At 43.0% G+C, this 144,179-nt stretch overlaps 1 protein-coding gene across 1 annotated transcript; it reads left to right on the forward strand.

The window, feature by feature from the left end:
- Positions 1–13,871: 13,871 nt before the first annotated feature.
- On the forward strand, positions 13,872–84,560 carry nipal3 (NIPA like domain containing 3). The gene is made up of 11 exons (XM_059954289.1): positions 13,872–13,959; positions 30,774–30,842; positions 44,543–44,714; positions 44,965–45,024; positions 55,739–55,884; positions 56,712–56,808; positions 64,834–64,969; positions 71,585–71,673; positions 72,581–72,644; positions 77,938–78,026; positions 82,883–84,560. Exons 1-11 carry the CDS (start codon positions 13,915–13,917, stop codon positions 83,044–83,046), a joined length of 1,131 nt encoding a protein of 376 aa, XP_059810272.1. The 5' UTR covers positions 13,872–13,914; the 3' UTR covers positions 83,047–84,560.
- Positions 84,561–144,179: the final 59,619 nt, after the last annotated feature.

A 144,179-nucleotide genomic window follows, 5' to 3' on the forward strand; every position in this document is an offset into this window, starting at 1 on the left:
ATATTATGTATGCAAGGGATCTGGCAAAGTAATATAGGGACCGGAGACATTTATGCTGCCATTGAGACTGTCCCATCATTCGAAAAGACCACAGCTGATCTAGAACATTGGTTCAACTTAGCTGACTCTTCACATGTGCCATTAGGTAACAGAAAAATGATCAATCTCCAATTTAAAACTAGAACTTGATCTTAAACGAACTACCATTGACAAAACTAGTTTCCAAATTATTACTCCTGGAAAGCCTACCTCTAGTTTTTAAAATTCTAAAACTTTTTTGACCTGAATTCCCTAACCACCCAAAACAATTTCTCTTCATTCAGCCTATCACTTCACATTAATACCTTGAAAACCACCCTTGATCTGCTGAAGTACAACACTTGGCATCTCTTCAAATTTATATTTAGGGGGCCAGATAGCATTCTGGCTTTAAAAAGCGTCACAAAAATCACACGTAAGCCAATGATTTCAGATGCCTGACAGTCGAGCTAATTTGTATCTACTTGCTGCAACCCCATAGTCGTACAGCACAAAAAGAAGCCCACCAGCCTGATGTCAAGTGTTCACCTGTAATCATCCCATCTACCAGCACTGGGCTGAAGGGTTCACCCGTTCTTGGCCTCGTGGAAACTATGCCACTAACTCATGAGCTTCACACAGCAACACCGCTGGGATAAACAGACTCACACTAAAGAACCACCAAGGAATATGCAGTAACACAAAGTCAGCTCTGAGTATATGCAAGGAGCAGTCTTATCCAAGGGAGAGACCAGCTTAAATGGCTGTGAAACTGATTACTTAGATACCAAAGCCTATTAGATCTATCGAGATCTAATCAAAAACAATGGATGTGAATATCTAAATGGAAGGCAGGATTGCTTTAAGTGGAGTATTCAACAGATCACAATGTATAGTAATACACAGACACAGGACCATCTGTCCAAAATAGATCAATACATCAAATTATAAACACCCTTCTGTTTGATTAGCGGGTCAATGATCTATTTTCAAATACAATAAAATCACGGATTATTTCAGAGCTTAACTAATACTTAATCAGTTGTATTCTGTTAATTTTGGGCAGTTTGTCAGCTGTCTGAAGGTGCCAGGAATCTCCATTGGTTGCTTGTCCTGTTAATTACATGCAAAAATAAACAGCAGCTTATGCAAACAGCAGTTCGTCACTTTTCAAACACCTGAGGCAGTCTGGGGAGTTATTACATTGTACGGTTGAACCACCTGCCATGAAGTTACTCCCACAGCAGTTCTGGATTTCAACCCGGCCTTATACAGGGTAGCAATATATTTGTAATTCAGGATAGGTGTTCCTTGAGGAAATTGCAAGGATAGTGGGATTCCCATGTGTGGGGTGCTCTTGTCTGAGGTAAAAGAGGTCGGAGGTGAAGGTGGAAGCACAACGCAGAGACACAGTGGCTTCACCCAATGAACTGGGTTCAGTACGAACCTCAGATGGTGGACATGTGAAGTTGAAATGTTTCACCTCAGCACCCCGGGAGCTCCAGTCTTCTCCAATATCCCAAACATGCAGCAATTGGTTAATTACCCTGAGTGTAAATGGTGGTAGGTGTGGTGAACGACGTGTGCTTGTCTGGACACGCCCCCTGCTGGCTGCTCCTGTGGCTCCTCCCACAGGCTCCTGTATAAAGGCGATCGAGGCCTGAGCCCGGCCTCTCAGTCTCCAGGATGTAGTATGGTGGTCACTCACTACTGGTTCCTTCTTCCAGTCAATAAAAGCCGATATCTCGCCTTACGTCTCAGAGTGAGTTATTGATGGTGCATCAGCAGGAGAATCAGGGGAGTTGATGAGGTTATAGATTACAGGGAAATAAGTGGGCAAACTTGGTTAATGTAACACTTTGAATGACAGCATAGATTTGAAGGACAAAATGGTGTCCTTTATATTGCAAGAAAATATAAAATATCGAAGTCATGGATTTTGTTGGTACTGTAAGACCATTAGACCACAAGTCATTGCTGCAGAATTAGGCCATTCATTCCATCCAGTCATCCTGTTCAATCATGGCTGATTTATTATCCCCCTCAACTCCATTCTCCAGCCTTCTCTTCATCAACTTTGACACCCTTACTAATCAAGAACCTATCAACCTTTGCTTTAAATGTACCCAATGAATTGGCCTCTGTAGCTATCTGAGGCAATGAATTCCACAGATTCACCCCCCTCTGGTTAAAAAGTTCTTCTCATCACCTTCCCTTTTGTTGGTTTTTAAAAATTTCCTAATTTTCTAACTTCCCATTAATTTTAACTATATTGTATGCCTTCTCTTTTGCTTTTATGCTGTCTTTGACTTATTAGCCATAATTGGCTCATCCTCTGCAATACTGTGAATTCTGGTTAATTGGGCCATCAGTTAATCAGGGCAGCTGCTTATTTGGGACAACTCCAAAAGAACAAAACAAATTGAAAAATATCTGGGGTTCCCCTGGGTTACTCGGGGCACAATATTGCTTCATTGTGGCAGGAGACTGTTGCTCAGCATTTCCTAATTAACATCTGTCACGTGCATGTTGTATGAACATTAGATAATACATCGTACTTAGAGCAAACAGTTTTTAAATAGCATCACTTGTGCGTCTGTGTTCAAAAAGGAGTGATTTTTGTCACTGACAGTTGGCGAAAAAGCAGTAAGACAAGTTAGAACTGTTTTGCTCACTGTGGTTTTAAGCATTCAGGCTAGGAAAATAGCATATATTCAGGGCTAAATCATTGATTGTAATAACCTAGCAGACAGGCTGAGGGAGTTTTTGTAGTTCAGTCAATCAAACTTCCTGTTGTGCACAGCATTTACGCAATTAAGAAATTTGAAATAAATTTGCTTATAGGCGTTCTTGCCATATTCTCCTATTGCGACACTGAGATCAGGTTTCTTGAAGTCAGCTGTTTCCACTGCCCAGAATTTTAAGGGGCTAATGGACCTGTACTCACCAGCTGGAACTGCATTTAAGCAACAACCTGGTCAATGAGGACATCTCTGACTTGATGTTGAGGCCCAACAGGCACCATGAACAAGTTCTACCCAAAGAAATATTTTAACAACTGGCTATATTGTGGTGTCAGATGAAACCAGCTGTCAAAACATTTGAGTTACTCAGTATCATTATTTTTCCACTGAGGTTGGGTGGAACTACAACTTGAAGTCATAGGTTAAGGGTGAAAGGTGAAAAATTTAAGGGGAACACGATGGAGAACTCACTCACTCGGAGGGTCACAACAGCCTGGAACGAGCTGCCAGCACAACCTGTGCATGCAAGCTTGATTTCAACGTTAATGAGATGTCTGGATAGGTATGTGGATAAGGGTATGGAGAGCTATGCGGCTCAATGGGAGTATGCAATTTAAATGGCTCAGCATGGACTAGATTTCCCGAAGGGCCTGCTTCTGTGCTTTAGTTTTCTATGACTTTACGACTCTATTAATAAATGAGCTGAACTAAAAACAATGAACTAACTTTAAGTTTTAAAACAATTAAAACACTACAAACAATTACATACATTCAATTAAATACAATTAATTAAAAATGGGTTACTAACTAAACAATTATCTCTCCCTTAACACCCAATCCTCTCCATGGGTCCACTATATCTGTGGTAAATCTAAATTGACACAGTTCAGTGGATTTCTGAGATCAACTGCCTGAAATTAGAAGAAAGGACATAAGCACTGTGACTGAACTCCATGAGAAGTGTGCCTCAGGCTTTCTGACAACAGTGAAGGAAAATATCAAAGTTCTACATGGACTGATATTTTTCTGTAAAGTGGGCCATTATCTTCTTGATGTCAGCACAGAATTAATGCAGATGGATGCTCTGTTTTAATTTGTTTCTCTCATAGTCACAAGGAATTCTATGGCAGCAGCACTTCACACTTCATCATGGAGAGGCTCTTTGCTAAGGTCAGAAAATGATGCCATCTTTGCAAAGTCTAAATATGAGAACTTCCTACGAAGCAACACCGTGGAAGCGACTTCACAAAAGGACTAAATGAATTCAAGAAGTCAGCTCTTCCCAACACCATTGTCTTCCATGCTTCAAACCCCGATGTGCAACACCCTGAGGTCCCAACCCATGGTAGACTGACCTTTGATGTTCTATCCACCTAATGTCCCACCCTCAATGTCTCATCACTGTGTCTCATATTATCCCTCAATCTCCTGCTCTTTTCTTTACTCAGACATTAAAGTTCCAATGGTTAATAGCTTGCTGTTAGATCTCTTGTTATCCTCAAAACCCACCACCCCAACCCAAGCCCCTGATGTTCTGGCTTGAATGTACCATCTGTTCATTAGACCTTCCCTTTCACTTAATATCTCTCTCCAAGGTCTTGTCCTTTGATATTCAAAGAACAGGCCCTTCCAACCTAAAGAGCTGTGCTGCCCAGCAACCCACTAATTCAATCCTAGCCTAATCACAGGATAATTTACAATGACCAATTAACCTTTAACCGGGACGTCTTTGGACTGTGGGAGAAAACCAGAGCACTCAAATGAAGCCAATGTGATCACAGGAAGGACACAAACTCCTTACAGGTGGCACCAGAGTGGTGGAATTGAACTCCAAATTCCAACGCCCTTAGCTGGAATAGATCGCACTAACCATTATGCTACCATAACATCGTCTTGTGTCTTTTGCCCCCAGAGATGCCGCTTAACATACATATCTTTATGCACAATAGAATATTCCTGTCAGAAGGCAACTTAACATACCTTTTGAGATGTTGGTATGTTACTAGGCCAGCATCTTTACCTAATCTGTTTTTTTTAAATCAGGATTGCAGAAGGCAGCATTATTGTTGAATTATAAGTGTGCTATGAAATGGCTTAATAAGCTGCTCCATAAAGCTTGGACAAAATAATGACATAACAACAAAAAACAGCGCTCACTACCTGCATTGACCTATCTATTGGATTCAAACATATCCACCCCTCCCACCCTCCCCAAGCCATAGCTCACTTTGCAATCACACACAAAATGCTTAGCCGTGTATCCTTGACTCTGCAAAGTCATCCTCATGAACTCTTGGAAACTGGTGTCTAAATTGAGAGAGCTGACCCACAACCAAGTCAAGTAGAAAGCAAATGTAGTCATACCTAGAGAATCACATAATTTAGCACTGTTCCAGTGCATTCCCTGAATACACCCTGCACAGCTGGTAAATGTGGTGACACACTATATACATTTGGGAAGGAATTATCCCAGAAATCTTCAACAATATCCTTCAACAGAAACCCATGGCATCTGATCATACTGGGTTAAGCATCTACAAAGAAAACTAACTCCTAATAAAACTCTAATCATCCACCACTCTTGTTTGGAAGTCCAAATGGTTTAGCAGCTGGCTTAGCTGGTCTTACTTCCCACAAACCCTTTAAACTCACTACAGGCCCTTCTTCTGCACTCCCTTTCAACTCTAAGGGGACCTTTGACTCACACTCCCAATAAATTCACTTGGTCCATTGGAAAATTTATTGCACAACTGTGAAGCACCTGAAGTATGTCAGAAGTGTGTTTGCAGGAGTAATATCCAATGGTCTGGAAAATCTGCCAGTAGTCCAGCATCACCAAAGTTCTGAGCATTACTGGATTATCGGAGATCTACCATCCAACCATCCTCTAACAGCGCTTCTCCATTTTGACATCGCACTGAGGATAGGACAAATACAGAATGTATTCTGTAAACCACTATTAGTCATTTTACAGCCCCATTGCTGATCTAGCTGGCCAAGACCTGAAGGACTTTGCTTAGTACTTGACTGCGGTTGAGAAAGGTGGTGAGAGAATAAATCTATATACTTCCTATATAATTCCTGATGAAGGGTCTCGGCCCGAAACGTTGGCTACTCTTTTCTCACGGATGCTGCCTGACCTGCTGAGTTCTTCCAGTGTTGTGTACGTAAACCTATATACTTCATCTTCACCAACTCTCAGATACAGCTGATTTTAACAGCTTCATTTGGAGCAGCTCAGAACTGTTGTCAGGTACTGTCACCAGTCAGCAGTGTATGAATTACATTGTACCACTATCTGTAAACCTTATGGCCTGGCATTTCACTCAGCCTAACATTACAATCAAACCAAGACATGACCAGTTTGATGAAAAACATAGGCTAGGAGTTCCACCATGGATACCTGAAGTACAAAATTTCAATTATTTACACAAAGTTGGCAAAGCTGGTATTTATTGCCTGTCTTGAATTGCACTTGAGCGGGTGAAAATGAAGTTCCTTCTTCAACCCCTGCAGTATTTCAGGGAAAGGTAGTCCCACAGTTCCATTGGTGGGGCTCCAAGACTGGCACCCAACAATGATGAAAGAACAATAAGTTGAGTTTACTGTCATGTGCATAAGTACTGGGGGGGGGGTACAGGTACAATGAAATCCTTTTATTTTTATTTTATATGGACACACAGCATGGAATAGATCCTTCCTCCCCAACGAGCCACACCACCCAGCAACCCACCTATTCAACACAGGACAATTGACAATGACCGACTTACCTACTAACCTGTATGTCTTTGGATTGTGGGAGGAAACCAGAGCTTGTGGAGTAAACCCACACTGTCGCAGGGTGAACGTATAGACTCCTTACAGGTAACACCAGAATTGAACTCTCATCTCCAGCACCCAAGCTATAAAGAGTTGTGCTAACTGCTACATTCCTGTGGCATTACAGGATCACAAGCACATAGGCACAGAAAAACAACAATGGCATCCAGATAGCACTGACTGCCTTGTAGCACCTGGTCCAACACTTTCTGCCAGAGTGCAGCTGCAGGTGCTACTCCAAAAATATTATTATAGCAATGAAGCCCTTTGTGAGGGTTTATGGTGAGAAGCACTTTGGACTCTTCTTCCATCTCCATCTGTGTGCCTCAGCTAAGTCCACTTTATTGAAATGTTTTCCTTCAAAAAGATCTCCAAAGATATCCTCAATCCTGGGCAGAAGGAATTGATCGACTTCCAGTACTGGGTTGATAGTGACCTTAAAATCACTACAAAGAGGACATACACACTCTTCTTGGCTGTTGGGACCAATGGCATTGCCCATGGGCTCCACTCAACGTTGGAAAAAATTCCTTTAACCTCCATGCGATTTAGCTGACTGGCTACTTTGTCACGGATGGTATAAGGAACTGGATGGGCTTTGTAAAACTTGGGTGTGGCATTTTCATTTAAACTATGTACCCTTGATACGTTTGAGTTTTCCAACACTGTCCTTGAACACCACTGTGGCATCATCCAGTGCCTTTCTTAATTCATTTCCAGTCGACTCTATTGCAGGGGCTGTGACATGCAATTGGTGAATGGATTTCCAATCAAGTTGTAGTTGACTCAGCCAATCACAGCCCCACAATGTTGACCCACCTGTTTTGACCCAATGCAGCTTGTTGGTTGTTATATTTCACTGTTATGAATGTCATTCCCACAGGAGTTCTGATTATAAGTTCTTTGATGAATATCTGCCGGCTTCAGTTCTGTATCTTTGAAATGCCATTCAGACATTTTGTGGAAGGATTGAAACAACCAAGCCAGTGTCGAACCCTATTTTACTTCATTTGCCGTTCCCTTCTGTAGTAAGCCATATTGCTTGTCTCTTGTTAATTCTCACATGGTAAATCTGAAGGCTGCTCAGTACTGTGACACTCTCATCATTATCAGATTTTCATCAACAGCATGCAGATTAGTGCTCTTTTTGAAACTGTAACTTGATGTTTTATATTTTTCTCTTCCTGGCGCAGTCCATTTATTTTTGTCTGTCCAACACCCTCTTTGTTATGTGTCCTATTTTGTTGTACTTTCTGCAGATTTCACCTTTAAAACTGCATTGGTATGTTGTATGTAGGCCCCTGCCACAAAGGTAACAAAATTTGTTCAACCAGGCCAGTTTCTGTTTAGACATTGCAATTTTGTTCATGTTTATTTTCATTCCTGACTGCAGCTCAATTACGTCTGTCTGCTACTTTCATTGATACGGAAGTTTCAATGGCTCTTTTAAAAGTGACCTGTGCTTCAGTTAGGAGCCATTTTTGAATGCTTTCTTGTAAGGTTCCACAATCTAAATGATTTTTCAATGCATCACTAAGCCCAATACTGAGCTGACAATGCTCAATCTCTTCACTTCAGCTGCATCAGCTGAAATGGACTCCCCTTCTTTTTTTCATTTTGCTTATGAAACGTAAAGCATTCTGCAATCAACAGTGATTTTGCTTCTAAATGTTCCTGCATTACTTTCATAATGCACAAAACTCATTTCAGCTGGTTTGGTTGGAGCACTCAAATTTTTAAGCAAAATGATGCCTTCAACTTGATGCCTTCAGTAAAACTGGCACTTGCCTCTCATTGCTTATTTAATTTGCTTCAGTATTCTGCTCAATTCGCTTAGTATACATGTTCCAGCTACTTCTTGTACGATTGAACAGATGTATCTTTTTGCTGTAGCCAGCCATTTCTGCTCTTTTTAGAATTTATGATTGCTATCACCTGGTACTCACTGTTTATGAACCTGCAAATTCATCCACTTTCTGCTTTTTTTTTCAACTCAGTAGTCTTCTCCTTTTAAGAAGAAAAAAACACATGCAGCTTTCTTTTTAAAGGTCTCGCTGCGCTTCAACAGGTAGTCAGCTTGGGTTTGTTTAAAACTTCCTTGTCACCACTGTTACGTTTCGTGACTCCAAAACATAAAACTGATAGAAAGAAAAACAAGAGAGCCTGAAAGAATGCATATAAGCTTTGTTCTTATTTTTAGTGAGGTGCGTGCATATGACACCGTGGTGTAATGACATATGCCATTCATATAACCTGTAATGAATTATTTAAAAGAACAAAGAATGTTTAATTAATATTTACAATATTACTCAACTATTACTGAAATACTAAATACACCACACAATCAAAGGGTAGAAACAGTTTTTAGTTAACTGAAATATGTTTTAAAAAAACTATTTTGTAAATCTTTCATCTGAGAAGTGTAATGCTAAAAGGTATTAAATCCTCACAATATCGTGTTTGTTCATGAAATGGAAAATATAGGCTTAGAAATGAACTGGAGTTGCTTGAATCAGGAGTTCTATTATCAGATTGGAAAATACACTCAGTGGCCACTTTATTGGGTACACCTATACACCTACTCATTAATGCAAATATCTAATCAGACAATCTTGTGGCAGCAACTCAATGCATAAAAGCATGCAGACACAGTTAAGAGGTTCAGTTGTTGTTCAGATCAAACATCAGAACAAGGAAGAGATGTGTTTTCACCGTGGAATGATTGTTGGTGCCAGATGGGGTAGTTTGAGTAATTCAGAAACTCTTGATCTACTGGGATTTTCATGGACTACAGTCTCTAGAATTAATAGAGAAGCAAAAAAAAATCTAGTGAGCAGCAGTTATGTGGGTGAAAATGTCTTGTTGATGAAGTGGCCACTGAATGTAATTTCAGAGGCTTTATAATATTACTTTTCTAATACCCATACATTTTCTTCAGGAAGATAATATAGAATACCAGGAAAAGGAAAAGAACTGGAGATGGTCCCCCAGTCATCTAACGAGTGCAAGTAATTAGCAGAGCCCTAGCATGTCTGCAATGAGAGACTGGATACTGGAGCCCCTAAGCTGTTTGGTGACACAAATAGCAGACAGACACACAGTACTCAGTCATGTGGACTTGATGCCAAAAGGAAGTGAAACTCAGTTCAGTGCGAAGTGACTTACCTGTGATTAGAATAATCAGCAGGAAAATACAACATAACATTTTTTTGTTTCTAAATTAAAATGGTAGATTAATCAAGTGAGAAACAACACCACTATCATTAAGTTAATAATTTAAGACAAGATTAACTAGTTAATGAATAAATCTTGAAGTAATAGATTAGTTAAAATGCTTGACCAATTAAATATTTAAGGCAAGGTTAGGAAAGTCTGTGGTAAAATAGTATAGTCCCAAGAAAGCTTGTTCATTTTTAGCAGACATCTAATTAGAGGGAACATTATATAGGAGGCCATTTAAGGGGGAACAGGTTAAAAGCAAACAAAAATGTCACAATAGATCAAGGACCACTGATACTGTTCTCTGCAATACTGAGCAGGAGGACCAGACTCGACCTGAAATATTGAAAACCCCTTCGCCTCCATAGATGCTGCCTGCTGGGTTCTCTAGCACTTGGTGTTTTTTTTTTGCTCCAGATTACAGCAACAGAAGCCGGGACGAGGTTCAAGCTGAAGTTTATTGTGATTCAACCGTACATATGTACACAACTAAATGAAACAATGTTCCTCAGGGACCAAGGTGCAAAACACTACATATATTACATACAGTGTATAAAATAATATTAACAGATAAAAATGTATTCTGTAGATATACAACTTGCCATACAGTACAAATATGACATATAGTTAAATACACACCAGTGTTCCTGCTGCCAGTGCTGTCATAAATAATGAGATTGGGCACTGAGAATACACATCTGCACATCCTTGAAAGTGGCATCCCAGGTAGACAGAGTGGTGAAAAGAGCTTTTGACACATTGGCCTTCATAAATCAAATCCTGAGTACACGAGTTGGGATGTTATGTTGAAGTTTTATAAGACATTGGCGAGGCCTAATTTGTAGTATTGTGTGTAGTTCTGACCACCTACCCCAGGAAAGATATTAATAAGATTAAAAGAGTGCAAAGAACATTTACAAGATCTGAGTACCTGAGTTATAGGGAAAGGTTGAATAAGTCAGTACTTTAATCCCTGGAGCATTGGAGAATAAGGAGAGATTTGATCGAGGTATAAAAAATTATGAGGGGTATTGAAAGGGTAAATGCAAACAAGCTTTTTCCACTAAGGTTGAGTGAAACTATATCTAGAGGTCATGGGTTAAGGGTTAAAGGTGATATACCTAAAGGGAGCCTGAGGGAAAACTTCATTTATTGAGAGTGTGCAACGAGCAACATGGGTGTTTTAGACCAGTGCTAGATCTGATGCTGGGTTGTTCCGGGCCGGATAAGAGTGCTACTATAGGCACTTGCAGAGTCGTGTGGGGTCTCTGGGCCTGCCCTTGAATCTGTTTGTGGGGTGATGGTCAAGGCGATGCAAAAATAGGTGGAGGGGCAGGTAATGTTGCAGAAGCAGAGAGTCTGTAGAAGGACAGAGACAGATTATGAGAATGGGTAAAGAAGTGGCAGATGGAATACAGTGTAGGGAACCATCCTCCAAAAGGACCACAACCTTGCTGTCGTTTGGAGGCTTGCGTTCCTCATTGACCTGGAGAGGTATGCTGGCTGAAGTGCTTTGGCTCTTGGTAGTTTCTCTCATGTCAAACAGGTCAAAAGGTAGAGCCAGACTGAGGGGGGTGGGGGGGCAGGTTGCACCAGTCTTCCAGGTTTGAGGGTTCAGCTCAGGGCTAACAACCACAACTGGTCAAACAAAACTGTTACAGAAGCAGTAATGAAAAATCCTTCTACATCAGTGTGCAATGGTCTCCACTCAGGATTTGCATGGCTGACACTCGTAAAAGTCAAGAGGAAGGTACTGACATGACGATGGAAGCCCGGAACACTGTTAACAAGTGGAGGACCTTCATTGCTGCCCTAAACACCAGCAAGTAGTAAGTAAGGAGGGAAACGTGTGCCCTGCAATTTGGTAGAAGGAGTAGTAGACTATTTTCTAAATGGGGAGCGAATTCAGAAATCAAAGGTGCAAAGGGAATTGGGAATCCACGTGCTGGGTTTCCTAAAGGTTAACTTGCAGGTTGAGTCTGTAGTAAGGAAGGCAAATGCAATGTTAGCATTCTTTTCGAGAGGACTAGAAAGCAAAGGTGTAATGCTGAGGCTTCGTAAAACATTGGTGAAACCGTACTTGGAGTCATTTTGGGATAATAAATCGAATGGTGGAGCAGACTCAATGGGCTGATTAGCCTAACTCTGAAACTATGTCTTATGGCTCAGTGCTGAGAGGATTTCAACTTTGGTGGTAGATATTGTGATGGAAGTGTGCACCCAGCAAACGGGGCTGTTCTGGGTCTTCTACCTAAGGTTAGGGATGGAAGGATCCAGGTCTGATGCTGGTATTGGCATTGAGGCTAGAGAAGGCAGAACCACAGCCCGGGGTAAAGTCTCCAAGGCCAGTACGTAGGCAGCAGGGTTTCCAAGAGCAGAGTTCTGGAAAAGACACCCACAAATCAGAATCAGGATTATTACCACTGACATACATTCCGAAGACACTTTATTATGTACCTTCTATATCTAATAAAGTGACCACTGAGTATACATTTGATTGTGTGTCTCTGATGGTAGCAATGAGAAGAGGGCATGTGGGGGTCCTTAAAGATGGATGCTGCCTTTTTGAGGCATTGCCTTTTGAAGATGTCCTCGATTCTGGGGAGGCTAGCACCCATGATAGAGCCAGCAACCCTCTGCAGCTCATGAGGAGGAAGGTCTGAGCCTAATGCTGGGGAGAAGGGGGTTCAGGGCCAGGGTGCTGGGTAAGAGGTATTCCAGCTGTGATACAGGCCTGGCTCTATGTGTGACTTGTCTATATGGGGGTTGGGAGCATTGCCCACCGCTGAGGATGGTGCAGTGCTGAGCAGACAAAGCCAAATGATGCTGTGATCCGACATACGGTGCTGGGTGTAGCATTTGGGGGAGGGCCCAAGGGCATTGTTGCCAAGTGGGGCCACATATTAGTCCCGGAGCTGAGAGTGGGCACTTGGGTCCAGTGGCTTGTGGTTGCCAGGGTCTGGCTCTGAGAGGATCAGTGGTGTGAAGTTGACCTATTTTGAGGTTATATAGGGCCAGTGACTGAGGGAGGGGTGGTGGAGAAGACCAGGTTAAGGGTGGTGATGGTGCCAATGTCCAGTCAGTTCAGGGAGAGGTAGGACCTGAAGCTGCTGTGGACAGGGGTTTGGGGCCTTGTTGGGTTGGAATTCAGGACCTCTGCAGGTGGGGTTGGTGGTCCGGGTGCAGATTTCCTGTGGTTGGGAATATGGGTTGGGGTATGGACCTTGTCAGTGTGGAGTGATGGAGGAGGGTATGGATAGTGAAGGACACCACCCACTCTGGTCCCTGAGCCCCAACCCAGGACATCATCTCTTCAATGGGAGTACAGTGAGACCCTCTCTCACTGTTCCCCCTCTCTGGTCTCATTTGCTCTCCAATTTTTCAACCATGTGCTCACCCAGACTCACACCTATCAGCTTCCCAGCTCGTACTGCTGCTCCTTGCCCCGCCATCTTTTTGTGGCTTTCTCCCCCTTCCTTTCCAGTCCTGATGAAGGGGTTCGGCCCGAAACGTTGGGGGTTTATTTGATGCATCAGCTTCTGGTTTCAGGGTGGGGCGCGAAACACGGCAGAGGATCGAAATACGCTGGAGGAAGTTGTCAGCTCCACCATGGACACTAGCCTCACCAGCATCCAGCGTATTTTCAAGGAGCCATACCTCAAAAAGGTGGCCCCCATCACCCAGGACTTGCCCTGTTCTCACTGCTAGCATCAGGAAGGAGGCTGAAGGCACACACTCAACTTCTTCCCCTCTGCCATGCGATTCCTAAATGGACATTACTTCAATACATTCTCTTCTTTTTGTTCTAACTTTTTTAAATGCATATACATATTTAGTGTATTTCACAGTTTTTTTTTAAATTGTGTTTTGCAATGTAGTGCTGTCGCATACCACCAAATTTCACGACGTGATAGTAAAACTGATTCTGATTCTCCATAAATACTGCCCGACCAGTTTCTCCAGCATTTTTGTTTCCCCGGCTCCGTGATCAGCGGATCAGCACCCCATTGGTTCCATGAACCCATCAATCATTTCCCTTCTCCGCCCTGCCGGATCCCGATTGGCGAAGCCAAGCTGGCGGGGCGGGGTGGGGCGGGCTCGCAGATCGGGGACCATGGACCGGGAAGACAAGTGGCCGACGCTCGCAATCTCCTACAAGGTAGGCCGCCGCCAGTGTCCGGGGATGGAGGGACTTCCACAGCGTTAGTCCTGTGCGACTGGGCTCGGCTCCGTGCCCCTCATCCCATACAAGCACGAAACGCCGGGTGAACTGCTCCTGCACACTTCATCAGTCGACAAACTTTACCTCTTTATTGGTGCTGTCGGACCTGTACCATTTCCTGTTTTTATTTCGGATTCCCAGCATTTGCATAATTGTGCTGCGGGAAAAAAAAGCGTCACTTATCAAGGTTATACACACCAGAAACTGCGGAGTTGTGTGTGTACCGCTCAACGTATTACGGAAATCACCCCCACCCCCAGGACTCCGTCTACTCTGTACAATGCCTCAGTGAATGAGCATTATTAAAGTCCCCGCCCAACATTCTGTCTTCCCGTCAGGCAGAAGGCACAAACGCCTGAAGGCACATATTCCCAAGTTTATGGTTAATTTCTGTTAGTTATCAGGCCCCGGACAGACAATAACATGGCCTTATGATATTGCAACGTGCCTGATTGGGATCTTGCACTTGCTGTCTACCTGCGTGCACTTCCTCTATTCTGTATTATTATTGTTTTATCATTTTCTACCTTGATGCATTGTGTCACGATTAGATTTGCATGAGTAGTGTGCAGGACAAGTTTTGGCCTCGTCGTTCAGGTTGGAGGAGCAACGCTTCATATTTCCTCTGGATAGCCCTCAACATGGTGGTGTGAACACCAATTTCTCTAACTTCTGAAAATTTCTACCCTTTTTTCCCATTCCCCATTCTGAGTTACTCTTCACTTGCTCATCACCTCCCTCTAGACCAGCCATGGGCAAACTACGGCCCGGGGGCCATATGCGGCCCGTTAAGCTTTTTAATCCGGCCCGCAGAACTTGATGAAATTATATTAATAAACCTTGTTAACGTTTTTTCCCCGCAATTCTGGCGTTTTCCCAAATAGATGACGCACTCTATGTACATTTGTGGCGACCCATTTCCTGGCACATCCAAACCGGCTCACAATTAGCCAGCGTTCCGGCTAAGGGAGATAGCCTGTGGGGATTTGCGAGCACAGAGCTTTGGAGCCTCTGCGCAGGGGGACAGGTTGAGGGAGGCTTAAAAGTGAGGCTGGGGATTTCGAATAAAGTTTTTTTCTTTGACTGCAGTTACCGACTCCGTGTCGTAATTTTAGCGCTGCGTGTAGCACACCGCTACACGTTGACCTTTGTTGAGGTGCAGCGTATTACCCCACATTTGCGCTTTACTCTTTGTTCGGCTCGACCTATTTGAGTGAACAGGCGTTCAGCGTCATGAACATCAACAAAGCCAGCCACAGATCCAAGTTAACTGACCAACACCTCAGATCCATCCTGAGAATCGCCACAACAAAACTAAATCCAGACTTTGATGCGCTGGCTAAAAAGGGAGACCAACAACACTGTTCCCACTGAAATTAAAAATAAGTTTCTTTGTTGTGTTATGTAAAAATGCATTTGAAAATATTTTTTTTCAATAAGCCTTACATGTTACATGTCATTTCTGTTAAGTGATGGACATGAGTAGTGCATAGGTGCACGTACGTTCTCAAAATAAAAAATGCGCTCCAGATCAAATAATGCGCTCCGCATACTGGCGCACTGTCACTGTTCTGTCCTTGTGCTGGTCGTTGTTGAGTTTTGGCACGGGGACAATTGAATAAGAAGGAGCAGGACAAGTAGACCTACATCTCCTACCGTTTTTGAAATAAAGTCAGGCAGGAGGAGAGTGATGATGATAATATCTTGAAGGATAACAGAATTTTCAGTGCTTTAAAATAATAACTGTTACTATTAAAAAAGCTGTATTTTATTCATTTAATTTTCAGTGTTTTAAAAGTCATTTCAATAAATAGCTAAATACCATGGGACTTCAAAAACAGATATTTTGTTGTAATGCATTTGTTCATTTTCAATTGAAATTAAATCACATGTTTTCTACATATCCCATGATATTTTATTTTCTCTTATGAGGTGTATTACCAAAACACTCCGTCCATCTGCTCCTGGTCCGGCCCCCCTGTCAAATGTTAGAACCCTTTGTGGCCCACAAGTCAAAAAGTTTGCCCACCCCTGCTCTAGTGCCTCTCCTCCTCCCCTTTCTTCCATGGTCCACTGTCCTCTCCTATTTCCAAATCAGGTTTAATATCACCGGCATGTTGGCTTTGCGGTAGCAGTACAAAGCAATACATAATGATAGAGAAGAAGGTGGAATGACATTTAAAAAGTTAAATAAGTCATTCAAAAATGAAAATGAAAAAAGTAGTGAGGTAGTTCCATATCGATTCACAAACCAGATGGCAGAATAAGCTATTCTTGAATTGCTAAATGTGTGCCTTCAGGCTTCTGTACCTCCTGCCTGATGAGAACAAGGAGAACAGGGCATGTCCTGACTGATGAACACTGCCTTTTTGAGGCAATACTCCTTGAAGATGCCTTATTCAAGGAATCTAATTCCTTCTTCAGCCCTTTCCCTTTTCCATTTATCCCCTCCAGCTTCTTTCTTTATCCCTTCTACCTCATCTACCACCCACATACCATCTATCACCTGCTGGCTTGTTTTTCTTCCTCCCCCCCCCCCAAGTTATTCGGGCTTTTGCCCATTCTGTTCCAGTTCTGATTAAGGGTCCAGTCCAGAATTGTTGACATTTTATTCCTCTCCATTGATGCCACCTGACTTGCTGATTTCTTCCAGCATTTTTGAGTATAAGAGGTCATAAATTATTTATAAATTTTACTGTGTAATTGTGTTGGTATAGCAAATGCATTTGTTTGCATTACTGTATTTGACAGTCCTGTGCAGTAATTATGTTTGCTTTGGAATATGTTAAATGATTTAATTTAACATGTATGTTAAATTAAATAAGTACAGTAGTGAAAAATTTGAATTAAAAGTAGAAATAAAAAGTAGTGAGGTAGTGTTCATGGGTTCAGCGTCCATTCAGAAATCTGATGGCAGAGGGGAAGAAGCTGTTACTGAATTATTGAGTGTTTGCCTTCAGGCTTCTGTACTCCATTTCTGATGGTAGAAATGAGAAGAGGGCATGCTCTGGATGGTGATGATGGATGCTGCCTTTTTTGAGATATCACTCCCCGAAGATGTCTTTGATACTACAGAGGCTAGTGCCCATGATGGAGATAACTAATTTTACAACTCTGCAGCTTATATTGATCCAGTACAGTAGCCCCCTGCAACCCCCCACACCAGATGGTGATACAGCCTGTCAGAATGCTCTCTGTAGACATACCAAATCTCTTCAAACTTATAATGAAATATAGCGGCTGTCTGGCTGCCTTTGTAGCAGCATTGGTATGTTGGAGCCAGGTTAGAATTATTGACGACAAGGAACTTGAAATTGCTCACTCTCTCAACTTATGAAAATAGTTATTGAAAAATATATAACTGGTTCATGAGTTAAAACCCTGAACTGGGACAAGGCTATTTTTGACGTAGCTTGCAAGTGGCTGGCACAATAACATAGTAGATAGCACAATCACTTTACAGACACCAAGTGTAAGATCATTGTTCAGTTTTGCCACTGTCTGTAAGGAGTTTGTACGTTCTCCGCATGACTGCATGGGTTTCCTCCGGGTGCTCTGGTTTCCTCCCACAGTCCAAAGGCATATGGATTAGTGTTAGTGAGTTGACGGCATGCTATGTTAGCACTGGAAAAGTGGGCTGCCCAGCGTAATTGTTGATTTGATTTGATGCAAGCGACGTGTTTCACTGTATGTTTCAATCTACGTGACAAATAAAGCTAATCTTTATCTTTCTTTACTCTTGATTAGGGGAGACTGTTTGCAGATAAAGGGAGGTCTAGCAAGGGCAAGACTTTTGAATGTGAGATAGGGAGAATTCAGGGCCAACCTGTTGTAAGAGCAACACACACAAAAATGCTGGAGGAACTCAGCAGGCCAGGTTGCATCCATGGAAAAGAGTAAACAGTCGACATTTCAGGCTGAGACCCTACATCAAGAGATCAAGAGTGGAAAGGAAGAGGAGAAGTCAGAGTAAGAAGGTTGGGGGGGGGGGGGAAGGAAGAACCACAATGTGGCAGGTGACAGGTGAAACTGGGAAAGGTTGAGGGGGTGAAGTAAAGAGCTGGGAAATTGATCAGTGAAAAATATAATTGGCTGATGAAGTGGGAATCTGATAGAAGAGGGCAGAAGGCCATGGAAGAAAGGGAAGGGGGCAGGAGCACCAGTCCTGATGAAGGGTCTCAGCCCGAAACTTATTTCCATAGATACTGCCTGGCCTGTTGAGTTCCTCCAGCATTTTGTTTGTGTGTGTGTGTCTGTATGTTGTGAGTGTGTCTGTGGGTGTGTTGTGTGTGTTGCTTTGGCTATCCAGCACCAGCAGATTTTCTTGTGTGTGTTCTTGTAAGAGTCAATAGGAAGGCTGCCGGAATGTGGGTACCTTGGTTGACAAGGAATACCATGGTTCTGGGCAGGACAAAAGAAAACGAGGCATATGTTAGGCAGCTGGGATCAAGTGAATCCCTTGAGTATGAGGGATGGAGGAGTACATTTAAGAGGGAAATCAGGAGGGCAAAAAAACAACATGAGATACTTTGGCAGATAATGGAAATGAAAGTTCTAACATATATACTATGAGCACAAGGATAACATGGGAGAGAATAGGTTCCTGCAGGATCAGTATGGTTATCTGTAAATGGTGCCAGAGGAGTTGAGTGATGTCTTAAATTAATATTGTCATGCAAGCTAGGGAATTCAGAAAAGAGGATGTGATGCCTTGAAACATATCTACATTACAAAATACGAGGTGCTGGTGGACCATTAAGGTGGATAAGTCTCAGGGACTGATTAAGTGCATCCCTGGACTCTATGGGAAACCAAGGAAGCAATTGCTGGGGCTCAGCAGAGTAATTTGTATCATCGTTTGTTGTAAGTGAAGTTCTAATATTGCGTCTTTATTTATGAAGGGCTGCAGTGTGGTAGAACATAGAACAAAATAGTACAGTACATTACAGGCCACAATGTTGTGCCGACCCTCAAACCCTGCCTCCCATATAACCCCCCACCTTAAATTCCTCCATATTCCTGTCTAGTAGTCTCTTAAACTTCACTAGTGTATCTGCCTCCACCACTGACTAAGGCAGTGCATTCCACACACCAACCACTCTGAGTAAAAAACCTTCCTCTAATATCTCCCTTGAACTTCCCTCCCCTTACCTGGTAGATATTATTTACAAGGACTTTAGCAGACTTTTGACCTGATCCCACAGGTTTGGAACATTACGACTCATTGGATTCAAACTGACTTGATGAAAGGCAAATGGTTGGTTGTTTTTCCAGTCTGGAGTCTTGTGTGTCATCTCTATTATCAAGTTGCATGGGAATGTAGTTGGCCTGGCTAGTACGTCTGCAGATGGAATCAAAATGGGTGGTAGAGTGGACAGTGAAGAAGATTATCTAAGATTACAACAGGATCTACATCACCTGGAAAGCGAGCCAAGAAACGGCAGGTAGAATTTAACCAGAACAAATGCAAGGTGTTGCATTCTGGGAAGCTGTACTAGGTACAGATCTTCACATTGCCCGAGAGAGCGTGGAACAGAAGGAACTAGGGGTACAGGCACATAGATCCCTGAAGGGGAGGACTCAGGTAGGTGAGATGGTGAAGAAGTGCTTGATGCACTTCCCATCATCAGTCCGGGCACTGAGTTCAAGAGCTGGGGTGCAGAGTTGAAGCTAAACAAGAAATTGGTAAGACCACACTGGAGTGTGCAGTTCTGGTGATGTTGCCAGGATGGAGGCTGAATAGGCTCGGACTTTCCTCTCCCAGCATGTGGGGTATTGAGGTGATCTTGCAAAGGTTTATGAAATCATAGGCAGATCTGAAGTGGATTTATTATTGATTTTCCCAAATAGGAAAATCTAAAATTAGAGGGTATAGGTTTAATATGAGAGGGGAAAGATTTAAATGGCACCTTAGAGACACATGGAGGGTGATGAGTACGTGGAACAAGCTGTCAGAGGATGTTGGTCAGACCACATTTGGAGTATTGGATTTGGAGTTGGTAAGGCGTTGGTCAGACCACATCTGGAGTATTGGTTTTGGAGTTGGTAAGACCACATTTGGAGTATTGGATTTGGAGTTGGTAAGGCGTTGGTCAGACCACATCTGGAGTATTGATTTTGGAGTTGGTAAGACTATATCTGGAGTATTGGTTTTGGAGTTGGTAAGACTATATCTGGAGTATTGGTTTTGGAGTTGGTAAGACCACATTTGGAGTATTGGTTTTGGAGTTGGTAAGACCACATTTGGAGTATTGGTTTTGGAGTTGGTAAGACCACATTTGGAGTATTGGTTTTGGAGTTGGTAAGACCACATTTGGAGTATTGGATTTGGAGTTGGTAAGGCGTTGGTCAGACCACATCTGGAGTATTGGTTTTGGAGTTGGTAAGACTATATCTGGAGTATTGGTTTTGGAGTTGGTAAGACCACATTTGGAGTATTGGTTTTGGAGTTGGTAAGACCACATTCGGAGTATTGGTTTCGGCATTGGTCAGACCACATCTGGAGTATTGGTTTTGGAGTTGGTAAGACTATATTTGGAGTATTGGTTTTGGAGTTGGTAAGACCACATTCGGAGTATTGGTTTCGGCATTGGTCAGACCACATCTGGAGTATTGGTTTTGGAGTTGGTAAGACTATATTTGGAGTATTGGTTTTGGAGTTGGTAAGACCACATTTGGAGTATTGGTTTTGGAGTTGGTAAGGCGTTGGTCAGACCACATCTGGAGTATTGGTTTCGGCGTTGGTCAGACCACATTTGGAGTATTGGTTTTGAAGTTGGTAAGACTATATCTGGAGTATTGGTTTTGGAGTTGGTAAGACCACATTTGGAGTATTGGTTTTGGAGTTGGTAAGACCACATTTGGAGTATTGGTTTTGGAGTTGGTAAGAAGTTGGTCAGACCACAGTTAGAGTATTGGTATTGGAGTTGGTCAGACCACATTTGGAGTATTGGTATTGGAGTTGGTAAGAAGTTGGTCAGACCACATCTGGAGTATTGGTTTCGGAGTTGGTAAGAAGTTGGTCAGACCACATTTGGAGTATTGGTTTCAGAGTTGGTAAGAAGTTGGTCAGACTGCAGTCAGAGTATTGGAGTTGGTAAGACCACATTTGGAGTATTGGTATTGGAGTTGGTTAATCGTTGGTCAGACCACATTTGGAGTATCGGTTTTGGAGTTGGTAAGGCGTTGGTCAGACCACAGTTAGAGTATTGGTATTGGAGTTGGTCAGACCACATTTGGAGTGTTGGTTTTGGAGTTGGTAAGAAGTTGGTCAGACTACAGTTAAAGAGTATTGGAGTTGGTAAGACCACATTTGGAGTATTGGTATTGGAGTTGGTTAATCGTTGGTCAGACTACAGTTAGAGTATTGGAGTTGGTCAGACCACATTTGGAGTATTGGTTTCGGAGTTGGTATGGTGTTGGTCAGACCACATTTGGAGTATTGTGAGCAGTTTTGGGCCCCATTATCTAAGAAAGGATGCCCTGGCATTGAAGAGGGTACAGAGGAGGTTCATGCAAATAATCCTAGGAATAAAAGGCTTTATCTGTGAGGAGCATTTGATGGCTCTGGGTCAGTACTGACTGAACTTTAGAAGAATTGAGACCTATCAAATGTTGAAAAGCCTAGATAGAGAAGACTTGAAGAGAATGTTTCCTATAGTGGGAGAGCCTAGGACCAGAAGACACATACTAGGAGATCCATTTAGAAAAGAGATGAAGAGGAATTTTCTTAGCCAGAAAATAGTGAATCCGTGGAATTCATTTCCACTCACAGCAGTGGAGGCCAAGCATTGAGTATATTTAAAGCAGAGGTCAATATGTTTTTCATTAGTAAGGGCATCAGAGGTTACGGGGAAAAGGCAGGAAAATGGTTTCATGATTGAATGACGGAGCCGACTTAATGGCCCATAGAGCCTAATTCTGCTCTTTTGTCTTACGGTGGAGGTGGGGACATTTAAAAGCTTTTAGACAGATACATGGAGGGATGTGGGCCAAATGTAGGCAAACGTGACTAGCTCAAATCGGCATGGACAAGGTGGGTGGCGCGTTCCCATGCTGTATAAACTCTGACTCCATCAACCATAGTGTAACGGTGTCAGATTTTCAGAGCACATTGTAACAGGACCAGGCTGTAATTGTTTGAAATTCACGCCAATTGAAGAGATGACTCCTTTGGGGAAGGAACAAGCTGCAGACAGTTGATCCTGAGGAGGCCGTCTGAATCAATAACAGTAACTTTGGGAATTTTATAAACTATGCATACATGGTTGTTGTCAGTTACCTGGAATAATGACTGTGGGTAACCATACAAGGACACTAGGAAATAGGAGCTGGTGAAGATCACCTTTCCCTCAAGCCTGCCCTACCGTTCAATCTGCCCCGGGCCTCAGTTCATTTTCTCAAGTAACTAATCATTCAAAAATGTACCTACCTCTTCCAATCCCCACTGATTTATCGTCCACAACCCTTTGGGATAGAGAATTTTATAGATTCAGCATCTTTTCTCAGAAGAATTTGTGCACCTTGGTTTTAAATGACCAGCCTCTAAATTTTATAACTATGCCTTCTTTGTTGAGACTTCCCCACTAGAAAAAATCTCGCCATCTACCTTGTCATTCCTCCATAAGCTCTTACAAAATCACTCCACATCTTTCCAAACTCCTAAGAGACTAATTCAGATCCAATTTCTTTAGCTGCTCATGGCAGGACAATCCTCTTATCCTAGGAACTACATAATGAATCTGTCTGAACTGCCTGCAGTACCAGTATCTCTGTTCATTATGCATAGTACTCCAAGTGTGGCCTTGGCCTCACGGATGTTCTGCACAACTCCTCTGTAATTTAATGTCGGAGTGATAATTGCCTTCCAAGCTACCTGCCAAACATGAGCAAAATTTTGTGATTCCTCTTACAAAGGTGTATCACCTTGCACTCCTCTGTGTTAAAGTCCATTTGTTTTAGCCCACTCGCTCAACTTTGCAGAGTCCAAATATAAACTGCTTATGGAATTTTACCATGCTGTGGTCACAACCTATTAACTATGAGATCTTTATAGCGACACAGTAGCATAGTGGTTAGTGTAATGCTCATTGTACTGCCCGCACTGAGGTGTAACATCAACTAGACAGTCAGCCAAACTCCATTCGGAAATTAACACGACTCGGTATAGTGTCTGAGCTCCTTGCATTTATTGCATGACATAACGAATAAGCAGTGAAAAAGCTTCTGCTGTGGAAACAACAGGATGGCTTTTGAAAGAAACTTCTTTAATTCCTAACAAAACTCGGCAAATACTTACTACTTCCTGGCAGCACAGGAAGTGACCTAATACAAAACTGAAACTGCTCATTAAAGTAAAAGTTGATTGTGCTTAGCATCAATCAATTGTCTGAAAAGCAGAACTATTGTTATTGTGGCACCATCCGTCTGTAAGGAGTTTGTACATTCTTCTCTTGACCAGAGGGGTGATTGGGATTCCTCTTACATTCCAAAGGCGTTTAGGGCTAGTAAGTTGTGGACATGTTATGTTTGTGTCAGAAGTGTGACAACATTTGTGGGCTGCCCAGCATAATCCTCATTGATTTAATTTGTTGCAAATGCTGCATTTCATTGTATGTTTCTTTTTTACAATATTTTATTCAGAAGAAAAAAACAAGATTTACAGAGTGCAACACATAGATACATCTCAACATAACTTGTATACATTCATATATTGTGATAAAATTGATCAAAATGTTATAGCATAACACATAAAGGTATACCACTCTGTAATCAGAAATTTAAAGATAGGTCATACATCATAAAAAAAATTTATATAAAAAAAGTCAACCCCCTACCAACTACCAAAGAAAAAAGCTGATGGATGATAATGGATAAATTAGAAAAGAAAACATATTTGCTTAAGAAGAGAAGATAAAAATATACATAAAAGTCTGTTAAACTTTATAAATTGGAGAAGTAATTTAGGAAAGGACCCCAGATATCATAAAAAGATTGTTTCAAATTTAAAGCAGATATCATAAAAAGATTGTTTCAAATTTAAGCAGCGGATCTTTTCTAAATTTAAATAAGACATAATATCACGTAGCCATTGAAGATGTGTAGGAGGGGTAGACTTGCTCTCCTTGCTAAAAGAGAGGTAAAAACTAAAACCTGTAGGTTAGAAGTATTTAAAGTTATATCTTCATCTGCAGTAATACCAAACAAGGCAGTAAGGGGATTTGGGTCAAATTGGACCCTAAAAAGTTGTGAGGAGGTATGGAATACTTCCCGCCAAAACTTTTCAATTGTAGGGCAAAACCAAAACATATGAATTAAAGAGGCATCAGCAGAGTTGCATTTATTACAAAGTGGAGAAACACTCGGGTAAAAACTGGAAAGCTTCTGTTTAGAGATGTAAGCTTTATGAACCACTTTAAATTGTAGAGGAGAATGACGAGCACAGAAAGATGATTTATTAACCCGTTTAAGAATTTTATTCCATCTATCATCAGAAATCTGGCAATTTAGGTCATCCTCCCAAGCTTTTTTTTATTTTATCTAGAAAGTCTTGTCTAGATTCAGTCAATGAGTTATAGATACCGGTAATAGAACCATTAACAAAAGGTTTTAAATTTAAAAGATCGTCCAGTAAATTTTTATCAGAGCTTATAGGAAAAGTAGTTAATTGGAAACGTAAGAAATCTCTAATTTGAAGGTATCTGTAAAAATGTGTTTTTGGGAATGCAAGTTTATTTGACAATTGGTCAAATGAAGCAAGAGATCCGGAGATAAACAGGTCCCAAAAACACCTAATACCTAGTTCATCCCAATCCTTAAAGACTTTGTCAGTCATGGATGGGATAAAAAAAATAATTAAGGAGAATGGGAGATGATAATGAAAAATTCGCTAAACCAAAAAATTTCCTAAATTGAGACCAAATCATTAAAGTTTGCTTTACAATTATGTTATCTGTTATTTTATTTGCTGAAAAAGAAGAATATGATCCAAGAAGAGAGACAATAGAGGAATTTTTTTACAGAATTAACTTCTAAGGAGACCCATGATGGGCAATCTTTACGATAAATATAATAGGACCAAAAAGTAACATTCCTTATATTGACAGCCCAATAGTAAAACCTAAAATTGGGTAGGGCTAATCCACCCATCTCTTTATTTCTTTGTAGGTAAACTTTACTTAAATGAGCTTGCTTATTATTCCAAATATAAGATGTTTAAATTGAATCTAAAGAATCAAAGTAGGTCTTAGGAATAAAAATAGATAAGGCCTGAAAAAGATATAAAAATTTAGGAAGAATCTTCATTTTAATCGAATTAATTCGGCCAATTAGGGATAAAGAAAGAGAGGACCATTTAGAAAGCATCTTTTTCACATAATTCAATAAGGGGTTTAAGTTTTCTTTAAATAAATTCTTGAAGTTTTTAGTAATTGTTGCACCTAGATATGTAAATTGACTTGGAACGGAAATTTGGCATTTGATGACATTAGGTCATTTAAAGAAAATAGCTCACTTTTATGTAAGTTCAGCTTATATTCTGAAAAAGAACGAAACTGGGAAATTAAAGAAAGAACTGAAGGTAAAGAAGTTTCAGTGTTAGAGATAAAAAGTAAAATATCATCAGCGTATAATGAAATTTTATGAGACATACCTTCCCTTAGTATACCAGAAATGTCCTTAGATTCTCAAAGTGCTATTGCTAAGGGTTCTATAGCTAAAGCAAAAAGTAAAGGACTAAGAGGGCAACCTTGTCTAGTTCCCCACTGTAATTTAAAGGGCTTAGAAATTTGGGAGTTAGTAATAACCTGAGTGGTAGGAGACAAGTAAATTAATTTAACCCAATGAATAAAATTAGGCCCAAAATTAAACTTTTCTATGGTCTTAAAAAGATAATTCCACTCAATCCTATCAAAGGCTTTTTCTGCATCTAAGGATAATATACACTCTGATATTTGTTTGGATGGTGAATATATCACATTCAACAACCAACGTATATTAAAATGTGAGTAACGATTTTTGATAAATCCTGTCTGGTCATATGATATAATAGATGGTAAAATATTTTCAAGTCTTTGAGCTAAGATTTTGGATATAAGATTTTTGTATCAACATTTAATAAAGAGATCAGTCTGTATGAAGAACATTCAGCTGGATTTTAATTTTTTTTAAGAATAAGAGAAATAAAAGCTTCATAAAAAGATTGAGGGAGTTTACCTGATTTAAAGGACTCTGATAAAACAGAGGATAAGTAAGGTGTAAGTAACGTAGTGAAAGTTTTATAGAACTCCCCAGGAAAGCCATCAGAATGTAAAGCACGTATAGCCTCGGCCACTTCTTCACTGGAAATAGGCTGATCTAACTGTGTTAGGCTATCAGCAGACAATGTAGGAATGTTGATATTACTGAAAAAAGCATTCATATAGGTATCATCTAAAGAAGAGTCAGACTGATACAACTTGAGGTAAAAGTCTTTAAATGTGTTGTTAATTTCAGAATGGTCGGATATCTTAGTACCATAATCTTTAAAAATTTCTGTGATTTGACGATTAACTGTAAAAGATTTTAAGCAATTGGCTAATAAGCTACCTGTTCTATCCCTGTGAATGTAAAATTGAGTTTTATCTCTCAACAGCTGTCGTTCAATTGGGTAAGTCAGCAGAAGATTATACTTGGATTGGATTTCAATACACTTACATATAGTTGGATCTGGAGATAGGGCATACTTTCGATCAAGATCTTTTAATATCGCTGCTAGGTCAGACCTTTGTCAGCTTTTTTCTTTATATAGGTAGAGTAAGAGATAATTTCTCCATGAATATATGCTTTAAAAATATCCCAGACTATATTACCAGCAGTACCTCCTTTAAAATTTTCTTTAAAGAGTAAAGTAATATGGCTTTCCAAAAACTTTAGAAAATTTTTATCAGATAACAATGATAAGTTAAAACGCCAACTTCTATTTGGTACAGAGTAAACAGGTAATCTTAAAGCTAGAAGCACAGGTGCATGATCAGACAAAGCAATCTCCTTATAATCGCAGGATCGTACCAGTGGAAGCAAGTTTCTATCTATAAAAAAGTAGTCAATCCGAGAGTACATATGATAAACCTGAGAGAAATATGAATATTCTTTTTCTTGGGGGTGTAAAAAACGCCACATGTCGAGAATACCACATTGAAATAGAAAAGATTTAAAAAGTAGGACTGATTTATCAGTGAATGGTTTTACTTGAAGAGCAATCTAATATAGGGTCAAGCCAAAAATTAAAATCTCCACCCATCGTTAAGGAATACCGACTCAAATCAGGCAGAAAAGAGAAAAGACGTTCAAAGAACAAGGAGTCATCTGTATTTGGAGCGTATACATTCGCAAATACGATTAGTTTATTCCCAAGACTACCTGAAACAATAACAAAGCACCCATTTGTATCAGAAATTACATTATGTTGAATAAAGGATACATTCTGATCAAACAGGATAGAGACGCCTCTCGATCTAGATTGAGAGGGTGAGTGAAAATGTATACCCTTCCATCCTTTGAAAAAGCGTGAAATATCATCTTTACGAATATAGGTTTCTTGGAGAAAGGTTATACGAGTTTTAAGTTTCCTAATATAAGAAAAAATCTTATTTCGTTTAACAGGGTTATTTAGACCTTTCACATTAAAGCTGAGTATATTAATAAAAGAATCCATCAAGTATCCTTTAGTAATGTATAAAAGGTAATCACAGACATGTAGATAGCGAATAAATAAAACAGTAAAAACCTCCAACCAGCTTTCTGGAAGAACCCATTTCCCCCCCCTCCCTCCCCCCAAAGAGAGAAATCAGCCAAGGGAGGTTGAAGACTAATTCTAACGTTCCCAACCCAAAACTCCGGCGGCTCCAATAAATATATATGTATAGCTGTGCTGAATAAACGATTGTAAATATATATATATATATATATACAAAAACAAAATATCAAAGTAAATAAGTTCGCTATTTACGAGAAAAAACCATGGGAAAATACAAGTATTAGCCTCGGTAAAAAGAAAAGACAAATAAGGAAAATCAAATAAGGAAAATCAATAAGTAAAACAACATATACTTGTGGGTGCAAAGAAAAGGAGTAAAGAAACAAATGGAAAATAATTAGAAAGGGAAGCGGTTTAGATAGCTTCCTACATGACTAATTTAAGGCATTCAAGGAGGAAAAAAAAAACAAAATGGCAAAATAATGAAAAAACCAAAAACCAGCAATAAGAAATATAGAATATTGTATACTATTGAAAAACAGTAAAAGACCGAAAGGTTTATAAATAATCAAAAGATAGGAAAAATCTGAATGAATTTAAAGTAAAGCAAAACACCCTATAGTTTCATTCCTCAGTAATGTTTGTATGTTTCAATGTACATGTGACAAATAAAGTTAATCTATAAAAACTTTATCTTTAGGTAATTAATCCTTTCTCATTACACAGGACCAAAACTGCAAACCCAGTTCCCAGATAGATTCTGCTCTAAGATACGGTCCCTGACACACTCAACACATTTCCCTTCCATATTACTCTTGTCAGTTTGATCTGTCCATTCAGATTAAACTTCTCCACGATAACTGCAGTTCCCTTCTTACATGCTTTTTATATTTCTCCATTTATACTCTGTCCTGTTGAGAGGCTGCACTTTAAGGGTCTAAAGACTTCCTGGCTGTGTGCTCTGCAATTCATTATTCCCATCCAAACTGGTTCAAAGTAAATTTATTATCAGGGTACTTGTATGTCACCATCTGCAACCTGAGATCATTTTCTTGATAAATCCGTAGAATAATAACCAAAACAGAATTTCGATCAGAGCCAAAACCAACTTGGGCATTCAGCCAATGAACAAGAGACAACAAACTGTGCAAATACAAAAAGAAAGAAAGAATAATAATAAATAAATATTGATCAAAATAAATAGGATCAAAAGAAGCCACAGAAAATTGTAAAATTAACTAGCTCCATCTTGGGTATCCAAGACATTATCATAGACGGTGCTTCAGAAGGCTGGTGTCTATCATTAAAGAACCCCACCACCCAGGACATGCCCTTCTCTCACTGTTACCATCAGGAAGGAGATACAGAAACCTGAAGGCACGCACTCAGCAGTTCAGGAACAGTTTCTTCCCCTCTGCCGTCAGATTTCTAAATGGACATTGAATGAGTGAATAAAATCTCATACTTTTTTATTTCTGTTGCACTATTTTTAATTTAGCTATTTTTATATATATGTATATTTCAATTGATTTACTTATTTTTTCTATATTATCATGTATTGCATTGAACTGCTGCCACTAAGATAACAAATTCATGACATATGCCAGCGATATTAAACCTGATTCTGATTCTGATACTGAGACCATGAGATGAATTGTGCTTGAAAGTGAGTCCATAGGTTGTGGGAACATTTCAGTGACAGGGAAGTGAAGTTATCTGCTTTGGTTCAAGAGCAAAGAACTGTTCCTGAACCAGATGATGTGAGTCTTGAGGCTCCTGTACCTTCTTGCTGATGGCACCTGCGAGAAGAGAGCATGTCCTGGGTGGTGCGGTTCCCTGATGACGGATGGCTGTCTTCCTGCAACAGCGTTTCCTTGCTAGCCATTGCATTTTTACCACTGCTCAGCATTGTCCTTGCTTAACAATGCTACTCCATCTCCTTTCCCTTTTCACCTCTTTTGGAATCTGGAGTATTGAGTTCCCAGTCCTATGTCTGTAATAGCTGTAAGATCAAATTCATTTGTTACCTCTTGTGCCATCACCTCATCTTTCTTGTTAAAAATGCAAATAAAGTCATAATGTTTAACTTTTATAGTTTTTATTTCCTACCACATACTTTTACTTATACCTTTTGTTACCCACTGGTTGCCCATCACTTTGCAGTTTGTCAGGATATTGGCCCCAGCGCTCTTCAGATGAAGTCTGTCCCACCAAAACAACTCTTCTCACTACTGTTATCTGTGTGACCAAAATCCATTTCTCTCACATCAAACCACTGAGCCGTGAGATTACTTATTTACCCTCTGCTGGGGAAGGGTCAGAGGTCTCAGTGGAAGGTCAGGATAGATTAGGTTACGGGGAAAGATGGAGAAAGTTACAGGGGTACTTGGAGGGACATTTTGAGGGCAAAATGGCCTCATTTATGCCCTTTCCAATATATTGGAAAGTTGTCAGATGAGAGAGTTGAGGTGGGTAGAGCAGAAGCTGAGAGGCAGATGGAGAGCAAGTAATCTCATTGGAGATGTTGGATGGGTAGATTGAGATTGTTGGCAATGTTGCTGGGTTGCAAGGAAGCTACACACCGGATGGTGTGAAGTGAAGGTGGTAGGTGTTCATGGCAAAGGTTTGTGAGCAAAGTCATGGAATGTGTCAAGAGTCGGCATGCATGGTGAAGAGGAGCTGGTTTGTACGATAAGAAATGGTGGAGTGAAAGTGGTTGGTTTGAAAGATTTTAAAGGTTAGCTTATTAAACTTAAATTAACTCTCAACTTTCCAACTCTAACCAATCATCTTTTGGAACATGGGAGGGAACCAGAGCACCTGGAGGAAACCCACATGATCGTGAGGAGAATGTGCAATCTCCTTATGGACAGCACTGGGGCACTGAACCCCAATCTTACAACTGGCGTTATAAAGCTTGGAGCTAATCTCTACGCTACCACTTCGAAATATTGTGCTTTATGTTGGCACTGGTTTTCTCTTGCAACTTGTTACATGAGGATTGTTTTATTAACAGGGGAATCTTATTGGAACTCTACTCGCCATCTTTGGAAACCTGATCATCAGCATCTCCCTGAATATACAGGTGAGCTTTGGACTGGAGGGAGGAAGGAAGTTTGGGCTTTAATGAGTGTCTTATTCTGAAATGAGAAGTGAGAGTAAAACTGGATGACATTGAAGTTCAGGAGAACAATATTTGTGGTCGTTGCCATGATCATTTTTTTCTGAAAATTTGAACTTAATTTAATTTGAATTTATGTAACTCTTATCTCCACTCCATAGCTTGAGGGAGTAAACATATTTGTGTTATGACTCCATCACAATGTAGACATGTGGATTAATAAGTCCAATGGCTTGTGGAAAGAAGCCAGACGGAAGCAGCTGGAACAGTTTATGGTTGGGGTGACTGGTGTCCCCGATGATCTTCCAGGCCTTCTTTACACACCTGCTGCTGTAAATGTCCTCAGTGGAGGGAAGTTCACATCCACAGATGCGTTGGGCTGTCCGTACCACTCTCTGCAGTGCCCAGTGATCCCATACCAGGCAGTGATACAGCCAGTCAGGATGCTGTCAGTGGAACCCTGTAGAAGCTCTTGAGGATTTGGGGGCTCCCGCTGAACTTCTTCAGTCACCTGAGGCGGATGAGATGCTGTTGTGCTTTTTTTTTGCCACACAGTCAGTGTGTACTGTCCATGTGAGGTCTTCGGTGATGTGTATACCGAGGAACTTGGAACTACTCACCCTCTCGGCTGCAGTCCTATTGATCCTGTCTCCATTCCTCCTGTAATCCTCGATCAGCTCTTTTGTTTTTTAGACATTGAGGGAGAGGTTGTTATCTTGGCACCACTATGTCAGGGTGTTAACCCCTCCTCTGTAGGCTGTCTCATCACCGCTAGAAATAAGGCCGATTAATGTCATGTTATCTGCAAATTTGATCGGCAGATCGGAGCTGTGTGTGGCAGCACAGTCATGGGTTCGTGGGTGTAAAGGGAGTAGAGGAGGGGACTCAGGACACGACCCTAGGGGGCATCAGTGTTGAGGGTTAGTGGTGAGGGAGCCCATACCTACCACCTGGTACGGTTTGGTGTTTGCTGTTAATTGACCAAACAAGGAGCATTTGCAACACGTGCCACCAAGCCCGTAACATGTTGCATGCAGTTGGAGCAATTCTTTTATTTGGAGGAATGTTGAGAATGTTAATGTGAGCAAATGTGTCGCATTCCAGAAAATTGCCACACAAATGTTTAGAATTACAAAGCATTATGATAGTAATCAAGCTGAATATCCCATACCATAGTTAGTTATAGATGGAATCTAATGAATAACATTGCACTCTTTATATAAAGAATAAAATATATCTTGGGTGGTGGGGTGGAGATATGTCTATCAAAGGAGCTGGAGGGCGCTCCTGCCCCCTGTTAGCCTGCAGGTCACCCTTGGGCAAGGTGTAGCACCTGCTTGTTCCCCCGATCAAGGTTGCGTGAGAGCACGTGGTGGATGGTCATATGAGCAGCTGGTGCAGATCACAAATCCTGGTTATGCGATCACCGAGGCCAGGCAGACAATCTCTGAAGAGTATCGATAATGGCTGGGGTCATCCGTCTTGTAAAGACACTGCCCAGAAGAAGGCAAACCACTTCTGTGGAAAAATTTGCCAAGAACAATCTGGGTCATGGAAAGATCATGATTGCCCATGTCAATATGACACAGCAGATAATGACAATGATGATGAAATATAGCCAGTTCTGAGAGAACTGCAATTAAACTAATGAACCTTTGCATTGTCAAGTGAAATTTATTCCTCCTTAAATAAGGAGGTTGAAGCTTTGCGTTGTCCCGTTACCCCAGGTGAGGTTTCAGCAAAGACCTGTCCAATGACAGAAAGCTTCCCTACTTTTGTATTCCATATCATTTGTAATTAAAGGGGGAGAAAGAGAAAACGCATTTTCTGAATTACTTGGTGTACCTGCAGGGTGATTCTGTGATTTGTGGAAGAGGATGCTGGATCTTGTGAAGCAGTATTTTATATTCTCTCCTCATTAATGACAGTTTGCTTTTTCATTCCACAACCAGAGTAAACAATCTCATATTTCCAAACCTTGTCTTCCATCTGCAATGGTCCCAGAACTCCTCCCTAAAATTACACAGCTTCAAGGCTGATCCCTGTCACTGTCGCAGTGGTTGCCTAGACTCCCTGTTTCTGGTAATAAAACCCCATGACACTGGAGCAGAATTTGGCCATTTGGCCCATCAAGTCTGCTCTGCCACTCCATTATGGCTGAGTTATTTTCCCTCTCAATCCTATACTTCTCCCTTCTCCCCATAACCTTGGATGCCCTTACTGATCAGTAACCCACTGAACCCAGTGACTTGGCGTTCACAGCCGTCTGTTTCAATGAATTCCATAGAGTCACCACTCTTGGGCGGACTTTGATTATGATTTAGTTATAATTCTCTAAATTTGTTGAGTATGCCCAAAGGAAATTAAATCTCAGGGTTGTATATGGTGATATATATGTACTTTGATAATAACATTTGCTTTGAACTTAAAGACCGTCCACAATCCAAGATCTTGACACCAGTCCTGAGTATGCATGCACTGAACTCTGAGGCATTGTTTCTGACCCTTGGAAACCTCTCACTGATGTCCGAGAACACTTGTGAACCAGGAATTGACTGTTCAGCCCCTCATATCTACAATGCCTTTCAATAAGATCATTACTCTTGCTTTATCTCTACTACTTGCCTTTCGGACATGGCACTGGTGTTTGAAAGGTCAGCTATGCACGGTAAGATGTGGATAGATGAGATGTGTTACAGAGAAGTGTCAAGTAATATATCTTGGCAGAAACAGCGATTAACTTGAATAATGATGGCTAAAATCGAAAAAAAACGAGCTACTGGATTCGACTTCAGATTTAGATTAAAATTTATACATCACATGTACATTGACACACAGTGAAATGTGTTGTTTACATTAGCAACCAGCACACCAAAGGATGTGCCGGGGGCAGCCCGCAAGTGTCGCCTCACATTACACTGACAACATGGCATACCCACAATATTCAGCAGAACAACGCAAACAGCGGCTCCCCCAAGCCTCAGTCTTTGTCCCCGGGTTCTCAGACTTGCAATCTCAGTGGATCAGACGGCATCTGTGGGGGAAAAAGAACAAATAGTTGACATTTTGATAAGAGACACAGGGTCTTGACCTGCAATGTCACCCATAAATGCTGAGTTCCTTCAGCAACTTCCTTTTTTGTTTCATATTTCAGCATCTGTGGTCTTTTGTATCTATATGATGATTTAAAGCATGTGCAGAAACAGTAGTATCTTGGTGCATAATGCATTAATAGCTGAAAATGGCCAAAGTGGCCCTGACAGCAATCCCAGGAGTTTGGCTTTGATCCTGTGAAGTCGGAGAACTCAGTTGATCCCTTGGCAGACACTGGGTCACAGCTATTCCTCCTTTTCTGTGCTCGGTCTGCCTGGTCCTTGATGGTGAGAAACATCCTCTCCACATCCACTCTGTCTGGGCCTTTCAGTATTCCATAGGTTTCAGTGAGATTCCCCTGTCACACTTCTAAACACCAGTGAATACAGAGACATCAAACGCTCCTCATACTGTAGCTTAACCCTTTCATTCCCGGGATTATTCTTGTGAACCTCCTCTGGACCCCCTTGAATGCCGTCACATATTTTCTCAGATAAGGTGCTCAAAGTTGCTCACAGTACTTAAAGTGCATTCTGACCAATGCCTTATAAAGCCTTAACATCATATCTTTGCTCTTGTATTCTGGTCCTCTCAAAATGAATGAATGCTGTCATTACATTTTCCTCTCTTACCACCGACTCAACCTGCAAGTTAACTTTTAGGGAATCCTGCACAAGGACACCTAAGTCTCTTTGCACCTCTGATTTATGATTTTTTCCCCCGTTCACTTCCTTGCACTATATCCCATTGCCACATTTTTACCCACTCTCTGTATCTAAGTCCTTTTTCAGACTCTTTGCTTATGCAACACTACTTGCCCCTTCACTTATCTTCGTATCATCTGCAAACATGGATACAAAGACATTCCATCGTCCAAGTCATTGACATATAATGTGAAAAGAAGTTGTCCCAACACTGACTCCTGTGGAACACTGTGGCTGCCAATCAGAAAAGACCCCCTTTATTCCCACTCTTTACCTCCAGCCAGTCAGCCAATTTTCTATCTATGCTAGTATCTTTCCTGCTAGTATCTTCTTGTTAAGCAGCCTCCTGTGTGGTGTCTTGTCAAAGACCTTCTGAAAATCCAAGTAAACATCATCCACTGCCTCTCCTTTGTCTATCCTGCCTGTTGTTTCCTCAAAGAATCCCAACTGATTTGTCACGGCCAGTTTCTCCTTAAGGAAGCAGTGCTGTCTTTGGCCTATTTTATTATGTGCCTCCAAGTACCCCAGACTCTCATTATGAATAATGAACTCCAACATCTTCATAATTATTGAAGTCAGGCTAACTGGCCTATAAATTTCCTTTCTACAGTCTCTCTCCCTTCTTAAAGAGTGGAGTGATATTTGCAATTTTCAATAACTGTTCTATAATATTGTGATTCTTGAAAGATCTCTTTTAATACTTCACCAGCCTCTTCAGCTACCTCTTTCAGAACTCTGTGATGTAGCTCATATTTGCTTTCAGACTTTTCCGCTTCCTAAGCACCTTCTCCTTGGTAATAGCAACTTCTGCCCCCTAATACTCTTTGATTTTCTGGCATTGTGCTAGTGTTTTCCACATTGAAGACTGATGCAAGGTGCTTATTAAGTTTGTCAGCCAAGTCTTTGTCCCCCTGTTACTGTTCCTCCAGTGTCATTTTCCAGTGGTCCGAATCCACATGTGCATTGTTATTTATGACATTAATCTGATGGGAATATAAAGGACTTAGTAGCAGTTAACTGGCCTTGGACTGTGTACAACACGATGGGTTGTGGAGTCTCTGTAATGTATTGTGGATGCAGGTGTGCATGTAACTCACTGTAACACACATAAAATGTTGGAGAAACTTAGCAGGTCAGGCAGCATCTATGGAGGGGAATAAACAGTTGATATTTTGGGCTGAGACCGTCAGATTTTTTTTCCATCGATGCTGTCTGGCCTGTTGACTTTCTCCAGCACATTGTGTGTTTTACTTTGGACTTCCAGCATCTGCAGAATGTCTTGTGTTTAGTTTTTAGACCGGATTTGCTGTGCTGCTGCATGTGTGGTAATATATATGCATTGCCCTCTCTTTAAACCTGACTCCTCCTATCCATGCTACATTTTTATACATTTTTAACCAACCTACTGGAGTATTCAAAGACGTTTTTAATCTCTCATTGCTCCAGTCAGAAGTTTCCACCTGCTTCAAAAGGGCAACAATTGTACCAGTGCCCAAGATGGGTAGTGGGAGCTACCTCAACAACTATTGTCCTGTAGCACTCACACTTACGGTGATGAAGTGCTTCGAGAGGTTGGTTATGGCTAGAATCAACACCAGTCTCAGGAAGGGCCTAGCCTTACTACAGGTTTCCCTATCACCACACTAGCTCTACAGCAGACCTGATCTCAATGGCTCTCCACGCAGTCTTGGATCACCTGGACAATGCAAATATCTATGTCAGGATGCGGTTTATTGACCATAGCTCAGCATTTAACACCATCATTCCTACAGTCCTGATTGAAAAGCTACAGAACCTGGGCCCCTGTACCTCCCTCTGCAAATGGATCCTCAATTTCCTAACCAGAAGACCATAATCTGTACAGATTGATAATAACATCTCCTCGCTGACAATCAGCACTGGTGCTCCTCAGGGATGTGTGCTTAGCCCACTGCTGTACTCTTTCTACACCCATAACTGTGTGGCTAAGCATAGTTCAAACAGCATCTATAAATTTTCAGATGATGCAATTGCTGGCAGAAATTCAGATGGTGATGCAAAGGTGTACAGGAGTGAGATATACCAGTTAGTTGATTGGTGTCGCAGCAACAACCTTGCACTCAGAATCATCAAGACCGGGGTGGAGTTTCAAGATGGCGACGTAGACATCTGCCTTTTAGGCGCTCTTCATTTTTTAAGCTATAATCACCCTTTAATCAAATCTTTTCGTACTTAATTACATGGGTTGATATTTACAATTTATTTCTCTTTTAAAATAATACTGGATTTAATTTTTTCAAACTTAAAATGTCTGTACCTAAGAAATCGTCTAAAGACCCTATATCTCTCGATGCAATCTCCAGTCTTCTGGATACTAAACTGGATACTAAACTTGCAAGTCTGGAAAACAAACTTACTGCGAAAATGTCTGAGCTTGAAGAAGTCGTTAAATCATTTGATACCAAGCTTCAATCGCTGGCAGCAGATATTGAACGGCATGAAGAAAAGTTTGCAGCTCTTGACAAGATAATTTGTGAAAAAATACGTACAATCGAAACTTTGGAGGAGAAGGTACGATCGACCGCTAAAATAGTGGAGCAGTATAAGTTTAAAATCACCGATCTTGAAAACCGATCTCGCAGACAGAATTTGATAATTATTGGATTTCCCGAAAATGTTGAGTCTGGTGACTTAACTGAATATTTCTCTAATTTATTGTGGGAAATTTTTGGCGAGGACGCTTTGCGGGTTAAACCTACTATTGATCGTGCCCACAGAATTTCGAGATTTTCGGCTGCGAAAGACAAGCCACGAGCTGTGATTGTCCGTCTCCATTATCCTCGGGAGAAAGAGCTTTTAATTCGATTAGCTCGTCAGAAAGGTATGATTTCTCACAGAAGCAACAACTTTCGTATTGTTGAAGATTATTCATTCGAGGTAATGAGGGCGAGAATCGCTTTTAAACCGGTGATGGCAGAGATTCATTCGATTGGACTTAAACAAGCTTTAAGATATCCAGCGAATCTCAGAATTACGTTGAGCGACAACAGTCAGCGTTTCTTTAATACTCCGGAAGAAGCGAAGAAATTCGTTGAAGAATATCGCTCTTCTAGTACAACTTGAACTATGTGTTATGTGGAAGAACTTTTGGAGAGAAGACGCCATTCCGTTTTAGGCTTTAACTTATGAAGCTGCAGTATAGCTTTTTACTTTGGTCTGTAGACCTGGTTTTTTTTTATTATCATGATTTACAGATGCTCTTTTAACTTTACTATAATGTCTTTTTTCTTAATTATTTTTTTTCCCTCTGGATTAGATATACATGTTAAGACTTTGTAATAATGATTTATTTTTTAAGATGTCGTTTCTTCTTCCCATAAGACTTTGCTTTCCATAAGCATTTATTTGCCTATATTTGAGAATGGGATGAATGTTTTGAATTTTTGGACCTTTTTTTTTATATATTGTAGTGGTTATTGAACCCTTTTTTAAATTTTATTTTGATGACCTTTTTTTTTAAAAAAAAGATTGGTGAATTTACATCTATATTTTGTAATATGGTCCTTTCAAAATGTCATTTCTTCTTCCCATAAGTCTCTGTTTTTGAAACGTCATTTCCTTATATTTGAATATGGAATCTTTTTTTAAAGGCATATTACACTATTTTAAACTTCAAAGGTTATCCTTTTTTTTATTAATGATTTTTTGCTTTTTTATATTATTTTTTCATTTTGATTGATATATATTCTGTCTTTTTACAACCCTGTATTTATATCTGGGTGTTATATAGTTTCTCTTTTCTTTCTTTTCATGAAGTCGCCATCTTGAAAATGGGGCTAATATTAGTGTTAGTTTGTGCGCCTGCCGCTTGGCTTTTTTTCGTGGGGTTGGGGGAGGGGGTAGGGATCGTTTTTCACGCTTTTGCTTTTTATTTTTTTGCTTTTAGTTTATGGGCCGACTTTAAATTATTAATATTGTTGAGGTGTCATGTTCTCCGGTTGCTCCTGAATCATTTTTCCTTCTTCCTGAATTATGGGTTATGTGTCTTTTTAACCTTTTATGATACACACAATTAATATTGGCATGATGGATAAGTCTATTAACTTTATCTCTTGGAATACTAATGGTTTAAATGATCCGATTAAACGTAAAAAAATATTTAAAGTATTCCATAGACTAAATGCTAATATTATTTTTGCACAGGAGACCCATATTAGGAGGGAGGATAATCAACGCTTTTTTAGGTTCTGAAAAGGTCAACAATTCACTCGAATTGTACCGCCAAAATTAGGGGTGTGTCTATTTTTATAGACCCCTCAATTTCGTTTACACATCATGAAATTATTTCTGATCCACAGGGCAGATTTTTGTTGATAACTGGTTTACTTTTTAATCGAAAAGTGGTTCTAGTTAATATTTATGCTCCAAACTTTGACTACCCTGAATTTTTTAAATGTTTATTTACTTCCCTTCCTAATCTAAATGAATATATGTTGATAATGGGTGGAGATTTCAATTGTTGTTTGAATCCTTCGATGGATAGATCTAAACCTATTCGAATTCTTCCGAATAGATCAGCCTTACTTATTAATTCTTTTATGGTTGATTCGGGAATTACTGAAATATGGCAGTTTTTGAACCCTAAAGATAAAGAATTTTCGTTTTTTTCACATGTATATCACAGTTATTCTAGAATTGATTATTTCCTTATTGATCATTGTTTATTAACAGATGTTATTGATTGTAAATATGATTCTATTGCTATTTCGGATCATGCACCTTTGAAGTTATCTATCAAGATTTCGGACTTTTCCAATAATACTAGATCTTGGAGACTTAACGCTACTTTGCTTCAAGATCCAGAATTTATCACCTACATAAAACAGCAAATTGACTTGTTTTTCTCAACAAACTATACTGAAGAGATTGACAGAGGAATACTTTGGGACTCTTTTAAGGCTTTTATCCGTGGACAAATTATCTCATATTCCGTTGGTAAAAGGAAACAAAGATATTTAGATATTGCTTTATTAGTGGATAAAATTAAAGAAATTGATAAGATTTATTCCGTGACTCCTACCAAAGAACTTTATAAGAAGATTGTTGAGCTTCAAATGGAGCATAGCTTATTATTATCTTCTTCAATTGAGAATCAATTATTTAGGACCAGGGCTCAATTTTATATCCATAGTGATCGAACTGGTAAATTGTTAGCTAACCAATTAAAAGCTATCTCGACTAAGCGACAAATTATTAAAATTCGTAAACAAGACGGTAATCTGACTACTGATCATAAAGAAATCAATAACACTTTTCAAGATTTTTATAAATCTTTATATCAATCAGAATTTGATGGCGATCTGTCCATGATGGATAATTTTTTTAACAATTTGAATATTCCCAAACTGACAGATGAAGATCGTAGCTTGTTCGATGCTCCTATTTCTATGGCTGAAATAGGAGAGGCTATCTCATCAATGAATTCAGGGAAAGCTCCTGGTCCTGATGGTTATATTATAGAATTTTTTAAAACTTTTTCTTCTTTGCTTTCCCCTTGGTTATGTGAAATCTTTAATGATGCATTTGCTAAGAAGAGATTACCTCAGTCTTTTTATGAAGCTACTATCTCTCTAATTCTTAAAAAAGATAAGGATCCTACTTTATGTGCATCTTATCGCCCTATATCACTATTAAATGTAGACTCTAAGATTCTTACAAAAATTTTAGCTATTAGTTTAGAAAAGGTACTATCACAGATTATTTCAGAAGACCAAACTGGTTTTATTAGGAATCGGTATTCCTTTTTTAATATTAGAAAATTGATTAATATAATTTATACTCCATCACCCACAATTCCAGAATGTGTTATTTCATTAGATGCTGAAAAAGCTTTTGATAGAGTTGAATGGATATACTTATTTAACGCTTCGAGATATTTTAATTTTAGTCCTAATTTTATATCATGGATCAAACTAATATATTATAAACCTGTTGCTTCTGTTCTTACAAATAATTACAGATCCTCTTTTTTTCAATTATCTCGTGGTACGAGACAAGGTTGTCCCTTAAGTCCTTTATTGTTTAATATTGCATTAGAACCTTTAGCCATTGCTATTCGTGAATCTCCTAATATTTTTGGTATTACCCGCAATGAGAAGTTATACAAGTTATCACTTTATGCTGATGACTTGTTGTTATATATTTCTGATCCTGACAGGTCTATTCCCGCTATTTTATCCTTGTTGGCTCAATTTGGTAGTTTTTCTGGTTATAAACTAAACTTGGATAAGAGTGATTTATTCCCTTTAAACGCGCAAACTTTATTGAATGAAAGGATACCATTTAAAGTTGTTAATGATAACTTTATCTATTTAGGTATAAAAATTACCAAGAAATATAAAGATTTATTTACATTGAATTTTTTACCTATGCTCCATCAAATTCAACAACTTACTACAAGATGGTCTCCCTTATCCTTATCATTAGTTGGTCGGATTAATGCTATTAAAATGATGATTCTACCGAAATTTTTATATTTATTTCAAGCTTTACCAATTTTTATTCCTAAATCTTTTTTTGATAACATTGACTCAAAAATTTCCTCATTTGTGTGGCAAAATAAAAATCCTAGGTTAAGTAAAAGGCAATTACAAAAATCTAAAAAAGATGGTGGTTTAGCTCTACCTAACTTTAGATTTTACTATTGGGCGAATAATATTGGTAACTTAATTTATTGGAAATCAGATTTGGATTCACCATTGTGCCCACAGTGGGTAAATTTAGAATGCAATGAGGCACAGGGATATTCTCTATTCTCCGTTCTGGGTTCTTCTCTTCCTGCCGATTTAGTTAAATTCAATAAACAGATATCCAACCCTGTTGTCAAACATACATTACGAATTTGGTTTCAATTTTGTAAGTTTTTTACTCTGAAAACCTTTGCTCTTGATAGCCCTATTTTACTTAATTTTTTTTTCAAACCTTCTTTGACAGATCAAGCTTTTAGCATATGGAAAAGGAAAGGTATAAAATGTTTTCGTGATCTCTTTTTTGAAGGTAGTTTGATGTCTTTCGACCAACTTTCTAACAAATTTGAGTTACCTAAATCTAACTTTTTTAGATATCTACAAATCAGAAATTTTTTACATAAAATTCTACCATCCTTCCCCAATTCAACTTCAATGGACTTTTTAGGTTTGATTTTTACCTTAAATCCTTATCAGAAGGGATTAGTGGCTTTTATTTATAATATGATTATGAAGATACAACCAGAAATATCAGGTAGAATTAAACAAGAATGGGAAAAAGAACTCCAATATAATATATCAATAGAAAAATGGGAAAATTTTTTACAAATGGTTAAATCTTCTTCTATATGTGCTAAACATGCTTTAATACAACTTAAAATTGTACATAGAGCTCATATGTCTAAAGATAAACTTGCTCGATTCTACTCTCATATTAACCCTCAATGTGACAGATGTCATTCAGATGTGGCTTCATTGACCCATATGTTTTGGTCATGTCCCATCTTATATAACTATTGGAAGGACATATTTGCTACCATTTCCTCAATTTGGAATATCGATTTACAACCTCATTTTATTACTGCAATTTTTGGTATACCAAATGAGGATGGTATTCAGTTTTCCCCTTCAATTAGACGAGTGATTGCTTTTGTAACATTAATGGCCCGAAGGTCTATATTACAAAATTGGAAAGAAGTAAATCCTCCTACCACGTTTCAGTGGTTCTCTCAAACTATTTCTTATCTGAGCTTGGAAAAAATTAGAAGCACTATTTTTGACTCATCAGTTAAATTTGAAGAAACTTGGGGACCGTTCATTCGACATTTTCATATGAATTAATTTGGCCTCTCCCAGACCTTCTCTCTGTTTATTCTTGTTCTGGTATGGAGTTCCGGAGTTTTTGGCACTATCATATACATATAAACTGTTATTATTGCCCATGTTAGTTTAGTTTAGTGTTTTTTTTTTCCAATATATATTTTTTGCTTGTATCTTTATAATTTTTTCTTTTTCTTTTGATGATTATTCTTATTTTTTTTCATATAATTATTATAGGCTTGATTGATTAATGTACTGTGTTTTCCTGTTGATATTTTAATAGGATATTGTTATCCTATTATTAATTTAATTTCAAGTCTAATGCACTTATAACCTATTCATTATTATGTTATGTTTTTTATATATATGAAATTCAATAAAAAGATTGAAAAATAAAAAGAAAAGAAAAAAAAAGAATCATCAGTAAGACCAAAGAGCTGATTGTGGACTTCATAAAGTGTAAAATGAGGGAACACAAACCAGTCCTCATAGAGGGATCAGAAGTAGAGAGAGTGAGCAATTTCAAGTTCCTGGGTGTCAAGATCTCTGAGGACCTAACCTGGTCCCAACGTATTGGTGCAGCTATAAAGAAGGCAAGACCACAGCTATTGTTCATTAGGAGTTTGAGGAGATTTGGTTTGTCAACTGTGTTACATACCCGTGACAGTGGTGTACTTGTCACGTGACAGGTGTTGAAGCTATACTGGACTTGAGGTAATGGTCTTGTGATGGTGAAGTGACGCCATTTTCCCGCCAGTAGAGGTCATGTGACAGGTTGTTTTTTACAGGGTATAAAAGGAGGACCCCTTCCTGTGAGGAGGGGCAGTTCGTGGCTGGATTTGCCATGTTGACTTCATGCCACTGCGTGATTTAATATTATGACACAGTTTAGTTGAAAGATGGAGTTTTATTTAATGCCTAAAGTTTAAAAGGTCATTGCCGGCAGTTTCTTTATAATACTGCTAGTTAAAAATCTGGAGAGTGAAGATCGGAGTTCGGGAGTTAAAAGATCGAGGAAAGTCGATTTCGACGGTGAAACAGGTTCGACCTTGTTTGAACCTCGTTCAGAAGGAATTCATTGACTGTGCTCATGTTAATCCCTGTGAAATAGCAGAAAGGATTGAGTACAATTCTGTAAAGGAAAGGTCAGTGCCTTTAAACTGTTTCATTTTCCATCTTCGTAAATTCTTCGTGGGAAAAGTAGTTTGACTGGGAACCGCAGCAACACGACGTGAAAGAGAATTTAAATTGTCTTAAAAAGTCTCTCCCTTAAATGGACTGTAAGCATTTTGAACTTTTGCAATATTACTTTGAAGAACTGTTTAAACTTCATTGCTTTAAGAACTGTTTAAGCTGCCGCACAGTAGCTGACTTCCGGTTATGTGAGTTTACTTTTGGGGGTTTGTTTTTCAGTGTTTAATAAACATTTTATTTGTTATAAAAACCCTTGCCTCACTCATACATTTATTGTTGCTGAATCCGTAACAACTGAAATACTTGAAAACTTCTACAAATGTACAGTTGAGAGCATTCTGACAGGCTGCATCACTGTCCCACCATCTGGTATGGGGGGAGGGGGCTACTGTACAAGATCGAAATGAGTTGCAGAAACGTGTAGAGTTACTCAGCTCCATCATGGGCACCAGCCTCTGTAGTATCCAAGACATCTTCAAGGAGTGGTGCCGTAGGAAGACAGCGTCCATCACCCAGAACGTGCCCTCTTCACACTGTTACTGTCGGGAAGGAGGTGCAGAAACCAGAAGGCACACACTCAGTGATTCAGGAACAACTTCTTCCACAATCCGATTTCTAAATGAACATTAAACCCGTGAACACTACCTCAGTATTTCTTTATATCTGTTATTTTGTACTACTTATTTAACTTGCTATTGTACAGATATTTATATACTTGCTGTAATTCAGTTTTATTTCTCTATTTATTTATCATGTATTGTACTGCTGCCATAAAGTTAACTAATTTCCGGACATATGCTGGTGAAATTAAATCTGATTCTGATTATTCATTTGTCTCCAATCACAGAAGTACAGTCACGTCAAGTTATCAGGCACCAAAGATCCTCGATCATACTTTCGGACGAAAACATGGTGGTTTGGACTGGCACTCATGTTGCTGGGCGAATTAGGAATCTTCACTGCATATGCTTATGCCCCACTATCGCTGATCACACCCCTCAGTGCTGTCTCCATTGTCGGTATGAACGTTTCCATGCCTTTTGGCGAGTGGTATAGTGGTCAAGTGATATCAGGGGTCTGAAGAAGAAAGGGAAAATACTCCATTGTGGTGTGGGGAGTGCGAGGTCCCGTTGGAGGGAATGAGGTGCTGGAGGAGGGAGGGTTCTTGAGGGGGAGGGAGGGAGCTAGGTGAAGGATTCTGGGGTATGGGGCTACGTTTACAAGTTGATAGAAGCTGACCTTTCTAATGTGTTTATTTTATCTTGTCAGCCAGCTCAATTATAGGAATCATATTCCTAAGGGACAAGTGGAAACCCAAGGAATTTTTACGTAAGTTTTTATCAGGTGAAATTATCTCTGTGTTTGGGAACCTGAGCCTTTGTTTGGTAAGTTACCTGGATGTGGGTAGAAAAGTGGCAAGTGAAATTCACCACTGAATAAATGCACTTTCAGAGTTGGAATCCTATAATACTGTTCAGTAGTAGTGCAACTTTAGAGGGAGTTAAAAGCAGAGACTTTTAAATGCGTATCACTGAGCCATTGAAGTGATTAGGAAGGTTTACAGAACAGTTGGAACATAGAAAAGCTACAGCACATTACAGGCCCTATGGCCCACAATGTTGGGCCAACATTGATAATGAAAGAGAAATGAGTGCAGAAGACAGAATATTGTGCTAATGCAATAGATTATCATCAGTTAGACACCTAACTTTTGGAAGAATGTGAAGGAATGCAGATGGAACAGGATGGATTTTCTGCTGCAGCTGAGGTGAATAATTATAGCTATTAGCTGGACAGAAGAGGAAAAGTTTAGCTTTACTTGTGACATGCACACGGAAACTTGCACTGAATGCCTTGTTTGCATCAACTCTAATCAGCGAGGATTGTGTTGGAGTCAGCCCACAAATGTCACCACGCTTCCGTTGCCAACACACCATGCCAACACAACTCATTTAGCCCAACCGTACGCCCACAAAGTCATGGGGAGAATGCACGAACTTCTTACAGACTATGGTGGAATTAATCGCTGGTGCTTTTAAGTGTTATGCTAACTGCTATGCTACTGTGGTGAACCTGACTGGGGCTATGTTTCTTTGAGCAGGGCAGTGGGTGTTTAAAGTTGTATCTAGTGGCCAGAAAGAATAAAATGTTTCTGATGGTTCAATATTTGATTAACAGGTTTAATGTTATTTGGAATGTGGAGTCTCATAGATTCTAGAGATTGTGTAGTGACTGGGTTCCTTTCATTTGGGAGGCTGGCCTTATCAGTTAGGATTGTTTCTGCCTGAATGGCCGACAGCATTTGCAAGCCACGTGTGCTCAGTAGAATCTTGTGCAGGTGGTGTTAAAACATGTATATGCCATGACATTGGGCGTCACAGCATGTGGCTGGTATAGAGCATACAGCACAGAAGCATGCCCTTCAGCCCATCTTGTCTGTGCCAACCTTGTGGTTTCTGCTTAGTCCCATCAACCTGCAACTGGACCATATCCCTCCATACCCCTCTCATCTGTGTATGTACCTATCCAAGCATCTCAATTGAACCTGACTTTGACCGGCATTTCACTCCACGCTCACAGCACCCTCTGAGTTAAGAAATTTCCCCTCAGGTTTCCTTTAAAATATTTTACCTTTCACCCTAAACCTGTAACCCCCCCACCCCCCGCCAGTTCTAGTCTCACCCAACCCGAGAGGAAAAGGCATGCAAATCTTCCTTTTGTGCATATATCTGACCTGCTGAGAGCCCAGAATTAATTTAGAAAACTCCATGAGCCGCACACGAAGGATTAGACACCTTTGTAAATTGCACTACCTGAAGGAATTTCTAGCCCTTCCTGCTTCCTTCTGTTTCTTAACACAGTGGAAGATCTGGTTTTGTTTATCGAAACATACAGAGAAGTACGTCATTTGCATTAGCAACCAACACACTCAAGGATATGTTGGTGGTAACCTGCAAGTAGTTTTACACATTCAGGCGCCAACATTGCACGCCCGCAATGTTCGGCAAAACAATGTAGAAGACAAGGATGGTTCAATCTAATATCAGAGAATGTACACAGTATGCCGTGTACATTACATGTGTTATCAGCACCCTTCTGTATGGTAGTGAGACTTGGACCATCTACTCCAAACAGGAGAGGAAACTCAATAGTTTTCACCTGCGCAGCCTTCGCCACATCCTCGGCATCACCCGGAGAGGCAAAGTCCCAAACTCTGAGGTCATCTCCCACACTGGGCTACCCACAACGTTCACGCTTTTAGGACAACGCAGACTGCGCTGGCTGGGCCACGTCCATCGTATGAAGAATGGTAGACTGCCAAAGGACATCCTCTACAGGGCAACAGGCAAAAGGAACATTAGTAGATCCTCAGCTTCGCTTCTAGGACCTCTGCAAGCGTGACACAAAAACTTTAAAAATCAACACGAGTGCTGGGAGGTTACAGCAAATGACCACAACAAATGTCGAGGTACTCTTCAGCAGCATCTAGAGCAAGGTGAAAGAGTGATCCTGAGTCAGTTTGAGGAACGGAGAGCACAGCGGACAACAATTCCACAATGCCCTCCACGTGCAGCAACTGTGACAGAGCCTGCCATTCCAGGATCAGCCTCAACAGCCACAGTCGACGCTGCTCGACAAACCAGTGACTACCCGAGGCGCAGCACCCATCGTCGACCACGACCGATGGAGGCCACAGACACAGTATGCAACCTGAAATTCTTGCTCTCCACAGACATCCACAAAACAGAGAGAGAAAAAAAGTGAATGAATGACAGAAGATATTAGGACCCCAAAGCCCGCTGCCTCTCCCACACACAAGCAACAGCAAAAGCATGAACCCCCCCCAGCACCTTCTATGCAACCAATAGCAAAGGCCCTAGAGACCACGATCGAAAATCCATCAAGAACTACTGTCCATCCCAACACTTTGACATCTCTCACTAACGAGGGAGAGGTATCGCTTCTGCAACAAATGAGAGGGAGACCAACAGTTCACTGTTTCTTTTTTCTTTTTCAATCTTTTTATTGATTTTCACATATACACAAAAAAAATAACATAGTAATAAGTAAATTATAAATACAATAGACTTGAAATCACATTGATAATAAGATAATAATATCCTACTAAACATCAACAAAAGAAAATACCTTAATCAAGTCCACATGATTATATGAAAAAAAAACAAATAACCATTAAAAAAGAAAAAAAAATATTAAAAAATATGTGAGAAAAAATATATATTAAAAAAAATAAAACACTAAACTAAACTAACATAGGCAATAATAACAGTTTACAAGTATAAGATAGTGTCAAAGAACTCCGGAACTCCATACCTGAACATGAATAAGCAGAAAGGTCTGGAGAAGGCCAAATTAATTCATATGAAAATGTCGAATAAACGGTCTCCAAGTTTCTTCAAATTTAATTGATGAGTCAAAAATAGTGCTTCTAATTTTTTCCAAACTCAGATAAGAAATAGTTTGAGAAAGCCACTGAAATGTAGTAGGAGGATTTACTTCTTTCCAATTTTGTAGTATAGACCTTCTGGCCATTAATGTTACAAAAGCAATCATTCGTCTGATTGAGGGGGAAAACTGATTGCCATCTTCATTTGGTATGCCAAAAATTGCAGTAATAAAATGAGGTTGTAAATCTATATTCCAAATTGAGGAAATAGTAGTAAATATATTCTTCCAATAATTATGTAAAGTGGGACATGACCAAAACATATGGGTCAATGAGGCCACTGCTAAATGACATCTGTCACATAGAGGGTTAATATGAGAATAGAATCGAGCAAGTTTATCTTTAGACATATGAGCTCTATGTACAATTTTAAATTGTATTAAAGCATGTTTAGCACATATAGAAGAAGAATTAACCATTTGCAAAATTTTTTCCCATTTATCTGTTGATATGTTGTATTGAAGTTCTTTTTCCCATTCTTGTTTAATTCTAACTGATATTTCTGGTTGTATCTTCATAATCATATTATAAATAAAAGCTACTAATCCCTTCTGACAAGGATTTAAGGTAAAGATCAAATCTGTAGTGTCCATCAAAGTTGAATTAGGAAAAGATGGTAAAACTTTATGTAAAAAATTTCTAATTTGTAAATATCTGAAAAAATTAGATTTAGGTAATTCAAATTTATTAGAAAGTTGATCAAATGACATCAAAGTATCTTCAAAAAAGAGATCACGAAAACATTTTATACCTTTCCTTTTCCATATGTTAAAAGCTTGATCTGTCCAGGAAGGTTTGAAAAAGAAATTAAATAAGATAGGGCTATCAAGAACAAAGTTTTTCAAAATAAAAAACTTACGAAATTGAAACCAAATTCGTAATGTATGTTTAATAACAGGATTAAATATTTGTTTATTAAATTTAACTAAATCCGCAGGAAGACAAGAACCAAGAACAGAGAATAGAGAATATCCCTTTACCTCATTACATTCCAAATTTACCCACTGTGGGCACAGTGGTGAATCCAAATCTAATTTCCAATACAATAAATTACGAATATTATTTGCCCAATAATAAAATCTAAAATTAGGTAAAGCTAAACCACCATCTTTTTTTGATTTTTGTAATTGCTTTTTACTTAACCTAGGGTTTTTATTTTGCCACACAAATGAAGAAATTTTTGAATCAATGTTATCAAAAAAAGATTTAGGAATAAAAACTGGTAGGGCTTGAAATAAATATAAAAATTTCGGTAAAATCATCATTTTGACAGCATTAATCCGACCAATTAATGATAAAAACAAGGGAGACCATCTTGTAGTAAGTTGATGAATTTGATGAAGCATAGGTAAAAAATTCATTCTAAATAAATCTTTATATTTCTTGGTAATTTTTATACCTAGATAAGTGAAGTTATCAGTAACAACTTTAAATGGCGTCCTATCAGTCAATAAAGTTTGTGCATTTAAAGGAAATAATTCACTCTTATCTAAATTTAGTTTATAACCAGAAAAAGTACCAAATTGAACCAACAAGGATAAAATAGCAGGAATAGACCTATCAGGGTCAGAAATATATAACAGCAAATCATCAGCATAAAGAGATAATTTATATAACTTCTCATTACGGGTAATACCAAAAATATTAGGAGATTCACGAATAGCAATAGCTAAAGGTTCTAATGCAATATTAAATAATAAAGGACTTAAGGGACAACCTTGTCTCGTACCACGAGATAATTGAAAAAAAGAGGATCTGTGGTTATTCGTAAAAACAGAAGCAACAGGTTTATGATATATTAATTTAATCCATGATATAAAATTAGGACTAAAATTAAAATTTCTCAATGTATTAAATAAATATATCCATTCAACTCTATCAAAAGCTTTTTCAGCATCTAATGAAATAACACATTCTGGGATTGTGGGTGGTGAAGTATGAATTATATTAATCAATTTTCTAACATTAAAAAAGGAATACCGATTCCTCATAAAACCAGTTTGATCTTCTGAAATAATCTGAGACAGTACTTTTTCTAATCTAATAGCTAAAATTTTTGTAAGAATCTTAGAATCTACATTTAATAATGATATAGGGCGATAAGATGTACATAAAGTAGGATCTTTATCTTTTTTAAGAATTAGAGAAATATTAGCTTCATAAAAAGATTGAGGTAATCTCTTCTTAGCAAACGCATCATTAAAAATTTCACATAACCAAGGAGAAAGCAAAGAAGAAAAAGTTTTAAAAAATTCTATTATATAACCATCAGGACCAGGAGCTTTCCCTGAGTTCATTGATGAAATAGCCTCTCCTATTTCCACTATAGAAATAGGAGCATCTAACAGACTATGATCTTCATCAGTCAGTTTAGGAATATTCAAATTGTTAAAAAAATTATCTATCATGGACTGGTCACCATCAAATTCTGAATGATATAAAGATTTATAAAAATCTTGAAAGGTATTATTAATTTCTTTATGATCAGTAGTTAAATTACCGTCTGATTTGCGAATTTTAATAATTTGTCGCTTAGTCGAGATAGCCTTTAATTGATTAGCTAACAGTTTACCAGTACGGTCACTATGAATATAAAATTGAGCCCTGGTCCTAATTAATTGATTTTCAATTGAAGAAGATAATAGTAAACTATGTTCCATTTGAAGCTCAACTCTCTTCTTATAAAGTTCTTTGGTAGGAGTCACGGAATAAATCTTATCAATTTCCTTAATTTTATCCACCAATAAAGCAATATCTAAATATCTTTGTTTTCTTTTACCAACAGAATATGAGATAATTTGACCACGAATAAAAGCCTTAAAAGAGTCCCAAAGTATTCCTCTGTCGATTTCTTCAGTACAGTTTGTAGAAAAGAACAAGTCAATTTGCTGTTTTATATAAGTAATAAATTCTGGGTCTTGAAGCAAAGTAGCGTTAAGTCTCCAAGATCTGGTGTTATTGGAATAGTCCGAAATCTTAATAGATAACTTCAAAGGTGCATGATCCGAAATAGTAATAGAATCATATTTACAATCAATAACATCCGTTAATAACCGATGATCAATAAGAAAATAGTCAATTCTAGAGTAGCTATGATATACATGTGAAAAAAAAGAAAATTCTTTATCTTTAGGGTTCAAAAACCGCCATATTTCTGTAATTCCCGAGTCAACCAAAAATGAATTAATAAGTAGGGCTGATCTATTCGGAAGAGTGCGAATAGGTTTAGATCTATCCATCGAAGGATTCAAACAACAATTAAAATCTCCACCCATTATCAACATATATTCATTTAGATTAGGAAGAGAGGTAAATAAACGTCTAAAAAATTCAGGGCAATCAAAGTTTGGAGCATAAATATTAACTAGAACAACTTTCCGATGGAAAAGTAAACCAGTTATCAACAAAAATCTACCCTGTGGGTCAGAGATAATTTCATGATGTGTAAACGATATTGAGGGATCTATAAAAATAGACACACCCCTAATTTTGGCGGTACAATTCGAATGAAATTGTTGACCCTTCCAGAACCTAAAAAATCGTTGATTATCCTCCCTCCTGATATGGGTCTCCTGTGCAAAGATAATATTAGCATTCAGTCTATGGAATACTTTAAATATTTTTTTGCGTTTAATCGGATGATTTAAACCATTAGTATTCCAGGAGATAAAGTTAACAGATCTATCCATCATACCAATATTAATTGTGTGTATCATAAAAGGTTAAAAAGACACATAACCCACAATTCAGGAAGGAGGAAAATTGATTCAGGAGCAGCCGGAGAACATGACACCTCAACAATATTAGTAATTTAAAGTCGGCCCATAAACTAAAAGCAAAAAAATAAAAAGCAAAAGCGTGAAAAAAGATCCCTACCCCCTCCCCCCACCCTTCGAAAAAAAGCCAAGCGGCAGGCGCATAATCTAATACTAATATTACCCCCATTTCAAGATGGCAGCTCTATAAAAAAAAAGATTAGAAGAAAACTATATATCACCCAAATTAAAATATAGAGTTGCAAAAAAAATATATATATATCAATCAGAATAATAAAAAAAAACTAATATAATACAACAATCATTAATAAAAAAAAGGTATAAACGTCAAAATTTAAAAGTGTAGTATACCTTTAAAAAAAAAATCCACTGTTTCAATGTTACAATCTGCAGTGTCACTTATCTGAGTTCCCCTGAGTCCAAGGGCTTTCTTCTGACTGCCACGTGCACCGCTCTCTCGATGTTACAATTTCCTGCGACGCTTCAGTCGGCGACACCGATGAGGAATTGGGTCGTCCACAGGGCCACGCCCCAGGGGATCCCGAGAAGCAGGCTGCTTGGTGAGTTCTGAGACCGAGAACCCGCCACCATGAAAAAGAACAGTTTGAGTGCAGCTGTAGCTGTAGGTGGCCCCAGCCACCTTGAACAATAACAACATCAAAAAATCCCCTTTCCTAAACCTACCCTCCCTCCCACCTCTAACCCAGGATAGGCCCTCTTCAGGCCTCAAGCCTCAAGTGGATTTGTTCTTGCAGACATTGGGACTCCGACTTCCCCAGCAAACTCAGAGATTCCCGGAGATACCACTTTCCATGCAACAACTATCCACTTTCTGTCTACTGAAATATCTGGATTGACAACATTGGCAGAAGGTTGATAAGGACATATGTGCTGTATAAACTCTGATGGATAAGTATTATTGCTTTTTAGGCTAAGCAGCAGGTGGCAGCAGAGCTGGTCAATCTGAGCATTGAGCATTCTACTCCAGTGAATTTACTGCCCTGATTTCTATATTGGAACGAAGAATGCAGATGCTGGGTACTGCATCCAGAGCAAACACAGAGAATGCTGCAAGGATACAGAAAGCCAGGCAGCATTCATGGGGAGGGAAGAGGAGTTGAGGGAAAGAGTAGGAAAGGTAGAGGTGGAGAGAACAGAGGGAGTACATATGGCAGGATGCAGGTTGAAGTTGTTAAGGTAATAGCACTATTAATGTCAATAATTGGAGACAGTAAAACACAAAGAAACAACAGATTTAAATAGGAAGGTGTAGCCAAACGGACAGCTGTAGTGCTGCTGTCTCCATAGCTCTGCGTATATATGTTGAATTGTGATCTCTGATGTTTTTACTGGCATTCTCTCATTCTCCAACAGTGCATGGATTCCCACCTCATGCTCTGATTTTCTCCCACCTCCCAAAGGTGTGTTGGTAGGTTAATTGGCCATTTTACATTATTCTGTGGGGTGGGTAAAGCAATGAAAGGGAAGTTCATGAGCGCGTGAAGTAGAAAAATTTGCCAGGCCACGGGGGGAACAGGAAAAGTGAATGCAACTGATTGCTCTTCTGGGAGCCAGTACAGATCCGACGGGCTGAATGGTCACCTGTGACTTTAAGTAACTTCTGTGAAAGGGAAAATTGTAGTGTGTATCTGGAATTGTCAAATTCATTAAGTCCTGAGGGCTTCAACATGCCCTGGCTGAAGATGAGGTACTGATGGTTGAAGTTACATTGGACATTGCCGGAGGTCAGGGTGGCCGTGGTGAGAAAGTAAAATGGCAGGTGACAAAGCTCAGGGTTGCCCTTGTAGACTGAATGGAGAGGTTCCACAAAGCAATCTGAGCTTGTTTTCTCCAATGTGGAAGAGACCACATCGTGGCCACTGAGTGCAGTGCACTAAATTGGAAGAAGTAGAAGTGAATCACACTTTCACTTGGAAGTTTGGGCTGCTGGGAAAACAAGATGAAAAAGAGCAGCTGCTGTGTCTGTCAAACCTGCAAAGGAAAGTGCCGTGAGAAGTGGTACAAAGGGAACAGACTGTGTGCAATGCCAGACGAGTTAAAGAGAGATACAGTGTGAAAACACGCCTTCACCACAGTCCCATTTACGCTAATCCTGTATAAATCCCATTTTTATTCTTCCAATACTTTCATCCCAGCTTGTACCTCTCAGTTACGCATTTGGAGCAATTTACAATGGCCAGCCCACAGGTCTTTGAGATGTGGAAGGAAGTGGGAGTGCCCAGAGGAAAGCCAGACGGCCACAGGGAGAAGATGCAACTTCACACAAGCAGCCTTGCTGATCAGGGTCTATTTTTTCAGTATTTTGTTTAAAGGTACAGTGAGCAACAGGCCCTACTGGCCCTTTGAGCCACGCTGCCCAGCAACCCTCCGATTTAATTCTAGCCTAGTCATGGGACAATTTACAGTGAACAATTAACCTACTAACCGGTACATCTTTGGACTGTAGGAAGAAACCGGAGCACTCATGGAAGGGAACGTGCGAACTTGCTTACAGAGGACACTGGAATTGAACTCTGAACTCTGTCTTGAGCTGTAATAGGGTTTTGCTAACCAGTACCTCACCATGGCCGTCATTGAGTCTGGTCAATGGTAGAATGATGTAGAGGCTGTGTCAGCTCTGCCACAGCTGAGTTGATGGGGAGGAGATGAAGAGACATCAAGTGTTCTGTTGTAAGTGACAGTAATTATGGAGGCTGATTATGTTGAAGATGTGATAAGGGGACTCTACCCATTTGTGGATGGGATCCAGGCTGTGAAAGCAGAACTGTAGGATGTAAAGTACTGTCAACAATGGTAGAGGGAAAGCCATGTTTGAAAAAGGAGGACATTGTAAATTCTTGCCATTAGATTTTTGCGTCGTAGGGTAATTAAGGGTTACGGGGAAAAGGCAGGTAGATGGAGATGAGTCCATGGTCAGATCAGCCATGATCTTATTGAATGGCGGGGCAGGCTCGACAGGCCAGATGGCCAACTCCTGTTCCCATTTCTTATGTTCTTGTTATGTATCAGATCAATTATATTGGGCTCTGAGAAATTGGAAAAATGGAATAGAATACTTACAGAAGCAGGGAGGGAGGAGATAGACAACTTTAAAATAAGCAAAGCCTTCTCTGACCCTGCTTCCTGTAGTTGGCCAAGGTCCCATCTGTACTTCTGTTCCCCTTAGGGATCCAAACAGCTCTTCCAAATGAAGCATCAGTTCATTCACATTTCTTCCAATTTGGTGCTCTCAATGATTACGGCATTTTGGGTAAATGTTTTGTAGAGCTCCTCCATTCAGTTTCCAAGAGTGGCCCTGAGCTCCCTGCTGTATGTGGCATTAATTCTTCACTTCACCCTGATTACTCTGACAGCTTCATGCGTTGCTTCAGCAGGCCCCAATGTAGGCTTGAGAAGCAGCACCTTATCTTCCAAGTAAAACACAAAATGCTGGAGGAACTGTGCAGGCCAGGCAGCAACTATGGAAATGAGTAAACAGAGTCAGTGTTTTGGGATAAGATTCTTCATCAGTCCTGTACTTCAGTCTGTACTTGTCACAGGCATTCTCTCAATGTCTCTCCATCTCCTCCACCCAACCCTTTCCTGCAGCTTAACAACTTCACTTTTCCATTTGTAATCGATACAACAGTTCTACTTCGATCATGGATCCTGGATGTTGCCTGAGGTGCTGAGTACTTCCATCTTTTGTTTTTGATACTGAGTAATTTGGGTGAGGTTTGTAGCCTGAGTAGAGCATCTCTGTGTAGCTCACATATTTGATCTTCTGCTTGTCCTGCAGGAAATTACATAATATCATTCCTCGGATGTGGGTTCACAGTGGTTGGAATCTACCTCCTGGTCACATTTGGACCAAACACTCATGAGAAGCTTACTGGGAGGAACGTTGTTTCACACTTGCTGGGGTGGCCCTTCCTATTGTATCTGGTAAGGACTGGGTAAGACCAAGCTGGAAACCAGATGCAATGTAGAGTGGAGAAGGGAGTGGTGTGGGGAAAGAAGAACGACAGTCTATAAAATAAAAGATGATTGGGTATAGATGACAACTGACATTGAAAGGGAGATGAACCAGCAAATGGAGAGTGTATAGCTGATGTTAGCTTGGAGAGAGAATCAGACTAATCAGACAAATCTAGGAAGGTTAGTGAACAAAATAAGAAGGGAAAAGGGGGGAACATGAAAATGGACTGACAACTTAATATTAAAGGAAAATTAGTTTTTGTAGCCATAGAGTCACATGTTGTAAGTTTCAAACAAATATTAAGAGGAGGGTGGAGGTCAACAGAGATCAAAGAATGAACCAGATGTACATGCACAGAAAACTTTGAAGCTGCTAGGGCAGATTGAGATAGTGATCTTAAAAAAATAAATCGGCATAGCACGCAAAAACAAGGTCATTTCATTGAGACTTTGTGAAGCTGGTTTGTTCACCAATCAGGACATTGCAATTTGGGGAGGATATGAAGACTTTAAAGAGGCATCAGTGATGAAATTGACCTTAAAGAAGATTTTACAGAATACTGTAATCATGGGAGGTGAGGTGGGGAGAGCTGAGTGAGTTTGAATTAAGAGTAAATGAGAGCATGGGGAAGGAGGGTAGGGTGTAGCTAAGGGACAAAGAGTGCATGTGTGCTCTCAAGAAAGCAGGGGTCTGTATTACTATTTGCTTTTGTCACATTGGACAGCGTATTGCCAAATCTGTTGTTGAAATATCATAATTCAGTGTTTCCTATTGACTTCCTCCTGCCTTCCAGTTGGTGATGATTATCCTGTTCTGCCTTCTCCTATATTTCTACAAAATACGAAAGATGGCCTATCTTGTTGTTATTCTTCTACTGGAAGCCCTGCTAGGTGAGTAACGGATCAGCTTCAGTTCACAATGCATGTCTAGAAGTTCGGGGCGCCACTTTGGTTGTGCAGCCCAAGTCTGCACACAGAAAAAGTTCTGTGGTTCTAATTAGTGATTCGAATGGGCTCCAGACAGAATCCTACATTGCTTCCTTACAATGATTGTTACTTAGTCTGTTGGTGTCTGAGTTATTACTCATTCCCTTTGTTTGTCAAAATGACATTAGCGTCAGTGTTACTGATCTCGCCAATATCTATTAAAGCATTTTTGCTGTGACTGGTGTCTCTCATAATATCCTGAGCCTGATTGTTATGCTGCCCCTCCGTATCCCAACCTGATTATTATTCTGATCCTTCATGTCTGTCTGGTTATATGGTTGTTACTCAGCCCCACTGTAAAAGGTTAGACATGACCCTTGCTTCTGGATACTCCAGCTAAAGAAAGCACCTGTCAATCTGTGCTAGAGGAAGCTGCTGTTGATCTTCTCTGCAGGAGAGCAAGGGCACTGTTACTTAACCTATTCTCCAAGGGCAGAGCAGGCACTGGTGAAGGTTTGCTACACTCCAGCTGTTGGGTAATGGGGGTCCTTAATAATGCATGCCCCTTTTTTTGAGGCATTGCCTTTTGAAGGTGTCCTTGATTCTGGGGAGACTAGAGGCCATTATGGAGCTGGTTGAGTTTGTAACTTCTTGATCCTTTTCAGTCGTATCGCCATACCAGACCCCGATGCAATTAGTTAGAATGCTCTCCACAGTAGAAATTTGCGAGAGTCTTTGATGTACTGTACCAAGTCACCTCTAACTTCTAATTAAACATAGCTGCAGTCTTGTCTTCTTCGTAATTGCATTGAAGTGTTGGGATAGATCTTCAGAGATGTTTTACCCAGGGTGAAACTGCTCACCCTTTCTACTTCTCATCCCCCGATGAGGACTGGTGTGTGTTCCCTCGACTTCCCTGAAATCCACAGTCAATTCCTTGGCCTTACTGACTTTTAGTACAAGGTTGTTGTTGCAACACCACTCAACCAGCTGATTGATCTCACTCTGCGCCTCCTTGTCACCACCTGGATCTGCCAACAATAGTTGTGTCATTGGCAAATGTATTGATGGCATTTGAGCTGTGCCTAGCCACAAAATTGTGGGTGGAGAGAGACTAGAGCAGTGGGCTAAGCACACACCCTTCATGTACGTCAGCACTGATTGTCAGTGAGGAGGGGATGTTATTTCTGACCTGCACTGTCTGGTCTCCTGGTGAGGAAGTCCAGTTACAGAGGGAGGTACAGAAGCCCAGGCTTTGATGCTTGTTGATTAGGACTGAGGGTATGATGGTGTTGAATGCTAAGCTGTAATCAACAAACAGCAGACTGATACTGTATACCAGTTGTTAAGCTAAAAATGATTTCCCCTCTATTAAACCCCGTTAATCTGCCCAGTCTCATTATTTCTTTGTGATCTGTCACAAGGATACAGTCATCAGGTTCTGGGGATTTACAGCCCACCACCCATTCATTTCCCTAGTACTATTTTTTTACTAATCCCATTTTCTTTGAACTCCTCATTCACTCCATAGCTGCAGTTCACTCTATATTTCCAGCAGCTTTTCCTTATCTTTTTCATGAAGGCAAGCATAAAATATGTCAATTTCCCTAACATCTTGTAATTTCTCCGTTTTCTCTTTTTTTTTTGACTCTCCATTCTGGCTACCCTCTTAACCCTTTTCTGCTCCTCACCTGCTCATCACCTCCCTCTGGTGCCTGTCCTTTCCTTCATCCTCTCCTATCAGAGTCCCTCTAGCTCTACCTCTCCCACCTGTCACCTCCCAGCTTCTCACTTCATTCCCCCCCCCCCACTACCCCCTACCTTCCCCTCAGCTGGTTTCACCTCTTATTTGCAAGCTTGTACTGCTTCCCCTCCTCCCTCTTTCTTATTCTGGTTTCTTCCCTCTTTCTTCACAGTCCTGATGAAAGGTCTCAGTTTAATACGTTGACTGTTCATTCCTCTCCAAAGACTGTTCAACACCTGACCTACTGAGTCCCTCAGCTTTTTGTATTTGTTGTCTGGATTTCTATAATTCCAGCTATTATGGCTCCTGTATTATCTTGAGCTACTTTTTTCCCTAGTTATGTACCTATAGAGGTTTCTAAGGTTTCTTTTCAGTCTTCTCTCATATTCTACTTTTTCTTTTCCTTTTGATGCATTATCTTACTCTTTTGCTGAATTCTAAGTTTTTTTTTCCTGTCTTCGAGCTTGTTACTTTTTTGGGCAAAATTATAAGCCTGATGAAATAACTTCCCCGCATAGCCACAGTTGGTACACTTCTATAATTAGGGTTTTGTGCCTTCTTTAACTGTCGGCTTTGGTTGTTTATCATCATAACTTTTAACATAATTTCACAATCTGTCACAGCCAACTCGTGCCACATGCCTTCCTGGTTTGTGTTATTAGAAATTCATAGTCATAGGTACAAGCAGCACTGAAATAGGCTATCTGGCCCAAATGTCAATCTCCCATATGTACAAATTCAACACTAATCCCAACTTTATTCACCAAATCTTCTCTCCTAGATGCTACAACAGAGAATGCAGATGCTGGAATTTTGATTTTAAAAAAAACTACAGAAGGAACTTGACATATTGAGCTGCATTTGTATGGGCAAAGTAATCATTGATATTTTGGGTTGAGATCCTGCGTTAACACTTTAATACAGTGTACTGACCCAAAACATTGTCATTTTCTTTCCCCTACAGATACTAATCTGCATGTTGATTTCCTCCTGCGGTTTGTTTTTATTTTGCTTTTTTTTCAGTATCTTAAAATAGTTGAACATTACTTCTTGATTCGTAGGCACACTGTGCCATTTTGTAAAGCTTAGTGTCTTGTATGCTTTGTTTGAGTCAGTTTCTCAACCTGCTATGCCATTTTCATGAACCATGGGCCTTTACCCCCAGATCTCCATTTTACCATTTTTGGAATTGTATTCTCTATATTAATTCACCTCATTCTTTGTACCAAAGTGTAATATTCAGCATTTTCTGCAGTAAATTTCACTACCCACCCATTCCACCAGCCTATGTCCTCTTAAATTCTTTTGCTAACCTCCAAACAGTTTTGTGTTAGTGCCTCTAAGTTTTGTGTATTCTTTACATTTGGCAACACATATTTGGCAATGACCACTTTATTAGGTACAGGAGTGGAACCCGGTGTGGTTTTCTGCTGCTGTAGCACATCCACTTCAAGGTTTGACATGGACGTTCAGAGATGATCTTCCTCACACCACTGTTGTTACTCATGGTTATTTGTGTTATTGTCACCTTCCAGTCAGCTTGAACCAGTCTGGCCATTCTCCTCGACCTCCCTCATTAACAAAGTGTTTTCACCCTCAGAACTGCTGCTTACTGGATGTGTTTTGTTGAAGCTCCATTCTCAGTAAACTCTAGAAGCTGTTGTGTGTGAAAATCCCAATTTCTGAGATACTCAAACCACCCCATCTGGCACCAACAGTCATTCCATGGTTGAAGTCACTTCCCCATTCTGATGTTTGGTTTAACAACAACAGAACTTCTTGACCACGTCCACATACTTTCATGGATTAAGTTGCTGCCACATGTTTGGCTGATAGATTTACAAACATATAGCATTAACGTACCTAATAAAGTGGCTACTGAGTGCAGTATCTGTGTGCCAAGTCTGAGCCATAGACCCGGTTTTTCCCTCTTCCTACTCCACAGCACATTTCAACCAAAAAACACCCTGCTGCTCTTTGTTACCTCATTTTTCATCCATGCTTTTACAGCTTTTTCATTCCATGGCCTTCAATGTTGATGAAGTACCTATTATGTGGCAATTTATCAAGTGCCTTATTTTCCACATCAGCCATAATCCTGCAATCAGCTCTTGTTCATCAAAAAACTGTTGTTTGTTCCACATGAACTGCCCTTAATTCATTCATGTTGCTTTTTTTAATCAGCACAAAATTGGCTAAGTGATTGCTAGTTCTGTCCATGATTATTGTTTTCTAGAACCTTCCCTGAGGTTAATTTGACTGGTCTGTTGTCTTTGGGTTTATGCCTGCTCTGTATTTGAATAATGCTGCAACTTTTTCAGTTTTCCACCTTGAAACTAAGGATGTTGAAAAGATCATGACTAGGGCCTTGGTAATTTACTCTTGCATTTTCCAGCAGCTTAGGATGACCATTTGGAACAACTGATTATCCACTTCCAGTGTAGCCAGTATCTCGTTTAATAATTTCTAGCCCATTTAGAATGACATCTTCCCTTGCTAAGGCTCCAGGAGCATTTTTTTCCCCAGTAAAGACTGATGTAATGTACTCAGGTAATGTAAACTTGCTTCGGAATAGATTACATTTTTGGCAGGCTCACCTCACCTCTTTACAACCTTTTTCTTGTAGAATGTACAGGACAAGTTTGGATTCCCTGTTATGTTTGCTGCTAGTTATTTTTCCTTTTTGCCTTTCTTATTTGTTTTCTTTTACTACACTTCTGCACTTTCTGTAATCAATCTCTTTCTCATGGAGAACAGATTCACATCTGTCATACGTTTGTTTTACAATTGTCATTTATCATGGCGCTGGTGAACCACAGTGACATTCTACAGGCTGTAGGCAATACTTCTAATTAGATCTCTCTCGAATTACTCTCACTGCAATCTGCAGCATGTAATCTCCATCTAAGCAATATATTCTTAAATCAACTTGATGATCTACAGACTTCACAATCTTCTGAAGGATTTGTCAGACCGAGCAGGTACCGCACCTTTAAGAGGGTGTAGGTTCGTCGCCATGCCCACTAGGTGGGGGGGGCTGGTTCAAAGGCTGGTTGAAGCGCAGAGGGATGAGGACCCCTTTACCCAGCATCGTGTTAGCAAATGTGCAGTCACTGGAGAACAAAATTGAGGACCTGAGGGGATGATTTCTGTATCATAGAGAAATGAGAGATTTTTGTGTACTATGTCTGAGTGGGACATGGCTTTCTCCGGGCATGTCAGATACAGTGATAAAACAGAAGGTTTCTCGATTTACCGTATGGATTGAACTGCTGATTTGGAAGAGGCAAAAGGTGGAGGTGTGTGTTTCATGATAAACTCTTGATGGTGCTCTGATATGGTGGCTTTGTCAAATTTGTGTTCCCTCAGCCTTGAACATCTAACGATTATCCGTTCTATTTACCAAGGAGTTCTCCTCCATAATCCTGGCCAAATTTTACATACTCCCAGTGGCAGACTATAATCAAACTTTTGAGATACTGCATGATGCCATTTCCAAACAAGGAACAGTCCAACTCCATGCATTTCAAATCATAGTCAGGAACTTCAACCAGGCTTGTTTGAAGAAAACCCTGCCCAGTGACCATTAGTATATAACCTGTAGCACCAGAGTTACAAACACACTAGACCAACGTACTAAGAAAAGGAATGCCTACCGTTCTGAGCCTAAACTACATTTTGGTAAATTGGATCACTTGGCTGTCCTTTTACCCCACAGGCAGAGGCTAATGAGCAAAACTCCAGAGATTAGGACATTAAAGAGGTGGTTTCAGGAGGCAAAGGAGTTGTATGCAATTGCTTTGAGTCAGTGGACTGGGTCATGTTCAAAGACTCATCTTAGATCTGAATGACTTTATTAGAACAGTTGTAGATGAGTGTGACCCCACAAAATCATTCAGAGTCTTCCCCAATCAGAAATCTTGGATGAACCATGAGATCCATGATCTGTTAAGGGCCAGTCCAGAGGCTTTCATGTCTGGTGACCAAGAAAGTGACAAGTCCAGGTACGATCTCCGGAAAGCTGCCTCAGGTGAAGTGGCAATTCCGGACTAAGCTTGAATCAATAAAGCATACTTGATAGAAGTGGCAGGGTTTGAATACTGTCACCTCTTATAAAGTTACATCAAGTGACGTAGGAGTCAGCAGGGCTTTGCTTCCGGATTAGCTCAATGCCTACTGTGCTCGCTTTGACCGTAAAACATGGAGGAACCATGACGAATTCCTACAGCCCCCAATGATCCTGCGATTTCAGCTTCTGAGGCTGATGTACGAGCTGCCTTCAGAAGGGTGAACCCACAAAAAGCATCCGTCCATGTGAGGTACCTGACATATCAAATGGCTGGAGTGGTTGCTGAGACCTTTAACCCCCCCCCCCCCCCCCTCGCTTCAGCAGGCTGAGGCGTCCACCTGCTTCAATTATACCAGAGTCTAAGAAGAACGTGGTGACCTGTCTCAATGACGATTGCCCACTAGCACTTACATCCAATGTGATGAAGTGTTATGAGAGCTTAGAGATGGAACATCAACTCCTGCCTGAGAAGTGAGTTGGATCCACTCCAATTTCAGCAGATGCCATCTCATTGGCTCTTCGTTCAACCTTGGAACACCTGGACAACAAAGATGCATGCATCAGGATGCTCTTTATCAACTACAGCTCTGCATTTAATGCCATCATCCCCTCAAAATTAATCAATAAATTCCAAGACTTTGGTTTCAAAAACCTCCTTGTGCAATAAGATTCTGGATTTCATCACTTGCAGACCCCAACATCTACAACATCTGGCTACAACATCTCCTCAGCACAGGTGCACCTCATGGTTGTGTGCCTAGCCCCCTGCTCTACTTGCTTTACACTTATGTCCATGTGGCTAAGCGCAGCTCCAATGCCATATTCAAGTTTACTGACAACACCACTGTCATAGGCTGAATCAAAGGTGGTGATGAATCAGAATATAACAGGAAGATTGAAAATCTGGCTGACTGGTGCCATAACAACATCAATGTCAGCAAGACCAAAGGTCCATGAGCCAGTCTTCTTCGGAGGATCAGAGATGGAGAAGGTCAGCAACTTTAAATTCCCCAGTGTTATTATTTCAGAGGGCCGGTGTTAGGCCCAGCACATCAGTGCAATTAGAAAGAAAGCAAGGCAGTGCCTTACTTCCTTAGGAGTTTGTGAAGATTTGGCATGACATCTAAAACTTTGACAAACCTCTGTAGATGTGTAGTGGAGAGTATATTGACTGGCTGCATCATAGCCAGGTATGGAAGTACCAAAGCCCTTCAAAAAGTAGTGGATACGGCCCCCCTCCCCCACCATTGAGCACATCTACACGACTGCTGTTGCAGGAAGGCAGCATCCATCATCAAGAACCCCACCACCCAGGGCATGCTTTCTCCTTGCTGCCATCAGCAAGAAGGTACAGGAGCCACAGGTTCCACACCACGGTTCAGGAAGAGTTAATACCACTCAACCATCAGGCTCTTGAACCAAAGGGGGTAACTTCACTCAACTTCACTTGCACCATCATTGAAACATTCCCACAACCTATGGACTCACTTTCAAGGACTCGTCATCTCATGGTTTTGGTATTTATTGTTTGTTTATTATTCCTTTCTTGTATTTGTACAGTTTGTTGTCTTTTGTGCTTTGGTTGAACGCCCAAGTTGATGTAGTCTTTCATTGACCCTGTTATGGTTATAATTCTATGGATTTATCGATTATGCTCGCAAGAAATTGAATCTCAGGGTTGTATATGTTGATATATATGTACTTTGTTAATACTTTAACTTTGAACTTTTCTGGTTAATTTACTATCTCTTTTACCTTTCACTCCCCCCACCACCCCTTCACAGGAATGTACTTAGAATGGGAGTTCCCAACCTGGGGTCCAAATATCTCTCAGTTAATGGTAGCGGTCCATTGCATATCCAAAGATTGGGAAGCCCTGACTTAGGGTGTTGTTGAATGTAGAGATCGATGAACTTTAACCAGAGGATGCTTCAGGACCAATGCTGTGGCCACACCTCTCTACAGTGTATTGATGTGATAGGCCATTCTCGATGCAGGGTTCAACCCTAAACCTCAATAATTCCTTTCCTCCTTATAGGTGCTGCAGAGTTCCTCCAGTAGACTGTGATATTAGTGGTGTAGGTGTTCTGGCTGTAAGATTCACTTTTAATTCAATGGATTAAGGATCACTTGAGGTGTTCTCGTACATTTAACACTGTGTCATTTGCCCCTTTAGGTTCAGTGACTGTTGTTGCAGCAAAGGGTGTATCGGGGATGATTGTCCTATCGATCCAGGGGAATCTACAGCTGATTTATCCTATATTCTATGTTATGTTCGTAGTTATGGTTGCCACTGCAATCTTTCAAGCAACGTGAGTAAATCATTCTCTGACCTTAAGCATGTGTTTCTCCAACCCTCTGATGACCCTCTAGAGTTGAGGTGTCTGGGTACTGGGCGTGACTCCCACCCGAGTGACTGAGACTTGCAAGAGATTGAGTCTCTCAATGTAACCAACCTGAAGATTCAGTCAGTTCATGTGTGTATTAGAGCTTCCCTCTTGCAGATCCCAGTGGATAAGATGCATCTCTATTTGTGAAACAGTGTCACTCTCTCAGTATATTACTTCAGTTATAGCCAGGACTTGCTAACAGCCAGACATAATTCAAGAATGAAATTCATATATACAAGATTATAATTCATTGATTCACAAACTTTAGCTGCCAAGTGAAAATGAGAGAATCATAGACTTTGATAGTGTAAATGTTCACCCTTTCTAAATACAAAAGGTTCAGAGCAACCCACACAAAACACTGGAGGAGCTCAGCAGGTCAGGCAGCATCCATGCAGAGGAATGAACAGTTGACGTTTCATCAGGACACCCTTTCTGTTCTCTTCTATCTCTCAAATGAGAATGCAGTTCCGCATTCAACACCAGGCTCGACAGGAAGCTCAGAGACCTCAGCCTTGACCCTGCCTTGTGCAGCTGGATCCTGGACTTCCTATCAGATCAGTAGCAGGTTGTAAGAGTGGGCTCCCTCACCTCCACCCCTCTGACTCTCAACACAGAAGCCCTTCAGGGCTGTGTACTAACACTTTTAATCCCTGTATACCCATGACTGTGTCGCCCCCCCCCCCCACAGCTCTAATCTGCTAATTAAATTTACTGACAACACTACATTGCTTGGCCTTATCTCAAGCAATAACAAGATGGCCTATAGGGAAGAAGTCATCTCTTTGACACAGAGGTGCCAAGGAAACAATCTCTCCCTCAATGTTGCAAGAAGAAAGGAGCTGGTTGTGGATTACAGGAGGAATGGAGATGGGCTAACCCCTATTGACATCAATGGATCTGGGGTTGAGAGGGTAAACTGCTTTAAGTTCCTCAGCATCCACATCACCGAGGGCCTCACGTGGTATAAACACACCAGCTATGTGGTGAAAAAGGCACAACAGTGCCTCTTTAACCTCAGACGGTTGAGGAAGTTTGGTATGGACCCCCAGATCCTAAGAACTTCCGACGGGGGCACAATTGAGAGCATCCTGATTGGCTGCATCACTGCCTGGTATGGGAACTGTACCTCCCATAATCGCAGGACTCTGCAGAGAGTGGTGCGGACAGCCCAGCGAGTTGTAGTTGTGAACTTCCCACGATTCAGGACATTTACAAGGAGAAGTGTGTAGTAAAAAAAAAGCCCGTAGGATCATTGGGGACTTGACCACTATCTATTCCAGCAGCTGCTATACAGGAAACAGTACCGCAGCATAAAAGCCAGCGCCAACAGGCTTCAGGACAGCTTCTTCCACCAGACCATCAGACTGATTAATTCACGCTGATTTGAGTGTATTCTATGTTAACATTGACTGTTCTATTTACTATAAATTATTATAAATTTCTATGATTGCATATTGCACATTTAGACAGAGATGTAAAGATTTTTACTCAAGTATGTGAAGGATGTAAGCAGTAAAGTCAATTCATTTCAGTTCAAGTTGTTTTAATTTTCTAAAATGTTTTGTCATTGAGCAGGTATGCCCCTGGCAATGCCAAAGTTTATCTGCATCCCTATTGTCCTTCAGCTGAGAAGGCTGTTAAGAGGCAATGACAGATATTTATCAATGTTCCTCAATCTTTCCCACTGATCTCTGGGTCTGTTTCAAATTCGTACATTTAAGTACTGATCTTTATTTCTTCCAGAGTGAATTCTTTCCATCAACTTTTGTAGGTAGAGAATTCTTTGAAGTTTTCTTTATTGGAAGGTTAGGGATACTTAGAAAGTGTTTGCAATCGTTGTCAATATTGATCAATCTTGAGACACTAAGGGAATCAGAGTGTAAGAGAATCTGGCAAAGGATCAATCATACTGAATAGCAGAGCAGTCTTCAACGACCCACGGCCCATTCTTGTGTTCTTAAATGGCAGTGTATTGATTAATGGAACAACTGAATTTATGTAACCTTCACTGTTCCAGTAACAATGTTCACCGTTTCAGTTGCTCCAAGGCCCTCCATTCCACGTCCTTATTCAGATGATTTGTAAATGGTGCAGTCATACGTGCCTTACCTCTTCTTTTGACAGCTCATTCCTGGTACTCACTACCCTCTGTGTAAAGAAACTACTTCTCACATCTGTTCAATTCTTCCCCTCTTGTATTCCTACCTTCTAGTTTCGGTCTGCCCCACCCTGGGGAGGAGAATATGACCATTCACCTGATTCATTTCATCCATTTCCCTTATGATTTTATAAACGTCTGTGAGTTAACCCTCACTCTCCTGCAAAGATCCAGTATAGGCAGCCTGTCCCTACAGATTAGTCAGGCCCTCTAGTTCAGGCGCTGTCATCATAGATCTTTCCTGCACCCTCTCCACCTTGACGATGTATTTGTTGTAATAGGGTGACCAAAACTGTACACAATACTCCAAGTGTGGCCTCACCAATGACTTGTATAACTGCAACACAATATCCTGACTCCTAAATTCCATGCCCTGACTAATGAAGGCCAGCGTGCTAAATGCTTTCTTCCCCCTGTTTACTTGTGCACCCACTTCCACTCAATCCAGTGCACTTGTATTGCCAGGCCCCTCAGTTCCACAACACTTGTCAGTGCCCTACCATTAGCTGCATAGGTCCAATCGTGGTTCTAAATACCCAAAATTCCTCACTTCTCATTTACCTACATTGAAATCTATTTGCCATTCCTCAGCCCATCTCCCTAAACGATCAGTCCAGTTTGAAGTTGGTACTTCAGCATGTCCATATGGAAGATAGGGTTGATGGGGGGCAGGTAGATTGGGAAAATCAGGTCGGTGCGGATTCCATGAGAATGCCTGCAAGATGGCTGTTTAGAGCAGTTTGTGGTTGAACCCACCACAATTCTGACAGGCAATTCTGGATTGGGTGTTGTGAAATGAACCAGATTTGATTAGGGTGCTTCAGGTAAAGGGACCTGTAAGAGACAGTGGTCACAATAAGATAGAATTCACCCTGCAGTTTGAGAGGGAGAAATTGAAGTCGGGTGTATCAGTAATGCAGTGAAGTAAAGGGAACTAAAGAGGCATGAGAGGAGCCGGCCAAAATAGATTGGAAATAGAGACTCTCAGGGATAACAGCTGGAGTTTCCGGGGCAATTCGAAAAGTGCAGCATAGATACATCCCAAAGATGAAGAAGTATTCTAAAAGATGGATGAGGCAAATGTGGCGGACAAGGGAGGTCAAAGACAGCATAAAAGCAAAAGGGAAAACATATAATACAGCAAAAAATTAGTGGGAAGTTAGAGGATTGGGAAGCTTTTAAAAACCAACAGAAGGCAACTAAAAAACAATAAAATGGAAAAGATGACATATGAATGTAAGCTAGCTAATGATATAAAAGCGAATTCCAAAGTTTCTTTGGATATAGAAAGAGTTTTTTTTAAAAAAAAAGGGAAAAGGAGACATTGGACCGCTGGAAAATTATGCTGGAGAGGTAGTAATGGGGACAAAGAAATGGCAGATGAACTTGTTAAGTATTTTGCGTCAATTTTCATTGAGGAAGACACTAGCAGTATGGCAGAAATTTGAGTATGTTAGGTGGCAGAAATGAGGGTAGTTTCTATTACTAAGGAGAAGGTGCTTGGGAAGCTGAAAGTTCTGAAGATAGGTAAGTCAGTTGGACCATATGGACTACACCCAGGGTTTTGTAAGAAGTAGCTGAAGAGATTGTGGAGGCTTGGAGGCATTAGTAATATCATCAGATTCTGTAATAGTTCCAGAGGACAGGAAAATTACAAATGTCACTCCACTCTTCAAGACAGGAGGGAGGCAGTAGAAAGGAAATGATAGGCTGGTTAGCCTGACTGAATGGCTTAGCAGGGCCAAATGGTCTAATTTGGGTGAAAATGTTTTGCCTCTGTCTTCACAGTAGTATGGAGATACAGCCATTGACAATAGGAAGAAATAATGTGGTATTTTGGAAGTAATAAACAAAAGTAAAAATCTTCAACAGTCGATAAGTTACCAGTCTCCAGCTCTTAAAAGAAACAAAAGAGGCAAGAGTTTTTGTGCTGCAGCTGAAATTTTCCAATTCTCTTTGAGTATAGTTAGTGCTGAAGGACTGGAAGGTTGCTGCTGAAACATTATGAAAGAAGAAACTGATACACCGAAGAACTAAAGCCTGGGTGCTGCAGTTTTGTCACCTTTGTAATTGGATGGTGTGGCATGGCTCATTAGGCTGGAAAGGCCTGTTGCCATGCTGTATCTCTAAATAAATAAACAAGGTTGTTTTACATCTTGCATTGTTATTTCTGTTCAGTCAGACTCAGAAAGTTAATGTACTGACACAGCCGACGAGACTCTGCCCTTTCAATCTCTTCAACTGTGTCAGATCCAGTGTTTTCATTCTTGGCACTAGAGGTTAGGCCCAGTAACTTTGCACCATGGGTCTGGATGAGACTCTCTTTAGTCAGCCACGTAACTTTTTAAATGCGTTTGCTCCACCATCCTATCAAGCAATGAGCTCCAAATCTGCTTTTGAGTGGAATAATCTTTTCTGTCCTCCCTTTTTAAGTTTTTGCCAAATGAACTTAAACCTATATCCCTTGGTTACTGAATTTTCCGACAAGGGAAATAAATCTCCTCAACATCATGCCAAGACGTCTCAATTATATAAGACTCAAATCTCTCCTCGGTCCCTGTTGTTCCAGAAAAATATAGTTCCAGTATATCAACTCCCACTTCCCTACCTTTAATTCCATTTGACCCTTTTTTGTCCATCTAATCAGTCTGTAATATTCATTTCCTAGCCTAAAACTTTCTTCTGTGCTATCAACCACACTGCCAATTTTGATCTTGTGTATTACGTCAATGCCAATGTCAAGCCCAAATTATTTATCATTTATAAGTACAATGAAAAGCAGAGAGCCTCATATAAATTCCGTGGAATTCTGCTGCTTAGAGCCCTCTAATCACAAAAACTCATGAGGAACTTTCCCTCTGTTTCCTATCACACACATCCTGCTTTCCCTTGCTTTCTGGACCAATCTGCCCCCCAGGTATTTGACAAACACTATGCTGAATCCATGAGCACTGCATCAAACTCTTTACCCCCACTGACACTCCTTACCACCCCTAATCAAAAAATTTAATTTTTAGTCAGTAAGACATGTCCTTCCCTAACCAAATACATGCTGGACATCCCTCATTAATTCTCGCTCACTAAATGCAAGTTAATATCCCACAGAACTTCATCCAATAATTTACCCATGTCTAATGTCAGGCTGACTGCCCTTACTTCTTTGGTGTATACTTTTCCTCTTTTTTTCTACAACCATATTTCACCAGCAGCCCTCCAGTCCTTCGGCAGCAACTTGTTAGAGAAGATTGGAAAACGATAGCCAGAGCCCACACTGTTTCCTCCCGTGTTTCTTTTAAGAGCCTGGAATATGATCTAACCGGTTGGGTGTTTTATCTACTTTCGAAGATCCTCATCTAATGTGTGTCTTTTACTTCCAGGGTACAACATTCTACCTTCTTAATGTTAACTTTTATATCTCTCACGTTATTCACACCACTTAAAGAATTTCCTCAGTCCTGGATGAGGAATGACACATTGTACACTAATTCTGGGGTCAGTGAGTTACAGACTATACTTCCAGTTTTGATGAAAGGTTGTCACCTGAAATGTTAACTCTTTTTCCCTTTCCGGAGCTGCTGCATGAGCAGTTTATTATTTCCAGCAATTTCAGTTCTTGTTTGAAATTTCCGTTTGCAGCTTTTTCTAATTTTCACTTTCATATTTGGGGTGGTGAGGCAAACCGCATTTCCAGCAAACTTTCTTGTGTTTGAGACTGCATTCTATCGCACTTTAATGCATGGGCTGGTAGATGGTCATTTGCTTTCACAGTTAGATGCAGTGTGTCATATGCATTTGTATGCATTTTCTCTTTCTAACAATGTCCTTTTACTCCTGAGAGTGCTCTTGGACAGTAAATCACAATTAATTAAACTCTGGGTCAGTGCTGTTACTGCCCCCTAGTACAGAGTATCAGATACTGCCCCTTCCCCTTGCCCCCCCCCCCCCCATGGGACAGGTGGACAGTCTGTCTTTTAACTGCACCAATAATTCAGGCATGTTTTCTTTCACCCCTCTATTCTCTGTGGGCAGTGTGACTAGGTCTGTCCTCTGATATTCAATAATGGGACAGATTTTGTCACTGTAAAATAGGACAAGATGCACTCTGGGACAGTGAGGCCATGTGTTGTCGTCTGTGGATTAGAACTCTCCTTCCCTTCTGCCACGTTATGGGAACAGTGTTGTCCGTCCATGCTCTGGACACTGTGGCACATGCTGTTCTAACAGAAACTGCTTCTTTACAGTTTGGAGTGGATTTATTATTTGGTCTGTAGTATGGCGTGGGAGGCCCTGAGGTTTCAGTGTTTGTACGCAGTGTTCTTGGCGAGTGTGATGTGGTGTGGAGCTCAAGACTGAAGCTGTTCCTTGTTTCTCTGAAGGTTCCTGCGTGATGTTTCTGAGCTGTATGATCCATCCCAGATTACTAGCGTCAGCTACATTTTTTCCACAACCATTACTGTCATTGCTGGTGAGTTGACCAATTAACGACCTCCGGGAAATATTAAATGTTAGAAAGCTGAATAGATCACTGTGAGTGAGTTAACAGCTTGAGCAGTTGGGAGCCTGCAAATGGGTAGGAGACCACAGGAAGCATGTGATGTAGCAGCCCTCTCAGTTTAGTGTGGCCTCCACTTTCTGAGGAGGCTGAAGAGGACTGGACTACATACATCTATACTCACAACCTTGTACAGATGCGCAGCAGAGAGCATCCAAACGTGTTGTATGACTGCAGCCTCTTGCCGGAGGACTCTCCAGCAGGTAGTGAAGCTGCTCAGTGCACCATCCTACCTGCCATCAAGGACACGTGTACAGAAAGATCCCGGGAAAAGTGCCAGCAGTATCATCCACCCTGCTTATTGTCTGTCCGTCCCACTTCTGTCAGGGGACAGGCTACACAGCTTCCACTCGGGGATCACCAGACTCAAAAACAGTTACTTCTCCCAAGCCATCAGGTGGTCAACACCTCCACCCATTAACCCACCCCCCATCACAGCTAAAAGCCACTTCTCTCTACAGTCCCTCAGCGCCCTTCACCCCCCCCCCCCGTGCACTGTCACTTTACTTGTATATTGTTATTTGTAGGATTACTTTCATATTGATACTGTTATAGTCTTTATAGTTTTATGCTTACTGTGTTTATTTTTAATGCTGCATCAGATCTGGAGTAAAAGTCATTCATTCTCCTTAACACTCATTTACTGAGTAATAACAATAAACAGTCTTAACTTTTAGTGCCCAAGTGTGTAGCGGTCCCCGTGAATGGAGAGGAGCTGGAAAGTGGTTTTGATTGGGAGTGGTGACTGGTGAAGGCCAGAGGGGTGGAAGCAAAGAGAGTGAAACCTGACCCACCCTGACTGACTTGTTTTGCTTTCTAGGGGCCACGTTTTATTTAGAGTTCAATGGTTCGGATGCTCTTCACATCTGCATGTTCATCCTCGGGTAGGTAGATGCCGTAAACACACTGACTGCGTAACGGTGGTATTAATTCATGCCTCTGGCAATAGCACCGGAAATGTGTGCAGGTTTCCAGTTCCAATTTCTCATGAATAATGACCCTTTTTTTGTGTGTGTTTGTGTGTTTTACATTCGGCCGCATTTAGCTCTTCCAGCTGCAACAGCTTGTGTTGGGTGCAGGACCCAAGTTCTTGTTACTGTGGGTATATTTGCACCCCAAGAAATGCAGGGTAAATGCATGGAGCCTGGCTAGTAAAGTTAGTGAACTGCAGAGAGGCGAATTGTGACTTGGTATAACTGTAGTAACCAGCCTGTCTCAAAGAAGGGGGGGGGGGTTGAAAACACGTTTCTTGCCGCAAGTATCCAGGAATGGTAGTGATGGGGAGAAAAGGGATGCTGGTATTGATGAATAAAACATGGAGCTTAGAAAACAGAGGGCTATGTGATAGGGGAATTCTAGGCCTTTTCTAGAGTAGGTTACATGGTCGGCACAACATTGTGGGCCGAAGGGCCTGTAATCTGCTGTGGGTTTCTATGTTCTATGTTAAAGTCAGCACTGGAGAGAGATGCAGGTGAGAATCCAGCGAACAGATCTTTTTATTAAAATATGAATCCAAGTCAACTACAAGCTAATTTCAGGTTAATAATAGAATTTTTGAATGGTCCAATTGAAAATGCCTTGCCTTTACAATTGCTGGTGATGTAGTTTTAAATGGTCACTGTGTTTAAATGGCAGTATGATGTGACTGCTCCCTACCACAGCATTCCCCTGTTCATGCCTGATTTCTTCCACTGCATCACTGGCAACAATGACCCCAACTGTCAGACAGGTTGGTTACAGAATAAGAATAGTTTATTTTGGATAGGAGCAGAGGAGGCAGTCTGGGCTGGTCTGCCTCTGGTCCGGAATTCACACCCTTTGCTTTGCACCTGCTCCAGCTGTCGGTGGCTGAGCCAAGTGTGAGTCAACACCGGATCAGAGCTGGATCTAAACAGAGCTACAGACTTCAGAGTGAACGTAGGATAAAATTCCCAAGCCATATACAGAACCAAACTAGTCATTGGAAAATTAACACTGAGTCAAGTCTGGCATCATTTCATCTTCACCTTCTGTGTTTCTCGTGCTCCCTCCCCCTTTCTCATGCTCTCTTTCCACCCCCCCCCCCCAAAGTTTCTCTTTCTCACAGCAAGGAGTAGAAGAAACAGAACTTCAGGATATTCAATAAAAGTAGAAGGTGTGTTTGAACTGTTTATGGAGAAGCTGGGGGCAAGTGGGTCCATCTTTGGTTTGAAGAACAGTGACAGTAAAACCAGATTTAGAATACATTGAGAAAATGATAAGGAACTATATGTGGAGTAGTTGCAAATGGTTTGAAGGGAGTGTGAGAAATGCATAGAAGGTGAAGATGACAAGGCAGACTGGAATGACGAGTAACAGAGATCGGGTGAGATCCAATTAATTGGGAAGTAGTAGTTAAAAGATAGAATTCATTCAAAACACTTTCAGGGTTTGGAGATATTATAAAATTTGGAAATTTTAGAAAAAGAAATTCAGGTGGCTAAGTAACAACTTCACAGTGACCCTGACAGACTGATGAAATGGTCAAGCATATGACCAATTAAAGTTTTTCGATCAGCATTAAACAAGTTTTGGTAGGAAGGAAGATGAGAATTAATTTAACAAACATTATTTAAATGTATGTGGGACTGAAGAAATGGAAATGCTGAATCATGGAAAGTGCCAACACAAAATAACGGTGCTGTTTATAAAACTGCCTATGTGATTTACCCCATGCCTGTTCTCCTGTTCCCTTCTCCTATCCCTGCTCAAAGAAATGATCAACATTGACCCATTACATCCACAGCCCTCTGAAGGAGAATACTGGGGTGACTGTGCCCTGTGGTTGTCAATATGCATCCTGACACTTTACTTAATCAGGTTCTCTAGTTAAGGATATGCCCACTGAATATAGGGAAACAGTTTATCTACAGAACCTAAGAGGCCATCAAACAATTTGAATGCATAAGTTAGATTCCTGGAATGTTCTTGGTAAACTGTGTCCTCCCCAAGGCCAGAAGTGACTTTGTGAAATCTGCTGTCCTAACGTGAATATGGTATTGGAGCCTGACCAAGGCCCTGTAGTTCTGAAGCACCTTCATCCTTGTGTAGTACAGCAATGATCAGAAATTGTGTTTCACCCAGGTGTCCCTGTAAGATGCAGCATCGGTGTACCAAAGAACTGTTGAGCATCTGAGGAACAGGAATTATTCCAAAGCACTGGATCTAAACTTAACAAATTAGATTACTGATGATATCATCACCCTCACTGAGCACAAAAATAATATAATTTTTCTCATCCATGGCAGGATGAGGTTAGGGGCTCATATCCAAGTGCTATTAGCTTTGAGTAATTTATTATCTAAATCCTCCCTAGTCTCTCATTTTAAGAAAAAAACTCTTACTTTGTTTTTGTATATTTAAACTGGATGATCTCATCCTTGTCTACATAAAACCTCACTAGCCATAGTTTTAACATGCTCGTTTATTCTTGCTGCTCCCATCTACAAAAATTGCCTCTTGATCTGGTGTTGTTCGGAAACTTGGCGTGTCCAATTCTCTGCTCCTTCCCTGGTGAAACATTGAAGACTGGAAGCTGGCCTCGGGGAACGTCATGGGTTACCTCACACCACTCAAAGTACAATCTCTGTCTCTGTATCCCAGCCAAAGAGAATGTGCTTATCTCCTCCATCTCAGTCCTTGGGTGTATCTTGTCCCATCAGCAGGACGGACCACCTGATGTGGTAGCACAGTTGAATACAGAGGGCAAATAGCAGCCTGGGACTCCCCAATATTGGCTTGTTAAGTGGCCAATCATCAGGTGAATCGCGTATGTGAAACCTTGTAAATTTTTATTCTCCACAGTAATAGGCAGTAGTTGGTGGGCTAATGCAGCTGGCACTTCTCCCTCACAGCTCCAGTAATCTTTGTTCAATCCTCACATCTTTTTGTGAGTGTGTATATTTTTCTTGGGGTGTTCTGGTTTCCCCCGTAAGAGGTACTGGGTGTGGGTTAAATGGCAGAGCAGCTTACACCTGGGGAGTGGGTGACAGGAGGCTCTTGCTAAGGGTGGTGGTAGAGGCAGTACTATTCACGGGCATTTAAAAAAACTCTTAGATAGGCACATGGATGGTAGAAAAATGGAAGATGATGTAGGAGGGAAGGGTTAGATTAAGCATATCACTTGTTTGTTATGTGCCGTTTCGTATGATGAAGGTGATGGTGGTCTTTCCATGACCATGAGTTCTTGGCTGATTTTTCGACAGAAGTGGTTTGTCATTGCCTTCGTCTGGGCAGTGTCTTTGCAAGGCAGGTGACCCCAGCCATTACCAATACTCTTCAGAGGCTGTCTGCCCAGTGGCAGTGGTCACATAGCCAGGACTTGTGATATGCACCAGATCCTCATACAACCGGCTGCCACCTGCTCCCATGGTTTCTCATGACCCTGATTGGAGGGCTAAGCGGGTGTTACACCTTACCTAGGGGAAGGAGTGCCTTTGGTAGAGACGTATCTCCGCCCCACCAGTCTAGATTAATCATAGTGTAGGTTAAAAGGACAGCACAACATCGTGTGCTGTATTGTTCTATGTTCTGTAATCCAGGTGTGAATAGGCATATGAGAAAATAGAGGTTATAGGGAAATAAATGGGAGAATGGGATTGCTCTGAAAGCCAGCATGAACTCCAGGGACAAATGGCTGCTTCTGTGTTGTAAGAAAATATGAAAAAATAATATTCATTCTACTCTGTATCAGAATGATGTCAAATCTAAATCAGTAAATACTGTGCAGATGTAGTGCAACCTGAAGAACCAGATGGTAAATATTTCCTATAATTTTAAAACCTAAAGTTGCAGATGCTGGAAATCTGAAATAAAAACAACAGGGTTGGAAATACTCAGTAGGTCAGTCAGTATCTGCGGAGAGAGAAGCAGTTAACATCTCAGGTCAAGTTACATATCATTAGAACTGGGGCAGGTATTCCATTCAAGTTGCAGAGAAGACTAAGAGGTAGATGGGACAAAGAGGATATGTTTGTGATTGTGTGAAGGACAGGAGAGGATGAGCATCTCAAGTGGTAAATTGGAGAAGGAATGCAGAGGAGATGATGGGGGAAATTTTAACCAATCAGAAGAGAATAGAGAGAACAAAAACCAATTGGAAGAAACATGAAATACAAGAACAGAACAGCTGACCAACTGAAATTGTCCAGTCAAGTGCCATGGCCTGAAGGCTATGATATGTCTTTGTTATAAGATCCAAAGAAAACCACAGCCGAGGAGAAGGGAAGCACCTCTCATCTGTGGTTTCGACACCATACTCACCAGCACGGGCTCCATTTTCCACCCATTGCTCTCATAAACAGAGCTTCCTTTCTCATCTCCATCTGCACCCCCACCAGCCCCCTCACTCATTCAGCAGTGCAGTCAAGGTGAATGCTATCGAGAGTGAAGGGATAAATATATTCCACACAATAGCTTTTGATTTTGTGTTTTATATTCGGTGTTTTCACACTTTTGATTTTGCTGTTTGCATGATCTTTTTGCGTTTAGGAAGAGAGGTTAATGTTTTTCTTTGAATAGGTTGGTTCCATGGTTCTTCTCCGTTTTGTGGAGAAGATGAATTTCAGGGGTTTAAACTGCACACATGCTTTGAAAATAAATGTACTTTGAATCTTTGTGATTTCAGGAATAAAATGTTGGATTATCATTCTAAACCGTACCCTGGGAGAGTGTTTCCTGGAGTAATACTCTTCCCACTGTACATGGAGGGCAATGTAAGTCTTAGTGTGTATTGCATGGGACTCTTTGTTTTAAGGCCATTCTGACAGGAACTGCACAGTTTATCCATAAAATAACTGACCACGACGACTCCTCATCCCAGATGCTGTTGTTCCATTTCCACCCCAACCCTGCCTGACTCTGTTTGCTGGTCTTCAGCATCACATTCACTTACTCATTCTTCTTCCCTGGCCACACGAGATCACCGAAACAACCTGGTTCTCGCTGGTAATTTGATCTAAACATTCAAGTTGGGATTAAGTTTCTTAAACAGCAATTAGTTATGATGTGGAATTCAGTGCCTGTAGGGAAAGTGGTAAAATGGAAAAAAATAACACTCAGTACTACAGAGAAAGATCAAGTGAAAGGAGCTAATTAGCTTGCCGTACTAGGACTTGTTCTGAATATGATTCTTTGATTCTGATTTCTTAATTTCCTTAGGTCCTGCATCGCCTTTCTAGGAGTTTTTTTGATTACACGGAGCAAGAAGAAGGCCTTTGAACCATACATCGACATGGATGTGTTTCCAGGTGGGTAGGAATGCAGACTGCTGGCAGGCCCAGCCAACACACGTGGTGGAGGAGCGTAAAAGAGCAAAAGTAGCAGGCACGGGAGTGGGAAAAGCCGAGTGAAACACATGCAACCTGTCTAACCTTTTTCATGAGACAATCTCATCTCTATGAACAGCTTCCATCGCTATTACATTGGTCCTTAAATAAGCAATCTCATACCATACTTGTTACTCCAGATGTGCTGTCACCACGCCCCCAATATAACGGAAACATAAGACAGCTTTGGTATTGAATTTCCCTCGCAAAAAATAATAATATTCTCTTAGTTCTCTCAACTTCTTTATCTGCATAGCAATTTAATGTGCATAATACACTAGACCCTGCCCCCAATCTCTCATCATTTAGACAATGTTTCCTGTTTTTTTAATATTCACAGAATGAATCATTTCACATTTTGCTGCATTTCATGTCATTTCAAAGGTTAAAGTAAATTGATTATCAAAGTACATATATGTCACATATACAACCCTGAGATTCATTTTCTTATGGACATAATAAACCCAATAACGATAATAGAATGAATGAAAGACTGTACCAACTTGTGTGTTCAGCCAGTGTGCAAAACACAACAAACTGTGCAAATACAGAAAGAAAGCAATAGTTATAATAGATAAATAAACATTAAATATAGAGAACATGAGATGAAGAGTCCTTGAAAGTGAGTCCATAGGTTGTGGGAGCATTTCAGTGATGGGGCAAGTGAGGCTGAGTGAAGTGCTATGGTATCGCTATAACATTGGTCCTTAGATAAGCTGTCTGATACCATACAGGTTATTTCAGATGCGCTGTCACTTTTGGTTTAAGACCCTGATGACTAAGAGGTAATAACTGTTCCTGAACTGGGTGGTGTGAGTCCTGAGGCTCCTGTACCTTCTTCCTGATGGCAGCAACGAGAAGAGAGCATGACCTAGGTGGTGGGGGTCCCTGATGATAGATGCTGCTTCCCCATGCCAACGCTTTGTGTAACTGTGCTCAGTGTTAGGGTTAGGAGGTAATTATGTAGGCAGTGGGAAAATTATCCCTCTCGTATTTTCTTGATCTCGTTACTGGAGCTTCAGTGTTCCTCAACCCTGCCACTCTGATCTGGCCCGCGTCTTCATTAACCTGATTCAACCCTACTTTCTTTTATTGGGTTCTTTCTCATTCTACCACGTCTTATCAAGGTTTAAAGTTATGGATATGCTAAGGGGGTGATGGCTAAGGTTGGTGGGGTTATTGCATATGGTTGGTGTTGGGCTTGGGTGATAGGGGATGAGTGCTTGTGTTTGTGGAGATGTGGGCTCTAGACCTTTGCTCACTTTCTCCTGATTTATCTGTATCTTTTACACTGCTTACACCTTTTTACAATTTGCACTCTATCTTCATATCAACGGCAAGTTTAACAGCCATATTTTTGGTGCCTGCATCCAAGTCATTTAAAGTGAGGCCCCATCACTGATCTCTGTGGCACATCTCACTTTGCCAACCAAAGACCCATTTTTGTCCTGTACATTTTTTCCTGTAAGCCACCCAATCTTTTAGTTATAATAGAATGTTACCTCTTGCACCTGGAACTTTTGTTTTCATTAACATCTCCTCACATTAACCCAGCTCACCACCCCCTACCACCTAGTGTCACTTTATATCAGTCAGTCTATGTACATAAGCTAGTCTTTTGTATATAGAGCCACACTCAAGCAGTTAACTTGTACATTGTTTTATGGGATTGCTTTTATATTTATTGTGTTTCTGTGTTTTTTTATTGTTTTCTTTACGCTTGCTGTGTTTTTTATGCTGCATCAGATCTAGAGTAACAAAAATTTCTCTCTCCTTTTCACTCGTGTAGTCAAGAATCATGATAAGCAATCTTGAAGCAGCACTTTAAAACTTCTTTTGGAAATCTAAATATAGTTCATGCATTGGTTTTATGTTGTTTTAGCAAATTCCAATAAATTGGTCACGCATGATTTCCCAGCCACACAGTCATGTTGACTTTGCCTGATTGCCATGAATTTTTCTGTGTACCCACCCCTTCTCCCTTGGTGGAGTAACCACCCTCCCTGGTATTCAGCGCTCCCTAGCTGTCCATCTCCTCTTACCCTGGCAGATGGCCGATCTGAGCTCTGTTTCTAGGGTACAAAGCTCCTGGAAAGGTTCAGCTTTCTGAAAACCATGGAGTGACTGCAGCAGCTCCTTAGTTTCAGAAACCCTGAACTCAGCCTACAAGTAACTGCAGAAACATTCTGCACGTTCGATTATCCTAAATCCATGCAGCATCTGAGACTTCCTCAGCATCTCAGCATTTCACTGATAGTTACCACATGTGTACTTAGGAATGGTTTTGTTTGGCACTTGATCCTTAGCTCGGGCACAGCCCACTATCCCAACTGGTGCACGTCAGAGTTTATGCTTGTGGTAAGTTCCTTCTCACCCACAAGGTAAACAGACCCATCACCAGCTCTTCATAAAGCAATCCAGTAAGTCCTGTTCTCCTGTTTCTATTTGAGCTCCTCTCCAGTTCCTTCAGGAAACCCTGATTTACTCTGTTGCCGCAGCTAGTGAGTTCAAGATCCCAAACAACCCGCTGAGAAAATAGTTTCTCCTTAGAGCATCACTGCCACCTCAGCTGTCATCTTAAATGTGTGTCCCGTTCTAACACTGTCCTTTCTCCCTTGTACGAATTCCATTTCTCAACAGCTTCACCTGCACCACCCATGCAGTAGGAAGTTCCTTAGATTTGTAGCCCTTGTTGTAGTCTCCACTGTGAACGTATTCCCCTTGTCCACCCTTTAGCAATATTTATTGGGGCATTCCTCAACATCTTGTCTGCAAAAAAGACCTTAAGTCTGTTCGGTCTGATAATAATTTGGGCTGGAGTTTTGCTATTTTCAGTCTGGTTCTGTTCAGAGAAGCTTTTCATTTTTATTAGGTGTTTGGGAAAATCAAGTACTGTTGGTTATTAGAACACAGAACATTACAGCACAGTGTATACCCCTTGGCCCACAATCTTGTGCTGACCTTTTAACCTACTATAAGATCAATCCTACATAGCCCTGATCTTTGTTATCATCCATGTGCCTAAGAGTTTCTTAAATTCCCTAATGTGTCTGCCTCTATCACCACTCTTTGTGTAAAAAAAAACTTACATCCGACATCACCCTTATTCCTTCCTCCAGTCACCTTAAAGTTAAGACCCATGGTGTTAGTCAGTTCTGCCCTGAGAGAATGTCTGGCTATCCACTCAATCTATGTCTTTTGTACACCCCTGTCAAGTCAACTCACTTTCTCCTTTGCTCCAAAGTTAAAAACCCCAGTTGGCTTAACTATAAAACATAATGATTTAACCACAGATATATTGGTAGTTCTCTATAAAGCACAACTGAACTGAAAATGATAGTATTTACAAACTGAAAACAGAATATATGGGGAGTTATCAGCAGATCAGGCAATATCGGTGGAGAGAAAAACAGGAAATAATTCATCTGGGTGTAACTTAAGTTTTCCATTCAGTCACTGGGAGACGAGTTTTCTTCATAACTGACTTCAATAAAAAGGGAAATTCACACTTTCCATTTATTATTTATCACCATTTATTATTTATTTTATTATATATAGCTGATTTTCATGGAATTATGAAGACCCTTTGTTTCTCATCCCGTCTGCTCAAATTTTACTTTCAGCTCTTTACAGAACAGTTGAGGCAGTCCCAATCTCCTGTACTGAGTGACTACCTCTCCTCTTCCTTGTAAAAGCCCCAGTTGACTTGGTTACCACATTGGGATTGCTAAGTAGTCCATTTGAGTATTTTGAAAGTTATGTGCAACATTTTGAAATTGAAATGAACATAAAGATAAGTGTGAGGTGGTTCATTTCGGTAGGTCAAATTTGATGGCAGAATATAGTATTAATGGGAAGACGCTTGGCATTGTGGAGGATCAGAGGAATCTTGGGGTCCAAGTCCATAGGACACTCAAAGTTACCTTGCAGATTGACTCTGTCATTTGGAAAGCATACGATGCATTGGCCCTCATCAATCATGGGATTGAGTTTAGGAGCCGAGGCTAATGTTGCAGCTATATTGGACCTTGGTCAGACCCCACTTGGAGTACTGTGCTCAATTCTGGTCGCCTCACAATAGGAAGGATGTGGAAATCATAGAAAGGGTTTGAAGGAGATTTACAAGGATGTTGCCTGGATTGAGGAGCATACCTTATGAGAATAGGTTGAGTGAGCTTGGTCTTTTTACCTTAAAGTGATGGAGGATGAGAGGTGACCTGATGGAGGTGTTTAAGATGAGAGGCATTGATTGTGTGGATAGTCAGAGGCTTTTATCCCAGGGCTGAAATGACTAGCACAAGAGGGCACAGTTTTAAGGTGCTTGGAAGTAGGTGCAGAGGAGATGTTGGGGGCAAGTTTTTTTACTCAGAATGTGGTGAATGCTTGGAATGGACTGCCAGCGGCGAGGGTGGAGGCGGATACGATAGGGTCTTTTAAGAGACTCCTGGACAGGTACATGGGGCTCAGAAAAATAGAGGGCTATGGGTAACCCTAGGTAATTTCTAAGGCAACGACATGTTTGGCACAGCTTTGTGGGCTGAAGGGCCTGTATTGTGCTGCAGGTTTTCTATGTTTCTTTAAAGGTTAGTTGTTCATGATTGACATTTATTGCTGCAGAGAGCTCTGTAAAATATGTAAGCCAGGCAGTCGAGGGTTTTCTGCTTTCTAGTTAAAAGTGAAGATCTCTGACTGCTTTGATGTTATTCCACCCACACCTCCCTCTGATATCCCCACATTGCTGGAGCTTCATGAGGACCCATGGCTTGTTTCTTTTCCAGGGCTCAGGAGCATGTTCATTAAGAGTCCAGTGCAGCCGGAACTGAGTGGCTCTTTCTCCTATGGCACCCTGGAGCACAGCACCAATCCAATCGACAACGAGTATACAGACCCACAACGTGAAGTTAGTTCCTCTCACCCAGTGATTGCGTCCAAACAAGACTGAGCTCTCAGCCTGAGGAGGACGAACTCCGCCCATCTGAGCTGCCCTCAAATTCCCTCCTTGGACTCCCCGTCCTGTGACTGAAGCAACAGTGAGATCGACTGAAAGGACCCCCGCTGTCCGACAAGCTCCCATTCTTTCCTCTCTACTTGCTGAGATCCGTGGGAGAAACCAAACATGTCGCAGAATAATGAAGCTACGCACGACTCCTGCTCCATTCCACACGATGAATTACTTGTTGCACTTCTGATAGCCAATCACTCACTCGCCTGATCTACCCCTGCATTCCCTGTGTCTGGTAACCACGGACTTCTCTGTGGTTAAAATCCCTTATTTAATGACTGTGTGTATTTGCTGTATAGTAAAACTCTGGTAGTGAGGTGCCCTTGGGACTTAAGTGGTGCTAGACTGACAAACTTACTTTTCTAGTATTATTTCCACACCACAACTGTAAAAGGTTCCCCAGTGAGCCAGTTAAGTTTACAAGCACTAAAACAGGACTCCAGCCAAATTAAAGTGAGTATGGGAATCAGGCCCTGGCAATCCAGAAGGGAAATGACACTGGGGTCTGAGATGGGAGTGTGGGAACTGAGAGTGAGATGGGAGTGTGGGAACTGGGGCTCTGGAGGGTGAGATGGGAGTGTGGGAACTGAGAGTGAGATGGGAGTGTGGGAACTGGGGCTCTGGAGAGTGAGATGGGAGTGTGGGAACTGGGGCTCTGGAGAGTGAGATGGGAGTGTGGGAACTGGGGCTCTGGAGGGTGAGATGGGAGTGTGGGAACTGGGGCTCTGGAGGGTGAGATGGGAGTGTGGGAACTGGGGCTCTGGAGAGTGAGATGGGAGTGTGGGAACTGGGGCTCTGGAGAGTGAGATGGGATTGTGGGAACTGGGGCTCTGGAGAGAGAGATGGGAGTGTGGGAACTGAGAGTGAGATGGGAGTGTGGGAACTGAGAGTGAGATGGGAGTGTGGGAACTGAGAGTGAGATGGGAGTGTGGGAACTGAGAGTGAGATGGGAGTGTGGGAACTGAGAGTGAGATGGGAGTGTGGGAACTGGGGCTCTGGAGAGTGAGATGGGAGTGTGGGAACTGAGAGTGAGATGGGAGTGTGGGAACTGAGAGTGAGATGGGAGTGTGGGAACTGGGGCTCTGGAGAGTGAGATGGGAGTGTGGGAACTGGGGCTCTGGTGTGTGGAAAGGAGCACAGGAGCTGGGTCCCAGCAGGTCAGAGCACGTGGGAACTGGAACCAATGAATGGGAATGCGTGAAATGAGCAAATTGGAAGGGTGTGAAGCAAACATTACTTGGTGAGCCAGATGCCCAACGATCAAGAAATCTGAATGATCACTGGGCAGAATTTGAGGGTTTTACTGTATGCTGAATTCCATAGTTTAAAATATTTGTTATCTCTATTTAAATAAACACTGGTATGTTATTTTCTGCTGGACAGTAAACATTTCCTCCATACGGATAAGTAAAGGAGAGAAATAACTGGTCAATAAAGATTGTATTTATATATCACTTCTCTTGTTAACTGCAAGTGCATTGCTGACAGTAGTCTTGAGATGTGGAATAGTGGGGCATAACCTGATGGTGTAACTCATGCCCTGTATTCAGATCTAAGCCCAAACAGTAATGACCTACTATCAGAAATGGTCCTGTCACTGCAGAGGGAGATGGAAAATGAGGCACTTGGGAAAGAGAGGATGAGGGGATATTGTGGGAACTGGCACTGGGAGGGTTAGAATTTGGTGTTGAATCATGTGAGGTGATAGTACGGCAAACGCTTAAAAGCCCGAGCAAGTAGGAGTGTTTTTATTAAAAAGGAAAGATGGGAGAAGTTGAAAGGAAGGAAGGGGTTTTAGGATGATACTTGGGATTACCAACAGTTGGAGTTGTTTGTTAGGGATCCTTGATGGAGAGAGTGGTTGGGTCCTTAGAGCAACATGTCCCTTGCCTCAGGTTTCACTATTAATGTCACCACTCCATACCACTGCACCAGTGAAGAAATACATCAGAATCATGTTTGTTATCACCGGCAAGTATCGTGAAATTTGTTAACTTAGAAGCAGCAGTTCAATACAATACATAATATAGAGGAAAAAAATAATAAATAAAGAAGTAAATCAATTACAGTATGTGTATATTAAATAGATTAAAATTTGTGCAAAAACAAATAACATATTAAAAAAGTGAGATAGTGTTCAAGGGTTCAATGTCCATTTAGGAATCGGATGACAGAGGGGAAGAAGCTGTTCCTGAATTGCTGAGTGTGTGCCTTCAGGCTTCTGTACCTCCTACCTGATGGTAACAGTGAGAAAAGGGCATGCCCTGGGTGCTGGAGGTCCTTAATAATGGATGCTGCCTTTTTGAGATCTTCATTAATAACCTCCGTTATTAATGCTCCTTGAAGATGTCCTGGGTACTTCGTAGGCTAGTACCCAAGGTGGAGCCAACTAAATTTATGACCCTCTGCAGCTTCTTTCGGTCCTGTGCAGTAGCCCCTCATACCAGACAGTGACGCAGCCTGTCAGAATCCTCTCCACGGTACAAGTAAAGACGTTTTTGTGTGTATCAAATCTCTTCAAACTCCTAATGAAGTATAGTCACTATACTATGCCCATTCCTGATGAAGGGTCTCGGCCCAAAACGTTGGCTACTCTTTTCTCACAGATGCTGCCTGACCTGCTGAGTTCTTCCAGCATCGTGTACATATTATTTGATCCACAGCATCTGCAGTTGTATTTTTGTGTGAAGTATAGTTACTGACTTGCCTTCTTTATAACTACATAGATATGTTGCGACCAGGTTACGTCTTTAGAGATCTTGACACCCAGGAACTTGCTCACTCTCTCCACTTCTGATCCCTCTGTGAGGATTGATATGCATGCCTTTGTCTTACCCTTCCTGAAGTCCACAATCAGCTCTTTCATCTTACTGACGTTGTTGGAACACCACTCCGCTAGTTGGTGTATCTCACTCCTGGCCGATACTCGCTTGCTGAGACGGTGGTGACATTCTCATCTGGGCTCACTTTTAATACAGAGCAGTCTACTGACTTAAAGCAGTCACATCAACGTTATCTCCTCAGACCACGATGTATGGTGTTCAACACCGGACCCTCGTGTTCCACTTTCTGTTTGTATGCAGGGATAAGAAACACAGCAATTCAGAGGAAGAGAGTGATTTGTGTGAACAGTCTGTGAGTCAGTTCCCAGGATTCTTAAGACCACAAACAAGAAGCAGAAGGCTCATCATTGTGTGGTCACAAAATGTTCTAGCACAGACAGTTCTGCTGGAAGAAACAAAACTCTTGAACTCTGGGGGGGCGGGGGGGGGAGAAATCTGATGACTGCAAGGAGTTTGTTCTTTATGTAGTGGGTGCACAGCAGTTTGACTGCATTACAGTATTCCAGTGCCAGTGACCGGGATTCAGTTCCCGCCACTGTCTGTGAGGAGGTAATGTAACTTGGCTAGAGTGTGAAGAGGCAGACAACCCAGTCCAGGAGGAGCTGCAAGCCTCGGCAATGATGGATAAAGTGGAAATCAGACTGGGGTGGTAGGCGGGATGTCGGAGTTGAGGAGTCAGGAAGGAAGACGGTGCAAAAACAAGCACGAAGATGGAGAGCTTCAAGAAGCAACCAAAGTAGGAGGTTGTTGCGATGGAGTTGATGGTACAAGCAGTCTGCAGGGTTCCATTCCTGAGAAGTGTTAGTAACCAGAATTAGAAACATGGTGGGAGAATATTACGGAGAGGGCAGTGATGAGCAAGTGAGCAGGTACGGGAAGGGCAACCACCAGCCGTCTCACCAACTCAGTGAGTCTGTTCAGTGCTTCCAGCTCTGCTCAGCTTAACTGAGCCCCGATTATTGCAGCTCAGGTTGGGAGAAAAGGCTCATAGAAATGCCCTTTTCCTACCTGACAGAAGATGCCTGCAGCCCCGTATTACCTGCAAAATCCACCCATATTTCTTCACTATTTTGTCTCTGTAACAAAACCCAATTTTCCTCGGGATCAACAAAGTATGTCTGTCTGTCTGTCATCTCCATCCCACCAATCTCCCATAGTTTGTTGTTAGGTACAGGCTGCCCATCAGTTGTGCATCCATAACCCAAGGAGGAAGTGTATCCAGTATACAAATATAGTGTATAATTGTAAACACTTGGTAGTTGCTAAGAGTTACTAGCCTTGTGGATAACAAGTTTACCCCCTGGAACTTGGTATCTTGTCTGCGGTATTATGCACATATTATCCCTCTACAGAGCCCTTTGCCTCTTGTTTGTGAATCTGTGTAATGTTTAGTTAAGCTTATTGAGAGAAGCTGTTGTTTAGAATATGCAATACATTCATAGTTATTAAGACAATTATATTGGAGTTGCAGCTGCAGATTGAGATTTGAGACTAGATGCGTATAAAGCCTTAAATAGATTATATAAAGATCAGAGGAAAGAGTTTTGTAGATGAGATGAAAGGACTGAATAAATTTATGATTGGTAAAGTTTATGTTTAAACGTCTTTGTAAATAACTATTTAATTGTATGATTTAATGGATGTAAATAATTAACGAATTGTATATTTTTATTTATTTATATGTTTACCTTCTTCAAAGAGAAAATAGTGTAACATCTAATTATTAAGAACTGAGTGTTCTTATGATATGGCTTTCATGCATTGTAACAGACAGCTGTTGGTTAAGTGTTCACCATTCTCAGTTAACAGCAGTACAGTACTTCGATCATTTTCTTTGGTACAAGGAGCCACTCAACCTGTAATGAGAGGGCGGCGGGGGGGGAGAAAGCACGTAGCCTTTGATTCATATGGTGTGTTACTGAGGCAGACAGCTCCCAGAATTAGCCACATATGTTCCAATTCACACCACATTGAAACTTTGGCTAAGATCCCTCATTCCTACTGCTACCCATGAAAAGAACATCTATGAACACCTAAAATTAGAACCCGGATTTTACCATGATTTTTTTCCCCCCAAAAGTTGACCTAGACAACAGGGACCTGACAACAAGAAAGGGCAACAAAGCAGGTATATTACAATTTCAGAAACAACACTTTTTTGGTAAAATTTTAAGCCATTATGAACATAAATAAAATCCTCCCTGGCTGGAATTTAAAACTGCAAAACTAATGAGTGATGAAAAAAGCATGGAGTCACCCAGCACAACAGCGCAGAAACAGGCTCTCTGACCCATCTACTTCATGCCAGACAGTTATATTGCCTAGTTCCGTCAACTCCACCTAGACCGGAACCTTCCATACCCCTTCTATCCACTTGCCTATCCAAACTAATCCTAAATGTTGCAATTGAACCCAGATCCACCAGCAGCTTGTTCCTCGCTCCCACTACCCTCTGAGTGAATAAGTTACCCCTCGGGTTCTAGTCTCACCCAACCCCAGCAGAAAAAGCCCACTTGCATTTACCCTATCTATACCACTTTTAATTTTGTAAACTGTGTCCCTTCATTCTCCTACACTCCAGGGAACAAAGTCCTTACCTATTCAATCTTTCCCTTTCACTCATATTACCTCTAACCATTGCTGCCGCCTTCTCTCAGCTACCATCGGAGGAGTCATGAGAGCAGTCCCACCACACAGCAACAGAAAACAGTTACTTCCCTTCAAACATCCAGTTCTTGACCCAGCTGGCCCAACTCTGATCACTACAGCTGAGTGACACTATGATCAGTTCAATCACTTTGAGCTAAAATGTTTTCATGTGTTTAGCTCTAATATTGTTCTTTCTTGTAAGAAGTGTGTATGATTCATGTTTGTTTTTCTAGTGACTGCTGCTTATCAGATGCTCTGTGCCAGTGATGCTGCTGTAAGTTTTTCATTGCACCTGTGCATATGACAATAAACTCAACACCAACTTCGTTATTCTCTAGGCTGTCTCTCCTCCTCTGACTCTACCTCGTCCCGGGAGAGCACCTCGAGTCAGCCTCAATTCTGCTACTGACAAAGGAGACGGTGGGGTGAATGAAGTAGCTGTTCTATCTCTGCCCGTCATTCTTGCACATCGACATGCAATGTTGGACAGAGGAGGCAGAGAGTCCACACGCGGAGCTCGATCAGGACAGACTGGTTCATCTAATCTGCTGAAGGAGGGCAGAGCTGAGCGCAGCTGTCTCACAGCGCCGGAGACCTGGGTCCAGTCCTGAACTTGCCTCCTGCCTGTATGAGCTTTCATGCCCTCCCTTTAGCCAGTGGGCTTCCCTTGAGTGCCCTTACCAATTCACACATCGTTGCCCTCACTATGAAAGGGACTGGGTAGATTCTGGAGAGAAACACACACACAAAATGCTGGAGGAATTCAGCAGGCCAGGCCGCATCAATAGAAAAGAATACAGTCGATGTTTTGGGCCAAAACCCTTCAGCAGGACTGGAGAAAAAAATCTGAGGAGTCTATTTAAAAGGTGGGGGGAGGGGTGAGAAGCACAAGGTGAGAGGTGAAACCTGAAGGGGGAGGGCTAAAGTAAAGAGCTGGGAAGTTGATTGGTGAAAGACAGACGGGGTTGGTGAGTCTGAAAGGAGAGGACAGAAGGCCATGGAAGTGAGAAGAGGGGAGAAGAACACCAGAGTGAGGCGATAAGCAGGCAAGGAGATAAGGTGAGAGGGGGAAAAGGGGATGAGGAGCCATTACCAAAAGTTCGAGAAACTGATGTTCATGCCATCGGGTTGGAGGCTACCCAGATGGAATATAAGTTTTGTTCCTCCAACCTGAGTGGGGCCTCATTTCAACAGTAGAGGAGGCCATGGATTGACATGTCAGAATGGGAAGTGGAATTAAAATGGGCGGCCACTTGTCGAAGGAATGGAGGAGGATTAAACGAATGCAATATTTGACATATGGGGATGTCTCTGTGCCATGTGACTGCATAACTATCTTCTCCCTCAGCGCTGGTTGGGTGCGGAGGTGAGGGAGCTGCCATCAGTCCACTCTCAGACCACCTCAGCCTCAGGCATGTCTGAATGGTAATGCTGATCAGAGAGAGTACATGGACTAGCTGGCTTACAAGTGAGCAACAAACAACCAGCTGGAAGAGCTCAGTGGACTAGGCAGCATCTGTGGGGGCGGGGGGCGGGGAGAAGAATTGTTGATATCCCATATCAGAACTGAGTTGGGGGGGTGAGGGTGGGGCGAAGTGACCAGTAAAAGTGACAGGGAGTGATGAAGTGGAGTTCAAGGTTACTGTGGACTGAGGAGAGGTGATCGATGACAGGTAGGGTAGGGCAGTTGAGAGACAGAGGCAGGATGCAGACAGAGAGAGAGAGAGAGAGAAAGGGGGGCATGGGAAAAAGGAACAAAAAATCCAGATGAAACAAGGTGTAGGGGAAGTTCGAAGTACATTATCATCAACGTCTCTATGAAGTATACAACCGTGAGATTCATCTCCTTGTGGGCAGCTACAAAACAAAACCCATAAAAAAGACCAACAAACACCCAGTGTGCAGAGAGAGGGGAGAAAACTAATTGTGCGAACTGTAAACGTAGATAAATAGCAGTTAGAATGGAAGTGGGTCCTCAGACATCAGGCCTGGAGCAGATGATGTAGACCACAGCCTTGACCTCAGTTCAGTGGAGAGCGGAGTAAATGTTGCTGAGCTGGCCTGACCCTCAACCTCTGATCCTGTCGCCCTGCCTTTCCAATCCATCTAGCTCAGCTTTTAAATTGTTCAAAGGTTGGAAAATCGCTAGCATCAAGAAAACCAGAAGCTGACCTATGGAGTGCATCTCAGCTGAGATGATATATGTTGCTGGCATCATCAGCATTTATAACCTGTATGCATTAGATTCCCAGACCCTGGGTTGATAGCGACTTTCATTGCTGTCTGTGTGGAGTTCTTCCAGTAAACACATGGGTTTCCCCCAGATGCTTCATTTTCCTCCAAATCCTAGAAACAATAGACGATAGGTGCAGGAGTAGGCCATTTGGCCCTTTGTGCCAGCACCGCCATTCACTGTGATCATGGCTGATCGTCCATAATCAGTACCCTGTTCCCGCCTTCTCCCCATATCCCTTGACTCTGTTATCTTTAAGAGCTCTATCTAACTCTTTCTTGAAAGCATCCAGAGAATTGGCCTCCACTGCCTTCTGAGGCAGAGCATTCCATAGATCCACAACTCTCTGGATGAAATAGTTCTTCCTGAACTCCGTTCTAAATGGCCTATCCCTTGTTCTTAAACTGTGGCCTCTGGTTCTGGACTCCCCCAACATTGGGAACAAGTTTCCTGCCTCTAGCATGTCCAATCCCTTAATAATCTTGTATGTTTCAATCAGGTCCTTTCTCATCCTTCTAAATTCCAGTGTATACAAGCACAGTCACTCCAATCTTTCAACATATGACAGTCCCGCCATCCCGGGAATCAACCTCATGAACCTACGCTGCACTCCCTCAATAGCAAGAATGTCCTTCCTCAAATTTGGAGACCAAAATTGAACACAATACTCCAGGTGTGAACACGAGGAAATCTGCAGATGCTGGAAATTCAAGCAACACACACAAAATGCTGCTAGAACACGGCAGGCCAGGCAGCATCTATAGGGAGAAGCACTGTCTACGTTTTGGGCCGAGACCCTTCGTCAGGACTAACTGAAAGGAAAGATACTAAGAGATTTGAAAGTAGGAGGGGGAGGGGGAAATGCAAAATGATAGAAGAAAACTGGAGGGGGTGGGATGAAGCTAAGAGCTGGAAAGGTGATTGGTGAAAGGGATACAGAGTTGGAGAAGGGAAAGGATCATGGGACGGGAGGCCTCAGGAGAAAGAAAGGGGGAGGGGGAGCACCAGAGGGAGATGGAGAACAGGCAGAGAGAGAGAAAAAAAACAAGCAACTAAATGTCAGGGATGGGGTAAGAAGGGGAGGAGGGGCATTAACAGAAGTTAGAGAAGTCAATGTTCATACTATCAGGTTGGAGGCTACCCAGCCGGTATATAAGGTGTTGTTCCTCCAACCTGAGTGTGGCTTCATCTTGACAGTAGAGGAGGCCATGGATAGACATATCAGAATGGGAATGGGACGTGGAATTAAAATGTGTGGCCACTGGGAGATCCTGTTTTCTCTGGCGGACAGAGCATAGGTGTTCAGTGAAATGGTCTCCCAGTCTGCGTCGGGTCTCACCAATATATAAAAGGCCACACCAGGAGCACCAGACGCAGTATACCACACCAGCCGACTCACAGGTGAAGTGTCGCCTCACCTGGAAGGACTGTCTGGGGCCCTGAATGGTGGTGAGGGAGGAAGTGTAAGGGCAGGTGTAGCACTTGTTCCGTTTACAAGAATAAGTGCCAGGAGGGAGATTGGTGGGAAGGGATGGGGGGGACGAGTGGACAAGGGAGTTGTGTAGGGAGCGATCCCTGCGGAAAGCAGGAAGAAGGGGGGAGGGAAAGATGTGCTTGGTAGTGGGATCCCGTTGGAGGTGGTGGAAGTTATGGAGAATTATATGTTGGACCTGGAGGCTGGTGGGGTGGTAGGTGAGGACAAGGTGGAGACCATCCCGAGTGGGGTGGGGGCAGATGTACGGGAAATAGGAGAGATGCATTTGAGAGCAGAGTTGATGGTGGAAGAAGGGAAGCCCCTTTGTTTAAAAAAGGAAGACATCTCCTTTGTCCTGGAATGAAAAGCCTTATTCTGAGAGCAGATGCAGCGGAGATGGAGGAATTGTGAGAAGGAGATAGCATTTTTGCAAGAGACAGGGTGGGAAGAGGAATAATCCGGGTAGCTGTGAGAGTCTGTAGGCTTATAGTAGATATCAGTAGATAAGCCGTCTCCAGAGATGGAGACAGAAAGATCAAGAAAGGTGTGGTCTCACCAGGGCCCTATACAACTGCAGAAGGACCTCTTTGCTCCTATACTCAACTCCCCTTGTTATGAAGGCCAGCATGCCATTAGCTTTCTTCACTGCCTGCTGTACCTGCATGCTTGCAGGTGAATTGACAAGTTAATTGGCCTCTGAATTGCCCCTAGTGCCTGGATGAGGGGTAGAACCTTGTAGAGTGGAGGCTAATGTGAATTTTGGATTAGTGTACATGGGTGAGTTTGGCGGGGTGGAGATACGTATCTACCAAAGGAGGTGTAAGGCACTCCTTCCCTCTGCTAGCCTGTAGGTCACCCTTGGGCGAGGTGTAGCGCCTGCTTAGTGTTCTGATCAGGGTCACGTGAAGCCAAGGGAGCAGATGGTGCATCTGAAATCCTGGTTATGCGACCACTGACGCCAGGCAGGCAATCTCTGAAGAATCTCTGAAGGTCAACTGTTTTGTAAGAAAAGAAGGCTATGGCAAGCCAATTCTGTAGAAAAATATGCCACAAACAATCCTGGTCATGGAAAGACCATGGTGGCCCATGTCATACAACACGGCCGGCACATGATGGTGATGTAAATGAGTGACTGATAGACTTGGTGGGTTGAAGGGCCTATTTGTAAGCTTCATGTCTCTGTGACTCTGACAACCCAAGGAATGTGCCAGTAATTTAGTTGGCCAAGTTACCCCTTAATGTAGGCGAATGGCAATAGAATGAAAGAGGAGTTGATGGGAATGCATGAGAGGAAATAGTTTTCGGGGGATAGGAGCTAAGAGGGAGAATGGGATTTCTGGCATATGTCTGATGGGCTGAATGAACTCTCTATATCTTATAATAAGTAGAACATAGACCACCACAGCAGAATACAAGCCTTTCAGCCAAGAGTGTTAGACCATAAGACACACGAGCATGTTTCGGCCATTCGGCCCATTGAGTCTGCTCCGCCATTCCATCATGGCAGATTTATTAATCCTCTCAATCCCATTCTCCTGCCTTTTCCCCATAACCTTTAACACCCTAATTGATCAACAACCTATCAACTTCCACTTTAATAAATTTAATAACTTGGCCTGCACAGTCGTCTGTGGCAATGAATTCCACAGATTCACCACCCTCTGTATAAAGAGATTTTTCCTCACTCTGCTCTAAATGGACTTCCCTCAATTTTGAGGATGTGTCCTAGATTCACCCACTAGAGGCAACATCCTTTCCACATCTATTCTATCTAGGCCTTTCAATATTATCTATGTTTTAATGAGATCCCTCCCCCCTCATTCTTCTAAACTCCTGCGAGAACAGTCATCAAATGGTCCTCATATGTCATTTCTGGGATCAGACTCGTGAACCTCTGGACCCTCTTTAATGCCAGCACATCCTTTCATAGCAAAAGGGCCTAAAACTGCACACGGTACTCAAGAGGGATTTGACCAATTCCTTAGCATAATGTCCTTGCTTTTCAAAGGTACATTTATTGTCAGAGAAATGTATACAATATACATCCTGAAATGCTTATACTTCGCAACCATCCACGAAAGCAGAGGAGTGGCCCAAGGAATGAATGACAGTTAAATGTTAGAACCCCAAAGTCCCTCCCAGCTCCCCTCCCTCCCGCCCGCAAGCAGTAGCAAGCAACGATCCCCCCCCCCACCAGCAAAAAAAGCATCGGCGCCCACCACCGAGCACTCAAGCGCGAGCAAAGCATCAATAAAGACACAGACTTGCAGTACCCCAAAGACTACATGTTCACCCGGTATTCGACACACCACAGGCTCTCTCTCCTTATTAGGGAGAAAGAGGTGTCTCCATTTCACAGCGAGAGGGGAGTCACAACAAACAGCTTGCTGCTTTATGTTAAAAGTCCATTGTCTCACTTTTTCTGAGCTGTGTGCTCAAAGATCTCAGATCACAGCCAAAGATTTTCCAGTTCCCACGACACACCGGTCCAGGACATCGACCATCGATCCGCCCGTCTCCGGAGCCCTGAGATCCTAGACCTCCAAAGGCCACGCTCTTGGCATGTCAGATAACGGCCAGTCGTGACACCCCGAGAGTGGGTCCCATTCCCGCAAAGAACCGTAATCAGCGTGTAACTCCAGGTCAGGGTCTTCAAAAGAACACTGAAAGGGAAAAATAGAGATATTAAAGATGGAAATAGAGCTGTTTTCAAAGATGCAAGCAAAGGAGTCCCCGTTTAGCGCCATCTTGACTAAGCTCCGCCCTCTGAATTCTAGTCCTCTCGAAATGAACGCTAACTTTGCATTTGCCTTCCTAACTACCGACTCAACCTGAAAGTTAGTCTTCAGAGAATCCTGCACAAGGACTCATGTCCCTTTTCACCTCTGATTTTTGAATTTTCTCCCCAGTTAGAAAATTATCTAAGCTTCTATTGCTTCTGCCAAAGTGCATCACCATGCACTTTCCTACACTACACTACATCTACGTCCTACACTACATCTGTCACTTCTTTGCTCATTAGCCCAATCCTTCTGCAAACACCCTGCCTTCTGAATGCTACCTACCACTCCACCTATCTTTGTATCAAATTGGCCACAAAGCCATCAGTTCTTTCATCCAAATCACTGACATATATTACCATGCAAGTCATAAGCACAAATATATATAAGGTAGGTTGCCTAAGACTTTTGCTCAGTATAGTATCTTTCCAAGGTTTCTTTTTAAAATTTATTATTATTATCAATTGGGACTCACAGTTTACAAACCTGTGAATTTGTCCATTTACTGCCTTTTCTTTAAAATTCAACTGTTTCTCTCTTCTTGCAAAGAAAGCAAAGTGCACTTCTTGCTTAAACTCACATCTCTAGCTCCGCTTTTTGAAAAATCAAATGTCTCGCTGTGCTTCAACAGCTGGGTAGTCTCAAGTTTGTTTTAAAACTTACTGGGTGTCGCTGTAACCTGAAAACATAAAACTATTGAAAGAAAGCATGAAGCTAAGAGATGAACAACAACACACACAAAATGCTGGTGGAACACAGCAGGCCAAGCAGCATCTATAAGGAGAAGCACTGTCGATGTTTCGGGCTGAGACCCTTCGTCAGGACTAACCGAAAGGAAAGGTAGTAAGAGATTTGAAAGTAGAGGGGGGAGGGGGAAATGCAAAATGCGAAAGAGATGCATGTGCTTAGTTTCATTTTTACTTTAAGCGAGGCGTGTATTTACGATGTGGTGGCATGATGATGTATGTCATTCACGTACTTTTACATATAACCCGTAATGAATTACTTAAGCCAAGAATGCTTAATCAAACAATATATATACAATATTACTCAAGAATTACTGAAATATTAAATACACAGTAACAACAACCACTGACTGTCTTCCAGCTATTTCCTCAAAAAATTCCAATAGGTTTGTCAGGGAAGGTTTCCTCTTTAGAAAATCTTGCTGACTTTGGCCTTTTATTTATCATGTGCCTCCAGGTACCATGAAACTTCATCCTTAGCAATAGACTCCAACATCTTTCCAACTGTTGATGACAGGCCAACTGGCCTATAATTTCCTTTCTTCTGTCTCCCTCCCTTCATAAAGAGTGGAATGACGTTTCTAATTTTCCAGTCCTTGGAGACCATTCAAGAATCTAGTGATAATTGAAAGATCATTACTATTGCCTCCACAATCTCTTCAGGCATCTCTTTCAGAACCATGAGGTGTTGTCCATCTGGTCCAAGACTTAACTACCTTCAGAATTTTCAGCTTCCCTAAAGCTTTCTCTTTAGTAATAGTAATAACACTCACTTCTGCTCCCTGATATTCTCGCATTTCTGGTGTTTCCAGCATCATTTCTTAGTGGCTTGATATCCACTCTCATCTCTCTTTTACTCTTTATATATTTGTAAAAACATTTTGTATCCTCTTTTTTTATTGGTTAGCTTACCTCCATATTTCATCTTTTCCCTGTTTGTGGGTTTTTCAGTTGCCTTCAGTTGCTTTTTAAAACTTTCTGAATCCTCTATCTTCCCACTAATTTTTGCAGTATTGTATGCCCTCCCTTTTGCTTTTATGCTGTCTTTGACTTCTTTTGTCAACCAAGGTTGCCTCCCTTTAGAATATTTCTTCATCTTTGGGAGGTAACTTTCCTGTAGCTTCTGAATTTCCCCCAGAAACACCAGCCATTGCTGTTCTTTTGTCATCCCTACTAGTATCTCCTTCCAATCAACTTTGGCCTGCTCCTCTCTCATGCCTCTGTAACTCTGTAACTCTGTAATCCACTGTAATACTCATACATTTGTTTTTCACTTCTCCCTCTCAAACTGCAGGGTGAATTCTAAGTAAGTGATCCTTTACCTTAAGCTTCCTATCAAATCTGTGTTGTTACATAACACCCAATCCGGAATAGCTGTTCCCTGAGTGAGCTCAACCACAAGCTGCTCTAAAAAGCAATCTCATACACATTATACAAATTCCCTCTCAGCACCAAAATGACTTTCCCAATCTTCCTGCATATTGAAATCCTCTGTGTTTGTCACAATTTCCCTCTTTCTGCATGCCTTTTCTAGTTCCTGTTGTAACTTGTAGCTCACCTGCTGGCTACTGTCCTCCCAACCCTTTAACCTACTCTAAAATCAATCTAACCTTTCCTCCTTTTTTCTACGATGAAGGGAAGGAAAGCCTTTATTCTACATTCAGCAGAGAAGAAGCTATTTACATTTAATATTGATTTAGATGGTGGGATGATGTCACAACCACCAATGATAGGAGGTGGGCGCCTTTATAAGCAGTGTACAAACCAAAAATACATTATTACCAATAGTTATTAAAGGTTAAGCAAGTGCACAAATATAGCAAATGTATTCCAGCTTAGAAAGACTTGAAGTCATTCAGTTTGGACTGAGATACCAGAAAAACTGAATGTAGTGATGATCCAGGGAGATGAGGTCAATGCTCCTGTACATTGATCGGGGACAGGAAATATTCAAACAGGCCAGTTTGTCTAAAGAAACTGGAGAAAACTTGGTGCAATGGCTATTCCAGGCCGTAGCTCAACCATGTTAGAAAGACATTTTTCTATATTTTAAGAGAAATGTATGGCCTCAGACATCTGTGCAAGTGTACTGTGCAAATTTACCTGAGTCGTCTCCTGAGGTTAATTGACAAGGTGAGACTCCACTAACTAGTGCAGCATCCTCAGGAAATTAAGAAGGCCCTTCGAGCCTGCACCGCCATTTTGAGATCGTGGCTGATCATCTACTATCAATACCCGGTTCCTGCCTTGTCCCCAACTCCCTTGATTCCCCTATCCATAAGATACCTATCTAGCTCCTTCTTGAAAGCATCCAGAGAACTGGCCTTCACTACCTTCCGAGGCAGTACATTCCAGACCCCTACAACTCTCTGGGAGAAGAAGTTTTTCCATAACTCTGTCCTAAATGACCTACCCCTTATTCTCAAACCATGCCCTCTGGTACTGGACTCTCCCAGCATCTGGAACATATTTCCTGCCTCTATCTTGTCCAATCCCTTAATAATCTTATATGTTGCAATCAGATCCCCTCTCAATCTCCTTAATTCCAGTGTGTACAAGCCCAGTCTCTCTAACCTCTCTGCGTAAGACAGTCCAGACATCCCAGGAATTAACCTCGAGAATTTACGCTGCACTTCCTCTACAGCCAGGATGTCCTTCCTTAACCCTGGAGACCAAAACTGTACACAATACTCCAGGTGTGGTCTCAACAGGGCTCTGTACAAATGCAAGAGGATTTCCTTGCTCTTGCACTCAATTCCCTTTGTAATAAAGGCCAACATTCCATTAGCCTTCTTCACTGCCTGCTGCACTTGCTCATTCACCTTCAGTGACTGATGAACAAGGACTCCTAGATCTCTTTGTATTTTTCCCTTACCTAACTCTACACCATTCAGATAATAATCTGCCTTCCTGTTCTTACTCCCAAAGTGGATAACCTCACACTTATTCACATTAAACATAATCTGCCAAGTATCTGCCCACTCACCCAGTCTATCCAAGTCACCCTGAATTCTCCTAACATCCTCATCACATGTCACACTGCCACCCAGCTTAGTATCATCAGCAAATTTGCTGATATTATTTTCAATGCCTTCATCCAAATCATTGACGTAAGTTGTAAACAGCCGTGGTCCCAATACCGAGCCCCGTGGCACCCCACTAGTCACCACCTGTCATTCCGAGAAACACCCATTCACCGCTACCCTTTGCTTTCTATCTGCCAACCAGTTTTCTATCCATGTCAATGTCTTCCCCCCGATGCCATGAGCTTTGATTTTACCCACCAATCTCCTATGTGGGACCTTATCAAATGTCTTCTGAAAATCGAGATACACTACATCCACTGGATCTCCCCCGTCTAACTTCCTGGTTACATCCTCGAAAAACTCCAATAGATTAGTCAAGCATGATTTACCCTTGGTAAATCCATGCTGTCTCGGCCCAATCCTATCACTGCTATCTAGATATGCCACTATTTCATCCTTAATAATGGACTCTAGCATCTTCCCCATCACCGATGTCAGGCTGACAGGTCGATAGTTCTCTGTTTTCTCCCTCCCTCCTTTCTTAAAAAGTGTGATAACATTAGCCATTCTCCAATCCTCAGGAACTGATCCTGAATCTAAGGACCATTGGAAAATGATTACCAATGCATCCGCAATTTCCAGGGCCACCTCCTGTAGTACCCTAGGGTGCAGACCATCTAGACCTGGGGATTTGTCAGCCTTCAGTCCCATCAGTCTTCTCATCACCGTTTCCTTCCTAATGTCAATCTGTTTCATTTCCTCTGTTACCCTATGTCCTTGGCCCATCCATACATCTGGGAGATTGCTTGTGTCTTCCTTAGTGAAAACAGATCTAAAGTACTCATTAAATTCTTCTGCCATTTCTCTGTTTCCCATAACAATTTTACCCAATTCATTCTTCAAGGGCCCAACATTGTTCTTAACTATCTTCTTTCTCTTCACATACCTAAAAAAGCTTTTGCTATCCTCCTTTATATTCCTGGCTAGCTTGCGTTCATACCTCATTTTTTCTCCCCGTATTGTCTTTTTAGTTAAGTTCTGTTGTTCCTTAAAAACTTCCCAATCATCTGTCCTCCCACTTACCTTAGCTCTGTCATACTATGTTGAAAAATAAATGTGCTAGGTTTTCTAAAATTTACTCCTTCTACCTTAGGTCACGAACTTATCAATCACCCCACGTAGTAAATAGAACAAAGCCATTTCCATTTCTAAACAAGTTTAACAAATGTCTGCTGGTTTTTTTTAGAAGTTAGTAAACATTTTTGGCGTTCACTTGGCAGAATTTTGAAACTGAGTGGTGTTGCAACAACAACCTTTCACTCAGCATCAGCAAGACCAAGGAATTTATGGCAGACTTCAGGAGCGAGAAGGCAGGAGAACGCACGCCATCCCCCACCGAGGGACCAGTGAGCAGTTTCAAGTTCCTGATGACCTATCCGGGGCCCAACACATTGTTGCAGTCAGCAGCTGTACTTCATGAAAAGTTTGAGGAGGTCACTGAGAACCTTTGCAAGTTCCCACAGGTGTACCGTGGAGATCACACTACCTGGTTGCATCACCACCTGCTGTGGCGGCTTCAGTGTACAGCATCGAAAGAGGCTGTAAATTATTGTGGACTCAGCCAAATCCATCATGGGCACAACCCTCCCTACCTCTGAGGACATCTTCAAGGGGCAGTCAAGTCAAGTCACTTTTATTGTCATTTCAACCATATCTGCTGGCGCAGTACATTGTAAAAATGAGACAATGTTTTTCAGGACCATGGTGTTACATGACACAGTACAAAAACTAGACTGAACTATGTAAAAAAAACAACACAGAGAAAGCTATACTAGACTACAGACCTACACTGGACTACATAAAATGCACAAAAACAGTTTAGGCATTACAATAAATAATAAACAGGACAGTAGGGCAAAGTGGCAGTCCAGGGTTTGGGTATTGCGGAGTCTGATAGCTTGGGGGAAGAAACTGTTACATAGTCTGGTCGTGAGAGCCTGAATGCTTCGGAGCCTTTTCCCGGATGGCAGGAAAGAGAAGAGATTGTATGAGGGGTGCATGGTGTCCTTCATAATGCTGTTTGCTTTGTGGATGCAGCGTGTAGTGTAAATATCTGTGATGGCAGGAAGAGAGACCCTGATGATCTTCTCAGCTGACCTCACTATCCGCTGCAGGGTCCTGCAACCCGAGATGGTGCAATTTCCAAACCAGGCAGTGATGCAGCTGCTCAGGATGCTCTCAATACAACCCCTGTAGAATGTGATGAGGATGGGGGGTGGGAGATGGACTTTCCTCAGCCTTCACAGAAAGTAGAGACGCTGCTGGGCTTTCTTTGCTATGGAGCTGGTGTTGAGGGACCAGGTGAGATTCTCCATCAGGGGAAAACCAAGAAATATGGTGCTCTTTATGATCTCTACCGAGGAGCCGTCGATGTTCAGCGGGGAGTGGTCACTCCGTGCCCTCCTGAAGTCAACAACCATCTCTTTTGTTTCGTTCACATTCAGAGACAGGTCGTTGGCTCTGCACCAGTCTGTTAGCCGCTGCGCCTCCTCTCTGTAAACTGACTCGTCATTCTTGCTGATGAGACCCACCATGCTCTTGTCATCGGCGAACTTGATGATGTGGTTCAAGCTGTGTGTTGAAGCACAGTCATGGGTCAGCAGAGTGAACAGCAGTGGACTGAGCACACAGCCCTGGGGGGCCCCCGTTCTCAGTGTGATGGTGTTGGAGATGCTGCTCCCGATCCGGACTGACTGAGATCTCCCAGTCAGGAAGTCTAGGATCCAGTTGCAGAGGGAGGTGTTCAGGCCCAGTAGGCTCAGCTTTCCAATCAGTTTCTGAGGGATGATTGTGTTGAATGCTGAACTGAAGACTATGAATGGCATCCAAACATATGTGTCATTTTTGTCCAGGTGGGTTAGGGCCAGGTGGAGGGTGGTGGCAATGGCGTCATCTGTTGAGCGGTTGGGACGGTACGCAAACTGCAGGGGGTCCAATGAGGGGGGCAGCAGGGTCTTGATATGCCTCATGACAAGCCTCTCGAAACACTTCATGATGATGGATGTGAGTGCAATGGACGGTAGTCATTTAGGTAGGACACTGAAGACTTCTTCAGCATGGGGACGATGGTGGTGGCCTTGAAGCACGTTGGAACAGTGGTGCTGCTCAGGGAGATGTTAAAGATGTCAGTGAGAACATCTGCTAGCTGGTCTGCACACCCCTGAGCACTCTACCAGGAATGTTGTCTGGTCCAGCAGCCTTCCGTGGGTTGACCCTGCACAGGGTTCTTCTCACATCGGCCACGGTGAGACACAGCACCCGGTCATTTGTAGGAGGACTTCCTCAGCGCCAAGTCATTTTCCGCCTCAAACCAGGCGTAGAAGTTATTCAGCGCATCTGGGAGGGAGGCATCACCTGCACAGTCAGGTGATGTTGTCCTGAAATTGGTGATGTCCTGGATGCCCTTCCACATGGGCTGTGTGTCGCCGCTGTCCTGGAAGCGGCTGTGGATTCGCTGGGCGTGTGCACACTTTGCTCCTGTGATGGCCCGGGACAGTTTGATCCTTGCCGTTATAGCTGCCTTCTCGCCTGATCTGAAGACTCAAGAAGGCAGCATCCATTGTGAAAGACCCTCACTATCACATGCCCTCTTTTCATTAGGGAGGAGGCGAAGGTACATCAATGTTTTCGGAACAGGTTCTTCCCCTCTGACCTCAGGTTTATGAATGGTCCATGAATATAAGAACACTAACTTTTATTCCTCTTCTGCACTATTGATTTTTTGTAACTTAATGGTAATTTATTATGTCTGCACTCTTCTGCAAAACAACAAATTTCATGACGAGCTGCAGTGATAATAAATCTGATTGTGACCCAAACTGAGATGGAATTAACACCCACTCAATTATTAATCCAATTTTAATATTTTTTTAGGTTGACATCTTTAAGAGGTAAAATAAGACAGTGTTGAGTCATGGCTCAAATTATCAATGAGCTCACTGACTGACAGAACAGGCTTAAGTGGCTGAATAATTTGCTCCTGTTCTTTAGTTCTAAGACGATGAAGTGCCCTGAACTCATATAACAAATGTAGGAACCCTAGTGGATTACAGTGCCGAGCTTTGAGCACATTATTCACACTAGCACTCAAGTGCAGGACTGAGAGTATGTTTGCTGTGTTGGAGTGTGGTATTTTATTGGTATCAGTGCCCCAACCAACTTCTCAACTTCTATGCAATGTCCAGTTACACCATTCAGAAAAGGCAAAGTTCCCCAATGTTTACCAACAGCACTGAAGTCTCATAATTGGGAATTATCTCATTGATTTTCTGTGCTGTCCTCCAAGAGGACCTCAACTTTGACGTGGTTTGACGTCTGCGTGCCTCAATGACCCGGATCGCTCAGGCCAAAGAGTAGAGGACAGAATAAGAATGGACACCGGCCCTGCAGCTTTGAGGGCTCAGCTCGGGGCTAACAACCCTGACTGGTAAAACAAGATTGTTACGGATATAGCAATAAAGAATGCTTCTATATCTGAGCACGATAGTATTCCTGAATCTTCACCTGACTGATAGTAGCAAAAATAGAGAGGAAGCTGCTAGCATGATGAAGGAAGCCCTGAACATCGCTAGAGATGGAGGTCCTTCATTACAGCCCTAAATGCCAGCAGCATAATGGGTAGTAAGTAACTTTCTGTACCGTGCAGAAGTATCAAGATGTTCAACTGTAGCCAATCACCAGCACTGAAGCATTGTTGCACTGGGTGTTTTATTGGTTGAACCAGCACCCCAATACCAGGATCTTCCAATGGACAGCATCACAGGGACTGCAGGGCAGTCGATTCAGACACTTCCATCATGGGCACGACCATCCCCACCATGAAGAATATCATCAAGAGGTGATACTTCAAGGAGGTGACACCCATCATTAATGACCCTCACTATCAGGGGCATGCCCTCTTCTCATTTATACCATCAGGGAGGCAGTACGGGAGCCTGAAGACACACACTCAATGTTTTTGGAACAGTTTCTTCCCCTCCACCATCAGACGTAAGTTTGGTCCATGAACCCATGAACACTACATTGTTGTTCCTTTTCTGCACAATTTATTTGCTCTTTGTAACTTGTAGTAATATTTGTCTATTGCACTGTACTGCTGCTGCAAAGCAGCACGTCTCACCACATAATTCAGAGATTATGATTCTCATTCTGAAAGAGACTTGTATTCCTTGGAAAAAGCAAACATCATTACCCCAAACCAGGTCTGAACTAGCTTCAGGATGGTTCACACACACACAAAGGTCATTACCCCAAACCAGGTGTGAACTAGCTTTAGGATAGTTTACACTCACAAAGGTCATTACCCCAAACCAGGTCTGAACTAGTTGAAGAATGGTTTACACACACAAAGGTCATTACCCCAAACCAGGTCTGAACTAGCTTCAGGATGGTTCACACACACCAAGGTCATTACCCCAAACCAGGTCTGAACTCGTTGAAGAAAGGTTTACACACACAAAGGTCATTACCCCAAACCAGGTCTGAACTAGATTCAGGATGGTTCACACACACAAAGATCATTACCCCAAACCAGGTCTGAACTAGCTTCATGATGGTTCACACACACAAAGGTCATTACCCCAAACCAGGTCTGAACTAGCTTTAGGATAGTTTACACTCACAAAGGTCATTACCCCAAACCAGGTCTGAACTAGTTGAAGAAAGGTTTACACACACAAAGGTCATTACCCAAACCAGGTCTGAACTAGCTTCAGGATGGTTCACACACACAAAGGTCATTACCCCAAACCAGGTCTGAACTAGTTGAAGAATGGTTCACACTCACAAAGGTCATTACCCCAAACCAGGTCTGAACTAGCTTCAGGATGGTTCACAGTCACAAAGGTCATTACCCCAAACCAGGTCTGAACTAGCTTCAGGATGATTCACACTCACAAAGGTCATTACCCCAAACCAGGTCTGAACTAGTTGAAGAATGGTTTACACACACAAAGGTCATTACCCAAACCAGGTGTGAACTAGCTTCAGGATGGTTTACACACACAAAGGTCATTACCCCAAACCAGGTCTGAACTAGCTTCAGGATGGTTCACAGTCACAAAGGTCATTACCCCAAACCAGGTCTGAACTAGCTTCAGGATGATTCACACTCACAAAGGTCATTACCCCAAACCAGGTCTGAACTAGTTGAAGAATGGTTTACACACACAAAGGTCATTACCCAAACCAGGTCTGAACTAGCTTCAGGATGGTTCACACACACCAAGGTCATTACCCCAAACCAGGTCTGAACTAGCTTCAGGATGGTTCACACACACAAAGGTCATTACCCCAAACCAGGTCTGAACTAGCTTCAGGACGGTTTACACACACCAAGGTCATTACCCCAAACCAGGTCTGAACTAGTTGAAGAATGGTTTACACACACAAAGGTCATTACCCAAACCAGGTCTGAACTAGCTTCAGGATGGTTCACACACACCAAGGTCATTACCCCAAACCAGGTCTGAACTAGCTTCAGGTTGTTTCACACACACAAAGGTCATTACCCCAAACCAGGTCTGAACTAGATTCAGGATGGTTCACACACACAAAGATCATTACCCCAAACCAGGTCTGAACTAGCTTCATGATGGTTCACACACACAAAGGTCATTACCCCAAACCAGGTCTGAACTAGCTTTAGGATAGTTTACACTCACAAAGGTCATTACCCCAAACCAGGTCTGAACTAGTTGAAGAAAGGTTTACACACACAAAGGTCATTACCCAAACCAGGTCTGAACTAGCTTCAGGATGGTTCACACACACAAAGGTCATTACCCCAAACCAGGTCTGAACTAGTTGAAGAATGGTTCACACTCACAAAGGTCATTACCCCAAACCAGGTCTGAACTAGCTTCAGGATGGTTCACAGTCACAAAGGTCATTACCCCAAACCAGGTCTGAACTAGCTTCAGGATGATTCACACTCACAAAGGTCATTACCCCAAACCAGGTCTGAACTAGTTGAAGAATGGTTTACACACACAAAGGTCATTACCCAAACCAGGTGTGAACTAGCTTCAGGATGGTTTACACACACAAAGGTCATTACCCCAAACCAGGTCTGAACTAGCTTCAGGATGGTTCACAGTCACAAAGGTCATTACCCCAAACCAGGTCTGAACTAGCTTCAGGATGATTCACACTCACAAAGGTCATTACCCCAAACCAGGTCTGAACTAGTTGAAGAATGGTTTACACACACAAAGGTCATTACCCAAACCAGGTCTGAACTAGCTTCAGGATGGTTCACACACACAAAGGTCATTACCCCAAACCAGGTCTGAACTAGTTGAAGAATGGTTCACACTCACAAAGGTCATTACCCCAAACCAGGTCTGAACTAGCTTCAGGATGGTTCACAGTCACAAAGGTCATTACCCCAAACCAGGTCTGAACTAGCTTCAGGATGATTCACACTCACAAAGGTCATTACCCCAAACCAGGTCTGAACTAGTTGAAGAATGGTTTACACACACAAAGGTCATTACCCAAACCAGGTGTGAACTAGCTTCAGGATGGTTTACACACACAAAGGTCATTACCCCAAACCAGGTCTGAACTAGCTTCAGGATGGTTCACAGTCACAAAGGTCATTACCCCAAACCAGGTCTGAACTAGCTTCAGGATGATTCACACTCACAAAGGTCATTACCCCAAACCAGGTCTGAACTAGTTGAAGAATGGTTTACACACACAAAGGTCATTACCCAAACCAGGTCTGAACTAGCTTCAGGATGGTTCACACACACCAAGGTCATTACCCCAAACCAGGTCTGAACTAGCTTCAGGATGGTTCACACACACAAAGGTCATTACCCCAAACCAGGTCTGAACTAGCTTCAGGACGGTTTACACACACCAAGGTCATTACCCCAAACCAGGTCTGAACTAGTTGAAGAATGGTTTACACACACAAAGGTCAATACCCAAACCAGGTCTGAACTAGCTTCAGGATGGTTCACACACACCAAGGTCATTACCCCAAACCAGGTCTGAACTAGCTTCAGGTTGTTTCACACACACCAAGGTCATTACCCCAAACCAGGTCTGAACTAGCTTCAGGTTGTTTCACACACACCAAAGTCATTACCCCAAACCAGGTCTGAACTAGCTTCAGGATGGTTCACACACACCAAGGTCATTACCCCAAACCAGGTCTGAACTAGCTTCAGGATGGTTCACACACACCAAGGTCATTACCCCAAACCAGGTCTGAACTAGTTGAAGAAAGGTTTACACACACAAAGGTCATTACCCCAAACCAGGTCTGAACTAGCTTCAGGATGGTTCACACACACCAAGGTCATTACCCCAAACCAGGTCTGAACTAGCTTCAGGTTGTTTCACACACACCAAGGTCATTACCCCAAACCAGGTCTGAACTAGCTTCAGGTTGTTTCACACACACCAAGGTCATTACCCCAAACCAGGTCTGAACTAGCTTCAGGATGGTTCACACACACCAAGGTCATTACCCCAAACCAGATCTGAACTCGTTGAAGAATGGTTTACACACACAAAGGTCATTACCCCAAACCAGGTCTGAACTAGCTTCAGGATGGTTCACACACACAAAGGTCATTACCCCAAACCAGGTCTGAACTAGCTTCAGGATGGTTCACACACACACAAAGGTCATTACCCCAAACCAGGTGTGAACTAGCTTCAGGATGGTTCACACACACCAAGCTCATTACCCCAAACCAGGTCTGAACTCGTTGAAGAAAGGTTTACATACACAAAGGTCATTACCCCAAACCAGGTCTGAACTAGCTTCAGGATGGTTCACACCCACAAAGGTCATTACCCCAAACCAGGTCTGAACTAGCTTCAGGATGGTTCACACACACCAAGGTCATTACCCCAAACCAGGTCTGAACTAGCTTCAGGATGGTTCACACACACGCAAAGATCATTACCCCAAACCAGGTGTGAACTAGCTTCAGGATGGTTCACACACACCAAGGTCATTACCCCAAACCAGGTCTGAACTCGTTGAAGAAAGGTTTACACACACAAAGGTCATTACCCAAACCAGGTCTGAACTAGCTTCAGGATGGTTTACACACACAAAGGTTATTACCCCAAACCAGGTCTGAACTAGCTTCAGGATGGTTCACACACACAAAGGTCATTACCCCAAACCAGGTCTGAACTAGCTTCATGATGGTTCACACACACAAAGGTCATTACCCCAAACCAGGTCTGAACTAGCTTTAGGATAGTTTACACTCACAAAGGTCATTACCCCAAACCAGGTCTGAACTAGTTGAAGAATGGTTTACACTCACAAAGGTCATTACCCCAAACCAGGTCTGAACTAGTTGAAGAATGGTTTACACTCACAAAGGTCATTACCCCAAACCAGGTCTGAACTAGTTGAAGAATGGTTTACACACACAAAGGTCATTACCACAAACCAGCTCTGAACTAGCTTCAGGTTGTTTCACACACACCAAGGTCATTACCCCAAACCAGGTCTGAACTAGCTTCAGGATGGTTCACACACACCAAGGTCATTACCCCAAACCAGATCTGAACTCGTTGAAGAATGGTTTACACACACAAAGGTCATTACCCCAAACCAGGTCTGAACTAGCTTCAGGATGGTTCACACACACAAAGGTCATTACCCCAAACCAGGTCTGAACTAGCTTCAGGATGGTTCACACACACACAAAGGTCATTACCCCAAACCAGGTGTGAACTAGCTTCAGGATGGTTCACACACACCAAGCTCATTACCCCAAACCAGGTCTGAACTCGTTGAAGAAAGGTTTACATACACAAAGGTCATTACCCCAAACCAGGTCTGAACTAGCTTCAGGATGGTTCACACCCACAAAGGTCATTACCCCAAACCAGGTCTGAACTAGCTTCAGGATGGTTCACACACACCAAGGTCATTACCCCAAACCAGGTCTGAACTCGTTGAAGAAAGGTTTACACACACAAAGGTCATTACCCCAAACCAGGTGTGAACTAGCTTCAGGATGGTTCACACACACCAAGGTCATTACCCCAAACCAGGTCTGAACTAGCTTCAGGTTGTTTCACACACACCAAGGTCATTACCCCAAACCAGGTCTGAACTAGCTTCAGGATGGTTCACACACACCAAGGTCATTACCCCAAACCAGATCTGAACTCGTTGAAGAATGGTTTACACACACAAAGGTCATTACCCCAAACCAGGTCTGAACTAGCTTCAGGATGGTTCACACACACAAAGGTCATTACCCCAAACCAGGTCTGAACTAGCTTCAGGATGGTTCACACACACACAAAGGTCATTACCCCAAACCAGGTGTGAACTAGCTTCAGGATGGTTCACACACACCAAGCTCATTACCCCAAACCAGGTCTGAACTCGTTGAAGAAAGGTTTACATACACAAAGGTCATTACCCCAAACCAGGTCTGAACTAGCTTCAGGATGGTTCACACCCACAAAGGTCATTACCCCAAACCAGGTCTGAACTAGCTTCAGGATGGTTCACACACACCAAGGTCATTACCCCAAACCAGGTCTGAACTAGCTTCAGGTTGTTTCACACACACCAAGGTCATTACCCCAAACCAGGTCTGAACTAGCTTCAGGATGGTTCACACACACCAAGGTCATTACCCCAAACCAGATCTGAACTCGTTGAAGAATGGTTTACACACACAAAGGTCATTACCCCAAACCAGGTCTGAACTAGCTTCAGGATGGTTCACACACACAAAGGTCATTACCCCAAACCAGGTCTGAACTAGCTTCAGGATGGTTCACACACACACAAAGGTCATTACCCCAAACCAGGTGTGAACTAGCTTCAGGATGGTTCACACACACCAAGCTCATTACCCCAAACCAGGTCTGAACTCGTTGAAGAAAGGTTTACATACACAAAGGTCATTACCCCAAACCAGGTCTGAACTAGCTTCAGGATGGTTCACACCCACAAAGGTCATTACCCCAAACCAGGTCTGAACTAGCTTCAGGATGGTTCACACACACCAAGGTCATTACCCCAAACCAGGTCTGAACTAGCTTCAGGATGGTTCACACACACGCAAAGATCATTACCCCAAACCAGGTGTGAACTAGCTTCAGGATGGTTCACACACACCAAGGTCATTACCCCAAACCAGGTCTGAACTAGCTTCAGGTTGTTTCACACACACCAAGGTCATTACCCCAAACCAGGTCTGAACTAGCTTCAGGATGGTTCACACACACCAAGGTCATTACCCCAAACCAGATCTGAACTCATTGAAGAATGGTTTACACACACAAAGGTCATTACCCCAAACCAGGTCTGAACTAGCTTCAGGATGGTTCACACACACAAAGGTCATTACCCCAAACCAGGTCTGAACTAGCTTCAGGATGGTTCACACACACACAAAGGTCATTACCCCAAACCAGGTGTGAACTAGCTTCAGGATGGTTCACACACACCAAGCTCATTACCCCAAACCAGGTCTGAACTCGTTGAAGAAAGGTTTACATACACAAAGGTCATTACCCCAAACCAGGTCTGAACTAGCTTCAGGATGGTTCACACCCACAAAGGTCATTACCCCAAACCAGGTCTGAACTAGCTTCAGGATGGTTCACACACACCAAGGTCATTACCCCAAACCAGGTCTGAACTAGCTTCAGGATGGTTCACACACACGCAAAGATCATTACCCCAAACCAGGTGTGAACTAGCTTCAGGATGGTTCACACACACCAAGGTCATTACCCCAAACCAGGTCTGAACTCGTTGAAGAAAGGTTTACACACACAAAGGTCATTACCCAAACCAGGTCTGAACTAGCTTCAGGATGGTTTACACACACAAAGGTTATTACCCCAAACCAGGTCTGAACTAGCTTCAGGATGGTTCACACACACAAAGGTCATTACCCCAAACCAGGTCTGAACTAGCTTCATGATGGTTCACACACACAAAGGTCATTACCCCAAACCAGGTCTGAACTAGCTTTAGGATAGTTTACACTCACAAAGGTCATTACCCCAAACCAGGTCTGAACTAGTTGAAGAATGGTTTACACTCACAAAGGTCATTACCCCAAACCAGGTCTGAACTAGTTGAAGAATGGTTTACACTCACAAAGGTCATTACCCCAAACCAGGTCTGAACTAGTTGAAGAATGGTTTACACACACAAAGGTCATTACCACAAACCAGCTCTGAACTAGCTTCAGGTTGTTTCACACACACCAAGGTCATTACCCCAAACCAGGTCTGAACTAGCTTCAGGATGGTTCACACACACCAAGGTCATTACCCCAAACCAGATCTGAACTCGTTGAAGAATGGTTTACACACACAAAGGTCATTACCCCAAACCAGGTCTGAACTAGCTTCAGGATGGTTCACACACACAAAGGTCATTACCCCAAACCAGGTCTGAACTAGCTTCAGGATGGTTCACACACACACAAAGGTCATTACCCCAAACCAGGTGTGAACTAGCTTCAGGATGGTTCACACACACCAAGCTCATTACCCCAAACCAGGTCTGAACTCGTTGAAGAAAGGTTTACATACACAAAGGTCATTACCCCAAACCAGGTCTGAACTAGCTTCAGGATGGTTCACACCCACAAAGGTCATTACCCCAAACCAGGTCTGAACTAGCTTCAGGATGGTTCACACACACCAAGGTCATTACCCCAAACCAGGTCTGAACTCGTTGAAGAAAGGTTTACACACACAAAGGTCATTACCCCAAACCAGGTGTGAACTAGCTTCAGGATGGTTCACACACACCAAGGTCATTACCCCAAACCAGGTCTGAACTCGTTGAAGAAAGGTTTACACACACAAAGGTCATTACCCAAACCAGGTCTGAACTAGCTTCAGGATGGTTTACACACACAAAGGTTATTACCCCAAACCAGGTCTGAACTAGCTTCAGGATGGTTCACACACACAAAGGTCATTACCCCAAACCAGGTCTGAACTAGCTTCATGATGGTTCACACACACAAAGGTCATTACCCCAAACCAGGTCTGAACTAGCTTTAGGATAGTTTACACTCACAAAGGTCATTACCCCAAACCAGGTCTGAACTAGTTGAAGAATGGTTTACACTCACAAAGGTCATTACCCCAAACCAGGTCTGAACTAGTTGAAGAATGGTTTACACTCACAAAGGTCATTACCCCAAACCAGGTCTGAACTAGTTGAAGAATGGTTTACACACACAAAGGTCATTACCACAAACCAGCTCTGAACTAGCTTCAGGATGGTTCACACACACAAAGGTCATTACCCCAAACCAGGTCTGAACTAGCTTCAGGATGATTCACACTCACAAAGGTCATTACCCCAAACCAGGTCTGAACTAGTTGAAGAATGGTTTACACACACAAAGGTCATTACCCCAAACCAGGTCTGAACTAGCTTCAGGATGGTTCACACACACCAAGGTCATTACCCCAAACCAGGTCTGAACTAGCTTCAGGATGGTTCACACACACACAAAGGTCATTACCCCAAACCAGGTGTGAACTAGCTTCAGGATGGTTCACACACACCAAGGTCATTACCCCAAACCAGGTCTGAACTCGTTGAAGAAAGGTTTACACACACAAAGGTCATTACCCCAAACCAGGTCTGAACTAGATTCAGGATGGTTCACACACACAAAGGTCATTACCCCAAACCAGGTCTGAACTAGCTTCAGGATGATTCACACACACAAAGGTCATTACCCCAAACCAGGTCTGAACTAGCGTTAGGATAGTTTACACGCACAAAGGTCATTACCCCAAACCAGGTCTGAACTCGTTGAAGAAAGGTTGACACACACAAAGGTCATTACCCAAACCAGGTCTGAACTAGCATCAGGATGGTTCACACACACAAAGGTCATTACCCCAAACCAGGTCTGAACTAGCTTCAGGATGTTTCACACAGACAAACGTCATTACCCCAAACCAGGTCTGAACTATCTTCAGGATGGTTCACACCCACAAAGGTCAATACCCCAAACCAGGTCTGAACTATCTTCAGGATGGTTCACACCCACAAAGGTCAATACCCCAAACCAGGTCTGAACTAGCTTCAGGATGGTTCACACACACCAAGGTCATTACCCCAAACCAGGTCTGAACTCGTTGAAGAAAGGTTTACACACACAAAGGTCATTACCCAAACCAGGTCTGAACTAGCTTCAGGATGGTTTACACACACAAAGGTTATTACCCCAAACCAGGTCTGAACTAGCTTCAGGATGGTTCACACACACAAAGGTCATTACCCCAAACCAGGTCTGAACTAGCTTCATGATGGTTCACACACACAAAGGTCATTACCCCAAACCAGGTCTGAACTAGCTTTAGGATAGTTTACACTCACAAAGGTCATTACCCCAAACCAGGTCTGAACTAGTTGAAGAATGGTTTACACTCACAAAGGTCATTACCCCAAACCAGGTCTGAACTAGTTGAAGAATGGTTTACACTCACAAAGGTCATTACCCCAAACCAGGTCTGAACTAGTTGAAGAATGGTTTACACACACAAAGGTCATTACCACAAACCAGCTCTGAACTAGCTTCAGGATGGTTCACACACACAAAGGTCATTACCCCAAACCAGGTCTGAACTAGCTTCAGGATGATTCACACTCACAAAGGTCATTACCCCAAACCAGGTCTGAACTAGTTGAAGAATGGTTTACACACACAAAGGTCATTACCCCAAACCAGGTCTGAACTAGCTTCAGGATGGTTCACACACACCAAGGTCATTACCCCAAACCAGGTCTGAACTAGCTTCAGGATGGTTCACACACACAAAGGTCATTACCCCAAACCAGGTGTGAACTAGCTTCAGGATGGTTCACACACACCAAGGTCATTACCCCAAACCAGGTCTGAACTCGTTGAAGAAAGGTTTACACACACAAAGGTCATTACCCCAAACCAGGTCTGAACTAGATTCAGGATGGTTCACACACACAAAGGTCATTACCCCAAACCAGGTCTGAACTAGCTTCAGGATGATTCACACACACAAAGGTCATTACCCCAAACCAGGTCTGAACTAGCGTTAGGATAGTTTACACGCACAAAGGTCATTACCCCAAACCAGGTCTGAACTCGTTGAAGAAAGGTTGACACACACAAAGGTCATTACCCAAACCAGGTCTGAACTAGCATCAGGATGGTTCACACACACAAAGGTCATTACCCCAAACCAGGTCTGAACTAGCTTCAGGATGTTTCACACAGACAAACGTCATTACCCCAAACCAGGTCTGAACTATCTTCAGGATGGTTCACACCCACAAAGGTCAATACCCCAAACCAGGTCTGAACTAGCTTCAGGATGGTTCACACACACAAAGGTCATTACCCCAAACCAGGTCTGAACTAGCTTTAGAATGGTTTACCCACACAAAGGCAGGATCTGTACATTTCTGTCCTTGTCCTCTCTGAGTGTAACAACTCTTCCAATACTTCACTGGTTTGCGAGGGGCTTGAAGCACCCAAAGGGGCATTCCCCATGGCAGTTAAGGAGCAGCTCATTGAAGGAAGAGAGTGGCAGAGATCTCAGTGGGTGTGGAGGTCCTGGGCAGTGAATTTCAGGCTAGTAGATCTGCTGTTCCAGTACAGGAAAAGCCTGGCAGAAGGTGACTCCAGTTTTCTTCTCCAGATGGGAGAAGCTGAATGATACAACTCCTGAATAAATTTCATGCCTTTCAGGATATGTTGGGATGTGTTGCAAAGAACAGAAATTGTGGAACACCCATCCAGGGGTGGTGGTAAAGGACATTTAAGAAACTATTAGATATAGACACTGGAATAAAAACACCCACACACAACAAATGCAGACAGACAACCAATGTGCAAAAGACAAGAAACTGTGCAAATAGAAAACAGAGAAAAAAGTAATAATAATAAACAAATAAACAATGAATATTGAGAACGTGAGGTGAGTGTTTGAAAGTGAGGCCATAGGTTGTAGGATCAATTCAGTGCTGTGGTGAGTGAAGTTATTCCCTCTGGTTCAGAAGCCTGATGGTTGAGGGGTGATCACTGTTCCTGACCCTGGTGATGTGCGACGTAAGGCTCCTGAGCCTCCTTCCAGATGGCAGCAGTGAGGTGAGGGGGTGGCCCGAATTTCTTTGCAGCTGTCTTTCACTGTACTTGACAATAAGCTCGATTTGACTCAGGTTTTACTCAAGTTTTAGATTGCTTAATGTCACTTCCTGTAACAAGTCTAAGGAGGGCAAAACAATTGTTACTCCAGATCCAATGCAACAAAAAAAACCCTCAAAAGTTAAAGAACACAACAATAATAATAGAAAACACACCATAAATCTGTGAATTTTGTTCCCACGAGCGGCTGTGAAGGCCAAGTCATTGTGTGTATTTAAGGCAGAGATAGATAGTTTCTTGATTAGCCAGGGCATCAAAGGGTATGGGGTGAAATCAGGGGAATGGGGATGTCTGGAAGAATTGGAACAATGCATGATTGATTGGCGGAGCAGACTCGATGGACCAAATGGCCTAATTCTGCTCCTATATCTTATGGTCTTATCTTCTATAAATACACAAGGTAGCTCATACTTGGTACATGGATTGATTGTGTGTCCAAAAGGTGATGCTAAGCTGTACATAAGGTGTCTGATGGGAAATAATATAGTCGTGGTGGAGTTAGTGGGGGAATGTGCTGATTAGTCATACTGCTTGGGGAGAGTATCTATTTTTGAGTCTGTTGGTCCTCGCATGGATGCTATGAAGCCTCCACCCTGATAGGACGGGGAAAAACAGTTCATGAGCAGTGTGTGTGGGATCTCAAGTTCAAAGTTCAAAGCTCTCAGGAAATCCTGTCACCTCAATGTAGAAAGAATGGGGAAGCTCCAGGGAAGTTGCAGAGGAGATTTACCAGGATGCTGCCTGGATTAGGGAGGGTGCAGAGGAGATTGACCAGGATGCTGCCTGGATTAGAGAGGGTGCAGAGGAGATTTACCAGGATGCTGCCTGGATTAGGGAGGGTGCAGAGCAGATTTACCAGGATGCTGCCTGGATTAGAGAGGGTGCAAAGCAGATTCACCAGGATGCTGCCTGGATTAGAGAGGGTGCAGAGCAGATTCACCAGGATGCTGCCTGGATTAGGGAGAATGCAGAGGAGATTCACTAGGATGCTGCCTGGATTAGGGAGGGTGCAGAGGAGATTTACCGGGATGCTGCCTGGATTAGAGAGGGTGCAGAGGAGATTTACCAGGATGCCGCCTGGATTAGGGAGGGTGCAGAGGAGATTGACCAGGATGCTGCCTGGATTAGGGAGGGTGCAGAGCAGATTCACCAGGATGCTGCCTGGATTAGAGAGGGTGCAGAGGAGATTTACCGGGATGCTGCCTGGATTAGAGAGGGTGCAGAGGAGATTTACCAGGATGCTGCCTGGATTAGGGAGGGTGCAGAGGAGATTCACCAGGATGCTGCCTGGATTAGGGAGGGTGCAGAGGAGATTCACCAGGATGCTGCCTGGATTAGGGAGGGTGCAGAGGAGATTCACCAGGATGCTGCCTGGATTAGGGAGGGTGCAGAGGAGATTTACCTGGATGCTGCCTGGATTAGAGAGGGTGCAAAGGAGATTTACCGGGATGCCACCTGGATTAGAGAGGGTGCAGAGGAAATTTACCAGGATGCCTCCTGGATTAGAGAGGGTGCAGAGGAGATTTACCGGGATGCTGCCTGGATTAGAGAGGGTGCAGAGGAGATTGACCAGGATGCTGCCTGGATTAGAGAGGGTGCAGAGGAGATTGACCAGGATGCTGCCTGGATTAGGGAGGGTGCAGAGCAGATTCACCAGGATGCTGCCTGGATTAGAGAGGGTGCAGAGGAGATTTACCGGGATGCTGCCTGGATTAGAGAGGGTGCAGAGGAGATTTACCAGGATGCTGCCTGGATTAGGGAGGGTGCAGAGGAGATTCACCAGGATGCTGCCTGGATTAGGGAGGGTGCAGAGGAGATTCACCAGGATGCTGCCTGGATTAGGGAGGGTGCAGAGGAGATTCACCAGGATGCTGCCTGGATTAGGGAGGGTGCAGAGGAGATTTACCTGGATGCTGCCTGGATTAGAGAGGGTGCAAAGGAGATTTACCGGGATGCCACCTGGATTAGAGAGGGTGCAGAGGAAATTTACCAGGATGCCTCCTGGATTAGAGAGGGTGCAGAGGAGATTTACCGGGATGCTGCCTGGATTAGAGAGGGTGCAGAGGAGATTGACCAGGATGCTGCCTGGATTAGAGAGGGTGCAGAGGAGATTGACCAGGATGCTGCCTGGATTAGGGAGGGTGCAGAGCAGATTCACCAGGATGCTGCCTGGATTAGAGAGGGTGCAGAGGAGATTTACCGGGATGCTGCCTGGATTAGAGAGGGTGCAGAGGAGATTGACCAGGATGCTGCCTGGATTAGAGAGGGTGCAGAGGAGATTTACCAGGATGCCGCCTGGATTAGGGAGAGTGCAGAGCAGATTCACCAGGATGCTGCCTGGATTAGGGAGAATGCAGAGGAGATTCACTAGGATGCTGCCTGGATTAGGGAGGGTGCAGAGGAGATTTACCAGGATGCCGCCTGGATTAGGGAGAGTGCAGAGGAGATTTACCAGGATGCCGCCTGGATTAGGGAGAGTGCAGAGGAGATTCACTAGGATGCTGCCTGGATTAGGGAGAGTGCAGAGGAGATTCACTAGGATGCTGCCTGGATTAGGGAGGGTGCAGAGGAGATTTACCGGGATGCTGCCTGGATTAGGGAGAGTGCAGAGGAGATTCACTAGGATGCTGCCTGGATTAGGGAGGGTGCAGAGGAGATTTACCGGGATGCTGCCTGGATTAGGGAGGGTGCAGAGGAGATTCACCAGGATGCTGCCTGGATTAGGGAGGGTGCAGAGGAGATTCACCAGGATGCTGCCTGGATTAGGGAGGGTGCAGAGGAGATTCACCAGGATGCTGCCTGGATTAGGGAGGGTGCAGAGGAGATTTACCTGGATGCTGCCTGGATTAGAGAGGGTGCAAAGGAGATTTACCGGGATGCCACCTGGATTAGAGAGGGTGCAGAGGAAATTTACCAGGATGCCTCCTGGATTAGAGAGGGTGCAGAGGAGATTTACCGGGATGCTGCCTGGATTAGAGAGGGTGCAGAGGAGATTGACCAGGATGCTGCCTGGATTAGAGAGGGTGCAGAGGAGATTGACCAGGATGCTGCCTGGATTAGGGAGGGTGCAGAGCAGATTCACCAGGATGCTGCCTGGATTAGAGAGGGTGCAGAGGAGATTTACCGGGATGCTGCCTGGATTAGAGAGGGTGCAGAGGAGATTGACCAGGATGCTGCCTGGATTAGAGAGGGTGCAGAGGAGATTTACCAGGATGCCGCCTGGATTAGGGAGAGTGCAGAGCAGATTCACCAGGATGCTGCCTGGATTAGGGAGAATGCAGAGGAGATTCACTAGGATGCTGCCTGGATTAGGGAGGGTGCAGAGGAGATTTACCAGGATGCCGCCTGGATTAGGGAGAGTGCAGAGGAGATTTACCAGGATGCCGCCTGGATTAGGGAGAGTGCAGAGGAGATTCACTAGGATGCTGCCTGGATTAGGGAGAGTGCAGAGGAGATTCACTAGGATGCTGCCTGGATTAGGGAGGGTGCAGAGGAGATTTACCGGGATGCTGCCTGGATTAGGGAGAGTGCAGAGGAGATTCACTAGGATGCTGCCTGGATTAGGGAGGGTGCAGAGGAGATTTACCGGGATGCTGCCTGGATTAGGGAGGGTGCAGAGGAGATTTACCAGGATGCCGCCTGGATTAGGGAGGGTGCAGAGCAGATTCACCAGGATGCTGCCTGGATTAGGGAGGGTGCAGAGGAGATTTACCAGGATGCCGCCTGGATTAGAGAGGGTGCAGAGGAGATTCACTAGGATGCTGCCTGGATTAGAGAGGGTGCAGAGGAGATTCACTAGGATGCTGCCTGGATTAGGGAGCATGTGGTGTGAGGATATGTTGGAGAAAAGGAGCATGAGCGGTGAACTGATAGCAGTGCTCAAGATGATAAGAAGCATAGATCGAGGGACAACAGGAGACATTTTCCCAGGGTGGAATTGCCTAACACCAGGGGTAAAATTTAAAGGTGATTGGAGGAATGTCAGAGATAAGTTTTCTTTTACAAAGAGTGGTGGGTGTGAGGAATGCCCTGTCGGGGGTGGTAGTAGAGGCAGATACAATAGGGGCATTTAAGAAATGCTTAAATATGCATGTAGAGTATAGAAAAATGGAGAGCTATGTAGGAGGGATGGGTTAGTTTGATCTTAGGCAGGTTAAAAGATCGGCACAACATCAGGGCCGAAGGGCCTGTACTGTTGTATGTTCTATGTTCAAATTTTTTTATCAAAGTACATGTATGTTACCATATACTAAGGTATATATGAAGGTCTCACTCTAAGTAAGAACTGGAATTTGATTGTAAGCAAGGTGGGTGAGCATAAACCTGATTGGATGAGAACTAACTTTCCAACAGCTCTAGCACATCCTCTTTCTTAATATCTACATGCTCAAGCTTTTCAGTCCAGTGTAAGTCATCTCTACAATTGCCAAGATCCTTTTCTGTGCTGAATACTGAAGCAAAGTATTCATTAAGTACCTCTGCTTTCTCCTCCGGTTCCATACACACTTTTCCACCGTCACACTTGATTGGTCCCATTCTCTCACGTCATTCATATCCACTTGCTCTTCACATACTTATGGAATACCTTGGGGTTTTCCTTAATCCTGTCCACAAGGCCTTCTCATAGCCCTTTCTGGCTCTCCTAATTTCTTTCTTAAGCTCCTTCTTCCTAGTCTTACAATTTTATAAATCTCTATCATTACCTAGTTTTTTGAGCCTTTTATAAGCTGTTCTTCTTGACTAGATTTTCTACAGCTTTTGTACACCATGGTTCCTGTACCCTACTATCCTTTCCCTGTCTCATTGGAACATACCTATGCAGAACTCCATGCAAATATCCTCTGAACATTTGCCACATTTCTGCCATACATTTCCCTGAGAATATCTGTTCCCAATTTATGCTTCTAGGTTCCTGCCTGATAGCCTCATATTTCCTCTTACTCCAATCAAACACTTTCCTAACTTGTCTGTTCCTATCCCTCCCCAATGCTATAGTAAAGGAGATAGAATTATGATTACTATCTCCAAAATGCTCTCGCACTGAGTGATCTGACACCAGACCAGGCTCATTTTCCATTACCAGATCAAGTACAGCCTCTCCCCAGCAGCTGTAACAAACCTCCCTGTCAGGACATTGGCCCCCCTCAGATTCAAGTGCAACCCATCCTTTTTGTATAAGTCACGCCTGCCCCAAAAGAGGTCCCAATGATCCAGAAATCTGAATCCCTGCCCCCTGCTCCAATCCCTCAGCAGCACATTTACCCTCCACCTCACTTTATTCGCACTGTATACTTACTGTGGCGTGGCACAGGCAGTAATCCTTCCCTTGTGCTTCTGCTTCTCAGCCTCCCTGTAGTCTGCTTTCAGGACCTCCTCCCTTTTCCCGCCAATGTCGTTGGTACCAATATGTACCACGATCTCAGGCTGTTCACCTTCCCACTTCAGGATATCATGGATGCGATCAGAGACGTCCCAGACCCTGGCACCTGGGAGGCAAACTACCATCCGTGTTTCTTTACTGCGTCCACAGAATCACAGAATGAGTTAATTAAATGGGCAACACAGTAGTGTAGCGGTACTTCAGTGCCAGTGGTTCCCTGACAGCGACGGGTCAGTGAATGTCTGTTACCGGGGGAATGTCTGTTACCGGGGGAATGTCTGTGACCGGGGGAATGGATGATGTGACCGGGGGAATGTCTGTGACTGAGGGAATGGATGATGTGACCAGGGTAATGTCTGTGACCGGGGGAATGGATGATGTGACCGGGGGAATGTCTGTGACTGGGGGAATGGATGATGTGACCGGGGGAATGTCTGTGACTGAGGGAATGGATGATGTGACCAGGGGAATGTCTGTGACCGGGGAATGTCTGTGACCGGGGGAATGGATGATGTAACCAGGGGAATGTCTGTGACCGGGGGAATGGCTGTGACCGGGGGGATGTCTCTGACCGGGGGAATGTCTGTGACTGGGGGAATGGATGATGTGACCGGGGGAATGTCTGTGACCGGGGGAATGGATGATGTGACCGGGGGAATGTCTGTGACGGGGGAATGTCTGTGACCGGGGGAATGGCTGTGACCGGGCGAATGTCTGTGACCGGGGGAATGGATGATGTGACCAGGGGAATGTCTGTGACCGGGGGAATGTCTGTGACCGGGGGGATGTCTGTGACCGGGGGAATGGATGATGTAACCAGGGGAATGTCTGTGACCGGGGGAATGGATGATGTAACCAGGGGAATGTCTGTGACCGGGGGAATGGCTGTGACCGGGCGAATGTCTGTGACCGGGGGAATGTCTGTGACCGGGGGAATGGATGATGTGACCAGGGGAATGTCTGTGACCGGGGGAATGTCTGTGACCGGGGGAATGGATGATGTGACCAGGGGAATGTCTGTGACCGGGGGAATGTCTGTGACCAGGGGAATGTCTGTGACCGGGGGAATGGATGATGTAACCAGGGGAATGTCTGTGACCGGGGGAATGGCTGTGACCGGGCGAATGTCTGTGACCGGGGGAATGTCTGTGACCGGGGGAATGGATGATGTGACCGGGGGAATGTCTGTGACCGGGGGAATGGATGATGTGACCAGGGGAATGTCTGTGACCGGGGGAATATCTGTGACCGGGGGAATGGATGATGTGACCAGGGGAATGTCTGTGACCAGGGGAATGTCTGTGACCGGGGGAATGTCTGTGACTGGGGGAATGGATGATGTGACCAGGGGAATGTCTGTGACCGGGGGAATGTCTGTGACCGGGGGAATGGATGATGTGACCAGGGGAATGTCTGTGACCAGGGGAATGTCTGTGACCGGGGGAATGTCTGTGACTGGGGGAATGGATGATGTGACCAGGGGAATGTCTGTGACCGGGGGAATGGATGATGTGACCAGGGGAATGTCTGTGACCGGGGAAATGGATGATGTGACCGGGGAAATGTCTGTGACCGGGGGAATGTCTGTGACCGGGGGAATGGATGATGTGACCGGGGAAATGTCTGTGACCGGGCGAATGTCTGTGACCGGGGGATGTCTGTGACCGGGGGAATGGATGATGTGACCGGGGGAATGTCTGTGACCGGGGGAATGGATGATGTGACCAGGGGAATGTCTGTGACCGGGGGAATATCTGTGACCGGGGGAATGGATGATGTGACCAGGGGAATGTCTGTGACCAGGGGAATGTCTGTGACCGGGGGAATGTCTGTGACTGGGGGAATGGATGATGTGACCAGGGGAATGTCTGTGACCGGGGGAATGGATGATGTGACCAGGGGAATGTCTGTGACCGGGGGAATGGATGATGTGACCGGGGAAATGTCTGTGACCGGGGGAATGGATGATGTGACCAGGGGAATGTCTGTGACCAGGAGGCCTTGGCTGAAAATCTGAAGTGAAAACAGACAAGGCTGGAAATACTCAGCAGGTGCAGTGTTTGTGAGGAGGGGATTCACATTGGCATTTCAGGACAAGATTCTTTTAATCAGATCCACGAACATTTGGATGTTTCCAGCGTTGTCCTTTTTCTCCGATTTCCACCAGCTACAGTTTCCACGTCTTAATCATTGTTTCTCTCCTCTATTCCACGTCCATCCCCCTCTATTCTCATCTCCTCCAGACAGATCACTTCCCCCACCCTCTCCCAACAGGCACCACCTCCGCTTGTGTCAGTCAGTCCCTCCTGTTCTCCAGCTGATCTCAACATTCACTCCATCGCCCCCTTCTCTCCAGTCCAACACATATCCTGTCACAACTTGTTCTGATTCTAATGAATGCTCATTGACCTGAATGTCTTCTCTCCCCTCAGATGCTTCCTGACCTGTTGAGTATTTCCAGTACTTACTTTTTGATTTGAATGGTGGAAAGGACAGATAAGCTGGAAGAGATTTGAAATGTCAGATCTAAAGGTAATGGAAGCATGACAAGGATTTCAACAGCAAATGAGCTGAGGCTTGACCAGGATCAGATAACGAGATAGAGAAGAGTTTGTCAATGTCTCAGCAACTCTATACAGGAAAATAGAATTCAGTAAGTAATTCAAATTAACAAAGATACTTCAGAAAGTAAATTAAATTTCTATAAATTTAAAAAATTCTTTCTGTTACTTTCTCTACAGAAGTATAGCTTCTGGAACCATCTACATTGCAAAATTGCAGCTACATATTAAGATTCTTAAGATGGTGCCAATTGATGGGGCATACAGTATGTTAATAGACAATAGACAATAGATAGTAGGTGCAGGCGTAGGCCATTCGGCCCTTCTAGCCAGCACCGCCATTCACTGTGATCATGGCTGATCATACACAATCAGTACTCCGTTCCTACCCTCTCCCCATATCCCTGGACCCCGCTATCTATAAGAGCTCTATCTAACTCTCTCTTGAAAGCATCCAGAGACTTGGCCACCACTGCCTTCCAGGGCAGAGCATTCCACAGATCCACCACTCTCTGGGTGGAAAAGTTTTTCCGCATCTCTGTTCTAAATGGCCTTATCTGATATTGTTTTAAATAATGAAAAAAACACAATCACAACAAACTGAGACAGTGGGACATGTGTGACTGGCTTCTATCTGAACAGAATAAGAAGAAAGCCCCACCATTTACAACACAGTAGACGAAAAAGGTTGATGTGCTGGTAACAGACTCCACTCAGCCATTCGGACTCACTCCATCAGAGATATTCCTTCCCCCTACAAACACTCTCTCTTTCTCTTTTCAGATGAAGCTCCTGAACCTAAAACATTAAGTCTAGTTTTTGTTTTCAGGCTCCTTTTATGTAGTTGATTATCAATTCTCCTCAACATTGATTATGCCCCTTTAAAAGGCAGTTTCCAAAAGGTCCCAATTCTAAGACCTTAACAGATAGAAACATAGAAACATGGAAAACCTACAGCACAATACAGGCCCTTCGGCCCACAAAGTTGTGCCGAACATGTCCCTACCTTAGAAATTACAGGCTTCCCCATAGCCCTCCATTTTTCTAAGCTCCATGTACCTATCCAAAAGTCTCATTTAGGAGTATAATTAGGCCACTCGGCCTATTGTGTCTGAGTTAAGAAATGGCAAGGGTAAAACGACCCTAATGGCAGTTGTATACAGACCTCCAAACAGCAACCAGTATTGTGTCTGTGGCCTATTCCATGATGGCCTATTCCATCATGGCTAATTTATTTATTATCCCACTCGACCACATTCTCCTGTCTTCTCTCTGTACCCTTTGACACCCTGACTAATCAAGAACCTATCAACCTCCACATTAAATATGTACAATGACCTGGCCTCCACAGCCATCTGTGGCAATGAATTCCACAGATTCATTACCGTCTGGTTAAAGAAATTCCTCCTTATCTCTATTCTAAGTAGATGTACCTCTATTCCAGTACCAGAGGGCATGGATTGAGAATAAGAGGTCAGTTATTTAAAACAGAGTTGAGGAAGAGCTTCTTCTCCCAGAGAGTTGTGGAGGTGTGGAATGCACTGCCTCGGAAGACGGTGGAGGACAATCCTCTGGATGCTTTCAAGAAGGAGCTGGATAGATATCTGATGGATAGGGGAATCAAGGAATATGGGGACAAGGCAGGGACTGGGTATTGATAGTGAGTGATCAGTCATGATCTCAGAATGGCGGTGCAGACTCGAGGGGCCAAATGGTCTACTTCTGCACCTATTGTCTATTGTCTATTGTCTATTCTGAGACTGTGCCTTCTGCTCAAGATTCCTCCACCATTGGAAGCATCCTCTCCACATCCACTCTATATAGGTCTTTCAATATTCAATAGGTTTCAATAAGATCCCTCCTCATTCTTCTAAACTCTGGCGAGTACAAACATTCCTCATATGTTAACCATTTTATTTCCAGAATCATCCTCCTGAACCTCTTTTGGACTCTCTCCAATCCCGGCATATCTTCTCTTAGATAAGGGGTCCAAAACTACTCGCAAGTGCTGTCCGACCAATGTCTTCTAATGCTCATTCTCAGCATTACATTCATGCTTTTACATTCCAGTCTTCTTGAAATAAATGTCTACATTGCTCTTGCCTTCCTTACCTCTGACTCAACCTGCAAATTAACCTTTAGGAAAGGGGAAGAGGTCCTGAAACGAGAGTATAGGGAGTTAGGAAGACAGTTAAGAAGAAGGACCGCAAAGGTAGTAATCTCGGGATTACTGCCTGTGCCACGTGACAGTGAGAGTAGGAATAGAATTAGGTGGGGGATGAATGCGTGGCTGTGGGATTGGAGCAGGGGGCAGGGATTCAAGTTTCTGGATCATTGGGACCTCTTCTGGGGCAGGCGTGACCTGTTCAAGAAAGATGGGTTACACTTGAATCCTGGGGGGACCAATATCCTAGTGGGGAGGTTTGCTAGGGCTACAGGGCAGACTTTAAACTAGTGAGATGGAGGGGTGGGAATCAATTTGAGGAAACTATGGGAGAGGAGGTTAGTTCACCAGTAGAGCAAGTAAATAGACAGTGTGTGAGGGAGGAAAGGCAGGTGATGCAGAAGGGATGCGCTCAGCCCGAAGATGTAGGGGAGAAGAAAGAAAAGGATAATAAATTTGAATACATTGTTAGGGATGAAAAGAGAGGAGGAGGTGGAGAGTATCTTAAATGTATCTATTTTAATGCTAGGAGCATTGTAAGAAAGGTGGATGAGCTTAAAGCGTGAATTGATACCTGGAATTATGATGTCGTAGCTATTAGTGAAACATGGTTGCAGGAAGGGTGTGATTGGCAACTAAATATTCCTGGATTTTGTTGCTTCAGGTGTGATAGAGTAGGAGGGGCCAGAGGAGGAGGTGTTGCATTGCTTGTCCGAGAAAATCTTATGGCAGTGCTTTGGAAGGATAGATTAGAGAGCTCCTCTAGGGAGGCTATTTGGGTGGAGTTGAGGAATGGGAAGGGTGTAGTAACACTGATAGGAGTGTATTATAGGCCACCTAATGGGGAGCATGAGTTGGAAGAGCAAATGTGTAAGGAGATAGCAGATATTTGTAGTAAACACAAGGTGGTGATTGTGGGAGATTTTAATTTTCCACACGTAGACTGGGAAGCTCATTCTGTAAAAGGGCTGGATGGTTTAGAGTTTGTGAAATGTGTGCAGGATAGTTTTTTGCAACAATACATAGAAGTACCGACTAGAGATGGGGCAGTGTTGGATCTCCTGTTAGGGAATGCGATAGGTCAGCTGACAGATGTATGTGTTGGGGAGCACTTCGGGTCCAGTGATCACAATAGCATTAGCTTCAATATAATTAAGGAGAAGGACAGGACAGGACCTAGAGTTGAGATTTTTGATTGGAGAAAGGTTAACTTTGAGGAGATGCAAAGGGATTTAGAGAAAGTGGATTGGGTCAAGTTGTTTTATGGGAAGGATGTAATAGAGAAATGGAGGTCATTTAAGGGTGAAATTATGAGGGTACAGAATCTTTATGTTCCTGTTAGGTTGAAAGGAAAGGTTAAAGGTTTGAAAGCACCATGGTTTTCAAGGGATATTAGAAATTTGGTTCGGAAAAAGAGGGATGTCTACAATAGATATAGGCAGCATGGAGTAAAGGAATTGCTCGAGGAATATAAAGAATGTAAAAGGAATCTTAAGAAAGAGATTAGAAAAGCTAAAAGAAGATACAAGGTTGGTTTGGCAAATAAGGTGAAAGTAAATCCGAAAGGTTTCTACAGTTATATTAAAAGCAAGAGGATAGTGAGGGATAAAATTGGCCCCTTAGAGAATCAGAGTGGTCAGCTATGTGTGGAGCCGAGGGAGATGGCAGAGATTTTGAACGATTTCTTCTCTTCGGTATTCACTAAGGAGAAGGATATTAAATTGTGTAAGGTGTGGGAAACAAATAAGGAAGTTATGGAACCTATGACAATTAAAGAGGTGGAAGTACTGGCGCTTTTAAGAAATTTAAAAGTGGATAAATCTCCAGGTCCTGACAGGATATTCCCCAGGACCTTGAGGGAAGTTTGTGTAGAAATAGCAGGAGCTCTAACGGAGATCTTTAAGATGTCATTAGAAACGGGGATTGTGCCGGAGGATTGGCGTATTGCTCATGTGGTTCCATTGTTTAAAAAGGGTTCTAGAAGTAAGCCTAGCAATTATAGACCTGTCAGTTTGACATCAGTGGTGGGTAAATTAATGGAAAGTATTCTTAGAGATAGACAGGATCTGATTAGGAGTAGCCAGCATGGATTTGTGCGTGGAAGGTCATGTTTGACAAACCTTATTGAATTTTTTGAAGAAGTTACGAGGAATGTTGACGAGGGTAAGGCAGTGGATGTAGTCTATATGGACTTCAGCAAAGCCTTTGACAAGGTTCCACATGGAAGGTTAGTTAAGAAGGTTCAGTTGTTAGGTATTAATGCTGGAGTAATAAAATGGATTCAACAGTGGCTAGATGGGAGATGCCAGAGAGTAGTGGTGGATAATTGTTTATCGGGAAGGAGGCCGGTGACTAGCGGGGTGCCTCAGGGATCTGTTTTGGGCCCAATGTTGTTTGTAATATACATAAATGATCTGGATGATGGGGTGGTAAATTGGATTAGTAAGTATGCCGATGATACTAAAGTAGGAGGTGTTGTGGATAATGAGGTGGGTTTTCAAAGCTTGCAGGGAGATTTATGCTGGTTAGAAGAATGGGCTGAACGTTGGCAGATGGAGTTTAATGCTGAGAAGTGTGAGGTTCTACATTTTGGCAGGAATAATCCAAATAGAACATACAGGGTAAATGGTAGGGCATTGAGGAATGCAGAGGAACAGAGAGATCTAAGAATAACAGTGCATAGTTCCCTGAAGGTGGAGTCTCATGTAGATAGGGTGGTGAAGAAGGCTTTTGGAACGCTGGCCTTTATAAATCAAAGCATTGAGTACAGAAGTTGGGATGTAATGTTAAAATTGTACAAGGCATTGGTAAGGCCAAATTTGGAATATTGCGTGCAGTTCTGGTCACCGAATTATAGGAAAGATATCAATAAATTAGAGAGAGTGCAGAGACGATTTACTAGGATGTTACCTGGGCTTCAGCACTTAAGTTACAGAGAAAGGTTGAACAAGTTAGGTCTCTATTCATTGGAGCGTAGAAGGTTGAGGGGGGATTTGATCGAGGTATTTAAAATTTTGAGAGGGATAGATAGAGTTGACGTGAATAGGCTGTTTCCATTGAGAGTAGGGGAGATTCAAACAAGAGGACATGATTTGAGAGTTAGGGGGCAGAAGTTTAAGGGAAACACGAGGGGGTATTTCTTTACTCAGAGAGTGATAGCTGTGTGGAATGAGCTTCCTGTAGAAGTAGTAGAGGCCAGTTCAGTTGTTTCATTTAAGGTAAAATTGGATAGGTATAAGGACAGGAAAGGAGTGGAGGGTTATGGGCTGAGTGCGGGTAGGTGGGACTAGGTGAGATTAAGAGTTCGGCACGGACTAGGAGGGCCGAGATGGCCTGTTTCCGTGCTGTGATTGTTATATGGAATCCTGCTAGAGGACATCCATGTCCCTTCGTACCTCTAACTTTTTCTCCCCTTTCTGAAAATAGTCTAGGCTTTTATTTTTTCTACCAAAGTGCATGACTATACACTTCCCTATACTATATTCCACCTGCCACTTCTTTGCCCATTTTTCCAATCTCTCTAAGTTCTTCTGTAGATTCCCTGCTTCCTCAACACTACCTGCCCCTCCACCGATCCACCTATCATCTGCAAAAAGGGCCACAAAGCCATCAATTCTGTCTTCCAAATCATTGACATATTATGTGAAAGAAAACTGTCCCAACACTGACTCCTACGGAACAGCCAACCAGAAAAGGCCTCCTTTATTCCCACTCCTCACCTCCTGACTGTTAGACTGTTTTCTATCTTTAATTAGCATGGACTCTTATCTTGTTAAGCAGCCTTATGTGCAGCAACTTGTCAAATGCCTTCTGAAAATCCGAATAAACAAAATCCACTGTTTCGCTTTTGACTATCCTGCATGCTATTTCCTCAAAGAATTCCAATACATTTGTCAGGCAAGGTTCCCCCTTAAGAAAGCCATGCTGACTTTGATCTATTTTATCACGTGCTTCCAAGTACCCCGAAACCACATACTTAACAATTGACTCCAACATCTTCCCAACACTAAAGTTAGGATAACTGTTCTACAATTTCCTTTTTTCTGCCTTCTTCCCTTCTTAAACAGTAGAGGGATATTTGCAGGTTTCCCATCTTCCAAAACCATTCCAGAATCTAGTAATTCTTGAAAAATCCTTACTAACGTTTCCACAATCTCTTCAGTTACTTTTTTCCAGAACCTTCTGGGGTGTAGTCCATCTGGTCCAGGTGAGTTATCTACATTCAGACCTTTCAGCTTTCCAAGCACCTTCTCCCTCGTAATAGCAACGACGCTCACTCCTGTCCACTGACACTCTTGAATTTCTGGTATACAGCTAGAGCCTTCCACAGCGAAGCGTGGTGCAAAATACTTAAGTTTGCCTGCCATTTCTTTGTCCCCCATTACTCCCTCCCCAGTTTCATTGTCCAGCAGTCCGGTATCTACTCTGCCTCTCCTTCACTATTTACGAAAAATCTTTTGGCATTCTCCTTTATATTATCGACCAGCTTACCTTATGGACTCTCTCCTTATGGACTATTTAGTTGCCTTCTGTTGCTTTTTAAAAACCTCCCCATCCTCTAACCTCCCACTAATTTTTGATGTCATATGCCTTCTCTTTTGCTTTAATGCTGTCTTTGACTTCCCTTGGTTCCCATGGTTGCCTCATTCTCTTCTCTGGGATGTATCTATCCTCTGCTGTCCAGATTGTTCCCAGCTATTGGTGTTCTGCTGTCATCCCTGCTAGTGACCCCTTCCAATCAACTTCGACCAGCTTCTCTCTCATGCCTCTGTAGTCCACTTTACTTCCCTGTATGCTGATACATCTGATTTTATCTTCACCCTCAACTGCAGGGTAACATTTATCATATATTGCTTCCTTTCCTTAAGAGTTCCTCTACCTTAAGCTCCCTAAACAGATCTCGTTCATCCAGAAATGCTATTCCCCTAGTGGGCTCAACCACAAGCTGCTGTAAACAAAACATCTTGTAGTAGGCTTTCTACAAAATTCCTCTCTTGAGATCCAGCATCAAACTGACTTTCCCAGTCCACCTACATATTGAAATCCCAATGAATTGTAACATTGCCCTCTTTACATGCCTTTTCTAACTCCCATTGTAATTTGATCCCACATCCTGACCGCTATTCGGAAAGAAAATGGAGGGTTATGCAGGACAAAAGGGTTAAATTGATCTTAGAGCTTAGAGTAGGTTAAAAGGTCAGCACAACATTGTGGGCCGAATGGCCTGTACTGCGCTATAATATTCTAGGTCCTATGTTCTTGTTCTATGCTCATTTATTTGTTCCATACATTATTTTCCAGTATTGTTTACATATAAGCAATAGCGGGGTTCTAACATTTAACTGTCATTCATTCTTTGGGGCACTCCTCTGTCAGATGTTTGTGATGAAAAAGAATTCCAGGATGTATATTGTATACATTCCTCTGACATTAAATGTACCTACTGATACAAATACATATCGCTTGCTGTAATGAATGTTGACCTGTCAAGGAGTAACATAATATCACAACAAGGAGGAGAGGAAGCAGAAAGAGAGATAAATGCTTAAACTGTGTTGTGAAAGGGAAGAAAACCTCTGGGAGTTGGAAACTATAATGCTAAGAAGGCAAGATATATGGCCATTTGAGAGGTCTTTTCCAATGCCACTTCCCTTCGTACTACTTCCTGTGCTAAAACCACATCCACATCCCAGAAGGAGAATGCTTAATACAGATTATTTCTAGAGACACGTTTTCCAATGAGGTGAAAGTTCTACTGAAATAAGAAATCCCTCAGTTGTGTTTGCACTCAGCAGATTGAGTTCCTAGTTAGAGTTTCACTTTCACTGGAGAATCTGTAGATTATTTTTTATCTAAAACTAAAGCTATATCACCGGTATTTAAATTCCAATTCTCAAAGTTCAAAGTAAATTTATTATCAAAGTACATATATGTCACCATATACAACCCTGAGATTCATTTTCTTGTGTGTAGTCTTTCACCGATTCTTTGTTCAGCAGAACAAAGACGTACAACGGAATCAGTGAAAATCTACACACAAGGACTGACCAACAACCAATGTGCAAACGATGAAAACTGTGCAAAAAGATATTTCTCATAAACACACAAATAAGGAAATAATACTGAAAACATGATTTGTAGAGTCCTTGAAAGTTAGTCAGTTGTCAAGTCAAGTTTATTGTCATTTAACTAAAACAAGTATATAACCATATAATGTATATAGAAATGAGACATTTCTCCAAGCAAGGTGTAAAGCACAGTAACACACATTACACATGACAACTTATGAAGGCAAGGGTAAAATCTACAGATGAATCTCACACAAATAACAAACTGACGTGTATTAATATTAAATATTGTAAGGTACGGAACAGCTTATCCAGTGATGCTTTAAATATGATGCAGCCAGGAGTACAGAAACCAAAGCCTGATGGACTGGGGGAAGAAACTGTTTCTCTTCCTGACCGTTCTTGTTTTTATGCATCGGAGACTCCTGCCTGATGGTAGAAAGTCAAAGAGGATGGTGGGTGGATGGGTGGGATCCTTGATAATACTAAGTGCTCTGTGTATGCAGTGCTCCTGATAAATGTCCCCGATGGATGGTAGGAAGACCCCTATGACCCTCTCAGCTGTTCTCACAGTCGTTTCTGGTCCGATACTCGACTGCTCCCATACCAGATGGAGATGCCACTTGTCAGGATGCTATCAATGGTTCACCAGTAAAACATAGTTAAGATGGGTTTGCTTGCCTTAATCTTCTTAGGAAGTAGAGTTGCTGTCATGACTTCTTGTTCAGGGAGGTGATGTTAAGGGATGAGGTGAGGTCATCCATGATGCACCATCAATAACTCACTCTGAGATGTAAGGCAAGATATCGGCTTTTATTGACTGGAAGAAGGAACCAGGAGTGAGTGACCATCATACTACGTCCTGGGGACTGAGAGAGAGCATAGGCCTCAGATCGCCTTTATACAGGGGCCTGTGGGAGGAGCCACAGGAGCAGTCAGCAGGGGGCATGTCCAGACAGGCACATAGTTCACCACATTCACCCCCCCTTTGTTTAAAAGAGTCCCCATGTGGCGAAGTTTCTTACAAGTCAAGTCTATCAGGTGGTCGAATCTGTCGCTGCGATCTACGTAGCACCGGCTGTGATTGCACAGACGCCGGCGACATTGGTGATTGCACAGGAGACGGAGGTTGTGCTTGTTCCAGCCCACTAGACGCCAGTGATCCCTCACGCATGTGCGAGGCGCCTGGTATATATGCGTACGAAACACCCGGTATATAAGTGTCGTGAGGAGTCTGTGTAGGGCCTGGTGAACACAGTGTCACCTCAGGTGCAGGGTTCATAGTTACCGGGGAGTGCTCAGGGCAGTGGTCTGCTGCACCTGCGGACGCCAGGTCGCGGATGGAGACCGTGTCCTCCCGCCCATCAGGTAAGACCACGTAGGCATACTGGGGGTTCGCATGTAGAAGGTGAACCCTCTCTACCAGCGGGGAGTATTTATTACTCCTCACATGTTTCCGGAGCAGCACTGGCCCCGGGGACGTCAGCCAAACTGGTAGGGTGGTCCCAGTGACAGACTTCCTGGGAAAAGAGAACAGGCATTCGTGAGGGGTGGCTTTGGTGGACGTACATAACAGAGAGCGGATAGAGTGGAGTGCCTCAGGGAGGACCTCCTGCCATCGAGAGACCGGCAATCCTTTTGACTTAAGGGCTAAAAGTGTGGCCTTCCACACTGTGGCATTCTCCCTCTCCACCTGTCCATTTCCCCGGGGATTATAACTCGTGGTCTGACTAGTAGCAATGCCCCTAGCTAGCAGGTACTGGCACAGCTCGTCACTCATAAAGGAGGACCCTCTATCGCTGTGGATATAGCAGGGATATCTGATCAGATTGAAGAGCTGGCGCAGGGCTTTTATGACGGACGTGATAGTGGTGTCGGGGCAGGGGATAGCAAAGGGGAACCGCGAGTACTCGTCGATAACATTGAGAAAGTAGACATTGCGGTCAGTGGAGGGAAGGGCGCCCTTAAAGTCGACACTCAGTCGCTCAAAAGGGTGGTGGCCTTGACAAGTTGCGCCGTGTCAGGACGGTAGAAGTGCAGTTTGCACTCAGCGCAAATTTGGCAGTCCCTGGCCATCGTCCTGATGTCCCCCAGGGAGTATGGCAGGCTCCGAGCTTTCACAAAATGGTAAAATCGGGTGACCCCCGGATGGCAAAGTTGAGCATGAAGGGCGTACAGCTGGTCGAGCTGTGTGCTAGCACACATTCACCGGGATAGGGCATCAGGGGGCTCATTGAGTCTGCCAGGCCGGTACAGGATATCATAGGTGTAGGTGGAGAGTTCTGCTCTCCACCGCAAAATCTTATCATTTTTGATTTTGCCCCGCTGTTGGTTGCTGAACATGAACGCAACCGAGCGCTGGTCGGTCAGCAAGGCGAACCTTTTGCCGGCGAGATAGTGCCTCCAGTGCCTAATAGCCTCCACTATGGCCTGGGCTTCTTTCTCCACCGCGGAGTGCCGAATTAGAAAAGAATGCTACTGGCCTGCCTGCCTGATTGAGGGTAGCATCCAGCGCAAAATCAGAGGCGTCACCCTCTACTTGGAAGGGAATGGTCTCGTCCACCGCATGCATCGTTGCTTTGGCAATGTCCCCTTTAATGCAGCTGAAGGCCGCGCAGGCCTTGGCAGAGAGGGGAAAAGTGGTAGACTTGACCAGGGGGTGGGCCTTGTCTGCGTAATGGGGGACCCATTGGGCGCAATAGGAAAAAAAACCCAGGCACCGTCTGAGGGCTTTGAGAGTGGTGGGAAGAGGGAGTTCTAACAGGGGGCGCATACGGTCGGGATCAGGGCCAATGACCCCGTTCTCCACGACATACCCAAGGATAGCGAGTCGGGTGGTTCCGGACACACACGTCCCTGTTATAAGTAAGGTTCAGAGCTGCAGCCACTTGGAGAAATCGTTGGAGGTTGGCATCGTGATCTGGCCAGTCGTGACCACAGATGGTGATGTTATCCAGATAGGGAAATGTGGCCTGCAGTTGATACTGGTCCACTATCTGGTCCATTTCCCTCTGGAAGGCAGAGACACCATTCATGATTCCGAAAGGGACGCGCAGGAAGTGATAGAGCCTGCCGCCCGCTTCGAAGGTGGTGTAGGGGCGGTCCTCTGGGCAGATGGGGAGCTGGTGATAAGCGGATTTCAGATCTATTGTCGAGTACACCTTGTACTGAGCAATCTGGTTGACCATATCCGCGATGCGGCATAGGGAGTACGCGTCAAGCTGTGTGAACCTATTGATGGTCTGGCTATAGTCCACCACCATCCTATTTTTCTGCCCAGTCCGAACAACAACCACCTGGGCCCTCCAAGGGCTCTTGCTTGGCTCAATGATCACCGCCCTGAGCAGCCGCTGCACCTCTGACTGAATGAAGGCCCTGTCCCCCGCGCTGTACCTCCTGCTTTTAGTTGCCACAGGTTTACAGTCGGGGATCAGGTTGGCGAACAGCGGTGGGGGAGGGACCGTGAGGGTGGAGAGACTGCAAGTGGTGTCGGTACGCAGCTGTCGGCATGGTGTTGGATGGGACGTGTGGTTCGGTGTGTGTGTGGTCAGTAGCAGGGTATATGGCGAAGTCCCACCAAACTGACAGTTCCTGACAGTGAATGGTAGGAGGGGCGCGTCATATGCCATAGTCACACTTTCGAGGTGGCTCTGGAAGTCCAGCCCCAATAGCACAGGCGCGCACAGTTGAGGCATGACCAGTAGCGCAAAGTTCCGATATTCTGTGCCCTGCACCACCGATGTCGCTACACAACCCCCCCTGGATGTCTGCGGAATGCCACCCAGAAGCCAAATTGATCCTCTGGCTTACTGGCCGTGTCACAAGTCCGCAGCGTTGCACTGTGTCCGGGTGAATAAAACTCTCAGTGCTGCCCGTGTCAAACAGGCAGCTAGTCCTGTGCCCCTCCACCAGGATGTCCATCATGGACCTTGCAAGCTGGTGTGGGGCGTTTTGGTCGAGGGTTACAGTGGCCAGAGTTGAGCCGTCGGGGTACCCGGTAAGCATCGGAGGGTCGGGGGCGGGGCATGCTGACGCCGACAAAGATGGCCGCCCACATCCGGGGTACCCGGTAAGCATCGGAGGGTCGGGGGCGGGGCATGCTGACGCCGACAAAGATGGCCGCCCACATCCGGGCATGCAAGATGGCGGCCCCCACGTCTCACCCGCAGCATCGCACTCTGCTCGTAGTTTAGACTTACAGACCTTGGCGAAATGGCCCCGCTTTCCGCAGCTGGAGCAGGTCGCTTCTCGGGCCAGGCAGCGTTGTCGGGGGTGATTTTTGAGTCCGCAGAAATAACAAAGCACGGGCTTCTGACGGGCTGCAGCCGTGGTCAGGTTCGGGGAGCTCGTGGAATCGCGACTGGCAGCGGTGTTGGCGAATTCGCTCCCGGGAGCCGCCGGTGGTGGGGTCTGAGGTGTCCACGGAACCGGCGGGGAATCACGCGACTGGACAGCGTCAGCGTTGTGCAGAGCAGCTTCCAGAGTATTGGCTGTCTCGATCGCTGAGCGTAAGGTCAGATCGGCTTTTTCCAGCAGCCGCTGGCACATGTACACTGACCTCAGTCCCGTCACAAAGGCGTCTCGCACTAGCAGCTCCGCATGCTTTTCTGCCATGAGTGTCTTGCAGTCACAAGTCCGGACGAGTGTCTGTAGTGCTCGGAGAAACTCGGCGCTCGATTCGCCAGGCCGCTGTCGCCAGGTAGCTAAACGATGTCTTGTGTAGACGGTGTTCACCGGCCACAGGTACTGTCTTTTGAGGGTGTCCAGTGCCCCATCGTAGGTCGGCAGGTCCCGGATAATGGAATAAACTTTTGGGGTGACCCTCGAGAGGAGAATTCAGTGCATAATGGCACGGTCAGTCGCACGAACCTCCTCCAAGTATGATTGGAAGCATGCAAGCCAGAGTTCAAAAGCAAGAGCTGCTTCAGGGTCTTGAGGGTCCAAATCCAACCTTTCCGGACGTAAAACGGTTTCCATGTTTTAAAACTTCCAGTCAATAAAATTGATGCACCATCAATAACTCACTCTGAGACGTAAGGCGAGATATCGGCTTTTATTGACTGGAAGAAGGAACCAGGAGTGAGTGACCATCATACTACATCCTGGAGACTGAGGCCGAGCGTCAGGCCTCAGATCGCCTTTATACAGGGGCCTGTGGGAGGAGCCACAGGAGCAGTCAGCAGGGGGGCGTGCCCAGACAGGCACATAGTTCACCACAATCCATGATGTGAACTCCCATTTAGTTCTCTCTCTCGAAGAGCCATGTATTTGCAGAGGGGGATGGTTGTCTGCACCTTCCTGAAAGTCCACAATGATTTCCTTTGTCTTCTTCATCGACCAACCACTGTTGTGTGACGAGGCAAACTTGATGACACGGTTTGAGTTGAACCTTGTGACAGAGTCATGGGTCAGCAGTGTGAACAACAGTGGGCTGAGCGCACAGCCTTGGGGAGCGCCCGTACTCAGCGTAACGGGACGAGAAACGTTGCTGTGCACCTGGACTGATGGTGGCCTTACCGTTAAGAAGTCCAGTATCCAATTGCAGAGGGAGGTATTGAGAGGGCAGTGTCCCCACCAGTCTCTCGGGTATGGTAGTGTTGAACACTGAGATGAAGTCTATAAACAGCAGTCTTAAATCAATCAGCCTGTTCAGTGTTGAGGCGAACGAGGGTGTCCATGACGGTTCCTGAATCTGGAGGTGTGAGACTAAAGGCGCCTGCACCACCTTCCCGATGGTGGCCGTGTGTCAGCGGTCGCACACCTTCGACAGGTGGGATAAACCAGGTGAAGGTGGCCAGCGCGGACCAGACCCCGGGGAGACAGGAATATGCTTGCCCTAGCATGCAAAGTCAACTCTGACGGACAGGATGGATGAGATCAGCATTGAGATCCATTGTTTCTGCAATGCTTTGTTGAAGGCCACGACAAGGTAGGACACCAGTTGTGGACATCCACTGCCAGCAAGGAAGACCCCAGTTGTGATGACTATTAGTATCACTCGACCTGGACTTCTGAGGGTGAGAGAGTGGAACTGCCCCAGTGCAATGGCCTTTCCACTCTAAAACTCCCCATTTTCTTCATGCAGTTCACATATGATTGATTGCCTAACTGCCACTGTCAGATTTGGCAGACAACCAATCAGTCATTTTTTTTATATATAATCAACAAGCTGATAGTTTCTGTGTTGTGGTTTTTGCTTCAGCTGGTTGTAAGATTTAGTATAATTGGTTAAACATGGTGGCATCTTTACAGAGGCACAGCCGGAGAGCTGGGGTATAAATCACCACTCTCAGTGGAAAGCCACATCACTTGGACTTGTTACTGACCTGGGAGCTCATTCACTCTCCAATCCTGCCACAATTGTCTTTTGCTCTAAGACGGATAAATTTTGCTTTGGAACAAAACAAAATATTTAATATATAGAGTCTTAGAGCACTACTGCAGAAACAGGCCATTCAGCCCCTCTAGTCTGTGCCGATCTACTATTCTGCTGGGTCCCATCGGCCTGCACTTGGACCACAGCCCTCCATACCCCTCCCATCCATGTATTTATCCAAACTTTCCTTAATGTTAAAATCAAACCCACATCCACCATTTCTGCTGGCAGATCAGTCAAGACCCTCACCCACTCTCTGAGTGAAGAAGTTCCCCCTCATGTTCCCCTTAAACATGTCACCTTTCATCATTAAGTCACAACCTCTAGTTCTAGCCTCAACCAGCTTCTGTGGAACAGCCAGCTTGCATTCACCCTGTCTATGCCCCTCATAATTTTGTATCCCTCTATTAAATCTCCCCTCATTAGTCTACACTTGTGGGAATAAAGCCCTAACCTATTTAACCTTTCCCTATAACACAGGCCCTCAAGTCCTGGCAACATCCCTTTCTTCTCCCACACTCCTCAATGCCCTACTGTGTAAGACCTCCCCTGATCTGTCCTCCCAATGTGCAATACTATCTACTAACTTCCAGCGATTCTGTCCAGCTGATCCACTGCAAGTTTTGTTATTCTTCCTCACTGTCCACTACAACCGTTGTCTGCAAACTTGCTGATCCAGTTAACCACATTATCATCCACATCACTGATACAGACGGCAAACAGTATTAGAGCAGATATATATTCATAGATTTATTCAAATGGAAATCGTTTATGCTCTAAAGATATGACACAGAACTTTAATGTTAATAAAGTATTAACGCTAACAACTTGATATAGTTTGAATTCATTGTGTCACTTTTGATTTGAACTTTTTTTTGAAAAAAGTAGGATTATGTTGAATTTATGGAACCAGAACAGGCCATTTGGACTTTCTCAGTGTGCACCTTCAACATGAACAGCCCCCGCCATCCACTCCCGTCTTTTACTTCTGTGGCTGTGTTTTGAGACATGTCCAACTGAAAAAGTGCTGAACTCCCAAATGGCCTAATAAACCGAGCTAACTTTTCCAGAGGAAGATAAACAGTTTTTGTCCTGTACAACTTTGGAAATTAGAGGAATATGGAGATGCAAAAGCTAAAAGGAAATAAGTTTATCAACAGGCGACTGCGATTGGTCTCAGCAGTGACTATTGAAAGCGAATGGTTAGCAATGTCAGTTCAGTCCTCAGCCGGGCCACCACTTCTGTGATTTAAACTCAGTGCAGACACTTGCACTTTATTCTCCAGGAAAGACCCCAGCTAGAAACCGGTGCAAAAACTAAATGGAATAGTGTTGGCAGGTGCTTACAGCAATTTAATACTAATCTGTAGAAGGTGCTTCGAAAATCCACCCATTCATATGTACATCCCAGAAAGCTCCGATAATCCACTTAGAAATCCAAATGCTACCCCATCTGGTTCACAGGTGATACTTACTGTGATCTTCTGATTCTCATTGAAACGCCTATTCCAAACACTCCCCTGAAACCCCCCGGGACCCCAGTTCCCACACTCCCCTGAAACCCCCCGGGACCCCAGTTCCCACACTCCCCTGAATCTCACTGGGACCCCAGTTCCCACACTCCCCTGAATCTCACTGGGACCCCAGTTCCCACACTCCCTTGAATCTCACTGGGACCCCAGTTCCCACACTCCCCTGAAACCCCCCGGGACCCCTGTTCCCACACTCCCCTGAAACCCCCCAGGACCCCAGTTCCCACACTCCCCTGAAACCCCCCGGGACCCCAGTTCCCACACTCCCCTGAAACCCCCCGGGACCCCAGTTCCCACACTCCCTTGAATCTCACTGGGACCCCAGTTCCCACACTCCCTTGAATCTCACTGGGACCCCAGTTCCCACAGTCCCTTGAATCTCACTGGGACCCCAGTTCCCACACTCCCCCGAATCTCACTGGGACCCCAGTTCCCACACTCCCCCGAATCTCACTGGGACCCCAGGTGTGAGAACATGGGGTGTAAGGAGGTGATCAGGTTTGATATAAAAAGTAAAAGATTGTCAGCATAAAGGGAGACGTTGTGCTCAACTCCCTCCCTCCAAATCCCCATCAGATCTGCACAACTGCGGAACACAATCGCCAGTGGCTCTCTGCCCAGATCGAAAAGTAAAGGGCTTAAAGAGCACCCTTGATGGGTTCCACGCTTGAGGTTGAAAGGTTGGGATTGCTGAGAGTTGGTCAAAACAGAGGCAGTGGGTCGCAAATATAACAGTTTAATCCACTTGATGAAACTTGGTCCAAAACCAATTTTTTCTAAAACAGCAAAGAGGTAATTCCATTCCACATGGTTGAATGCTTTCTCTGCGTCTAAGGAAATGACACATTCAGGGATTCCAACTGAAGGTGAGTATAAGATACTTAGAAGACGGTGTATGTTAAAAAAGGGGAGGCGGTTTCTGACAAAACCAGTTTGGTCTTCAGAAATAATAGTGGGTAGGATGTTCTCCAGTCTATGGGCCAGAACTTTAGCTAAGATTTTGACATCAACATTTAACAGCGAAATTGGCCTGTATGAGGAGCACTCTGCTGGATCTTTGTCTTGTTTAAACAAATCAGATAAAACCAAGGTTAGTTGAGGGCAGAGCAGTAAAGAAAATGATTTAAAGAATTCTACTGGGAACCCATTGTGTCCTGGAGATATACCAGTCTGCAGTGACGAGATGGCTGAGGATATTTCCTCTAAGTATATTGGCTCATTCAGTCTCATTTTGAGATCAGGAGAGAGTGTAGGGATATTTAAGCTATTTTAAAATTCCCGACCAAAATGTTATCATTTGGGGATTCAGAGGTGTAAAGCTGGGAGTAAAAGTTCCTGAATGTGTTATTGATTTCAGAGTGATTTGAGGTGGTGCTTCCATTTGAATTTTTGTGATGTGTTGTTTGGCTTTGAAGCCCCTTAATTGATTGGCCAAAAATTTACCAGATTTGTCACCATGAATATAGAACTGGCTCTTACTCTTCAAGATTTGGCGCTCAATTGGGTGAGTGGAAATAAGGTCAAATTTAGTTTGGAGTTTCACTCGTTTTTCGTACAGCTCCAGATTTTAATTTGAGCATATTGTTGGACTATTTATTTAATTTGATTAGCCAGGTCAAGTCATTCTTTATGTGTCTTTCTTTTCATATTCGCAGTGTAGGAAATTATTTGACCCCTGAAGTAAGCTTCCAAAGCATCCCAAACAACCAGGCTTGAGGTTTCAGGTGACGTATTGGTATTAAGGAAAAAGATTACCTGGCCCTCCATAAATTTTACAAAGTCATCTGACAGTAAGGTCGAATTAAAACACCAATGCTTATTTATTTGAGGAAGGCTAGGAAGATTATAGATAGGACAACCGGACCATGGTCTATTATCACTATGTTCTGATAAACACAGGAACGGATGGATGGAATCAGCTGATTATCAATTAGAAAGTAGTCAATTCTAGAAAAGGTGTGATGGACGTGTTGGAAGAAAAAATATTCTCTCTTATTTGGGTGGAAAAAGCGCCATACATCAGAGATGACATAGTTGGAGAGGAAGGACTGAATTAATGAGGCAGATTTGTTTAGTACTCTGGGAATAGGAGATGATCGATCCAGCACCGGATCTAACCAACAGTTGAAGTCTCCACCTAGTATGAGAGAGTATGAACTCAGATCAGGCAGCACAGAAAAAAACGTTCAAAGAAGCCCACATTGTCCGAGTTAGGAGCATATATGTTAGCCAACGCTACCAGTATGTTATATAATTTCCCCGAGACAATGACAAAACAGCCATTTGATTCTGATATTTTGTTGTGGAGCTCAAAGGGAACATTTTGATTTATGAGAATGGAGATCCCCCTGGCTTAAGCCTGAAAAATGAAGTGGAAGTGTTGCCCTGCCCATCATGACATAAGACAGGAATTATCAGAACTGCGGATGTGTATTTCTTGTAGAAATGCAATTGCTGTATTAAACTGAGATGTGAGAACACTTTCCTTCTTTTAACAGGATGACCCCTTGACATTCCAGCTCACAAAATTTAACGGACTAACCATTCTCCTTTAAAAAGGATAGAGATTGATAGGCATAAGCGGTGTCACATTTCCAGGTATCAGCTCTAAGGCAAAAGTGTAATACAAAGAAAAACAGGGCAGAAGTAAATCCTGTATAACAAAGACTTCTAAGGGTTCTTAAAACAGCCCTGGCATTGGAGTACACTCCCCCCCACCCCCCCAACCCACAAGACAGCTGCCAGAGAACCTAGCAGCAAGCTCTTAAGAACAAAAATCATCCAACAGTACGACTTCCTGTCACGCGTAGCATCTTCAACTCCATTATTGTTATTTAAAGGAAACAGTAAGCATTCAACACTCCTGAACTAACATTGTGCTTAGTGAGAGATAAAACAATCCCCCCAAGATTTATTAGACATGGCTCTAAAAATTGAACCATAAAACAGAAATATAAACTGATATTTGAAAAAAAATAAACACTTTACCCAGCAGTCTTCCCACGAAAGGTTGTAGAGTTCACTGAATTGGAGGTAGAGAGAGCAGACTGAATGAGTATTTTTCCACTTATCATGGTAGTCAGTACCTCACATGACCAGACCTCGCTATCCAAGCACTGCAAACGTTACCTGGCAGAGGGCATGGGAAAAAAATATTTTATGAAGATTCCAGCATAGTGGGGAGGCTATCGATGTATTTCCGTGCTTTTTCTATTGAGCGTAGCCACTTCTTGTCACCACTGGGAAGTGTAATGAGGAGCCATGCAGGGTATAGAAGGGAAGGCCTGAGTCCTCGGCTGTATAGCTCCATCATTACTTCTCTGTACTCGGCTCGCAGACTCAAAACTTCGGGGGAGTAGTCCTCCACAACCTGAATCTGCTGGCCGCGGTATTCAAACTCCCCTCTCCGCCGGGCCTCCCTAACCAGGAGATCTTTAATCTGGTAGCAGTGAAGTCGAAGAATAACCAGGCATGGTCTCTGTCCTGGGGCTGGTTTAGCTGCTAGTGATCGGTGGGTGGCTCTATCAATTTCCGGCAGGGATGGGAGCGTCTCCTTCCCAAAGATCTCACAAAGCAGTAGGACACCTGCCTTCAATTGATTCGGACAGGCCCAGGATGCGTAGGTTCTGCCGAGTGCTCCAGCCCTCCAGGTCAGTAACTTTAGCCATTAGCTTGGTATTGTTTTCACGTAAGCTGGAGCAGACGTTTTCCAGCTCACTGGCTCAGGTCGTCCATAGCGACCTTGAGAGAGGGTAAGCAATGGCCATGGTCCTCCATTTTGTATGATTTGATCGAGTTTCATTTCCAGCAGGTTGAACAAAGATTTAAATTTGGTCACTAACATCATGCGGTGTTGGTCTAGTAGTGTGGAAATAGCCTCTACTGTCAGGCCAGCCACCGAATCCTCTTTTTCCCTGGATTTCGTACTCTTTGAGGTCATTGTGGAGTGAGTAAAGTTGCAGGCAGGGGGAAGGGCAAAAATGTCCAACAGTTTGGTATGAGAAAAGGGGGAAGAAGGAGTGTGAAAATAGAAAGTAGGATGGAGCGCACGTTCTCTGCGACGACTCCATTTGGCTGCCAACCGGAAGTCAGCATTACTCTGTTCAAACTTCAGAACAGTGTGGTGACAGGGGCCAGGCTGTTCACCTTGTGCCAAAGTAACTAAAGAACAGTTGAGGAACAAGTGCAAGCTTTCTAGGTCCAGTTAATTGGCAATGACTCTACCTCTCCAGCCCTCCAACAACCTGCAGTCTTCTGAATGGAGTTCCTTTTCATCATTCCCACTTCAAGTTGTCCCACCTCTGGTAGCTAAGCCAAGGCCTACGCTCTGGAATTTCCTCCTTAAGCATGTCCGACTCTCATTCCTCCCAAAGATGACCCTCTTCAACTTGATCATCTGCACTTTAACCTCACTTTCCAGAGGAGGTTCACGAAAACGATCCCGAGAATGAAAGGGCAAACTTGTGGAAAGTGTTTGGTGGCTCTGGGCCTGCACACACTGGAGTTTAGAAGAATGAAGGGGATCTCATTGAACCCTATCTAGACCTAGCTAGAGTGGGCGTGGCGCAGATGTTTCCAGTAGAGGGACAGTCTTGGACCACAACCTCAGAATTTAAGTATGTTCCTTTAAAACAGATGAGAAATTTCTTCAGCCGGAGGATGGTGGATCTGTCTAGTTCATTGCCACAGGCAGCTTTGGAGGCCAAGCCATTGAGTATATTTAAAGTGGATGTCGAAAGGTAATTGATTAGTAAGGGCGTCCAAGGATATGAGGAGAATGGGGTTGAGAGGGATAATAAATCAGCCATGATAGAATGGGGGGAGCAGACTTGTTGGGCCGAATAGTTTAACTCTGTTCCTACAGTGTTATCTTTTGGTCTTATGGTTTGGTGTCAAAGTCTGATACCAGTCTTGTAAGAATTACTGTATCCCTGAAGACGTTGCAACATTAAGGAAGCTATATAGTCTGTATGAACAACTACTTTAATCATTGTTCCTGTGCA

Source organism: Hypanus sabinus, chromosome 30 (assembly GCF_030144855.1).
Source record: "Hypanus sabinus isolate sHypSab1 chromosome 30, sHypSab1.hap1, whole genome shotgun sequence".
In the NCBI taxonomy this organism is placed as follows: domain Eukaryota; kingdom Metazoa; phylum Chordata; class Chondrichthyes; order Myliobatiformes; family Dasyatidae; genus Hypanus; species Hypanus sabinus.

Coding starts and splice junctions, on each gene's coding strand:
- nipal3 (XM_059954289.1), top strand. CDS start 13,915: ATGGACCGGGAAGACAAGTGGCCGACGCTCGCAATCTCCTACAAG. Junction 30,843..44,542: donor GCATCTCCCTGAATATACAG/GTGAGCTTTGGA, acceptor CTCCAATCACAG/AAGTACAGTCACGTCAAGTT. Junction 45,025..55,738: donor GAAACCCAAGGAATTTTTAC/GTAAGTTTTTAT, acceptor CTTGTCCTGCAG/GAAATTACATAATATCATTC.